This window comes from the organism of the source record quoted next, unplaced genomic scaffold (assembly GCF_019419815.1).
Source record: "Pyrus x bretschneideri cultivar Hongxiangsu unplaced genomic scaffold, Pyrus_bretschneideri_v1 Contig22, whole genome shotgun sequence".
Classification (NCBI taxonomy): Eukaryota; Viridiplantae; Streptophyta; class Magnoliopsida; order Rosales; family Rosaceae; genus Pyrus; species Pyrus x bretschneideri.
Window position 1 is genome coordinate 430,828 of NW_025999524.1, and position 111,076 is coordinate 541,903.

A 111,076-nucleotide genomic window follows, 5' to 3' on the forward strand; every position below is an offset into this window, starting at 1 on the left:
CTTCAATTAGAAACAATTCCTTCACCATTAAATCAATTTATGGCAAATTCATTTGGTGGTTAATTACAAATCAGTATTTCAGGTTACTCGAACATAATTTGGAACACAAATTAAAGCAGTTTAACAAAAATTCTTTTGAACAATACTCAACAGAAGTTCATCATATTTTAATACGCTAATCAAAGGGAAGGAATATGAACCTGGTCAGATTTCAAGGCTGTTGAATCTGTGATTTGAGAAGAGCATTTCAAGATGCCTCGAATGATCCAGTAAACAGCGATATAGATTTGGGACTTTGCAACAGCCTTTGTCTCATCGTCCAACTCCACACGCGAAAGTGGAAGTTTTTCAAACTTGATGATACACTTGGTTACATCCACCATTGCATCAACTAACAAACTCAAGGCGTTAAATTGAGGCTTCAAAGGACTCACGTCAGTCGGCAATTGCTTGAGCATTGCAACTGATATTGCCAAGGGAATACAAGAGTTTAGCTGCATTAGGAGCCTGAATTCGCCATAACTTGCTGCAAAAGATGTAAGCACTAATACCACTTTTTCACCCCATCTATATTTTCCCAGCAAATCAAACAAAATCATTGTCCTTCTGTGTAGGTTTTCTTCATCAGAGCACTTGCAAAGTATCTGCCATTTTAACAAATAGATCGAATTAATGCATCTGCACGAAGATCAATGAGAGAGAGAGAGAGAGAGAGAGAGAGAGAGAGAAGATGAACTACCTCATGCGAAATCTTACAAAAGGTTTCTGATTCAAATATTCTGAGAGCTTCTAGTGTTTCAAGTTCTTCCATGTCGCTTACAATAATTTTTTCATTGGCATCAAGGTCTTCATCAAGAACCTGAAAGTAAGTGTTTGATGAGATGAAAAGCTTGGAATAGAAGATCATGATGTTAATCACAAGTGCTCGAGAGTTCAAAAGTTTTAGAATTACAAAGAAACACAAAAACAAATTCAAATGTATAAGAACAATCTTACGTAGATAAGCAGCATTTCCTATACCATTTATATTTTGCGTTGAAAAAAGGAAAAAACATATGCTAAAGTGACATGTGTTAGAAATGAGCAATTACTTCTGATGCAGCCGCGCAAATCATGATTTTCTCCACTGCACAAAGCAAAAGCTCAGAATCAAAATGGCAACCGTCAGGATCATGGCTAAGAAGTAGCTTCTTGATTAGGACTTCTTCTGACAAAGATGACACAGAGTCACTTCCGAGCGAGTCCATGGTGAAAGTGGTAGTGAACCAACGGAAGCAAACACATAAAACTAGGGAATGCACCAACTTAATTTTGCAGGAAAAAAAAAAATTCAGTTTCTCACACTGTTTGGTTGTAGAGAGCGCTTTTTAAAAAGGTTGCTGTTTACTATATTTTGAGTACACCAGAATCAAATTCAAAGCCTTCTCCTTTTGCACTTTGTCCTTAATTAGTAATCGCGAAGAGACGATTAATATAGAATACGACGCAAAGTGGATCATCAAAACAGTAAGAAATGTGTTTATTAGTGAAGTACTGGCTGCCTGGAAGAAGCATCTTAGGAAAAAGCACAGTTACAAGGGTCTTCAGCCATCCATCTCCTTTTGTTTTTTGGTGCTGAGGGAGTGAGAAACAACCACACTTAAAGGGAAAAGTAGAACAGAACCATCTGATACCAAAAAATGTAATAATAATCTTATGGCTCTTAGAAACAAAACACCTTGTTGCAGTTTGTGACTTGTAAATGTAACAATATGGACTCTTGTGATCAATTACTTGTGGAGTAGAAAAAACCACTTTATCGATGACATATAAAAAATAATATCGATTGCCTATCAACAATGGTAAGATGGAAAGTAGTAAAAATATCGAACATATCAATGACATATCTATATTTTAAATAAGTATAGCTAGTTAACCGTAACGTAAAAGAAAACTTCTTGTACTTTTGGGACTGGGGACCTAAAAATCGAGCAAACCCCATCACTAAGAAATCTAAAGATGAGATTTTGTTTGATTTTCTAGCCTTTTAGATAAAACTATGTGGTGAGGATTATCTGTATCTTCTTACAAAAGATGAGAGATCTCTCTCGTCTTTTCTTTTCTTTTTATCAACAAAGGAACATTCCAGCTTGGTAATAAGGACCTTTACAACTAAAAGGTAGTTGTGATATCACTCAGCAGAACAATCAGAACTATATCCGGCTCCTGTCTGCCGAACTGCTTGCAAGTCTGCGGTGGATTGTGCCGATCGACTTGGAAAAGGTTCGGTGTATTTTAACTCCCATCTTATTGAAATTTGTGATTTGTCGATCAAACAATATTGACACTATGAATTCTGAACAATTATTTCTGCAGTGAAAAGGCTATGCTTTTATTAAGTCATTTTTTAGTACAGTTAATTAACTGTACTATTTTATTGACGATATATATATTGACAATCATATTAATAATCAAATCAAAATATCAATAATGTCAATAAAATCGACCACATATTGAGTTAACCACATTGTACAACCATCTTATTTTCATTACCTTGGAGCTTGAATCATGTACTCTGGGAGATTAGTATTGATTTTCATGTTAAACCAGGGACCGAAACTCGTCCATATCCTGATGTTCAATGCTGGAGGCCGTTTTACCCTTCACTCACAAATTACAAATCTAATAAAGAGACTTTGTTCTCAGTCTTTGACATAAAAACTCTTTGGTATGGCTCACTTGTATCGTCTTACAAAAGATGAGAGATTCTCGCCCTTTTTTCTTCTTTTAATCAACAAGCATAGGGAGCGTCAGTTTAACTTTGAGTACAAAGGAGAGTATACAACGATTTATTCACGTCTACCACTAAACTTTAGTAATTTGACTTCTTGTTAATTTTTTTTTTTGAACAAACAATATTAACACTAATGGTTCAAATTCGCCTATGGCGAGAATCGAACTTAATACTTCTCACTTACAAATGAAGAGGAATATACTAGACCGTAGTACTAAGTGGCTGTTAAATTTTATTCTTGAATGCCAACCACAACACATTTGGATTAGTAACATACGTATTCAATACAAAAATATCTTTGATATTGGGCCCAATAAACATTATAGCGTTATCTGCCCACTATTAAGTGGCCCAAGCATACTTAATTTACGACCCAAATTCAGAATTTTTATTTTTTACAAACGATATTATATGCACCAAGACGGTGATGGAGTCGGTTAAATCTTACTGGGCTAGCAATGTAATTCAAATTCGCCTTTAACGAGAATCAAACTTAAAATCACTTAATTATAAAAAGAAAAAAATATCACTAAATTATAATAAGTGGCAATTCTAATTTTAAATGTCGTTACAACTTTAAATTACCAGCCAAAATGACGCGTTGTAGCTCTTTGGCGAAATACAAATTAGTTTGGAGATTCAAATTTAAATGGCAGTATGGTAGAGTTAGATAGAAAATTTAGTATCGTTACAGTGGGAAAGATCCACGGCACCATATTTTAGACACCAATTTGGTCCTAACTCTACCCACCTTTTATCATTGATGACGTGTTTCCGTGCTCGTAAACAAAATTAAAAATCGTGATTTCGATTACGGGTTATTTGTGTTTACTAAAAGATTAATGTTAGGGAATTAAATTTTGTAAATCAAATGATGCAGTTATTGATAATTGGATTATTGCGGTTAATTAACATGCTTATTTGTTATTGGTGACATATCATTTAGTTTGTAAAGTTTTAAACAAAATAATATGGATGTTGATAATTGGATGGGTGGGTCCATATGAGGAATTCTTGATTTTAGAGGAATTGGACTAGTGAGGGGAGGTGTCATTTGAATTTCTGATTTTGATCCCATTTTGGCCCTTGAAACTTAAAAACCGTCTTTTAAAACTCAAAATTCACCACACGTTGCCTTAGCTCTATTAATTTCTTATGTGGTTTGATTTGGGTGCGCCAAACTAATCAATTTATTTTTTATTTTTTTCTTCTCTTCAATTTCTTTAAACTTAATAATCACTGATTGTTGAATGTTAACGAATAATAAAGATTTTATAATCAAATCTATTGCACATATAGCATAGTCTTATTAGGCGTTAGGTCTCATATATGTTATCTGATGCAACTTACAAGTTTTAGAGAGAAGAGAGAGTCAACATGTCAAAGTGGACGAATTTTGAATTTCAGAGAATAAAGTGCTGACCGTTAATGGAGCAAAATGAAATTAAAATGAAGTTTTAGGGTGCTATTTTCTATTCACTTTTATTGGAATTTTAATGACATACTTACCCATCTAGAAAAAGACTTTCTAGTTTTCTGGAGATATGGGTTGAATAATTTGGGGATTTTTGGTTTTTCAAGAAGCTATTTGTTTGCATTTGAAACTGAGTTGGAAGAAATTGATGGATGCGAAGTTATAATCTGAATCAAGCAGGAGAAGCACCAAACCACTTCATCCATCTTTCAGAACAGAACTTGAGAAAAAAAAAAGAAAAAAGAAAAAAAAAAAAAAAAAAAAGACACTCCCGAATCCATATCATTGAAACTACCACTAGATTGCTCACAAAAGACCCTTAATGAATCAAGGACAATACTGAGGTTCGATTGAAGCTTTGAGTTTGGTTCAGTGAGCACCTCCTTCGAGAGGTAAAGAAATAAAAAAGTAAAAATGACCTGGTTAACTGATAGCCGCACAATCTCATAAAAGAGATCCAACAACTGCATGTGTTTTCTATTTTGTTTTTTTTTTTTTTTTTTTTATAAAATGGGGGGTCACTTTGCTTAAAAGGTCTGTAGATTAATGGTTGTTTTAGTAATAGTAGTGAGCGGAGAATATCGTTTCAATTTTTTTATCTTTTTTTTAGCGAATGAGATTAAACTTTAGTTTGGTACTGAGGTGATTCTAAAAAATGGTTATAAAAAAAAGCTGGCAGCTTTTTTATGTTTGGTAAACATTTAGCTTCAGTTTTTTTTTACAGTTTTGGGTGAAAAAAGTCAAAAACACAAAGCAGCGAAACTCAACTTTGAAAAATCAACTTTTTTCATATTTGTTTTACATAAAAGTTTATTAAACACTATAATACTACTTTTTTTTTTTTTTCAAAAGCACTTTTACAAAAAAGTTTACCAAACACTCTGTTGCTTTATTTCACAGCTGTTTATTCTCACTGCACAGCAGAAACTGTTTTTTTTTTTTCAAAGCACAACAATACCAAACCAGATGGAAGCTTCACACACTTATAAAAGCTTGAAGGTTTCCACATATTTATTAAGGATGGAAGCTTCACATACTTATAAGGCTTGAAACTTCACACATTTATTAAGATTGGAACCTTCAAACATTACGAGGGTCTCAAAGCTTCGCACACATTCGCCAATTACTAAACTCAATAAAGCCTGATGCATTCGGGCTCGAGGCAAAATCTATTTATATGGTTTCTCCCATATTTTGGGTCACTCAAGGTATATATGCAAATGAAAAAGATTCAACCACATGCGTCAACAAAAAGCTTGTAGCTTTAAGAATTATCCTTCAGCAACACAGGAAGATTATGACAGCAACTTTGGCAACCCTGCTCACTTAGAAACTTGGGAGATTCCCCTTATATGCTTCTGCAATTAGGCACTTGGAAGCTTAGCGATTACTCAGTGACTTAGATTTTGCAAGTCACCAACCGAGAAACTTTTCTCGTTCAGGAACTTGAGAGAGTACTGTTTGTACCATATTTTACCAATTCCAAAACTAATAAGCACCGGTCAGCTAAATATTTTTTAAGACCTACTAAATATTTTGTGCTAGACAACCCATGCCGAAGCACATGCTTTATGGGGCAACTGTGAACTTGATATGGTAAAACCACATGCAGTACAAGGTTTATTTGTTGTCCTAGCAGCACTGAATTTAGAAATTAGAATAATGTGATAGACTGGCAGTTATTGGATTTGGGGTTGGACTCACCTGTCCAGTCATACTCACAAAAATCAGGATCCATCAAAATTGGATCCACTTTATTTGAGCATGATAGATATATAACGAGGAGATAACGATATGTGGATACAAATTATACTGGTTATATGTAATTCTGATTCTACACTTCTTATGTAGCAGAGCACGATTATTCGAAAAATGTGAAGACAAAATAAAGCATGCTAATTAGGATTTTCATTCTTAATTACTGCTTGTACTCAGAGACATGAATTACAGTTGGAATATTCTACTCTTTAGGCAACCAATTTAGGCTTCTAACAAAAATGATCTTTAATATGCAAAGCGAACCTTGGATTATTTTTGGGGTGTGCTATTCACACATCCTATTTTACTTCTCACACATCCTTGATGATTTTTGTCCGTTGATCTTTTTCAATTTATCCGATCCGACGGTCGAAAATTAAAAAGGTGTGTGAGAAGTAAAACGGAGTGTGTGGATATCACACCCCTTATTTTTCAATCACCAATTTTACATCAACTAAGGAATTGCATGCATAATGTTACAAAGCAGCCTTACATGTTCAAACCCTAGCTTGGAATTAATTTCTTAAACTGCCCTGACCAAATATTTATTTTACAAAGTTAAATTTGCGTCAGGGTAGCTTCAAGACCCTCCTTCGGTAGCTTCAGTCATTAGTTGCCTAATGTTCTCTTTCCTGCGCTTACCTGACTCCTTAGATGGGCTCGAATTTATTAAGCTGTCCACGATTTTGAACCACTGGCTTGAGGGGTCGCACGAACTATCTCCGCTTAAGCATTTACAGGCATTTGTGACAATGATACTCTGGTCGCCTACATCCAGGCAAACTTCAGTACCATCCGTGGTCTTAGATTGGAGGTGCATCTGGGAATCCGAAACAGTATCCCATTGCAAATTCGGCTCTGTGCACGATCCCAATACTGCCGGCTTATTCAGTTGATCAGCTTGTATGCACAAAATAATTCCTCTCAGCATTAGGACCTTCGTGGATGTATAGATCCAGCCTTGAGTATCAGAGCATGGACCTAAGGACAGAGGGCCAACGGTTCCAGAATTTAGGAGGCACTGGCCTGTGGCTGGATGGAATATGATTTTATGCAACGTGGGTATAGATAAACCTGACCCTGCAAACAGCACAAGTACATTAATCTTAAGTCTGCAAATTTGAACAGACATGGGTGTGGCTAGAGCGGATGTGGTTCCCCTATGAACCCGAGTTCGAATTTCCATCCCTACAATTTATTTTAGTTTAAAATAACATATAGCTTGTGTCAGTCGCCAATGAGTGCGTGCATGGGGATTTTTGAGGAAAACATCACCAGCATATTCATGTCTGGGCGGCTGACCTTGAAAAATCGAACCATGAAATCGAACACACTATACCTTTGATAGAGGTTTGGAGGATAGATATTCTTTCAGTTAGGCTTGGGTTCCTGAAACTACTCCAATCCGAGTTCAACATTCCAAAATACTCTTCCACATCCTTCACCCCTTCCCTGATATAATAGCTCCCAGCCAGGCTCCACAGAGCAAAATCCACATCAAGTTCAAAAGCAGCAGCCATGAAGCAGTTTAAGTACCTGTTGTCATTTACATTGGTGCCCCTCAGGTCCACACCAAACTCGCTCACAAACAATGGAAGTCCTCTGTCAAGCAAAAAACCTGACCTTCCCTTCACATTATTGTACACTTGGCCGCACACTTGGTTGAGGTTGCCGATCTCCCACGCATGCCCATCTGTAAATCCATACCAGTGCATCTCATATACCGTTTTGCCATAAAATGTGAGGTTCACTGGGCGATCCGCAAGGAAAGACAAGTCTGTGTCAAAATTCAGGCCAGAGAGAATGACAAGCACATGTGGGTTTGCCTTGTGCACTTCCTCAGCTCCCCTCTGCATGTACCTATACCATGCATAGTTCACAGGATTATAGTTAATTACCATTAATTCGTATAGTCAATGGTATATGCATAGAACTGAGAAATCATTGTGATGTACTTGGATATCGTCACTTGGGATAACAAATTCACTTATGTTATAACACATGAGTTTGCTTGAAATGAAATGCCGCACTTACATGTACCATCCTCAACATTCTATCTGGGACCTCGCAGCTCATTCCTCAAGCTCATGCCCACCACATTGCGCACGCCACGGAACAACGCGGCCATTCTAGTTAGGCCAACGATCCAATAATCAGGGTCGAACTACTCGTCGCCAAAGAAACCATTGCCGTCAGTTTCGCTGCAACACCATCCAGGCTTGCTTAAGTGATTGTCCAGTATAACCATCACATTGTTGTCCCCAAGGGTAGAAACCACTGCCTACACATATGAACATAATAATCAGTTATTAACGATGCTTAAAATAATAAACCTATAAAAATAAAATTGGAAAATGCAGACTCTCTTCACTCTGTTTTGTAGGTAATATATACCATTCTTAAATCAGCTACTCAAAAATTTAAAACTATGTCATGTATATAAACTGAACTTTATTTCGTATGATCAAGAAATTTTTAAATTTACACTCATGCTCAAATATATATATATATATATATATATATAAATGCTCAAATATATATATATATATGTATGTATGTATGTATAATATTGATTTCTAATAACATATCGTTCATCAATGTTACAATAAGTGGATTAGTAATACCAAGTTGCAGTGTTAATGGTTGATGGTGCACAATAATTTACTAATTTTGTAGGGAATTTAGATTTTAGCCCAATCAACACAACAATCTGTTAAGTAAATGAATGTACCTTGCGGTTTCAATTTAGACATTTGCATTTATTATTGGAAACTGTTATTAGCACTTTAAAAATCTCATTCTACACTCATCATAAGTGGATTTTTCTTTCTAGAGTGTCAAATGAGATTTTTGAAGTGCTAATAACAATTCCCTTCTTATTTTCTATGACAAGTTTACCCTTTAAGTAATAATGGAAAGAATACAATGTTTCTTCATAATTATGTGTTTTTTTTCTCCAAAATTGGTTTTGAATTTGTGTAGTTGTAGTACATATATATCCAATTGTTTCAAAAGGGAACTATTTTTTTTTTTTGGTCCATTAAAATTAGGGAAACTTAATGAAACACTTTCGGTACTGTTCGTTTTTAACGAAAATGACATTTTTACCTTGAAAAGTCACTCTTGTTACTATTTACTTACACTTTTATTTTGTCATTTTCATTAAAACTAAAGTTTTTGAGGACTTTTCGTTAATTTTCCTTTAAAATTTTCCATAAAGTGATGGCCGAAGAATTTTTTATTTTTATTTTGTAAACTGTAAAGTCAATCCCACTCTACTATTTTCATCATGAGAATTGACTATGTGTGTGACATCCCACATCGCCCAGGGGTGATCCTTAAATGTATATCCCATCCCTACTTAGCACGAGGCCTTTTGGGAACTCACTGGCTTCGGGTTCCGTAGGAACTCCGAAGTTAAGCGAGTAGCGCGCGAGAGCATTCCCAGGATGGGTGACCCATCGGGAAGTTCTCGTGTGAGTTCCCAAAAACAAAACCGTGAGGGCGTGGTGGGGGTCCAAAGCGGACAATATTGTGCTACGGTGGTGGAGCGGGCCCGGGAAGTCGTCCCGCCCGGGCCGGGATGTGACAATTTGGTATCAGAGCCTAACCCTGGTCGCGTGTGTGCCGACGAGGACGTCGGGCCCCTAAGGGGGGTGGATTGTGACATCCCACATCGCCCAGGGGTGATCCTTAAATGTATATCCCATCCCTACTTAGCACGAGACCTTTTGGGAACTCACTGGCTTCGGGTTCCGTAGGAACTCCGAAGTTAAGCGAGTAGCGCGCGAGAGCATTCCCAGGATGGGTGACCCATCGGGAAGTTCTCGTGTGAGTTCCCAAAAACAAAACCGTGAGGGCGTGGTGGGGGCCCAAAGCGGACAATATTATGCTACGGTGGTGGAGCGGGCCCGGGAAGTCGTCCCGCCCGGGCCGGGATGTGACAATGTGAATATGTTAATAAAAATAAAAATGCACAATGTTATGCAGCCGAACCCTGATGGTTAAAAATTCATAAAAATCATTATTAGAAAAACCTATGGAAGCTGTGACTTCGTTGCATTTAAATTCATTTTATTTTATGAAAAAATTAATATCCATATTCATATGGGTAAATTCATTGTAGTCAAGGAGGGGGCTTTAAAGTTCACGTGGCTTAGGGACAAGTTTCAAGTAGTGCCACCTGAAATAGGAATAGATAATCCAGAGTTGCTTCCGTATGTTAGAGCTTACCTTATGTATATATTATTTTCGTAACAAGATAAACTTTATAACTTACTTTTCTAGTAGAAAATTTTATATTCATTTGTTTCTATTGTGTTTCTAACCATTTTTAACTTTAGGGACAAATAGGGAATGCAGAATAAAAACGTTTATTTGTATTAATGCCAGCTTATCCTCGATGGCATGCATGGTAGTCAAAATTCGGTTTTACCTTAAACTTGCTTGAAGGATTGAGTTAAGTTAAAACCCGAAAGAAATAATGTATTTTTTTTGCTGTTTGTTTCCTGTGAAAATTAGACTCGTACCTGCAGAGCTCTTATAAGGGAGAGATTGACGAGGCCAGGGTTGTTGTCCTGGATACCGGAAATGTAATCGTCCAGTCCGAGGCTCTGAAACGACTGGCGAACAGTGACAGCTGCAAGCATCCAATTGGTGGTCAAGAAAAGCGGCCACGTCAGCCTGACGCAGTTGAATCCCATTGATGTGATGAGCTTGGCGATTGCGTCCACCGGCTGCTTACTGAGACCTTCGGCGAAAGAGGTGTCCAGATGCGACGGCCAGTTCACGCAGGCCAGCTTCACTCGCGTCCCATTCTCGTCGGCGATCCACCGCGAGTAGGTGTAGAGTGGGAGGGCTGAGACTGTGTTGAGAGAAAGGATAAAGAGAAAGGAGAAGAGTGAGATGATCGGCCTTGCCATGGTCGGGAAGATGGTTGAGAAGTTACGGGAGATCCCACTCTTATATACTGTTGATTGATAGGCCACCACATTCCATGCAGGACATTCCATGCACTCCAAAATAAATAAATTTATGATGGATCCTATAAATTATTACAATGTTATGAATGCGCCCAACATTAATGTTTATATTCACCTCTTGTCAATAATGTATTATTATTTATTATTGTACAAACCAAGTTGTTGTTAAATGATGATTAAGAAATTAAATAATTGTAATTATGAAAATTTGTATGGAAATACCTTACTTATCCACACAGGGTGGATATGTGCAACCACACATAGGGTGGATGCAAATATTATCTATACTTGAATTGAACATCTCGTGTCGTAAAATTGACGATACAAATTGCAATCATCATTATTACCTTCTCTAGCAAACATGATTTTTTAATATGGAAATATTACAAAAGAACACCATTTCCAGATAAAATGATTTCGTCACCATAAGTTTTGTCCGAAATAATTTTATCGGGAAAAGGTTGTAGTTGAATATCACATCCCGGCCCGGGTGGGACCACTTCCCGGGCCCGCTCCACCACCGTAGCACGATATTGTCCGCTTTGGGCCCCGACCATGCCCTCACGGTTTTATTTCTGGGAACTCACACGAGAACTTCCCGATGGGTCACCCATCCTGGGAGTGCTCTCGCGCGCTACTCGCTTAACTTCGGAGTTCCCATGGAACCCGAAGCCAGTGAGCTCCCAAAAGGCCTCGTGCTAGGTAGGGATAGGAATATACATATAAGGATCACCCCTGGGCGATGTGGGATGTCACAATCCACCCCCCTTAGGGGCCCGACGTCCTCATCGGCACACACGCGGCCAGGGTTAGGCTCTGATACCAAATTGTCACATCCCGGCCCGGGTGGGACCACTTCCCGGGCCCGCTCCACCACCGTAGCACGATATTGTCCGCTTTGGGCCCCGACCACGCCCTCACGGTTTTGTTTTTGGGAACTCACACGAGAACTTCCCGATGGGTCATCCATCCTGGGAGTGCTCTCGCGCGCTACTCGCTTAACTTCGGAGTTCCCATGGAACCCGAAGCCAGTGAGCTCCCAAAAGGCCTCGTGCTAGGTAGGGATGGGAATATACATATAAGGATCACCCCTGGGCGATGTGGGATGTCACAATAAATTGTCACATCCCGATTCGGGGCGGAACTACTTCCCGGGCCCGCTTCCATTACCGTAGCACGATATTGTCCGCTTTGGGCTTACCATTCCCTCACGGTTTTGTTTTTGGGAACTCACGAGCAACTTCCCAGAGGGTCACCCATCCTGGGAGTGCTCTAGCCCCCTTCTCGCTTAACTTCGGAGTTCCTACGGAACCCGAAGCCAGTGAGCTCCCAAAAGGTCTCGTGCTAGGTAGGGATGGGAATATACATATAAGGATCACCCCTGGGCGATGTGGGATGTCACAATCCACCCCCCTTAGGGGCCCGACGTCCTCGTCGGCACACCACGACCAGGGTTAGGCTCTGATACCAAATTGACACACCCCGACCGAGATCAGGGCATGCTGGCCGTCACTTCCACGTGACGGCCAGCATGCCTGATCTCGGTCGGGGTGTGTCATTGAAACTTTTGTTTGATGAATTGTAGGAATCTATCTAGCAAATATTGTTTTATCGGGCAAGGTTGTAGCTGAAATTTTTGTCTGATGAATTGTAGAAATCTGTCTAGAAAATATTGTTTGCCGATGAAAAAATTTCGTTCAGCGAAGTGCGTTGACAAACTTAGCCCAACGAATCTAGCTTGCCTGAAAACAATATTTCATTGAGTTTTCAGAAATAAAAAAAATATAAATATTGCTAGACAAATAGCCATTAGACAAGAAATTAAAGAAAAATAAATAAAACATACATAATTCATGCTCGACCAAAATATTCGTCGGCCAAACTTATTAATTCTTTTTAATTTGTAATTTATATAAATTAACTAATTTTTATTATATAAACTCAAAGAAAGCACAATACTAAAATAATTATTTAATATTAGAACATAAATATCCGTACAAATGTATATATGTAAAATATCTTAAACTAATCACTCATGGGGTGGTGGTTGAAGGTCGCTCAAAGAATTAGGAAGGGGAATGCCAGAGACTGCCACTGTATATATGCGCCATCTTAAAAATAATAAATTTAAATAAAAAGCACACTTAAAAATATCTCTTTCGTCCTCACCTCATGCACCTCGGGGACGAGCTTCCTCCATGTAAGGGTGAGCATAGATCATTTGGTGCGGATGATGGCTTCCATGTAAGTCAACGGGCTATTAACTTTGACGTCCGCTCGCCTATGTTGTGGTTTGTAAACGATCAGGATCTTGGCTTGCCTTATATATGTGAGTGATCTAGTTCGAAGACAAACCTCTACAAATCCCCCGCACTTTCACCTTCTTCCCAAATCCGGCTACGAGTTCTCCATCTCTTGCTGGGCGCATTGTCGCCTAATTAATCTGCATCAGCCTCCACCGCATAGCACAGTGTCGTGCCCTTTCTAGCTGTGCATTCACCAGGCATATCAGGGCTCCCAAACCCGGAAAGCTGATGTAAGGGACCCGACCACCGACTCGGTGGCCACCTGGGTACTGCTGGTCTCCGCCGGTGGAATATCTGTCATCTTTGCCGCATGGTCATTCTGACTCGAACCGGAGGCAAAGCAGCGACCGTTGGTGATCTACCGGGGTGACATTTGTGTAAAAATAATCACAATAAAGAAACACTAGTTTACAAAATATTTAAATTAATTCTAATATATCACTGATTCTTTTTAAATTTTGTTAAATGCCATTATTTAAAAAAAAAAAAAAAGTCACAAAAAATTACAAAAAAATCTAAAATTCTGATATTCCTAAAAAATAAATAATTCCTAAAATTTCTAATATTTCTAAAAACATTCTAATATTTCCTAAAAAATTCTAATCTAACATTATCACGAAATTTGTACAAATTAAAAAAAAATTCTAAAAATTCTATGATTCCCAAAAAATAAATAATTTCTACAACATTTTCATATTTCTAAAAATTTTCTAAATTTTCTAATATATAAAATATTTGCTAAAAAAAATTCCTAAAAATTTCTATTGTGACATTATATCATAAAAATTACAAGACATTTCCTACCCTACCCTCATCCCTCCCATCCTCCCCACCCCGTCCCTCCCCACCCTTCCCAGCACTCACACATCTAATATCACATATATAAATCAAATTCAAACATATAATATCATAAATTCACAAATAAAAAAAAATTTAATTGGAAAAACGTGGGGATAACGTTTAAAAAATGTGGCACATGTATTATGACCGACTAAATTCGTCGAAACAAAACTAACCAGTTTGTCGAGGAAAGATTACACAAAAATGTCTGCCTAGATTAATTTTTGGTGACAGAAATGGTGGGAAAATACCTTTGCCCAGTGAATTTTACATTGTTTCGTCGGGCAAACCCTTTAATTTAGAGGAAAATTTGATGTTTTTGGAAAAAAAAAAAGTAAGAGAAATTTGAAAGTTTGCCTGTCAAATTTAAAAATACGGCTCGACGAAATGTGTAAGTTGGCTCAACGAAATTTACCAATTTTGCCTTGCAAGGACTAAAAACTCAAAATTTCCCTAATTATTTATTTATTTTCAAACAATTACAAGATCATCGAATTTGATGATCATGTCAATTCAATGTGTGATTTTACCCTCGATTAAAAGTCCATGCAAAAAATTATCAATATTAAAAGTGATATATCCGTTAAATCGTGATGATACGTTTATAACCATCGAACCTTTCATCTTGTTACCAAATCCCTGAAAGTTTGTTTTTGGTAATTTTTGGCATATGCGATCTCGTACTATATTCAAACAAGTTTAACAGTTAGATCATTGAAATTAGTTTCATAGACTTCCTATACCGTCAAAACAATTCAACAAACTCTTGGAGTTTATTCTATGGTTCTATTAAGTAGAACGTAAGATTTTGTAATAACCACTAGTGTAAATATTTTAAATTGATGATTGAGTTCGTTTATTGTATTAATCTAGATTAAAGGATTGTAATTGTAAAAAGATTATCAAAATCATATCTAAAATAACCGTTAAATCGTGATGATACGTTTTTAACCGTCGAGGGATTCGTCTCATTACCTAATCCCTAAAAGTTTTTTTTGGCGATTTTTTATGTATGCGATTTCGTATTATATTCAAACTAGTTAAACTGTTGGATTGTGAAAATTAGTTTTGTACACTTTGTATACCATCAAAACAATATAGATTCAACAAACATTTGGAGTTTATTATATGGTTTTATTAAGTAAAACGTAAGATTTTGTAGTAACCACTAGTGTAAATATTTTAAATTGATGATCGGGTTTGTTCATTATATTCTTCTAGGGTCGAGGAGTGGAATTGTAAAAAATCATCAAAATCGAAGCTAAAATGATGGTTAAATTGTGATTTTTTTTGTTTCTTACCGTCGAAGGATTTCTTCCAATTTCCTAATTTCAAAAACATTTGTTTTTGATATTTTTGGCATATGAGATCTTGAAGTATATATAAACAAGTTTGACGGTTGGATCATTGACACCGGTTTCGTAGAATACGAATCCTGTCAAAATAGTATATTCAACAAACACTTAGAGTTTATTCTATACTTCTATTTAGTAGAACATAAAATTTTGTGGTATCCACTAGTGTAAATATTTTAAATTTGATCGGGTTCCTTCATTGTATGGTTGTAGGATCGAGGAGTGTAGTAAAAAATCATCAAAATCAAAGCTAAAATGATCGTTACATCATTATTTTTTTGTTTGAAACCGTTCAAGGATTTTGTCACGTCACCTAATATCTGAAAGTTTGTTTTTGATGATTTTTTGGCATAAAGAGATATCGGAATATAGACCAACTACATTAACGATTCAGATTGTTAAATTAATTTCTTGAATTGCGAAAATCATCAAAGGAATTGAATATGCAAAAAATCATTCAATTTTGCCCAATGAAATATTACATTTGGCCCGACCAACTGCAAGCCCTAAATCATAAAGTATACTTTTTTTTTTTTTTTTTTTTTGAGTTCTTAATTTAATTTTTCATTAACTTAATGAAATGGGGATTGCCCAACGACGTATTTGTTCATTCATCGGGCAAATTTGGCATAATGCTTGCGGATTTGTCCCTTGCCGTGATCATTTTACTAGTCTAAATTATTCATCGCCTAAAGTCTCTGAAAAAAAATCAAAGCAATAACCAATTTTGTCCGGCCAAATTTTTATTTTTGTCGGGCAAATTAACTTTACCCGATTATTCGTTGGACAAAGTTTAGTCGGACAAATGGTAAGTTCTTGTAGTGAAAGCGAACTCTGACTTTAGAATTACATTACTTTCCAATCATAATTTTTACGTCAACTAATTAATGAATTTCGTAATTTTACAGAGCAACCTTAATTACTTGACGAACCCTATCACGTAATTAGTTTCTTAATATGACATGACCAAACAGCTAGTAATTACTTCCTTACAAATATATATATGTGCGTCATTTGATATTTATTAAGGAGCCTGCATCATTTCCTACGATTGCCAGTCCGTTCTTCAGTAGCTTTAGTCTTTAGTTAGTTGCCTCAATCATATGTTCGACTGAGGTTATCTCGAGAATGGGGCCTGTAGGTGTCGTATTTATCGTGCTGTCGACAAGTTTGAACCACTGGCTAGCTGGGTCGCAAGAATTATCTCTGCTCAAGCATTTGCAGGAACTTGTGACAACTGTATTGCTGGAGTCTACATCAAGGCAAACTTCAGTGCCGTCCGTGGTCTTAGATTGCAGGTGCAACTTAGAATCCGAAATGATATCCCATTGCGAATTCGTGGTCGTGCAAAGTATCCCCACTGCTGCCGGCTTATTCAGTTCGTCAGCTTGTATGCAGAAATACGTTCCTTTCAGCGTTAGGACCTTCCTGGATGAATAGGTCCAGGCTCCAGACTGAGAGCATGGACCTAACTTCAAAGGGCCAAGGAATCCAACTTTTAGGAGGCAAAGGCCTGTGGCTGGATGAAATATGATCTTGTGCATTCTGGATTGAGATAAGCCTGGCCCTGCAATCAACACAAACACACAATAAAACTTTCTGACACAAGCGATATTCTATCTTAAACTAATTTAAACTCCAAGGAGAAAGATTTGAATTCATGTGCTATAGGGGTCTAGCCAATGTGGCTGCGGCACTACACCCATGTTAATTTGTCGCAAGCAAATTAGCGTTAGCCCTCCAAAAATGAAGTATATGATTCAGATCTCTTCAATAAAACAAAGATTATGTGTTGCACTCAGTCAGCTATGTGGGCATGCAAGGTCGACATCTCATCAACCGTTAGAAACCACTTGCGTGCATAGGATATTAGCAAAATCAAACGAGGAAATTGAAACACGCTATTACCTTGCAAAGGCGATTGGAGGACAGAAAGTCTCTGAGTTAGGCTTGAATTCCTGATATCACTCCAATCCCAGTTCAAGATTCCATAATACTCTTCCGTACCCACCACCCCTTCCCTAAAGTAATAACTCCCAACCAGAGTCCACAAAGAAAAATCCACATCAAGTTCAGCAGCAGCAGCCATGAAGCAGTTTAAGTACCTGTTGTCATTTACATTGGTTCCCCTTTGGTCCGCCCCAAACTCACTCACAAACAATGGGAACCCTTCTTCAAGCAAAAATCCTGACTTTCTCTTCACGTTATTGTATACTTGGCCGCACACTTGGTTGGGATTGCCGCTCTGCCATGCCTGCCCGTCTGAAAATCCATACCAGTGCACTTCAAATACTGTTTTCCCCGCAAATGTGAGGTTCACAGGCCGTTTGGCTAGGAAAGATAAGTCCGTGTCAAAACTCAAGCCAGAGAGAATGACCAGCACGTCTGCGTTTGCCGAGTGCACTGCCTCAGCTCCTCTTTGCATGTACCTATAAACGGATAGTTAATAAAAGTTAAAGGTAATTTTAGTATTAGTTCGTATTGATCAGTCGTTTGTACGGCTGGTTTTGGTTCGTTACCAGCCCAACGATTCACAATTTGCTGCTCTCACTTTATATATAGAGATAAACGAATTCGTTCTCAGCTTGAAATGAAATGAAGCACTTACTTGTACCAATCGTTAACATTCTGTTTGGGGCCTCGCAGCTCATTCCTCAAGCTCATGCCGACCACATTGCTGACGCCTTTGAACAATGTGGCCATTCGAGTTAGGCCAGTGATCCAAAGGTCAGGGTTGAAATACTGGTCGCCAAAGAAACCATTGCCGTCGGTGTTGCTGCAACACCACCCAGGCTTGCTTAAGTGATTGTCCAGTATAACCATCACATTGTTGCTCCCAAGGCTAGAAACCACTGCCTAAATATATGATAATAAAATCAGTCATATCTTTTGTGAAAATTTGAAAATATAAATTATGAGGGAGCTATTATTATCATTCTAAAAATTTAAAACCATATCATGTAAAACCTAAATGTATTTCACATAGTTGAGAAAAACTTAGATTGACATGCCGGCACAGTTATACACCCCTCTTAAACAACGTGTATTTATGAGTTTGATGCTTGTAGTTTAGGTAGAACTCCACTTCATAATTTCAATTTTCACTACTTAAGTTTTTGTAATTTACTAATTCTTGCAATTTGACTTGGTAAACTACATTTTATGTAGTGAAATGATCTATGAATAGAGGATCGATAGAAGTGAAACTTGAAATCACACCATCAAGAATAGGTCCAAGCACTCCTCTTTTGTGTAGTTGAGACTTAATTCTGTAATTTACTAATTCTTGCAATTTAAAGACAACAATTTAATTGTCAATTTATTTGACAAAATTAACAGGTGTGAGACTTAGTGAGGGAAATTTACTCCTGCTAGGTAAAAATACCATACATTCATCCCAATTGATAATTTAATAAAATAAAATAAAACATTAACTCAGTAGAATCATAGTCGTTGACAACATCTAATTCTACATGTACTACATCCCCATAACTGAGAGAGATTTTAAGTATTCCGGAAACACAACTCAGTATAAATAAAATTATTCAGAAATGAGAACTTATTTCTGGCACACTAAAATATTTCTCTATATCTAAAACTATATGACTAAAGTGTATCTTATCCAAAACTACAAGGACATAAAATCATGCTTTGGTTGTATTAATCTATTCTAAATCATGATATCTTATACCTAGATTAATACTAGTACCACAAAATATTAATATATCTATCTCTACTAATTAATAAAAACACTCATTGTCAACCAAAACTTTATGAAATTATCAGTTTAACCGTCTAATTAAAACATAACATGAATAAGAAATATGGGGCAGAAATGTAATTTCACACAACCAAATTTTGTTTTTTTTTTTTTTCTTTCAAAGCCTCACCAACATGTAATTCTAACATATCTCTAATTTAAAATAAAAAAAAAAAAAAAAAAACTTCTCACTCTCACATTCTCTATCACTCTCTTCATCTTTAATTCTATTTAAAAAACAAAAATAAAAAATTTTCTCACACACTTTGTGTGTGCCCGTATACTAATTAATTATTAAGAGCTTGGGTTATGTAGTTGACCCACTTAAGTTCTAAGGGTTGCTAAATGGCAGGTAGAATGGTGGTGCATAATTTGGGTCACATCATACTAATTACTGTGTAATTTATTTGATTTTAGTAATTAAAAAAAAACTATTCTTGATATTGCCGTCATTAACTAAAGCAGTAACTGTACCATGAAGTTGAAAATTGATACATACCAGTAATTTTATATTGTGTCAAAAATATAAATTGATGCATCAAGTATAATAACATAAGTAGTTGAAATTTTTTCTTAAATTTTTAATTAATTATATTATTATATTTAATATACTTAACTGTGTTTTCGCAAGGCGAAAAAAATCTCTGAATAGCTGGGGATGGACTGACATCAGATGGATAACATCAGATGGATAATCCATGCACAATAATTTACATATTCCATCCATCATGAGTCGGGTACGTAGATCAGATGTCGGTCTTTCCACTGGAAAGTTACCCTTAGCTTAGCTTTTACGTTAAACTACTCAATAATATTAAAAGAGTCTTATGACATTATTTATTTTTAATATTGACGATATTTTTACTTTTAAAAGTTATTCATGATATTATTTATTTATAATATTTTTTTATTTTTTTGATTAAAAATGAAAATTTTCAAGTTATTTTTATTAATTTTTCTTAAAATTAACTTAAAGAAAACCTAATTTCTACTAGGATGATTGTGGGGTCCATGCAGAATATAATAATTAAGCAAATGATATAAATAAATAAAATAACCAGCATAGTTTCTTTTCCTTTTCTCAGTTTGTTTCCCGGGAAGATCAGAGACTTGTACCTGGTAAGCTTTCAAGAGGGGGAGATCGACGAGGGCGGGATTGTTGGACTGGATACCGGAAATAGAATCGAGCAGTCCGAGGCTCTGAAACGACTGCCGAACAGTGACAGCCGCCAGCGTCTCATTGGTGGCCAGGAAAAGCGGCCACGTGAGCCTGACGCAGTTGAATCCCAGCGACGTGATGCGCTTGGCGATTGCGTCCACCGGCTGCTTGCTGAGGCCTTCGGCTACGACGGTGTCGAGATGCGACACCCAATTCACGCAGGCCAGCTTCACGCGCTGCCCGCTCTCGTCGACGATCCATCGGGAGGAGGTGGAGAGCGGGAGAGCTGAGACTGCGGGCGTGAGTGTGAGAAGGGAAAGGATCGAGATAAAGGAGAAAAATGAGATGATTGACCTTGCCATGTTGGGAGGAATGTTGAGAGTATATGGAAACTCAACCTTCATTTTATATACTAGTGATTCAAAGGCTCACCACACTTGTATAACAAATTTAATTACGAAAATGCTACTTTTATCATCTAGTTGTATCATCATTTGCATTATCTCTTTAATAGTGATGATACTTAGGTGCGTTAGTGGACCCTAGCTTTATTAGAAGATTGTACAATTGGTGGTACAAGTAGATGGTAAGTGTAGCACTACTCATTTAATTAATTATGAAGATATAAATTGTTGAGGAAATTGTAGCAATTATCCTTTAACGTTAATCCAATTAGAGTAATGATCATTCAACTAAAAATTTGTGACCATTAGTCCCTTAGCTCATCAAAATGTGCAACTATGGTCTTTTTCGTGAACTCTGTTAGAACTTCCGTCAAAATGAGTCACATGTCATGCATGTAAGGCTGAATCAAGGGGCAAATATGAAAACCAAATGAGAAAAATTATATTAATGATCTCTCAACTTTAACCCAATTGGAGAAATAGTCTCTCAACTCTAACCTAATTGCAGTAGTGATCCCTCAATTTTAACCTAATTGTAGTAATGATCAATCCAATATAACTCATTTTGACAGAATTTTGACAGAGTTGACAAAAAAGGTCATATCTGCACGTTTTTTTATGAGTTAAGGGATCAATGATCGTGAATTTTTAGTTGAGAGACTATTGCTCCAATTGGATTGAAATTGAGAGACCATTGCTACAATTTTCTATAAATTATTACAAGGCTTTATATACTTAATAAACACCTTATTATGCTAAGTAACATGAAAAATAATTATGTATTTATTAGAGGTCTTAGGTTCGATTGTAAGTAAAAGGTATTAGGTTCGATTCTCGCCAATGGCGTGTTTCGAACCATATTATTGTTAGCCTATTGTAAGGCTTGCTTAGCCCACTCCACTGCCCTTTAGTGTAGATAATATTGTTTGTTCAAAAATCTTAATTTATTTGTGTTATGACATGTATTTAATTATTAGCATTTTACTTCAGGTTTATAGCATATAATTAGAACGCCGTCCCCATATATTATAAAACTTGAATTAGTAAAAATATGACAGTGCGATCATATATACTATAAGACGTCAATTAGTAAGAATATGTGACGGGACAACCATCACAATTATTCTCTAGTTCCATACTCTCATTTTATTAGCTTGCATTACTTTATTTTATTTTTGTTTTGATAATTAAGTAAATATGATGTAGATCAGTTGTCTGAATACGAAACTATATGAACTAAAGTGGAAGGTAGTTGAGATGAAGAATATTGTGTGTTGCCTATTGTGCATAGGGCATTGAGAGATCACGTTTGATGTGTTATCGGCTCCGTCCATGTTGGATTTGGAAACACGCCAAGTAATGAAAGTGGTCACGTATGAGCAATTAGCAACAAAAGCTAAAAGCAACGACAGGAAAAGGTAACAAGGCCAAAACCTTTAACTTAACTTATGGTATCACATATTTCGAATGGTGCTTGGACTTTTTGGTCTTTGACACACTTGCAAGGCATTCCACACATAATGCTTAGTATTCCTTTCAAGTTATCAAATTCTCGAAAGAATTATCTTGGAATTTCTTCAACCGTGTGAGTGAGGTCTACTCTATTGGTGGAGAGAGTATTCAATGAGTTCACGACATTAAACACAAAGAATAGGGATCACGGGTAAGTAACATGATACATGAAGTGAGCGGACTAGCTTTTTGTGTGTAGAGTCAGACGATACATGTGATTTATCGACTCAACAAAAAAAATTCTCCGATTTTTAAATGGTATGCAAGGTCGAAAGTGAAATGTGGTACAAGTGTATTATTGTTTTACACCATGCTTACCTGCTTGGAATGCAAGAAGACAATACTTTGTTACCATCTCCAAATCCAAAGCATGGAATATATTAGGTTAGGGGTGTCATGTCCACACACCTCTTTTTACTTCTCACATATTCTTTTAATTTTCAGTCGTCAGATCAAATGAATTGAAGAATATCAAATGACAGAGATATGGGAGAAGTAAAAAGGGATGTGTAGATAGCAAACCCCCTTAGGTTATCTTCATCAAAGACAGATAATGTTTTCCCCGATAATTGAGATCGCTTGCTCGTAGGGATTTTGAGTACTTCCAATGTGATGCAAGCTTTTCCGGTTAAACGACCTCAAACCTGTTAAACCCGAAAGAAAGGTGGAAACAAAGCTTAAGCATATTGCATTCCTTCAAATGATGTTATGTGACCCAAGAATTTCTTTGAATTAAGGCAAGACTAACCCGCCCACTCATTGCTGTGAAGCCAATACCAACAAACAGATTAGAAGACTCCAGGCGAGTTTGTGCAAGAGCAGAAGTAACCTGTCAAGTAATATTCGGGAAAGTTAATAAAGCAAATAAAACTGGTTACAAATTTTTAGTAAAAAAATAGTACTGGATGGACACTAAACAAGCAAGGGACGCTAAACCATCATTATTATATACAAAGATGTTGAAAGCAGGCAGAAGCAGAACAAAACCCTCATCCAAGGAACAGTATGCAAAGTCCTATAAGAAACTGTATGGGGCACTGGTTTACTGCTTGGATTTTTAATGTTTTCTTGGAATTTTAAGTTAGGGTCACTATGATCACGTTTTGCTGCTATATTTGCTTTTGCATCTAACTCGGAATGTTTTTGCAGACGGAAATTTCTAGGGTCCAAAATGCGCAGGCCCGAAAAAAGGTTGGGCATGGCTGGCGAGGTTTTTAAATGCTTTCCCTGCCAACAGATACGCTGCTCTTGCGCTGACAGCATTCCTATATGTAATTTGTTACAGAAGTAAATAATCTTGTAGAAAAGAAATAGGAGAAAAATCGGAAGATGCTGAATATCATCTCAGACAACCTCTTGAAGGCACTAAAAGAACGACAAGATTCAAATCTGAACTCGGTCATTGCAGAAATCGAGGCCTACATAAAGGACAAAGAATTCCATCGTGAGCCTGAGGGAAGGACCCTGTTGGGCTCTTTGGAATCAGATACTTACGTTCCTGAAGTTGATTACCAACATTCAAATCATTGTTTGCACGGCGTGTGCCGCTACTGATTGTATTTGTATGTGTTATAGGTTTACTGCCTTCTGTGATTCCCTGTGGAGCATGTTGCTTCAAAGAGAATGCATATTGATGATAATTCTTCAGTACTTTGGCACAAAAGGCTCAGACATATCTCTGAAGATCGTATGCTAAGGCTAATGAGAGATGGTGTATTGCCACAGCTAGCACTTAATGACATTGAGAATTTCATTGACTGTTTCAAAGGGAAAACAACCAATTCAGTTAAGAAAACAAGTGCCAAAAGAAGTGATGATTTGCTACAAATCATACACACTGATGTATGTGGACCATTTCCAACAGGAACATTATGTGGAAACTCCTATTTTGTTCTCTTTATTGATGATTTTTCTCAGTACACTTATCTGTTTTTAATCTCAGAAAAGTCAGTTTTAAATTGCTTTCAATTTTTCAAACTTGAAGTTGAAAAACAGTTGAATAAACATGTTAAAGTAGTGAGATCAGATAGGAGAGGTGGATATTTTGCCAAATACATTGAAAGTGGTCAACACAAAGGTTCATTTGCCTTGTATCTTGAACAAGAAGGTATTGTTGCTCAATACACCACTCTTGGTACTACATCATAGAATGGTGTTGCAGAGAGAAGAAATAGAACACTTAAAGACATGATGAGGAGTATGTTATCGTAGTCACAACTACCTGAGTTCTTATGGGGATAAGCAATTAAAACAGCTAACTACATACTCAATCGAGTTCCCACTAAAGTAGTTCCAAGCACTCATTTTGAGTTATGGACAGGTTGAAAACCTAGTTTCAACCACTTTCATACATGGGGCTGTAAATGTGAGGCTAGGTTATGTAATCCCATTGAGAGAAAATTCGATATGAAAACTAGGGGTGAGTTGAAAAAACCGAAAACCGAAAAAAACAGAAAACCGCACTAAACCGAAGTTGAAAAAATCAAACCGAAACTGCCAAAACCGAACCGAACCGAAAAAAAAATCATATATAAATAATCAAAAACATATTAGCGTTAGGGTTTGAACCCCTGACCTCTAGGTTAGGTAGTTGCTTTAAGCCAACTTGACTATAAGTTTTGTGTTGTTATAGTTGTACTGGTAATTTATTTATAGGTTTCTAATATTTAACGCTTTATAAAAATTTTTAAGTTACAAACCCTAGCCGTCACTCACACTCCCATTTCAGTTTTTCACCTTTTCTCAAACTTTCTCTCACCCCTCTGCTGCTTCCGCCCTGAGTTTTTGCCTTTGCTTCCTCAATTTCTCTCTCTCTCTCCCCTTCCTTTCTTCCTCCAAATCACTATCTCCAGTCTTCTCCTATCCTCATCACGGATTCCTTCTTCCAAACCATGATTTTCCCTCCCCTTCCCCCCTTTTCGAATTAGAACCCCTCCGAATTGGGAGATTCTAATCCGGGTTTTCCGATCTCTCACAGGTAATTTTCGAATCAAAACAAATATGATTTATATTGGGATTTTCTGAATTAAAATGGGTTTTTCTTTTAATTATTTTGTTGGGGTTTTGTGTATTATAATCTTCCAATTTGGCAGCAGATGCATAAGTGTTGCCATGGCTGACGAGAGGTTTGGGACTAAAAATAAACCCCCAAGGTAAAAATCTCTCATGGCTACTATTTAGTTATATTGGGTTTATTTTCATGGAAAAATCAAAGATTTAACACTATGCGTGCGTTTTTTCTGCGAGAGCTCTCAGATCCACAACAAGAAATGCGCACCGACACCCAATAATGTCAGATCCATGGCCGATCGTCCTAGTTCCTATTCATTTGATGCAGAAGTTTCCTGCATCTTCACTGCCTCAATCGTTGCAGATTTTTTCCAAATTAAAAAAAATCATGGAAAAAACCAAAAAAAACCAAAATCGAAAAATATTGAACCGAACCGAATTGAACTGAAAGTTCAATTTGGTTTCGGTTTTGGCAAAAAATTCGAACCGTTTCGAACCGAACCCAACCCGAATGAAAACAACTAGCTGCTATTTTGTTGGTTATGCAGAAAAATCCAAGGGGTTTAGATTTTATTGTCGTAATGCACATACAAGAATAGCTGAAAGTCACAATACTAAGTTTATTGAAGACTTTGGTTTATCACAAGTACATCTCAGACAGTCATATGTGTTTAAAGAGCATGAAGACCCTTCCCTTTGTCTCAAGATTCTACAATGCCTAACAATGTTACAATTCCCTTGTATTTATCTAGTGCAACACCATTGTCTTCATTTGTAATTGCAACTGGTATCTCTACACCTATTGCAGCAACTACAACATCTCAAAATCAAGATACATTGGTCTTACATGATCCAATGCACTCATCTGCATCAACTACTGAAGCACCTGAATCATCTACATAGCCTCAAGCACCCTTATTGAGGAAATCGATGAGAACCAGGAAGTCTGCTATACCAAATGATTATTTTTGTTATCTACAACAAGTTGAGTATGATCTTGGTGATGAAGATGATCCAGTGACTTACAAGAGTGATTTGTGGAAGGGCTGCAACGTCAGAAAAACTTGCTTCCATAGCAAGTAATCATGTTTGGACTTTGGTTGATGGTTCAGACACTAAAAAGGCAATAGGGTGCAAATGGGTATTTAAAACCAAGAGGGATGCTCATGGAAGGATTGAAAGGCTTAAGGCCCGACTTGTAGCCAAAGGGTTTACACAGAAGGAAGGCTTGGATTACACAGAAACATTTTCTCCAGTTTCTACAAAGGACTCTTTCAGGGTTATTATGGCACTTACAACTCGTTTTGACTTAGAACTTCACCAAATGGATGTCAAAACTGCCTTTCTTAATGGTAGTCTTGATGAGGACATTTACATGGTACAACCCCCAGGATATGTTGAAAGGGGGAAAAAACATCTAGTGTGTAAGCTAAATAAGTCTATCTATGGTTTAAAAGAGGCTTTGAGGTAGTGGTATAAATGTTTTGATCAAGTTGTGCAGTCCTTTGGCTTTGTGGAGAACAAAATTGATAATGTATCTACATGAAGCACACAAATCTCAATTCATTTTCATGGTTTTATATGTGGATGATATAATATTGGCAAGCTCTCATATGCAGTTAATGATTAAAACCAAGAAAATGCTATGTAATAGTTTTGATATGAAAGATTTAGGAGAAGCTCATTATGTTTTGGGTATTGAGATTGTGAGGAATAGGCAGAATGGAACCTTGGGGCTATCCTAGTAGAACTACATTGATAGAGTGTTGAAGAGATTTAATATGGAAGCTTGCAGTGCGGGTGATGTCCTCATTGGTAAAGAGGATAAGTTTTCCCTCTCACAGTGCCCTATAACTGAACATAACATTCGAGTTATGAAGGATAATCCGTAAGCATCTTTGGTAGACAGTGTTATGTATGCACAAGTATGTACTAGACCTGATTTAGCTTTTGCATTAAGTGTACTAGGAAGGTTTCAATCAAATCCTAGTCTTGCACACTGGAATGCAAGCAAAAAGGTACTAAGATATTTGAGAAAGACACATGACTATGTATTAAGTTATCATCGAGTTCAAAACCTGGAATTTGTCTATTATAGCGATGCTGATTTTGGAGGCTGCATTGATGATGGAATGTCCATGAGTGGATATATTTTTATAATGGCTGGGGGTGCAATGTCATGGAGAAGCAGAAAGCCAACCACAAGGGCTGTTTCTACAATGGAGTCAGAATATATAGGATGTTTTAAAGCAATGAGACATGATATATGGCTGAGAAATTTGATATGTGACATGAAGATAGTTAAAAGCAAGAACCAATCAAGATTTATTGTGACAACACTTCAGCTGTGTTCTTTGCTAAAAATAACAGAAGGTCTGAAACTTCAAGACTTATGGACATCAAATACTTGAAGCTCCAAGATGAAATAAGAAATGAAACCGTTGATTTAGAACATATCAACATCTTTAATATGGTTGCAAATCCATTAACCAAGGCATTGCATGTGACAGCATTTCAAAGGCATATGCCAAATATGGGACTGCATACAACTATCGATAATGTTTAAATGTGGGAGTAAGGTAATTTTCCACAACTTTAAGTATGTGTTTTGATCAGAATTTGTGCTTATAATGAATGCAAATCATATTGCATGATAATGTAATACATTTGTGAAAGCTCAATACTAATCAAGCATATGATGATGTTTGTAATCTTGCAGCAATAAAGAAAGAATGGCAGCTGCAGTGCCATTTCTTATTTGACAAGCAATGTGGAAGTAATGCTTGTAATGAAGAATTCTCTTATTCAGAAGTTTATTCTCACACATGATCTCATTTGAATGCGACTAGTCTGTGATTTTAGTACAAATGGTACTGCAAATTGTATTATACTGTCTAAAGTTCATCTAATGCCTCTTTGAGTATGTTTGAAAGATTTATTTCAACTCTTCATCTCAGTGGTGACTTGTTAGTTATTTCATTTAGATGTTTTCATCATTCTCATGTGGGAGAATGTTAGAACTTATATGTGAGAAGTGAATCAAAACATCTAATAAAGACATGAAATAACATTACTATAGGAGATATAATGTAATGAAACTTATACATGTTGATCAATGTATAATATAAGGTGAGAAAACTATATGTTTTGTACAAAATGATGTAGAGAACGGTTATAAGGAGTTGGAAAACTGAAATTAACTACAACCATGATAGGAGGGGCAGTTACATCCTTATAACTAGGGTTTCAACCCCCTTTCTCGGGCAGTTGCATGGTTCTCTTAATGAAAACGCTAGTCCTATCGACAGTGAGGGGTTCCAATACGTTTCCAACAGAAGGGAAGGTCTTAATCACGTCTCGATCCCCATGGCTTCATTCTGGAGTAAGTTCCATGCATTCATTGTCCATAGACAGAATGCATTATGCAGAAACTAGGGCTAACAATGTTGCATGCATTTATTACAGTACGTAGTTCATATGCATTGTTGTATTCGATCTTCATATGCTTTATTAAGTATATATATGTACAATTATATATACATATAAGGTCTTCAAGTCAAGCTATTTGTATTCTTGATAGTTATGAAGTGTATAGGGAAACGTGAATTTTGACGAAGGAAAGCATGATTTGCTGCAACATTCTGCAAATTTTGAACAGGATTTCAATCAGGGATTTGACTTTGGGTGTTTCTGAATTGATTCCTTTACTGATGGCTAGCCCATCTTGTTCTGAGCCAAGAACAAATAAAAAAGCACAGCCTCCTCCACATCCCGGAAATGTCAAGATGACGCCGACCATCATTTCCAAACATTTCATTCCTGCACTAAAAGAATTAGGTTTGGAGATGAACCCATTTGCGTGAATGAATGGGGGTTGGATGTGTGGCCGACGATCTTGGTTATACTATACATCAATGGTATCTCACCACTGTCATCTAATCATTAATCAGGAAAAATATTGCAGTGATTCAACATTAAGTATCAAACGCTCAATCTCTTTCGGATCTCAAAATTACCGTCATACATACTACAAAACCTGAAGTTCCTCTAATAAACAAGGTCATCAAGCATGGCGCATCTATCGGTTCATACTTTACACAGAGGCTTCCAGGTGCAAGAACACACATCAACTAAAATTGTCTGCTCCTGCACGTCACATAAGTTTCCGGTTCAAACCCTATACATTAGAAAAACTCTTTGATAGATGACCTTTCCACGCCCAGAGTACATACAACTGAACATTTGATCCAGATTACAAATCTCAGAGATGTCCATCAAACACATGACTAGTAGAGTCTTATTCTAGTTTGGATATTGCTCCGGCAAATCGGGCACGATTTAAGGTCCTCTCCGCAGTCACAACAAGTCTGCCACACAATAACGAAGGCAAAAGAAGAAAAATCTAGAATGTCAGTGCAACGGTTTACTTGTAACTTGCATGGATAGATCAAGGTCCTGAAAGATTGGATTCACAAAGAAAATGGTCTACCTGGTGCCCACAACCAAAGGCCATGTCCTTTGGATTAGTAAGACAAATAGGGCAAACCTGTTCAAAAAATGAGAATAAGTTGAATGTATACAGAGGAGAAAGTAAACAAATTGCAAATTTTAAAGAGTAGGAGCTTTTTGGAAAAGCGCTAGAAAGCACTTGAATTTTAGTAAAAGTTTTGTCGTGCTTTAAAGTTTTTACCAAAAAATTCCAACAAAAACGTTTACGAACAGTAGTGCTTCCTACATAAACATTCCCAAAACGTGAACTTGATTTCATGGAAATATATTTGATACCTGACTATTATATCCTGTGTAAGGAGGTGTGCTGGCTTCTGCATTATATCGAGCATATCCTGTATGAGAAGGTTGTGTGCTACCTCCTGTATTATATCCAGCATAAGGAGCCGACCTCTGCTGAAAACTATCCCTCGAGCTAAACTGCCTCGTGTTCCTGCCTACTGAGACTGCAACATTGTGGGGTGGAGGAAGGGGAACCCTATTTGGACAATTCCCACTGCGTCCTCTGCTTTTTCAGGCAAATGATTTTCATGTTATTAAAATGCTCCGGCATAAAACTGGTAAAAGTTAAAATATTAAGCTGCAAGTTTTTACCCCAATATTCCAAGCTCTAGGGTTGCTTTGTATTGAGAAGGTATTTCCATCAAGGCTGCAAGAGAAAACTCTGTCTGCTTTCTGGATAGATCCACATTCTTCGACATGATTTCCGTAAAATTCACAAACTGCATTGGTAAAGAAAACCGGTTCATTCAGAATCAAGTAAGCAAACTTCTAGGAGCCAACGATGTTTTGGAGAACTTATTGATATTAGAATATGTCTCTGATCACCTGAAAATTATCAAATGCTCGAGCAGGAATATTGTCGTCGAATTCCCTCATCATGTCCCAAGGGCCATCTCCGATTCCCACTAAGACTATAGACAATGGGTACTCGCTGCAAACAAACAAGGTCAGAAATCAATAAAAATTAAAATAAAAAAAAATTAAATCAAATTACAAAATTTTCGCGTAAAATAATGTGTTTCTGTGAAAAGTTACCTTGCTTTTACAATTGCATCAACTGTCTTTTGTTCTTCTGAGCTCAGACGACCACGTTGTGTATCGACACTTCTTGTCACCTAGGATAGAAAAAAAGGGTTCATTATTTTAACAAGGAAAGATGCTGCAGATTGGTTCTTGATAATCTTGTTCATTTTCCTTGGGGATTCATCTTGTAATAAAATAGGTTAAAACCAAATTACCTGCCCGTCGGCAATGATCAACAAAACATGGTACTGGCCTCCGCTTTGCTCAACGATAGTCATCGCCATCTCAATAATGGGGGCAAAAGAAGTAGGTCCTGCAATAAGGAACCAAAATTTCAGATTAACCAAATATTGAAGCATATTTGGGAAAGCCCCTGTAATGACTAGTGGCTGCAGTACCTGCAAGTCGAAGATGGGGAATGATATCTCTGTATCGCATCAATACTTCCTCAAAGCCATTACAGTGTTGCTTGTCCTCGTAGAAGCTGAAGACGTCTTGATCACATGTAGATGCTACAAGAATATACATGAAAGTTGTCATTCACATCATCCAAATAGTAGTTCCACATAGAAATAATGCAGAAGACAATGATTTGTTTACCATCTCCGAATCCAAAGCATGGAATTAGGTTATCATCATCAAAGACAGATAATGTTTTCCCGATAATTGAGATCGCTTGTTCGTAGGGATTTTGAGTATTTCCAATGTGATGCAAGCTTTTTCGGTTAAATGACCTCGAACCTGTTAAAAAGAAAGGTGGAAACAAAGCTTAAGCATATTGCATTCCTTCAAATGATGTTATGTGACCAAAGAATTTCTTTGAATTAAGACAAGACTAACCTGTCCACTCATTGCTCTTTGTGAAGTCAATACCAACAATCAGATTAGAAGACTCTAGGCCAGCTTGTGCAAGAGCAGAAGTAACCTGTCAATTATTATTTGGAAAAAATTAATGATGCAAATAAAACTGGTTACAAACTTTTAGTAAAAAAAAGTAGAAATGAACAAACAGGGACACTAAACCGTCGTTTATATATGAATATGTGGAAAGCAGGGCAGAACAAAAACCTCATCCAAGGAACAGTAATTATCAGCTATCCTTGAGTAACTTTTATGCGAAGTCCGTCGTTGCTGGGGAGCTCTAACTGGCTGAGACACACCGTTAAAAGATGGCAAAGGAGCGTACCGATGCTGTGGTAGGTGTGATGGTTCTGAGTAGCCATGTTGATTCCATGAAGAAGCAGTTGATCCGCTGTGCGAAAACTGTCTCTCACTCCAATCTTTCGAGCTTTTTCCTCCCATCAGAAAGTAGTATAATCTGAAAAACGAAAAACCCTTCTGAATAATACAGCAAACTCTGTATTCTTCTTTCTTCCTCCAAAGCTGAGGCAGTAGTTCAAATGTCAACCTGCATATATATATGTGTATATATACAGGAAATAAAAACCATGAGGAACCTGACATTAATATAATAACTTCATAAAAAGAAAAAAAAGGCTTCTATTTTACCAAAAATTATGTGTAAAGCTGCTATCTCTCTGTTACTTTGTTTTCTTTTCTGAAAACTGAGTAATGCTTAAAAACTCCACAACTTTATAAAGTACATATGTAATGAAACTGTTAGGACGAGAATGTAGCGCGAAAATCCCCTATGGAAAATAATCATAAGAAATAAACAAAGACCAAAAACATAGTATCATTAGGCAACAAAAGGGGACTTATTCAAACAAACGCCGACCATTTAATCATTCAAAAAATTCGACGTAAAGAAAATTATCGTTTACTTTTAATTTTCCACCAAAACCTACAGTCAAGTAAGCTGGAGGAAGCCCATCACGAAACTCCGAGGCAATTCGTGGAAGAATAAATGAAAACCAAGGTTCTGATTTCTGATAGATGAACTATATATATATATATATATATATATATATAAGAATAACGCATGATGTATGAACTACATGTATTTACGTAACCTGACCAGCAAGGAAACCGGATAGGGTCAGTCAACTTTTTTCTTCTTCTTATTTTAGACAAATTGATATTCTATTTTATTCGGATTTATTAGTTCGTGTAGGGTGGGCTCGATGCTAATTGAATGTCTTCATATAATGTCAACTAGATGATTCAATTGGTTGGAGACAAATTTCAGGTTTGTATTTCACATGAAACGTCTTAAGTTGGATTATTGACACTGATGAATTAAACGATGATTGTGAGAAGAGGCTGAAATGCTCGTCCCAGTCTTCCAAAAAGTGAACTACCGCGACGGTTTAAAAAAGATGTAAATATAACATTGTATTAAAAAGTAAAATTACTCAAACTTAGGAGACGGATCATAACCGTCCCAACTCTTCCCAGCTACTAACTACTCTTTTATTCACTTTTTCCTTTTGGAACTTGAAACTAAATTATTATTAATTGGGAGATGGGCAGGATTCTAGGGTCGTTATCTTAATTTACTAAATTAATTATTAGCTGTTTGAACTAGGATAGATATGGAAGTGTGACCTAATTTTGCTAAACCTTGTGAAATTGTATGATAAATCAGAATGTGTCACAATTTTAAAGTTAATTTCATTTTTATTCTACTTGAGATTATGATTGATAATTTGATTCTAGTACGTTGACCCAAAAAAGTAAAAGATTGATTCTAGGATGGAACATAGCGACGTTTTTTTCTTGTGTAAAAGCTGCAACACCACGTCGGATTTACATTATATCTTTTTCATAGGAAGGCATGATTAGTGAGGATGACAACACGTAAATTGTAGATATTTTACGATTGTCACACTATTACGTTACTAAAGGGTAATGCTTTTTAGATACTCATTATTACTTCTCACACACTCTCGTTAATTTATTTTTTGTTGATCTTATTCAATTCATTCAATCTGACAGCGAAAAATTGCGAGAGGTAAAATTGAAAATGTGGATAACACAACCCTTACTAAATATACAATTTATTGTTTATTTATCTCATATAATATATTTATTATATTGTCTGACGATATGACAATCATTCGTATATTCGTCAATGATGATATTGTAGGCGTAAAATATTTATCATTATTCTTGTAGAAAAATGTTAAGAGTGTGGGAACATGAAGTTACGATTTGAACAAGTTATCGGGTTAGTTTGGTCGGGGTCCGAAGTTGTTGAAGCGTGAGGTTAAACTCCTTTAAAAGTCTATCAACTTGGGGATTACGATCATTAAGAGTTTCGAAATTATAGAATTGTCACACATCACAAGATTCACAACACTCCCTATCAAAATTAATAAAAAAAGGGCGAAAAAGTTGCTTCTCCTAAAAAAAAATGTGGGGCCCTTATTAAAAGTCTATTAACTTGGTCTATCTACAGAATATATTGGGCCTCATTAAAAGAGACCAAGCAATATGGACCCAGTAATTGCTGAGCCCATTTCACTGTACTCATACTCAAAACAGGCCCAACACGTAGGGGTAGGCAGTTTGGTGGATTCACCATCAACCCAACCAATATGAATTAATTGTGGGGTTCATACCACATCGAACTTAATAATTTAAATTGTTTATTTTTTAAGTTGCACTTTACATACCATCCTTGTAAAATATTAGCTATATTGAAAATATTTGAGACGTCTAATTGAGTTCAAAGAAATTGACAAACATTTTGTTCTATAAGAAACAATGAAATTTCATCATGATGATTAAATAAGAGAGGTCTTAGGTTCGATTCTCGCCAAAAACGAATTTGAAATACATTATTGCTAGTTCATTGTGAGGCTTAGCCCCATCTCCACCCTTTATTGTAAATAATATCGTTTTTTCAAAAGAAAAAAATAACACAGCAAGCTAGAGATTATAAGTGATGTATTTTTTTTCAACTCATTCTGTTTCGGGTTCTATTTCTCCTCTCAATAAATTTTTAGACAAAAAATATCACATTTAGAAAAATAAGCAACACTTATACTATAGTTTGAAGGTATTCATTTTCACATCAGGTAAGATTATTGCTAAAAACAAATTTAAACCGCGTTGTGAAGTTTAATCGATTTCTTCATCTTTATAAAAACAAGCGCGAGGTTATAGCATATAGTATATAACACATGCGGCGGAGAGCGGAAAAAACAACATCAGAATTGCGATAGGAAATTAACTTTCACGGCGGAGGGCCTACGGCCGTAATTCTTATACCTCCTAATCATAGATAACATCAAACAAAAATTAAAAATAATTTGGACAAATAAAGGTAAAAAATAAAAATTCTTCCGGGAAAAGAAGAGAGGGAGACTGGTTGGTAGTCTCGTTGTCGTCACTGATACGCACCGTCGCTGGTACTCTCTCTCTGTCTCCTCCTCCTCCTCCTCCTTCATCTCGTTTACAGGTACGAAATCCCTTTCCCAAATCCATCTCTTTGGATTAAGTTAACTTACAATTCCCAGTTTCCTAATCCTTCTTCAACAAAGTTACCGCCCAAAATTCCCACCTTTCCAATCGCGCGAACTCGCCAATTCCCTTTCCAATCCGGTTAATCCTTACGATTTCAAATTAGTTTTGTTCACGAATTACGAATTGTGGTTAAAATCGGCGATTTGATAGTACTCGGAATTACTCTGAATGAGACTGTGCTTGCACAATCGGCGATAGAAAGAGTTCGGCGATTGGCGTATATACTAAATGGCAAGCGCCGGCGACGAGGACAACGATGCGGTGCTCAGTGACGTGGAGAGCGATGATCCGGTGCCGATCGCGACAAAGACTCCGTCGCCTGACGAGATTTCACCGGAGCGGTTCCGCGAGCTGATCGCCGAGCTGGACCGCGAGCGGCAAGCTCGCGAGGCGGTGGAGAATTCGAAGTCGGATTTGCAGGTTCAGTTTAACCGGCTGAAGGCTCTGGCGCACGAGGCGATAAAGAAGCGGGACGAGTGGGGGAGACAGAGGGACGAGGCGCTGCGTGAAAAGGAAGAAGCTTGTAGAACCAACGAGCAGGTCACGGCGGAGTTGGCGGAGTCGAATAGGGCGAAAGAGGAGGCGTTACAGCAGAGGGAGGAGATTGCGAAGCAATTCGAGGAGGCGGTGAAGGAGAGGGACGGTTTGAGGGCTGAGATTGGGAATTCGACTCATATGCTCATGTCTGGAATGGACAAGATATCGGGGAAAGTTAGCAATTTCAAGAATTTTGGGGGTGGGGGATTGCCAAGGTCGCAGAAGTACACGGGTTTTCCGGCGGTCGCCTACGGAGTGATTAAGCGGGCGAATGAGATTGTGGAAGAGCTTGTGAGGCAGATTGATACTGCAGTGAAGTCTAGGAATGAAACTAGAGAGCAGATGGATCAGAGAAATTATGAAATTGCCATTGAAATTTCTCAGCTGGAGGCCACGATCGGTGGTTTGAGAGATGAGGTTGCGAAGAAGACATCCGCAGTTGAGAATTTGGAGAAGAGCATTACGGAAAAGAGTGGGAAAGTTTCTGATATTGAGAAGGAGATGGTGGAAAAGTTGAGTAAGGCTGAGAAGGAGGTTTCCCAGTTGAAGCAGTTGGTTGGAGAGTATGATGATAAGTTGACGGATTTGGACTCAAAATCAGAAGTGCAGAGGGGGTTACTCTTTGATCAGTTGAATCTGGTTTCAAAAATACATGACCGGCTATATAATGTTATCAGAATCGTTGATGCCCATAATTTGGATCAGTCAGAGTTTTCCGAGTCCCTGTTTGTCCCTCAGGAAACGGACATGGAGGAGAACATACGTGCAACTTTGGCTGGGATGGAATCCATTTATGAATTAAGCAGGATTGTTGTCGAGAAGACAAGGGATTTGTCTGAGGAAAAGAATCGTGAGATAAAGCATTTGGATGAAACAGTGAATCGGTTAGTTAAAGAGAAAGAACAAATTGGATCGTTACTCAGGAGTGCATTGTCAAAGAGGATCACATCCAGTCCATCATCTAAGACAAATGAATTGTTTCAAGCTGCAGAAAATGGTTTAAGGGAGGCCGGGATAGATTTCAAGTTTAGTAAGCATGCTGGGGATGACAATGTGGATATTGAGACGGAGGAGGATGAAATATACGCATTAGTAAGTACCCTTACTGTTAGTTGTGTTGATTCTTATTTTGAATTTGTTTTGGTTTGAAACCTTATTTTTTTCATTGCTGATGTAATTGGTAATATCTTATATAGGCGGGGGCTTTGGAGAACATTGTTAAGGCAGCTCAGCTTGAGATCATTGACCTGCAACATGCTTCGGAGGAATTAAGGTACTCTGTTTTGCCCAAACTTATTCAATTTCAAATCAGTTTTGGCGTTTGCATACACCTTAACTTGAAGTTTCGTTTGCACTAATCAAATACTTGTGCTTTTATACTGTTAACTTTGTCCTGACACGGTATTGTTATGTTTCATTTACTGTTTACCGTATTAAGGGCGGAGTTGAGTTTACTCAAACAGCATGTTGAGGCTCAAGCTAAGGAGCTCGACCACAGAATGCACAGAATCGAGGAACTTGAAGAGAAGGAGAGAATAGCAAATGAAAGTGTATGTTATACCTGTTCTATTTACAAATCAATGATATATTGTAGCACTTACTGTTAATGAACCAATTTGAGGATTTATGTAAAACCATTCCGTGTGTAGGTTGAAGGGCTAATGATGGACATTGCTGCTGCTGAAGAAGAAATTGCAAGATGGAAAGCTGCAGCAGAGCAAGAAGCTGCTGCGGGCACTGGTGTAGAACAAGAATTTGTGACACAGGTAATCTTGCAAGTTTGACATGATGTCATTTTCTTCACTTGGTTTCCCAGTTTTTTGCATTCAAATGGTATATATCTCAGTGGAAGAAATAAATATTTAGGGTCTGAGCTCATATAATTGTATAAAACAGATAGATTTGTCCTGCAGTCCTTTTCGGGAGTAAAGGGACTATGGTGGGATTTGACTGAGTTATAGGTCCAACTTGTTACAGTGTCTGGCTGCGGCCTGATTGCGAAGGGAAAGATAGGATCATATCGAAAAGGAACAGATACTTGTGTCAGGGTGAAGTATATTGTTAGTAATAGCTTTACTATTCAAAATCTTCAGACTACATTCATTTCAAGTAAATAACTGCTTCAAACACATAAAGTGACCCGGAATTTTTCATGTTATAACAAATCATTTGGAATCCATGTATTTTTTCTTTCCTCCCATACGAACAAGGACTTATGTTTCGGTAATGTCCATTCAAGATCACTTTGGCAATCGGCTTTAACTAAAGATATAAGTTTGAAATATCACACTCCAATGGACCCAAAGGTTTATCCTAACAACCAGGGCTTGATAGTTTGCATAAAAGAGTTTACGAAGCTCATTTCATATCACATATTCCATCTTCATTGTTCAACTAGCATGCTTCTAAGTCGTAGTTTATAATGACTATGGTTGGAACATGCAGTTGTCGACACTTAAGAAGGAACTTGAAGAGGCTAAGCAGGCAATTGTGGAATCAGAGAAGAAACTCAAGTTCAAAGAAGAGACGGCCAATGCTGCCATGGCAGCTAGAGATGCTGCTGAGAAATCATTGAGATTGGCAGACTTGAGGGCAACCAGGCTCCGGGATAGATTAGAGGAGCTTACACGTCAGCTTGAAGAAATTGAAAATCGGGAAGACACAAGAAGGGGACTGAGTGGACCTAGATATGTATGCTGGCCGTGGCAGTGGCTTGGTCTGGACTTTGTAGGTGTCAGTCGCACCGACACACAACAAGAGAGTACTTCAAATGAAATGGAGCTCTCCGAACCTCTTCTATGATTCCCACCTTTTTTTTTTCCCTTTTCCTTTTGCTTATAGTTTCATTTTGTGTATTTATTGTGATATTTCAAAATTAGAACAGTAAAAAAATGGCTTCTTTTAACTCTCCACTCTTCAATGCCCTTTTGTTTGCAGTGGACATGTAATTGCTTGTTTTCGCGTAGTGGCTACTTGCAGCGCAAGGTAACCTTTCGTATTCATGCTTCTTCAGGGGGAAGGTTTCTATAATTTTCTCACTGTGATGTAGTTTCTGAAAGAAATTTTTCGTGGACGTTTTCTTTTCATTTTGTAACCGTACTAACTTACATTACTTATACCGAGGTTCGATTGAAGTTCAAATAAAAGGGAAAATTACTTCGAAGATTATATGTTTGATGCCGTATCATGTTTTATTTACGATGTTGGTTCATTTTTTTCCTTTTACTCGTATCTTGTACTAGTTTCTCGAGTTGTATAATGCAAGAACATCCAGAAACACAAAAACATGAACAAACAGAGACGTTGAATCATCAATCCACTCAACCTCACTCTGTAAACCTTTGTCAGTAACAAGAAAAATATGTAAATGTGCAGCAGTTCTGTTTTTTATTCAAGCGATATTTATAAGGAGAGGAAATACACAACTCTAGCTAACTTGACTACGCGTAGGTACCGCTTATAGAGAACCTTTTTATTCTTTCTGACAAAATTTCACAGGGATAAGGTTGAGAGGAGTTTTCTTAGATACGGTGAGGGAAAGGGAGCCGCTTGTTTCCTCCATGTTGAGATCTTCCTCCATTCCATCAGGCAATTTCCAATCGAACCAGTAGAGAAGATTTGCAAGTCCAAGCTCCACCGTTGTCGTTCCCATATGTATATTCCAGGACACACTCTTTGACAAGCTCCGAACGGCAAAAACTCAAAATGTTGTCCTTTGTAATCAACGGAGCTTCCATCAAACCTTTCAGGGATGAACTCTTCTGGGTCCTTCCAAAACCTGAGGTCACGTGCGATTGCCCACGCATTAACAAGAACTAGGGTTTTGGGGTCAATGTCATAAACCTGGATTTTGCAACGGGACGCAGTTTCCCTGGGAAGGATCGTTGGAGCTGGAGGATGCAGTCTTAGGGTTTCTTTGATTACCATCTTGAGGTATTGGAGGTGATCTGTTTCAGTCTCTGTGACTTTTCCTTTGTTTCCGATGCATTTTCTGACTTCTTCTTGTGCTTTCTTCATCAGTCCAGGGTTGTTAGCTAGCTCTGCCATCGCCCACACGTCTATTCCACCTAAAAATAGATTCCGGTTCACAATTGTAACATCATAGTAAGAAAAAAAAATGATAGATACAAAATCAATTAATCTTTAGTAGGACATCAACTATATCTTCATGAGTTTGTTCATCGTCAACTCTCCTCCTAGGTTTCAGATGATCGTCAATCACCTGCTGGAAAAAACCATCCAACTCCTTCGAAATCCTATCCAACTCCTTGTGCACGCCGGAAACCCTGTCGATAACCCACCCGATCCAAGACGGAAAGTAGTCAGCTCCGTACATGCCTCCGAGCATGGCCTCAGTATCCTGAATCAATTCATAAATACTTTTAGCATGCTCATACTTACTCCCTCGGTAACTTGTCCCGTACGCAATCCTAAAAATTATACTAGCCGCGATAGCAAACAACTTTTCCGTGAGATCAACAGGAACACCAGAAGATGAAGAGGCAGAGATTGAATTGACCATTTTATCCACTTCTTCTTCCCGGATTTTCCTGTATGACTGGACTCTCTTCACACTGAAAAGCTTGCGCACGCATATTTTTCTCATCTCTCTCCAGTAATCACCGTAAGGCGAAAATCCAATGTCTAGGTAGTTGTAGGTGAGCCTGCGAGCACCGGTGGAGGAGGGTCTGCTGCAGCAGTAGAGATCATTGGTTTTTAAGACATCTTTGGCTGCTTCGGCGGAAGAGATTATGATCGTGGATGCGGCCGAGGTGGAGGAGCATGACTGGTCCGTACTTTTTGGAGAGTTGCCATAGAGATTGGTGTAATGAGGAGCCAAGTTGGTGTAAGTTGCCTATGAGGGGAAGTTTGGGAGGGCTTGGTGGGAGGGGGTTTTGCTTTTGTGGCTTGTTAGGGAGATGTTGCTTCTCTTTGAGCTGAAGTAGAGGGATGAGGAGGAGGAGAAATGGAAGCCATATGAAGAAAGGAGCGATGAGAGCCATTTGAAGCTTTTATGATCAATGAATCTCCTAGCTAGATTTTGTCCATCTTATATAAGCTGTGGTGTTCTCTAAATATCTGCAGGCTGTAATACTGAAAGCCTACTTTTGATAAAAGAATATTTGGTCCTTATCCAACTTTTCTTTTTTTTTTTTTTTAAATAGGGAATTGTTATTGGCACTCCAAATTTCTCATTCTACACTCCAAACTTTCTATATTTAGAAGGAAAAATACACTTGTGAGGAGTGTAAAATGAGATTTTTGAAGTGCCAATAACACTTCCCTTAAAATATTGTGAAATGCAGCTAAATTGGTAATACTCATTAGTTTTAGTTAAAAATAAAAAATTAGATCCAAGAAGGATAAAACATATGGGATATATGTTCCCACTTAGGAAATGAGCTCATTCTTGGACTAGCAAAAGACGTATCTTCACCGTAGAAATTTTATTATCGGAACCGTTTAATTTTTTTAAATTCATTTGAAGATCATCCCTAAGAAAATCGTTTGAACCGAAGTTCGTTTAGTTATCCGAATGTATTAAACAAATCAATGATTTAGGTACCAAGTAATATACTCTTGATGAACTATATATTTATTTGATATATTAGATTACTCAACGAACTCTGATTTGAATGCTTTTTTCTAGTAATCATCTTTAAATGAATTTTAAGAAAATCAATCGGTTTTTTTGCAAATGAAGGATTAAGCTCATTCCCCGAAAGAGGAACACAAGTATTTGGCACATTGTTACATATCCAGAAACTTTGTGTTTAGCTTCATTGGATACTTGTTGGACGAACTCATGAGTTTATTGATCGGTTGTTGGACAAGGTCCTGCTCGGCAATGAAACCTTGCTATCCAAGTTACATGCACTTCCACGTGAAGACAAAGATTTTTATTAAAGAAAAAAATATTATCACAATACTGGTGATTAATTGATAAATTTCAAGACCAACAAGTAAAAAAAGAAATCAAAGATATTTCTATTAGATGCGTACAAACTTGAAACAGCAGTTCTTTATTACAAGTCTTGTTCAACACCTGTGACTCCATAGGCCAGGGATCTGCTGTCCCTAACTTTGTGTCGGAGCTGGATTGTCTGCTCTCCCATTTCCATACTCTCCCCATGCCCTTCTGTGATGTGTGGTCACGGTTAAACCACGTCAACATTTTATATTCCTATTACTTTTTGTTTTATTATTTCTATAAAAAATAATTAATTAAAATATTAAATTAATTAATTAAATAAAAGTTAAAAAAAAAAAAACAAACCTATCCCTCCCCCCCCCCCCACCCGACGCACCCCCAACGCAGAAGAAGAAGAAGGAGGAAAAAAAAAAAAAACCAGTTCGTCATTTTCACATAATGGATATCTACCACAAAACCAGTCCAAAAATCATCTCAAACTCAAACTTCCCATCTCAAAGTATTTTCGAAATTCACCCATAATGAAAATCGAAAAATACGGAGTTCATGGTATGGGTTCGCGTTCTCAGTCGCAGGGCGGGGGAGGAAGGCAGGTGTTTTGTGGGGAGGGGGTTGGGGACGAATTGGGTTTGGGCTGCTGTTATTATTATTATTATTATTATTATTATTATTATTTTCCTTCTTTTTCTTCCTCATTCTGCTGGGTTACAGATTCGATTTTTTTTTTCCTTCTTCTTCTTCTTCTTCTGGGTTGCATATTTGATTTTTTTTTCTTCTTTTTCTTCTTTTTCTTCTTCCTCCTTCTTCTTCTTCTTCTTCTTCTTCTTCTTCTTCTTCTTCTTCTTCTTCTGGGTTGCAGATTTGAATTTTTTTTTTCTTCTTCTCCTTCTTCTGGGTTGCAGATTCAGTTATTTTTTTTTTTTCTTCTTCTTCTTCTTCTACGTTGGGGGGGGGGGGAAGGATAGGTTTTATTTTTATCTTTTTTTAACTTTTATTTAATTAATTATTTTAATATTTTGAGTAAAGTACAAAAAACTACCTCAACTGTTGGTGTCACAACACTTTCATACATCATATTTTAAAATTGACAATGTCATACCTCATCTTACGAATTTGTGCCAATGTTATACCTTCTGTTAGCTTGGCATGAATTTCTTAGTTAAATGCTGATGTGGCTTGATCCGGGGCTCATTTTCTATTAAAAACTAAAAAAGAATCATTTCATATTTTTTAAATATTAAAAAAATAATAATAATAAAAAATAAAAAAACCAACACTCAGTTCGTCCTCTTCCCCCCTTCTCTCATTTCTCCCCATCGGAATTTGGGAAACCTTCGCCAGGCCGATTCCGAAGGTTGAGAACCTGGGCACGAAGAAAATGGGTGGACTGGGTGTTGAGGGAAAAAGGTGGGTGCGGGGGATGAGGGGGAAGGGGAACGGACGAACTGGGGTTTTTTTTTTTTGGGTTGCAGGTAGTGAGTGCGAGGGTGGGTTCGGGTTTAGGGAAGACGGGAGGGGGGAAGAAAGGAAGGGGGGTCGGGAAAAATCACGAGTTGGGGGGGGAAGATAAATTGTTTTTTTCTTTTTCTTCTTCTTCTTTTTTCTGGGTTGCAAGAAGGGCGCTGGAAGGGGAAGAAGATGAAGATGGGGAAGAAGAGAGAAAGGGGGGCGGGGAAGGGGACGTGAGGGTTTTTTTTTTTCAATTTTTAGTTTTAATTTTTTACTTTTCTTTAGTATTTTAATATTTAAAAATTATTAAATGATTTTTTTTTTAGTTTTTAATAATTTTTTAATAGAAAATGGGTCCAGATCAAGCCACGTCAGCATTTAACTGAGAAATAAACGACCAAACTAACGGAAGGTATAATATTGGCACAAATTCTAAAGATGAGGTATGACATTGTCAATTTAAAAAGATAAAGTATGAAAGTGTCGTGACACCAATAGTTGAGGTAATTTTTTGTACTTTACCCTAATATTTTTTATGACATGTGGCACCCAATCATTGTCCACCTAGGCGCCACATCATCACTTAACGGGAGAATTAACAGTTTGACTAACGGATGTATGAGACTGTCCCAAAATTAACACTTTAGGTATGACTCTGGGACGAAAAAAACTTGATGTACTAAATGTTGAAAACCACGAAACATGATGGTAGTAAATAGAGTTCAACCCTAAATTAAATATATAATGTTTTTATTACCAAATAATAAAATAATTTACACTAATTTTGAGTCATTTTATTCACAAGGTAATATACAAAGAAAAATATAGTAAAAATTACATAAAAAATTTAACCTCACATGGAATGTAATAGCTGACTTGGACACGAATCAAAGAACTGAATAGTTTATCCTAGACAAGATTTTAGTTTAAAAGTGATGTTTTTCAAGGACTGTAATGTAGTTTTCTAATTATTTAATGCTAATGATTTCTACATTTCCTTCTTTTGTTACGACCTATGAATTGAACAAATCAACTGATAAAAACAATGAAACTGAATGTGGCAAAGGAATATAAAAAGTAGGGTAAATTACATAAAACTACCTCAACTATTAGACTTGTGACAGTTTCATATCCCTTTTTTAAAAAATATCAATGTCATACCTCATCTTACGAATTTGTGACAATTTCATATCTTCCGTTAGTTTGTCTGTCAACCTTCCGTTAAATAGTGACGTGGTTTAAGAAGGGACCCACTTTCTCTTAAAAAAATTAATAAAAAATTAACAAATTATTAAAAACTAAAAAAATAAAAATTTTGCATCCCTCACACCTTTCTTCCCATCTCACCCGCCCCCCCCTCCCCCAAAAATCTCTACAACCTTCAGCCCCCCACCTTTAGCAATCTCTGCAACCTTCAACCCAAAATCACAGCAAGCTTTGAACTTGCTGCATCTTGGAAATCAAAGCACCCATTCCCTTTAACCTCCAACTCTCAACCCCTCCATCAAAACCCAAAACTTCAAATTCTTTCAACGACTTCCCAACACCCAAATGCCTGCATAACCCCCGCTAAGTTGCGGTCTCAAAGAAAAATTTGCACTCCCTTCAATAAGACTACAGACCCGTGTCCTCAACCTGCTCATGCTCCTCTGTGTCACAACATATTCGCGTGGGGGAGATGCAGAAGAAATTTTTTTTATTTTTTATTTTTAAATTGGCGAATTCAAATTATAGGGGTTAGGGTTTGGGTATTTATAGGGATTAATTTGGTGAGGGTGATGGGTGTGTAGGAGGAGGGGGAGAAGCACCATGGGAGGGAGGTGGAGATGGAGGAAGAGAGGGCGGCGCGGGGGAGAGGGGGTCTGGTTTTGGCATTGAAGGTAGGTTAGGGGGGGGGGCACACGGATGGATGGAGAAGAAAGGGTGAGGGAGCTAGGGGGTGGGTTCCCCATGAAAAAAAAAAGATTTTATTTTTTTAGTTTTTAATATTTAATTAATTTTTATTAATTTTTTAATAGAAAGTGGGTCCCTTCTTAAGCCACATCACTATTTAACGGAAGATTGACAGACAAACTGACGAAATGTATGAAATTGTCACAAATTCGTAAGATAAGGTATGACATTGACATATTATAAAAATGGGGTATGAAACTGTCACTGGTTCAATTGTTGAGGTAGTTTTATGTAATTTACCCTAAAAAGTATGAAAATCATTTTTTTATTTAATTATAACATAAGAACACGAAAACATATCAGTTTAACTCAATTCAATCATAATCGTTTGACAAAAAAAATCATAATCGTAAATTCTTCTTATCAAATCCTAATGATATTAGGACTCTTAATTATGATAAAATTTCTCGGGTACAAGTAAGAGAGGATTTTTCATAGCTACGGTGAGAGAAGCGTCAGTTGATTCTTCCATGTCCAAATCTTCCGCCTTCATCCCATTAGGCAATTTCCAATCAAACCAGTAGACAAGATTTGCAAGTCCAAACTCTAGTGTCGTTGTCGCCATGTATATCCCTGGACACATTCTCCGACCAGCTCCAAATGGCAAATATTCATAATGTTGTCCTTTAAAATCAACCGAGCTTCCATCAAACCTTTCTGGGAAAAACTTTTCTGGGTCGTTCCAAATCTTAGGGTCTCGTGCGATTGCCCCTTCATTCACAAGGATGAGTGTTCTGGGGTCCACATCATAGCCTCGGATTTTGAAGTGGGACATGGCTTCTCTTGGAAGAATCATTGGAGCTGGAGGATGCAGTCTTAGAGTTTCTTTGATTATCATCTTTAGGTACTCAAGCTGCTCCATATCACTTTCACTGACTAATCCTTTGTTTCCAATGCAATTTCTGACTTCTTGTTGCGCTTTCTTCATCACTCTAGGGTTCTTAATTAGCTCTGCCATTGCCCACCACATTGTAATTGCACCAGTGTCTATTCCACCTAAAAGTAAGTTCTGATTCACAAGTCTTATAGTCAGCAACATAAAATGGTATGCGCTTGAAAAAAGTAGTCAAAAATGTTTTTTAAAGTTATAAACACAACCTTTTTCTTTGAAAGAGCAATCATATTGTCTTTTCTTTTAAAATAACTCATTATTGTCGGTAACTAATAAATAGCAGTTTTTATGAAAATTATTATAAAAAATTTAATCAAATAATTCATTGGTCTGAATGAGTTTAATAATTACCAAGAGGACAGCCTTGACGCTAGCATGACCAAGTTGTGCAGCTCCAACCAGGCCAGTTTGCTCCTTCAATGTTCTAAGCAACGCATCAATTATGTCTTCATGTTCTTCTTGTTTCCTCCCAGCCGTCAAATGATCATCAACGAGCTGCTGGAAAAACGCATCCAATTCTCTCGTAATCCGATCAAACTTCTTTTGCACACCGGTAACCCTGTCGATAATCCACCCGATCCATGCCGGAAAGTACTCGGCTCCCGACATGCCTCCTAGCATGGTTTCGATGTCGTGAAGGAGCTTGTGAATAGCCTTACCGCTCTTGTAATTGCTGCTCTGCAAGCTCGTCCCAAACCCTACTCTAAACACTATGCTTGCAACTAGGGCGAACAACATTTCGCTGACGTCGACAGGAGCGACAGAAGATGAAGAGTGATCAGAGATTGATTTTACCATTTTAGCCACTTCTTCTTCACGGATTGACCGGTAAGACTGGACCCTTTTCACGCTGAAAAGCTCGACCACGCATATTTTTCTAATCTCTCTCCAGTAGTCGCTGTAGGGCGAAAATGCCACGTCTAGATAGTTGTACGTGAGCCGACGGGACCCGGCGTAGGTGGGCCGGCTGCAGCAGTGGAGGTCGTTGGTTTTTAAGACGTCTTTGGCGGCTTCGGCGGATGAGATTACGACGGCGGGGACGCGGCCGAGGTGGAGGAGCATGACGGGCCCGTACTTTTTGGAGAGTTGGAGCAGGGATCGGTGGGGTGGTGAACCGAGTTGGTGTAAATTGCCTATGAGGGGGAGCCTGGGAGGGCTTGGTGGAAGGTGCTTTTGCTTATTTTGTGGGGTTTTATCGACATTTTGCTTCTTTTTAAGTAGAAGAAGTAGAGGGATAAGTAGGAGAAGTAGAAGCCAGAACATTACGGGGGTGATGAGAGCCATGGTTGGAGCTTTCTAATGAAATGCTTTTTCTGAGGTCTTCGTCTGTATATAATAGAAGAGCTAGAGATTTCGTAACGGGATCCTGAGGGGGATGCATCATGTATGCCTTTCAACGCATATGAATATTTTACTCACATTATTGACTATTATAGTATTTAATAGTAGAAAAAGAATACAAAGAATCATTTTATTAAGGTCAGAGACGTGCAGCCGGACTCGCTTTTCTCAAAAACGAGTCCAAACCAGATTCTCTATTTGACATATCCAGGCGGCTGGAGAAAACCAAAAAGACTTATAACACAAGAAATATTTATGTTTTTTATTTTAACCCTATCACAGTTGTGGAATCACATTAATGTGTACCGTAGCTTTTACAGCCCTCTTTTTTTTTTTTCTTTTTTTTTTTTTTTATAAATATTTTTAAGCTTTTATAAGAGGATCACTTGATGTTAAAAATTTAGATCCGCCGCTGATCTCACACTCTCTTCTTCTCCAATGAATTTGCATAATTTTGTCACCAATTTGTTTTCTTTTTCTGAAAATTGTTACACAGATTTGCAAAGAACTTTATCAGCATGTTCCGCCCTATTTTTTTTCTTTTTCTGAAATTTGTTACACAGATTTGGAGCATTTTAATTAACAATCTCTAGAGGTTATTCACAAAGCTTATCATGTTGCTGGTGGTTTTTTGATATCTTGAATGTGGAGCATTTGAATAAGATGCTTCAAATTCTATCAAAACTAATTGAAATTCCCATATGTTATATTGGATGAGAAGAGGGGAAAAAGAAAAAAGACGGAAGGGAATGCATGACGTAGAAGAAGGGAGAGTTAAGAAAGGAAGGAAAATGTTAGGGAAATTATGTTTTTAGACTTTATTTTTAAGACCATATGAGGTGGCAGTTGATGGTTGATTTCATTCTCTTATAGTTAAAAAAAAAAAAAAAACCAATTAACCCTTACATATTGGTCTACAAAATATGATTCAAGTAGATGATCTTTCTAGCAACCCCACCCCCACCACCTTACCAACTAAAAAAATTTGTAAGATAAAAAGTCTTCATTTAACGAAATATGGTTTGTCAGGCAAGTTTTTGTAAGGCAAACCACATTTTCTGATAGTGTGCAAATATTATCCTTTTATTGATCACCATGCAGAGCATGCTTCTTGACTCTCCATTTATGGAACTAAAGGAGTATAAAAAGTATGAAAATCATTTTTTTATTTAATTATAACATAAGAAGATGAAAACATATCAGTTTAACTCAATTCAATCTTAATCGTAAATTCATCTTCCCAAATCCTAATGATATTAGGATTCTTAATTCTGATAAAATTTCTGGGGTACAAGTAAGAGATGATTTTTCATAGGCACGGTGAGAGAAGCGACAGCTGATTCTTCCATGTCCAAATCTTCCACCTTCATCCCATTGGGCAATTTCCAATCAAACCAGTAGAGAAGATTTGCAAGTCCAAACTGTAGTGTCGTTGTCGCCATGTATATCCCTGGACACATTCTTCGACCAGCTCCAAATGGCAAATATTCATAATGTTGTCCTTTAAAATCAACCGAGCTTCCATCAAACCTTTCTGGGAAAAACTCTTCTGGGTCGTTCCAAATCTTAGGGTCTCGTGCGATTGCCCCTTCATTCACAAGGATGCGTGTTTTGGGGTCCACATCATAGCCTTGGATTTTGAAGTGGGACATGGCTTCTCTTGGAAGAATCATTGGAGCTGGAGGATGCAGTCTTAGAGTTTCTTTGATTATCATCTTTAGGTACTCAAGCTGCTCCACATCACTTTCACCGACTAATCCTTTGTTTCCAATGTAATTTCTGACTTCTTGTTGCGCTTTCTTCATCACTCTAGGGTTCTTAACTAACTCTGCCATTGCCCACCACATTGTAATTGCACCAGTGTCTATTCCACCTAATAGTAAGTTCTGATTCGCAAGTCTTATAGTCAGCAATATGCGTTTGTAAAAAAAAGTCTTTATCTCTATATTTTAATCGTTCATCGTACGTTGTGCAGTCAGTTTTCATCAGATATTATTTATGTTTACTTTTAGATAAAAAAAGTCAAATAATTTCTGACAGCATAACACATGATGAATGACTAAGATGTGAAGATTATCTCCACAAAGTGGATACGGATCGGATTCAATTCCGTAAAAAAGTAGTAAAAAATGTTTAAAGTTATAAACAAAACCTTTTTCTTTGAAAGAGCAATGATATTGTCTTTTCTTTTAAAATAACTCAATATTGTCGGTGACTGATAAATAGCAGTTTTTATGAAAATTATATTACAAAAATTGATCAAATAATTCATTGGTCTGAATGAGTTTAATAATTACCAAGAGGACAGCCTTGACGCTAGCATGACCAAGTTGTGCAGCTCCAACCACGCCAGTTTGCTCCTTCAATGTTCTAAGCAACGCATCAATTATGTCTTCATGTTCTTCTTGTTTCCTCCCAGCCGTCAAATGATCATCAACGAGCTGCTGGAAAAACACATCCAACTCGCTCGAAATCCGATCAAACTTCTTTTGCACACCGGTAACCGTGTCGATAATCCACCCAATCCATGCCGGAAAGTACTCGGCTCCCGACATGCCTCCTAGCATGGTTTCGATGTCGTGAAGGAGTTTGTGAATAGCCTTACCGCTCTTGTAATTGCTGCTCTGCAAGCTTGTCCCAAACCCTACTCTAAACAATATGCTTGCAACTAGGGCAAACAATATTTCGCTGACATCGACAGGAGCGACAGAAGATGAAGAGTGATCAGAGATTGATTTTACCATTTTAGCCACTTCTTCTTCACGGATTGACCGGTAAGACTGGACTCTTTTCACGCTGAAAAGCTCGACCACGCATATTTTTCTAATCTCTCTCCAGTAGTCGCTGTAGGGCGAAAATCCCACGTCTAGATAGTTGTACGTGAGCCGACGGGACGCGGCGTAGGTGGGGCGGCTGCAGCAGTGGAGGTCGTTGGTTTTAAAGACGTCTTTGGCGGCTTCGGCGGATGAGATTACGACGGCGGGGACGCGGCCGAGGTGGAGGAGCATGACGGGCCCGTACTTTTTGGAGAGTTGGAGGAGGGTTCGGTGGGGTTGTGAACCGATTTGGTGTAAGTTGCCTATGAGGGGGAGCTTGGGAGGGCTTGGTGGAAGGTGCTTTTGCTTATTTTGTGGGGTTTTATCGACATTTTGCTTCTTTTTAAGTAGAAGAAGTAGAGGGATAAGTAGGAGAAGTAGAAGCCAGAACATTACGGGGGTGATGAGAGCCATGGTTGGAGCTTTCTAATGATATGCTTTTTCTGAGGTCTTCGTCTGTATATAAGAAGAGCTAGAGATTTCGTGACGGTATCCTAAAGGGGATGCATCATGTATGTCTTTCAATGCATATGAATATTTTAATCACATTATTGGCTATTATAGTATTTAATAGTAGGAAAAGAATTCAAATAATCGTTTTATTAAGAGTAACTATATTCATACCATGTGTTTGTACTATATTTTCATATCATTTTAGGTGATATTTGATATGAACAGCCATATCATTTGAATTAATTAGATTTTTAAATTTAATTCATTATTTAATAAACTAATAATTAAGAAAAACTAGTTAATTAAATTATGATTATGGTATACAAGGACTCCTTCTCCTTCCTTTTCTTGGGTTTTGCAAATTTTTCAAATGATGTGATTGTCCATATCAGATGTCACCTAAGGTGGTATGAAAATGTAGTACAAAAATATAGTATGAATATCATTACTCTTTTATTAAGGTTAGAGACGTGCAGCCGGACTCGCTCAAAAGCGAGTCCAAACCAGACTCTCTATTTGACATATCCAGGTGGCTGGAGAAAACCAAAAAGACTCATAACACAAGAAATATTTATGTTTTTTATTTGGGAAGTGTTATTGGCATTCCAAAAATTTCATTCTACACTTCTTACAAGTGTATTTTTCTTTCTTAATATAGAAAGTTTGGAGTATAGAATGAGATTTTTGAAGTGCTAATAACCATATCATAGTTGAAGAAGCATTAATGTCTACCTGTAGCTTTTACGGCCCTCCTATTTTTTAAATACTTTTAAGCTTTTATAAGAGGATCACTTGATGTTAAAAATTTAGATCCGCCACTGCTCTCACTCTCTTCTTCTCCAATGAATTTACATAATTTTGTCACCAATTTGTTTTCTTTTTCTGAAAATTGTTACACAGATTTGCAAAGAACTTTATCAGCATGTTCCGCCCTATTTTTTTTTCTTTTTCTGAAATTTGTTACACATATTTGGAGCATTTTAATTAACAATCTCTAGAGGTTATTCACAAAGCTTATCATGTTGCTGGTGGTTTTTTGATATCTTGAGTGTTGAGCATTTTAATAAGATGCTTCAAATTCTATCAAAACTAATCGAAATTCCCATATGTCATGTTCGATGAGTGAGGGGAAAAAGAAAAAGACGGAAGCGAATGCATGACGTAGAAGAAGGGAGAGGGAGAGTTAAAAAGGGAAGGAAAATGATAGGGAGATTATGTTTTTAGACTTTATTTTTAAGATCATATGAGGTGGCAGTTGATGGTTGATTTCCTTCTCTAATAGTTTTTTTTTTAACTAACAATTAACCGTTACATTGTGGTCTACACAATATAATTCAAGTAGATGATCTCTTTAGCAACCCCAACCCCACCACCTTACCAACTAAAAAATTTGTCCGATAAAAAGTCTTTATTTAATGAAATATGGTTTGTCAGGCAAGCTTTTGTAAGGCAAACCACATTTTCTGATAGTGTGCAAATATTATCCTTTTATTGATCACCATGCAGAGCATGCACCGTGACTCTCCATTTATGGAAAATATGGAGAATAATGTTTCAGCTGCAGAAACAGGAAAGCTCCCAATCTTGCAGTCCACTTGCTGTAACCTGTGTTAAGAGTATAGTGGTATCCTCTTCACTTGTAACTTGTAAGTGAGAAGTCTTGAGTTCGATTTTGACCAAAAGATGAATTTGAACTATATTATTGTTAACCCATTATGAGGCTAAGCCAACCCATTTTTCTTAATGTAGATAATATATTATTTGTTAAATAAAAAATACAAATATAATAACACCATCCTGCTCCTCCATGCCCTATTTTAAGCTTTTTCCCTTATGACAAAGAAATCCCCCTCAATTATGCATCACATAATTCAATGGTTGCATACCTGCTCCTCCATGCCTATTTTAAGCTTTTTCCTTTATGACAAAGAAATCCCCCTCAATTATGCATCACATAATTAAATCCCCCTCAATTATGCATCACATAATTCAACGGTTACATCCATGCTCCTCCATGCCTATTTTAAACTTTTTCCTTTATGACAAAGAAATCCCCCAAAATTATGCATCACTTAATTCAACAGTTACATACCGCTTTAATATCAATCATTACCCAGCGTAAAATCAAAAGGATAATGCTAGAAAAACTAAATTTGGAGACTAAATTTACAACTAAATGATGTGTCACAAATAGGAATGAGCACGTTTATTAACATTTAAGTGATAAACCAATCATCAATTTCCATGTCCTTTAGTTTTCAAAATTTTGTCTATAAATTTAGTTTCTCTAGCATTATCCAAAATAAAATAAAAAACCACCTCAATTAATATGTCAGACCTCCCTATAGAGAGAATTTCACGCATGCGAGGAGAGATTTTTCTTTTATGACGACAAACTTCTTTTACATAAATAATCCGAAAATCTTACAATTGTACAAAATAAATGAAATAAATATCACGTCTAACACAAACTTAGCTCATCTAGTATATGTCTTGCCAAGTAAATCATTTGTAAAATAAAATGGTGAGCAAGTATAATATGTTACATGTCAGTCAAGCAATGTCTTTTTACAAACTCTAGAAAATAGTATAATATCAAAAGCTTAATCACATATCATGTCATATCACATCGTCCATTCACCTGTTAGTTATCCTTTATAATTGTAACTCATCACGCGACTCCTATATTGACCATTCTGCCCTAATGTCCATATGTGCCATACACTTATTCTTCAGATATCCCAATACTGAATTCTCATGCTCCATGAACAATCTCAAACTATTCCACATATCTATTGGAATAAGTCAATATTTAGGAAAAAAAAAAGAATGCAAATATTTTGTAATTACTAGAGTCATGTTTTAGGAAGGATATTGTGTCCTTTATTTTGTTTCCTTTTGTAACATGGATTGTATGGACCTTTTATTCATAATTGTGGAATACAGAAAAGTTAACCCTGTAAAATTCTATTTGACATCAGAGCCAAGTTGCCGTAACCCTAGAAACTGTAAAACGATATTTTTCTTTCGATGCTGTGCTTGTCCGACTTGTTCCTGCGCTGCCTCTTGCAGAAATCAGTCGAGCCGTGACTGTTGGAATTATAGCAGGCTTGTTCTACTGCTGTCGTGCCTATTGAAATTGCAGTAGCTTTGTTTTGCTGCTGCCATAAGTTGTGTTTTATCAAATACCGTGGGTGATACAATTGATGTGCAATTGTAAGTAGCAATTGCAGCATTGTTAGATTATAATTGTCGTATATCGGCAATATTTTTTGTACCGTGGGAAATTGCTGGACTTCAACAAATTGTTGGGCCGTGTTTATAACTGCTGCCAGTTTTATATTTGTTGCCGTGTGCTCTGCTTTCTGGTTTTCTAGTTGTCGTGCATCAACAATCACAGAAGCTCTTAGTGGCATGCTGCTGTTATAGTGCTGCTACTATCCGTATGTTATTATATTGGTTTTGCTGAGTATCTACAAGTTTTATCCGTGGAGTCTACTGCAATAATTGGATATTGGTGTGATTGTCGTGAGAATATTTTATTGCAAGTAGTTCTCGTGTACTATTACGATGATGAATACAGGTTAGATTTTGGATTTTGGTGATCATATGATGTATGATAGAACTTTGTTTCAATCCATGAAAGATTCTCATAGAAAGTGTGTGGCAACTACCAATGGTACTACGGCTGCTGCTATTGGAGCGGGAACAGTGTCTCCTACATCCTCTCTTCCGTTACATAATTGTTTATTGGTTATGTCATTGTCCCATCACTTATTGTTTGTACCTCAAGTCACTGAACAATTGGATTGTGTTGTAGTAATGTATCCTTCATTTTGCTTGCTTCAGGATATTCAGACAAAGGAAATCATTGGGAGTGGCACTAAGAGAAATGGGCTATATTATGTGGATGACGTGGTTCCTGGAAAAGCTAATTTGGTTCATTCGTCACGTAATAGTAATCTACAAAATGTATTGTTATTGCATCATCGTTTGGGGCATGCATTGTTTGGTTATTTGAAACATATATTACCTGATTTATTCAGTGGTATTGAAGACTCAGAATTGAAATGTGAAGTATGTATTTTAGCCAAAAGCCATTGTGCTTCATTCCCTCCAAGTATGAATAGAAGATCTTTTCCATTTGCACTAATACACTCTGATGTGTGGGGGCCTTCCCCTGTTAGTACTACTTCGGGAATTAGATGGTTTGTTACTTTCGTGGATGATTGCACTCGTATGACGTGGTTGTATATGTTGAAAAATAAAAGTGAGGTTTCTGATGTGTTTCGTCTGTTTCAACAAATGGTTAAAACTCAGTATTCCACTGATATTAAAGTTTTGCGTTCTGACAATGGTGGAGAGTACATAAATTCTGACTTATCCCGGTTTTTACAAGATCGTGGAATTATTCATCAAACTACCTGTCCACATACTTTGCAACAGAATGGGGTTGCTAAGAGAAAGAATCGTCATATCTTGGAAACTGCTCGTGCCTTACTTATTGGTGCGTTCGTGCCTAAACCTTTTTGGCTTGAAGCCGTTACTTATGTCGTGTATGTGATTAACTATATGCCATCTCGGGTTGTAGAATTCCGTACACCTCTTCAAGTATTGAAAGAACATATTCCTGTAGTATCCACTAATACCCTTACTCCTCATGTGTTTGGTTGTGTAGCATATGTTCATATTCACAAGATTCATTGTAGCAAATTGGATCCATGTGCCCTTCGGTGCGTTTTTGTTGGTTTTGCCTCCCAACAAAAAGGGTATAAGTGTTATCATCCTAAAACTCGACATATGTATGTGACTATGGATGTTACTTTTTCTGAATTAGAGTATTTTTATTCTTCGATCCCATCACCTTTAGATCACCAGGTGGAGAACACTAGTGGTGATCAAGTTCATCTTGGGTGGTTAAAGGTACTAGGGATGTGATATGTAGTTCAGGGGGAAAATGTGTTGACGACAAGAATGAAAATGGGACACCAGTCTCTCGGCAAGAAACTGCTGAGAATGATATAGGCCTTCAGCTGCTGCCTGCCGAGACAAGTGCAGGTTTTTGGCAAGGTCCTACCAAGGAAGTTATAACAATACAACAACCTACTGCCGAACCAAATACTTCAGGGGAAGAAGTGTCGTATGCAGAACCCACATCACCCTCTCTCTCTTTAGTTCGATAGTGCCACCTAATGTGTCTACTCTGAATATCCCTAAGATAAGTACTACAGATGCTCATGTAACTAATCCAAATAATGATGTAAGTGCATATAAGTTGCCGCCAAGGCAAAATCGTGGTGTTCCTCTTGACAGGTTTTCTCCTGAAGGAAAAGTAAAGTATCCAATAGCAAATTAGGTGTCATGCAAGAACCTTGCACCGGAACGCCAGGTAAATAATGTGGAAGCAATCCAAGCACCAACCCGAGTTGAGGAGGCCTTGAAGGATACTAAATGGGTTGTTGCAATGGATGAAGAAATGATCGCACTACACAATAATAATACATGGGAGGTAACGGAGCTATCTAAAGGCAAGAAACCGATTGAATGTAGATGGGTCTTTACGATCAAGTACAAGGCAGACGGATCAATAGACAGGTATAAAGTAAGATTAGTAGCAAAGGGTTATACTCAAACTTATGGTGTTGATTATCATGAAACTTTTTCTCTAGTAGCGAAGATGAATACAGTACGAGTTTTGATTTCTTTAACTGCAAATTTGAATTGGCCACTGAAACAGTTTGATGTGAAAAATGCTTTTCTTCATGGGCACTTGGAAGAAGAGGTATATATAGATTTTCTTCTGGGGTACAATGCCGAATGGAAAACCAGAGTATGTAGGTTGCGAAAGTCACTTTACGGACTTAAGCAATCACCTCGTGCATGGTTTGGCAGATTTACTCAAGTTATGAGAAGGATTGGGTATTATCAAAGTCACTTAGATCATACATTATTTGTGAAGCGGAGAAGTGGTAAAGTGACAACCTTAATTATTTATGTGGATAACATGATAATAACGGGTGATGATTCCGAAAAGATGATGAAGTTAGAACAAAACCTTGAAGCTTAGTTCGAGATGAAGAATTTGGGAGATTTGAAATATTTTCTTGGCGTGGAAGTTGCTCGGTCAGCTAGAGGTATTTTCTTGTCACAACGTAAATATGTTCTGGATTTATTAAAAGAAACAGGCATGCTAGGATGTAAACCTGTGGACACTCCCATCGTAGAGAAACATTATTTGGGGATTTATCTAAATCAGGAACTGGTTGACAGAGGTAGATATCAAAGACTAGTGGGGAGGCTGATTTATTTGTCTCACATTCGTCCAGATATTGCCTATGTCGTAAGTGTGGTAAGTCAATTTATGCACTCACCTAGTGTGGATCATATGGCGGCGGTAATGAGAATCTTGGCATATTTGAAGTCTGCCCTGGGAAAGGAATTTTGTATGAATGTCATGGACATATGAGGATTGAGGGATTTACTGATGTTGATTGGGCAGGTGATGTGACTGATAAAATGTCTACATCTGGGTATTTTACATTTGTTGGAGGTAATTTGGTTACGTGACGGAGTAAGAAGCAGAATGTTGTATCATGGTCTTCTGCCGAAGCCGAGTATAGGGGTATGGCACATGGTGTGTGTGAGATTCTTTGGCTACGAAAATTGCTTTGGAGTCCCGGTTTTAAACAAAATGAGGTAATGAAGTTGTATTGTGATAATAAGTTAGCTAGAGAAATTGCTGAGAATCCAGTATAGCATGACAGGACTAAGCATGTTGAGGTTGATAGACATTTTATCAAAGAAAAGATGGAGAAGAAGATTGTGTCAATACCGCTTGTGAACTCAGAGGAACAACTTACAGATATTCTTACCCATGTCGTGTGTAGTAGAAGGTTTAATGACTCGCTTGTCAAGTTGGGCATGAGTAATATCTATGCTCCAAGGAGTATTGGAATAAGTCAATATTTAGGGGAAAAAAAGGAATGCAAATATTTTGTAATTACTAGAGTCATGTTTTAGGAAGGATATTGTGTCCTTTATTTTGTTTCCTTTTGTAACAGAGATTGTATGTACCTTTTATTCAGAATTATGGAATACAGAAAAGTTAACCCCGTAAAATTCTATTATATCACCATATAAAATAACTCTGAAAAAAAAAATTAACGAAATAAACATGCTTAACTTAAAATACAAAAATATTTGTAAATAAAAAAAAATCTCATTATGCTTCATGGTTTTTATATTAAAAAAAAATGAATTACAACACATTACATAAATCAATAGATAAAACCTCAACGAAACAAACTCCCCTAATGATCTCCACACATCAAACTTTAGCTCCCTCCTCTCTCTCTCTCTCTCTCTCTCTCTCTCTCTCTCTCTCTCTCTCGACGTAAAGCTCTCACTGCATGCACTGCACGTGGCCTTGAAAAAGATGGACTCCTATTTATAATAAAATGTGGGCCAACCATGTACTCTAATTCGATGGTTTGGAAGCAAGAGATCAAACCCAATGAGCTATCTCAATTTTAGCTAAGAGTGCTAGGTGAAATGTGTCAGGAAGAAAGATATAAAGTTGGATAGAGGTAATAACCACCTATGTAATTAAGGTTGACTCCAAATCATGCCACATTCTAACAATAATTCAAATATCTTATTCGGAAATGACAAGATTTTGAGCGCAAGAATGAGTTGATTTGTATCATCTTGACTTGGTTTTGATTTCTTTATTTTATCTTATTTTTTTAAATATCGAGTTAGGATCTTTCCCTGACCTCGCTACTAAAAATAATGTGCACTTCTTAAAATATCCCATATATGTAGGCGGGAACATGGGAATGGGTTAAATTTATCTCGACAGGAGCAAGAGTTATGTGGCCTTATTATTGATTGACAATAAGGCTTAAATTTGTTGTCACAAACTTAACACGTATCAATTAATGATAAAAATTATATAAAAATCACACACAAAATAAGTGTAGAAGATTTCATCTCGACTTGTTCACTTCACCATCCTTTCACATTTGCATAAACTCCAAACCGATCCAAGTTCACATAAAAATGCTCAATCCTCTGAAGAATGCTTCAGACACCTAACTCAACCAGGGTTTAAATACAGCCACACCATTAATTTTGTGCGGTCAACATGGCAGCTCCACTTACCAACCAACAGTCCAGATTAATCCTCCCAATCGCATCCGACGGTTCGCGGTGGCTCACAAAGAACAGGGGTTACTGAGTAAGGGCGCTTTCTCCCTCTCGCGCGATCTCTTCGTTTAATCAGATCGAGTTCTGTTTCAATCGGTGAATTTAGGGCTAGGGTTTGGAATTGTATGGAGATGGATTATGTATTGGAGTTCCCTCTTTCGCACATTGATCGGCGTCCAAGAAAACGCCCAAGGTTTACTTGGGACCCCCCTCAGCCTCACCCAAAGGTACAATTTTTACCCTTCATTTCATCAAATTTATCAAAATTGTGGCCTTTTTTCGTTTACCTATGCTTTAATTTGTTTATTTTTCTTTAAAATCTGCTTTTCAATTTTGAATTTATCCCAATTTACCTTCCTTTGTGTGGTATATTAAATTGGGTAGGAAGTAATGTTAAAACTTTAGGTAATTTGAAGGTAGAAAATAGAAATGATTTCATTTTCCAAATTTCATGATCTGTTGGTGTTCAGAAAATTTGGATATTGTCCAAAATATTGCCTGGGAAATGAAATTATATTTCTCGAGGAAATTCAATTGTATATTAATAGCATATATAAATAATTTGGAAGAAATGAATAACTTAATTGTTAATATTTTGATGACCCGGTAGATATATCGTAGGTGAGGCATATAGAAGCTGGATATGTTCATTATTCGGGTGTTACGTGTATGATGTATTTAATCTGCGTACGTTGATTTTATCTTTGGTTGATTAGAAAAGATAAGGGAAAATGTTAGAAATGAATGATAGATGGGTAAGGGGTGAAGTTTTTGTATTAATGTTTGTTTAGTGGAGTATGAATAAATGGCTGTGTGTAGGCTCAGTCTGGAATATATTATGAGCAAGATGTTGGAAGTGGGACAAGCTTTGGACCTACGAGAGTACTCCCAGATCGTCCTAGTCTTTTACTAAAAAGGGATCTTCCCCACGGTGAGATGATGACAAAGATGGACATTACATGTTTGTGCTCGGAGAAAATTTAACATCTCGTTGTAATTACGTTCATTCATCATTGAAGAGTTTTTTCTTTTACATTCTTCATGTGTCTTTTCGATGCTGTATTTTAAACCTTCACAATCTATAATAAATAACACTAATGCACATCCAACTTTCTTGTTTTTTTATTTTTTTTTATTTTTTTGGCTTAATGGTATACTTCCAATGAATTTTTATATAAAGAAAATCTACTTACACGTAAAAACTTCTAGGACCTTATCCTTGGTCTTTAGGGTAGTTCAAAAATTTTAAATACATAGTGTTGAAATTTTTCTTTTTAGTTCATTTTTTTCGTTATGGTGTGCATGTCAAAATAATTTAGTTTGAGTAGTACAGAATATTTGTTTTCATTTAATGCACACACAACATAGTTGTTTGTTGATATTTTGGTTTGTAAAATATTTGTAGTTTTCTGCTCAAACTATTGTTTCTGTACTTGCAAATAAGATTCACAGAAAAATTGGCGAAGGTTAGGTTTTCACTGGATTTGGACCTATGTTTAGATGGGTTCATGTACCTTTGATCTGTCTTCTCATATTTCTGCTATTTGCATTGTGCAGGAGCTTTTGGTCAGGTTTTGGAATGCTGGGATAGGGAAACAAAAGAAATGGTAGCTATAAAAGTTGTTAAGAGTATCAAGAAATACCGTGAAGCAGCAATGATTGAAGTTGATGTGCTATAGTTGCTTGGGAAATATCAAGACTCGCATGCCCAAGTCGCGCCAAGGACAACCCAACACCCCGCGCCACACCAAACTATACGGGCCCAAGCCCAAGGTGGGCAGGCCCGAGCCATAACCTGGCGCGAGCCTAGGACGCTCCGAGCCCAAGACTTGCATACCCAAGTCACGCCGAGGACAACCCAGTGCCCTGCACTGCACCAAACTATACGAGCCTCAGTCTAAGGCGAGCCAGCCCGAGCCATAACCTAGCGCGAGCCCAGGACGCTCCCAAGCCGAGCTCAGGCCCAACACGCACGCGTGCCGCACGTGTAGCAACCCATTCCCATGGTCCAGCCTACTATTGTGGCCTTCCAAGCAACCCAAACCAGTTCAACAATCTTGGCTTCAGATTTTTGGATCGGCGATTGAACCAAGGGTATTTTCACCCTGAGTTTCTGTAGATTTGACGTATCCCGGCTCAAATTTCGTACTCGGAGTCTACTACACTTGTACTGCCTATGGAGAACCTTACCATCCAAGCGCTTTCATCCCTCATGGCGAACAACATTTTTCCCAACAAGTCATAGAGTTGACAGCGCTCTCGCGTGGCAGACAACCTTGGTGAATCAGCTTTTGCAGCGTACTGAGATGCAGTGTGCCTCAGACGAGGTGTCCTAAAGTAGGACAAGGGCAGATGACAAACCTTTCCAGGAGCATCTCAGCAAGCAGCCCCTCAACCAACCACGATTCGAGCGTTCTGGCAGTTTACGCTCTCGTCAAGGTCATTGGGATAGCGTATACTCTAGTCTTAGCACGCGGAGAAGCGTGCACTCCCGATCAAACCCACGAACGAGCATATGTTCACGGTTGAGGCTACACTCCGATTATCAACATGGACAATCTTTCAGGCTAAATGTTCCTTCACAACTAGGCTTGCAATAAGCATTATCCACCTCACATCGGAGTAGGCAACACGGTAGACAGAGAGAAACAATCACTCAATCAGACTCAAGTTCAACCAACAGCCTTTAAGCAGCTCGCTTGTCAGGAATGGACCACATACACCGCAGCCGCGGTGTAGACAAGTTAAGCATAGGGAAAAGCAGCCTAAACCTACAGGTCACGATCGAGGGCAGCCGAAAGTTCCACTGCCCCAGCAGAGGCAAATTCAAGAAGAAGTTAAGAGGCTCATGACTGAACGGTTACACAATTTTCAACCTAACGAGGCTACTGACGATGCACTTCGACGAAACATGACCAACATAAGCATGTCACCATTCACGGATAAGATCGAGCGGATAGATCCACATCGCCGGTTCACTATGACTCAGTTCACTGTGTACAAGGGAGACGAAGATTTGGATCAACATATCAAGCACTATCGCAGTACCATGATCCTCTATAGGAACAATGACGTACTTATGTGCAAAAAAAATCCCACAACTCTGCAAGGCGAGGCGCAAGACTAGTTTCACACCCCACCACCACAGTCGATCTAGAGTTTCAACGAACTTTCCTTAGTTTTCATCAAGGAGTATTCGTCTAACCGCTCAATCAAAAGAACATCCGACCATCTCTTCAGCATTGTAAAAGACCCTTGGTAGACAATTCACAATTACGTCAAGATGTTCAAAACAGAAGAGGCCAAGATTGTTGGCTGCAATGAAGACATAGTAACGGCAGCATTCAGAAATGGGCTTCCCACTAAACACCCTTTATTCGAAAAACTGATCATGGGTGAGAACTGACCCTGTCAGCTTCGTATGCTTTGGCGGAAAAGCACGCATTATGGGACAAGGCCAAGCAGTCTAACAAAAACGAGTTGGAAAATAAGCACATGGAACGTTCCTCAACCAGAGAAGACTCAGCGCCCGAAACATTCACCAAGTTCACGGTTTCAATCAATCAAATTCTCCATAAGTTCAAGAACAAACCTTCGTTCGAATTGCCGCCACCCATGAAGACCATCTTACCAGTTTGGATCAGACAAAGTAATGCGTATTCCATCAAGGATCAGGCCACACTACCAACGGCTGCCTGAAGTGGAAGCAGTACCTTGAGAAACTAACAAATGAGAGCCAGTATGATAAGTATCTTGTCAGGTTAACGACACGGCCTACATAAGCAAAGGAAATCTCCATCACCTCTTGAACCCCGTTAGCGCTTTTTCAAATAAGTTTGAAGTCTCAAGCAACTCGACAAACAAGACCTCGCAAGCCGAGGATTATCCAGTTTGTTATGCAGTATCTACCTTTCTGCACAATTGATCCATTTCTTTATTTTCAATGAAGATTCAAGAAGTTATTCATAAGCCTGGCTCAACTGCTGTCTACAACAACTGCTCAAACACTTATCTGGGTATACTCTCTAATGCGAGAGGATAAACTAATTGTTCTCCAGTGCGAGAGGGTAAACTAATTGCTCTCCAGTGCGAGAGGGTAAACTAATTCTCCGACACCCATCTGGGTTTGCTCTGCAGTGCGATAAGTTAAACTAATTGTTTTCCAGTGCAAGAAGGTAAACCAATTTCCCAACACCCATATGGGTCTGCTCTCCAATGAGAGAGGATAAACTAATTGCTCTCCAGTACGAAAGGGTAAACCAATTCCCCGACACCCATATAAATCTGCTCTCCAGTGTGAGCGGATAAACTAATCATTCTCCAGTGCGATAAGGTAAACTAATTTCCCAACATCTATCTGGATTTGCTCTCTAGTGCGATAGGATAAACTAATTGTTCTTCAGTGTGAGAGGGTAAACCAATTCTCCGACACCCATATGGGTCTGCTATCCAGTGCGAAAAGATAAACTAATTGTTCTCCGGTGCGAAAAGGTAAACTAATTCCCCAACACCCATCTGTGTAAGCTCTCCAATGTGAAAAGGCCACACAGCTCAAAAGATTAAATACTCGAATACCAGCGAAGCAGCAAATGGTCAAGGGGCAGCAGCCACTTTGCACTCAGCAGTTCGTTCATCCGACACTTCATCTTCAACAACTCTGATCTTGGCAGCTCCATCCTTGATTTCTCCATCTACGGCAGCTAAGAAATCAAGCTTAAGCAGTTTCCTCATTTTTTGGCAAGCAGCCTAAACCGTGGCCCATGCCATGCTACTTCCTCGACCCATACCGAGCTAGCCCTTGGCTTCAATCCAGCTGAACAACACAAGTTGTGGCCCTTGCCATACCATCTCCTCTGCCCATGCTAAGTCGACTCCTGACCCCTGCCAGTCGACATGCCGCACCACCTTGACGGCTGCCCTGTGGCAGCACTACCCCCAGAGAAGACAAAGAAATCAATAGAAGACGGTTCTTTGCATGGACAAGCAAAGAAGAGTGCTAGGGGAGAGGAAACAAATATCCTCTAGTTTTCTCTCTTTCTTGTAGGGATAAATAATTGCCCTCTGAAGTTGATTTAATCCATTACTTAAGGTACACTTAAATAGGTTTTGGAGGCGATTTATTTTCCTTTCCTAAAATAATCTAATTCCAAGTCCAAGTGGGAATCTGCATCAAAGTTGAAGATCTCTATACCTGCTACGCTTTCCTGCGAGTAGCTCAGCAGGTGTGGGGGCATTTGTGGAGCAAAAAATAATCATGAAAATTATAGAGGTAACACGTGGACTTTTGGGTAAAAAGGACAAAATTACCCTCAAGGCACACCGGGATTCCTACGCGTAAGCAGCAGACAATAACGACTCAATCAAGGTCAAAGGTGACCTATATGGTATTTATTCAAAACATATTTCATCAATCATCATCAAATTGGTAACTCTCAATTATTCTTTTCAAATTAGGATTAATTAGTAAATTAATTGATTAATTGATTTATTGCCAATTATCACCGTAAGTGGCCGGTCCCCATTTCTCCAAATAAGGCCGGCCACACTCATATAAATACCTCTACCTTTCTCAAAAAATCTGAGTTGAATTATCTTCTAAAATTCTCCAAATTTCTCCATACACTTTCTTCTTCAAACTCTAACTTTGGCATTGGAGGTTATTCAGCCAAAGTCCCCCCCCCCCATCCATCGTGGGTGTGTGAGGTTCTTGCCCTTGACCTAAGATGTTAATTGTTTTGCATGTGCATTTTCGTCCAAGAAGAAGAAGGCGGAAATTTGCATCCACATATGGCGTAAACAATTTTCTATTTGTGTCTCCAGTCCACTAAATCTCGTTCTGACAAACTCATGCTAATACTTATATTAATCAGTTAATAGATAAACAATATGCATGCATTGTTCTGTGAGAATCAATTTTTTAAAATCCACAAGCTTATTTTTCGTTGTGCACACATCTTTTAATAACTTGGCATATGAGGGAATGTTAACTGATTATTCTTCATTTTAATAACTTGGCATATGAAATGCGTTGAGACGAACACATCTTTCTACTGCTTCACTTCTGAACCTTATTGTTGTGAGTACGTGGTTATTGAAACACTTCTAGCAGATCTGTTTGGTGCACTCTGGGATGGCACCACAGCGCGGTCGAGGCGAGAATCGGATAATCTTTACACTTATCTCGAAAAGTGTGCTCTAAACACGTTCCTTAATTGCATATTCATTATTCTTTTATATTTATAAGCCATATATATCCCTCGTTTTCAGCATTTGTACTCAATAAATGGCTTTCGTCACCCTCGGGTGTCGCCCAATACGTGTCTATCCTGGTATTCAGGGAATATCGAGATCGTCACTAAATATCTTAATGGTCTAAAATCACTAAGACAAATAGATAGTTTAAATTGGTGATTAACAATTCAAAACCTGCATGCATTTATGTTAAGCAAATTAAAAAGAGACTACATATTCCTGCTAAGGCTCGTGGCCTCACCCTAGCAAAGAGAATTAATTACGCATATTCATAATAAAAATCGCAAAGTCTATATTGAAATAGAAAAAGAAAGAAAACACCTTGAAAGTAAGGTTTTGAAATCTCCAAGCTTTAGTCAAAATCCTCCATCCAAAATTTGCATAAAAAAGAATAATCTAGGGTTGGCCAAAAGGCTTATTTATATTACTCTAAATAAGTCTTCCTAGTAAAAGGTCTTAAAATAAGACTAGAAAACCAAATAAATTAAAATAAATTAGGAAACATAATCCTAAATTGACTTGGTAAATTCGCTCAAAATTCTGCACAGCCACATTTTGGACCCATATCAGCTCCAAAACCGGCCCAAAATAGCTGGATATAAAGCTTTGACTACTCTGAACACTTCTCCATAAGGCCACGAACTTATTTAAGATCATCTTGGGCTCCAAAAACTGCAATTAAGTCCAAAAATGTTACTTTCCAACAACGCACACTGCTCCTTTATTTAATCGTCAGGAAATAACCGTTTGGTAGAAATTGCTGAAATTTTGATATGAAGAAGCTAAGGAACACACGAACGTCCTCCAATTTGAATTACTCCAAAATTCGTCTGTTTGATCACGTTTCGCTCCAAAGGAAGTCAAATGTCCTATGTTGAAAATATAAAGTAAAGTATCAACATTATACCAAAATAATTATCAAATTATACTAAGAATAGGGTAAAATATATAAATATGTAATCGACTCATCACCAATCCTTCTATATTCTGCAATCTTATGTGCCCATGACAATTGATGAGTTTGGCAAATGGTGCAAGTGTTAGTCGAGCTATTAGGGTTTTAGCCGAAATGAACGTAGGATAAAGAAGGGGTGATGTTAGGGTCTAATTATTGTGTGTGAGTTTATTGATAAACTTGAGTTTTATTATTAATTTTATTTTATACTTAATATAGTAATTACGTAGTAGGGTAAAACAGACAACTAATATTTAAAATTTAAATTAAATGTAGTAAGAAGTTACATGGGTTCAAATAAAATTTCCCTACTCCATTCATCTAATTGATAGATAAGCATCATGCATGTTGTTAAGCATCATGCATGTTGTTGGCCTAAATAACTTTCGATATGTCTCCTTGCTTTCTAACTACTTGTGATATATTTATTTAAAATCAGGATAGCAAGCAAAAAGGAAATCCATATAGGCCATAGCTAATCAAGCTGACAACGAAACGTACCTGCCAAGATCTTCTTCGATCAATGATCATGACGTCCTTACTTGTCTTTTTCTTTACAAAAATGTTATCTGGAGGTGCCCTATATATATTGCCTTAGGTAGGCAAAGATGTTAAATCCAATGATGAAACTTCAAGCCAACAACTCCCACTAGTGTAGTAAAAAATGTGGAAGAATAGTATGCACGAAAGTTGAAAGGATGATGCTATCTGCTAATCTATATTTACCTCTCATACATATTTCTTAATTTTAAATTGTCATGTCGAAAGAATCGAAGAATATCAAATAATAAAAGTTTACAAAAAATGTGACAAATAAAAATAAGTGAATAAATAGTACTACCAATATTGAAATGGGGAACAAACATAGGTTTTGTCGTATTTGTAAAGAGAGATTTTTCAATGTGACCAGTACATGGGGTGGTACATCACGTGTCACTAAACAAATGGTGGGATATGTGTGCTAAAAAGTTAATAACTTAAAAAATAAAATTTCTCATCATTCTTGTTAAAACACGTGATATACCACTTGTGTACTCGTCATAATTAAACAAAAATTTATCTGCAAACGCGTGGAAGAAAATATGCATACCACTTGGGCACAGAAAAATCCGCATACTTTTAACCTTTTGATCATGCTAATTAAGCATGAACCAAATTAAGGTCATGTCAAATCTGAATTCATTTAAAAAACAAAGGCAATGTTTAACCAAAAAAAAAAAAAAAAAGGCAATTACCGCTTTTCTTCTTACATTTTTAGCCTTTTCTTATCCAAACAAATAAATGGAGCATGCATGAATCACGATTATTAATAATTGTCATGTATGGTTTGAATCGTATTATTGTTATCTGATTGTGAGGTTAAGTTTACCATCTTTTTTTAATGTATATAATATCGTTTGTTTAAGAAAAAATATTTTTCATGTATTACATCATTATTAATTAAAAAAATACCACATAACTCGAGTGAAAATAACAATTTTATCTTAAAAGTAAATGCTTATTTTCAAATATGAACTTTTTTTAAGTCAAAGTGACCATCATTTATTAGTATCTAGATAATAAAAAATAAAATGCTGCTAAATAAGTTAAATATATAGTGCTTTTCTTGCCAAATAAAAAATTATTTACACTAATTTTGAGACATTTTAATTCACAAGGTAATATACAAAGAAAAATATGGTGAAAATTACATAAAAAATTAAAGCTAATACGGAATGTAATAGCTGACTTGGACATGAACAAAAAAACTGAATAATTTTTTAATCTTAGTGAAGGTTTTTGTTTGGAAGCTTTATATATAGAGACAAAAACTTTTACTATATTTCAAGAAACTCCATTAGTTTTTAAACATATCAAGAATAGACAAAAACATAAAAACAATTAAAGCTCAGCTAAAAAACATAGAAACAATGTTATAAAATATCAGTCATACCCCTAAGGCCTTAGAGCTGTTAATAGAACTTAACTCTCACAACTTCAACAAAATTAATATGTGTAATAAGCTCAACTCATCCTTGCCCACATCCCAACCGAAGTGTGTCTTCCCTCCTTAGTCATTTCTTTGATATTAACCTTTGGAGGTTTAAGATAACTAGACACACAAAGAGAGAAAGATATGACATACAGAAAAATTATGGCATTGAGAATGTGCGAGTCTCTCTAGATTAGGCATATATGCTTAAAATGCCAGAAAACCAATTAATGAATCTATTTTTCGAATGATTTTTGTCTTTGTCTTTGTATTTTAGAAAAAAATGGTTATTAGATATAAGGGTATTTTCGTAACTTAAACTTCAAAGAAAAAAAAGGGAATAATGTCATCTTTCACATATATTAAACTTTTGTCTATCTTTGTAATGTTTAAAAAATATTGTCTCAATTTAAAATTAAGTATTAAAAGTGTATCTATGTTTTTAAAGGACTGAAATGTAGTTTTCTAATTATTTAATGCTAATGATTTCTACATTTCCTTCTTTTGTTATGGTCTTCGGTTAAACAAATCAACCGATAAAAACAATGAAACTGAATGTAGCAAAGGAGTATAAAAAGTATGAAAATCATTTTTTTATTTAATTATAACATAAGAAGATGAAAACATATCAGTTTAACTCAATTCAATCTTAATCGTAAATTCATCTTCCCAAATCCTAATGATACTAGGATTCTTAATTCTGATAAAATTTCTGGGGTACAAGTAAGAGATGATTTTTCATAGGCACGGTGAGAGAAGCGTCAGCTGATTCTTCCATGTCCAAATCTTCCACCTTCATCCCATTAGGCAATTTCCAATCAAACCAGTAGAGAAGATTTGCAAGTCCAAACTGTAGTGTCGTTGTCGCCATGTATATCCCTGGACACATTCTTCGACCAGCTCCAAATGGCAAATATTCATAATGTTGTCCTTTAAAATCAACCGAGCTTCCATCAAACCTTTCTGGGAAAAACTCTTCTGGGTCGTTCCAAATCTTAGGGTCTCGTGCGATTGCCCCTTCATTCACAAGGATGAGTGTTTTGGGGTCCACATCATAGCCTTGGATTTTGAAGTGGGACATGGCTTCTCTTGGAAGAATCATTGGAGCTGGAGGATGCAGTCTTAGTGTTTCTTTGATTATCATCCTTAGGTATTCAAGCTGCTCCGTATCACTTTCACTGACTAATCCTTTGTTTCCAATGCAATTTCTGACTTCTTGTTGCGCTTTCTTCATCACTCTAGGGTTCTTAACTAACTCTGCCACTGCCCACCACATTGTAATTGCACCAGTGTCTATTCCACCTAAAAATAAGTTCTGATTCACATGTCTCATAGTCAGCAACATAAAAGGGTATGCGTTTGAAAAAATTAGTAATTAAAAAATGTTGTTTAAAGTTATAAACACGACTTATTTTTATTAAAGAGCAATGATATTGTCTTTTCTTTTAAAATAACTCAATATTGTCGGTGACTGATAAATAGCAGTTTTTATGAAAATTACTACAAAAAAATTAATCATTCATTGGTCTGAATGAGTTTAATAATTACCATGAGGACAGCCTTGACACTTGCATGACCAAGTTGTGCAGCTCCAACCACGCCAGTTTGCTCTTCAATGTTCTAAGCAACACATCAATTATGTCTTCGTGTTCTTGTTTCCTCCCAGGCATCAAATGATCATCAACGAGCTGCTGAAAAAACACATCCGACTCACTCGTAATCCGATCAAACTTCTTTTGCACACCGGTAACCCTGTCGGTAATCCACCCGATCCATGCCGGAAAGTACTCGGCTCCCGACATGCCTCCTAGCATGGTTTCGATGTCGTGAATGATCTTGTGAATAGCCTTACCGCTCTTGTAATTGCTGCTCTGCAAGCTCGTCCCAAACCCTACTCTAAACACTATGCTTGCAATTAGGGCAAACAACATTTCGCTGACATCGACAGGAGCGACAGATGATGAAGAGTGATCAGAGATTGATTTTACCATTTTAGCCACTTCTTCTTCACGGATTGACCGGTAAGACTGGACCCTTTTCACGCTGAAAAACTCGACCACGCATATTTTTCTAATCTCTCTCCAGTAGTCGCTGTAAGGCGAAAATGCCACGTCGAGATAGTTGTACGTAAGCCGACAGGGACCCAGCGTAGGTGGGCCGGCTGCAGCAGTGGAGGTCATTGGTTTTGAAGACGTCTTTGGCGGCTTCGGCAGATGAGACTACTACGGTGGGGATGCGGCCGAGGTGGAGGAGCATGACGGGCCCGTATTTTTGGGAGAGTTGGAGGAGGGATCGGTGGGGTGCTGAGCCAAGTTGGTGTAAGTTGCCTATGAGGGGGAGCTTGGGAGGGCTTGGTGGAAGGTGCTTTTGCTTATTTTGTGGGGTTTTATTGACATGTTGCTTCTTTTTAAGTAGAAGTAGAGGGATAAGTAGGAGAAGTAGAAGCCAGAAGATTTGGGAGGTCATGGGAGTCATTGTTGGAGCTTTCTATCAATGATATAATTTTTCTGAGGTCTTCGTCTATATATAAGCAGAGGTAGAGATTTCGTAAGGGGAGTCAAAATCCTAAAGGGCATGCATCATGTGTATGCCTTTCAATGCATATGAATTTTTAATCACATTATTGGCTATTATAGTATTTAATTGTAGAAAAGGAATTAGCTATCCAGGCAGCTGGAGAAAATCAAAAAGATTTATAACACTAGATATATTTCTGTTTTTTATTTTAACCCATCACAGTTGTAGAAGCATTAGTGTCTACCTTCAGCTTTTACGCTCTCCTTTCTTTTATTTTTGAGCTTTTATATTGGATCACTTCATGTTAAAACTCTGAACTTGAAGCGTGGAATCTTGGCTAGTTTTTTTGGACAAAAAAAAAAATATGTAAGTTTGTAAATTTGACAAAGCAACCAAATTCTTGCAAGCTTATCATGTTGCTGGTGCTTGTGGGTTTTAAGATGCTTCAAATTCTATAAAACTAATCTAAATTCCCATATGTTGTGTTGTACAAGAAATTTTTCTTTGCGACCGGAACATGAGTGTTACACCACGTGTTTTTATATAAGTAGTGAAAAATTTTATTTTTTAAGTTATTAACTTTTTAACACACATATCACACCGTTTGTATAGTAACACGTGGTGTACCACCCCGTATTCCAGTCACATTGAAAAATCTCTCGTGTTGTACGAGAAGAGGACAAAAAGAAAAGGAAAAAGACAGGAGGAAGAGAATGTAGGAACATAGATGAAGGGAGAGGGAGGGGGAAGATGAAAAAGGTAGGAAATTAATGTTAGAAAGTTAAAAGGGGAGGTAAATGCTAGGGAGATTATGTTTTTAGACAACATGAGTTGACTGTTGATGGTTAATTTCTTTCTTTAATGGTTTACAAAAGAAAGAGGAAATTGTAGCAATGATCCCTCAACTTTAATGTAATTAGAAATGGTCCTTAAACTAAACATTCATGATCAAATTTGCAAACCAAATGACATGGTTGTTGATGATTTGGTTATTACTTAAGTATTGATTGATGTGCTTATGTGCTATTGGTGACACATCACTTGATTTGTAAATTTAAGTTAAAAAATTGATCTCCCTAACATTATCCAAGTTGAATTATAGAGGCAATGATTAGGAAATAACACCACCTATGCATAACTGACTCTCCACCTCCACGCACCTTAAAGAAACGATAGACTAACTATCTTGTTCCAAATCATGCCACATCCTAATAATAGAGTTCAAATATTTCTATGTGGTCTTTACTATTGATTGATATGTTAATAGCACTCCTTAAATTCATTATCACAAATGTAACACATATCAACCAATGATAAAAGTCATAGAAAAGATACATACAAAATAGGTGCAGAAGATTTAATCTCGACTTGTTCACACGACCCCTGCTTGCGCATCCTTTCACATTTGCATAAATTCCAAACCGACCCACGTCCAATTACGGCCCACTTTTTCTTCAAGCTGGGCCGATGAGTAAAAAAACCCAAGACTAATTACGGCCCATACAATTAATATTGTGTGGTCAACGTAACAGCTCCACTTACCAACCAACAGTCCAGATTAATCCTCCCAATCACATCCGACGGTTCGCGGTGGCTCACAAAGAACAGCGGTTACTGGGTTAGGGCGTTTTCTCCGTATCTCGCGATCTCTTTTGTTTAATCAGAGCGAGCTCTGTTTCAATCGGTGAATTTAGCGTTAGGGTTTGAATTGTATGGAGATGGATTACGTGTCGGAGTTCCCTCTTTCGCACATTGATCGGCGTCCAAGAAAGCGCCCCAGGTTTGCTTGGGACCCCCCTCAACCTCACCCAAAGGTACAAATTTTACCCTGTTTTTTGTTTATTCAGGCTTTAATTTGTATACTTTTCATTAAAATTAGCTTTTCAATTTTGAATTCATCCCAATTTACCTTCTTATGTGTGGTAAATTCGACTGGGTAGGATATACTGTTAAAATTTTAGGTAATTTGAAGGTAGAAATCGAAATGATTTCATTTTCCAAATTTCATGATCTTCTGGTGTTCAGAAAATTTTGATCTTGTCCAAAATATTGCCTTAGACAAGAAATTATATTTCTTGAGGAAATTCAGTTGTATATTAATAGTATATAAATGATTTGGAAGACTTGAATAACTGAATTGTTAGTATTTTGATGACCCCTTAGATATATAATAGGTGAGGCATATCGAAGCTGGTTATGTTCAGTATTCGGGTGTTACATTTGTATGATTTATTAATCTGCATACATTGATTTTGTATTTGGTTGATTAGAAAAGATAAGGGAAAATGTTAGAAATGAATGATAGATGGGTAAGGGGTGAAGTTTTTGTATTAATGTTTGTATAGTGGAGTATGAATGAATGGCTGTGTGTAGGCTCAGTCGGGACTATATTATGAGCAAGATGTTGGAAGTGGGACAAGCTTTGGACCTACGAGAGTACTCCCAGACCGTCCTAGTCTTTTTGTAAAGGGGTCGACTCAAAAAGGATCTTCCCCTCGGCGAGATGATGACAAAGATGGACATTACATGTTTGTGCTTGGAGAAAATTTAACATCTCGCTGTAAGTACGTTCATTCATCGTTGAAGGGTTTTTCCGTTTACATTCTTCATGTGTCTTTCGATACTGTATTTTAAACTCCCACAATCTAATAAATCACACTGATGTACTTCCAACTTTTTTTTTTTTTTTGTTTGCTCAATGGTGTACTTCCAATGAATTTTTATATAAAGAAAATCTCCTTACAAGTAAAAACTTCTAGGACCTTATCTTTGGACTTTAGGGTTGCTCTAGAATTTAAAATATATATCTAAAGTGTTGAAAGTTTTATTTTTAGTTCATTTTTTTCGTTACGGTGTGCCTTCAAAATAATTTAGTCTGAGTAGTTCAGAATATTTGTTTTCATTTAACACACACACACACATAGTTGTTTGTTGATATTTTAGGTTTGTAAAATATTTGTAGTTTTCTGCTCAAACTATTGTTTCTGTACTTGCAGATAAGATCCACAGAAAAATTGGTGAAGGTTAGGTTTTCACTGGATTTAGACCTATGTCTAGATGGGTTCCTGTACCTTTGATCTGTCTTCTCATATTTCTGCTCTTTGCATTGTGTAGGAACTTTTGGTCAGGTTTTGGAATGCTGGGATAGGGAAACAAAAGAAATGGTAGCTATAAAAGTTGTCAGGAGTATCAAAAAATACCGTGAAGCAGCAAGGATTGAAGTTGATGTGCTACAGTTGCTTGGGAAGAATGACAGAAATGGAAGTCGGTGAGTATACTTTTCCTGTCATGGTTATTTCTTTTGCTTCTTAGCAGTTGTAAAATGAAATTTGGGTGATTGTTAAGTGGCTTTATTCTTTGCAGTTGTGTTCAAATACGGAACTGGTTTGACTATCGTAACCATATATGTATAGTAAGTATAAGCTTGATTTTTGATAAAAATGATTCCCCAACTTCACCAATATTTTGGGGGTTAAGACATTTTTGAATTTAAATGGTCTTAACAGGTATTTGAGATGCTTGGACCTAGCTTATACGATTTCCTCCGGAAAAATAATTATCGTGCATTTCCGGTTGATCTTGTCCGCGAACTTGGCAGGCAACTGTTGGAATGTGTAGCATGTGTGTAGTTGGACTTCTGTTGTTTCTCTTATCTCATTCAAATTTTATAGCGGCAGTTGTACTATTCCATAAGTTTTTACCTTTCCTTCTTAAAAATTTACTTGAAGTTTCTGCTTTTTTTTTTTTTTTTTTTTTCAGTAAAGCTTATTCCCATGACATGTATGAATATCTTCTGAGCATCTTTTCTTGGGCTGGACAATGACTTTAAAGTGAACACTAGTAGTTCTTATGTTGTCTGTGGCATGTAACTTTTGCAGTCATGCACGATATGCGTCTCATCCATACCGACCTGAAGCCTGAGAACATACTTTTTGTTTCTTCAGAATACATTAAAGTACCTGACTACAAGGTATTTCTTCCTGTGATTATAGTTATATTGTTCTGCAGTTTGTGTTTTTTTTACTTTTTTATTGTTGCCCCTTCAAATGAGACGGTTCACTTATTCTCTTTGCCTCTTACCTGCATCCAGTTCACTTATTGAAAATTGTAATTTTTATTTATTGCTTTGCTGTCACAGTTTACATCCCGGCCGCCAAAAGATGGAACTGGTTATAAAAGGTTGCCAAAGTCTAGCGCTATCAAGGTTATTGATTTTGGTAGCACAGCCTATGAGCATCAAGAGCACAACTACATTGTGTCGACAAGGCACTACCGGGCACCTGAGGTTATTCTGGGTATGCTAATAGTAATACTATGCTCTCTTTTCTCTTGCAAATCACTTGCATTTTGAATATTTGGTATCAATTTATATTTTAACATTCATAAGATTGTTAATATTTACAGGACTTGGATGGAGTTATCCATGCGACATATGGAGTGTTGGTTGCATCTTGGTAGAGTTGTGTTCAGTATGTCTCTGAGTTATACTGGTCCATCAGTCTCTGCCAAATTTCTGGATTAGGACTAACTGTAGAGATTCTGACAAACAAATAAAATAAAATTCTTTACAGGGAGAGGCTTTGTTCCAGACACACGAGAACTTGGAACACCTAGCAATGATGGAGAGGGTTTTAGGTCCAATGCCACAGCATATGTTGAAAAGAGCAGAGTATGTGCTTTCCTTAGGAATTTCATTGTATTTTAAAGTTCAGATCACATTTGTTCGTCTATATTCATCACTGTCTCCTTTGCTACTTCTGTATTCTTGGTTCAGCCGTCATGCTGAGAAGTATGTCAGACGGGGTAGATTGGATTGGCCAGAAGGTGCAACTTCTCGAGAAAGTATTAAAGCCGTTTTAAAGCTACATCGTCTCCAGGTATATGGACTACTGTACTTTTACTCTTCTGTTTTGAAATACGTTCAGAAACGTTGTTTAAATTAAACTTTATTAAATCAACCACAAAAAAAAAAAAAAAAAAAAAACCTTTATTAAATTATATCATCTTTGTCAGAATATAGTGATGCAGCATGTAGATCATTCAGCTGGTGATCTCATCGACCTCCTGCAAGGTCTCCTTAAATTTGACCCGTCCAGCAGGCTAACAGCTCCCGAAGCCCTTAGGCATCCCTTCTTTACCAGGGATCATTACAGGAGGTTTTAGCCAGTTGGAAAATTCATTCTTGTGTTGTTAGTAGGTTTTGGTTGGAGTGCATTACGGGGTATTAGCTTACTGAAGAGCGGTGTTTGCTTGCTTTCATTTCTTGGCATACACAAACATGAAGGGGCTCGACGGGAACCCTGGATTTCTGTAACTTCACTGTCTACGGGAAAGCTTATGTAATTATCCTGTTCGCATAAGTTTCTCCTTGTTCGATTTTGTACCATGAAATGAATGTAACATGTTTTCGAAACAATGAGTCGGATACATAAGGTGTGATGCGTTTTCTGAACAAGTTTAGCCTTCGCCCTGTGTATTTGTTTGTTTATGTTTTCTCAGATGGATGAACATATGTTTGTTTACGTTTTCACATATTGCAGTAAATTTCAGTCTTCTTGTCTCATAGATTTGTCAAAAAGTTGGGTTGGTTTTATTTTCTGCTGCTTGAGAAATTACAGTGCATTACAGCAAAAGATCAAACTCCGTCGCGATTGAGGCTACTTCTGTCCATAAGCTCTTCGGTTAGAAGTTTCACATATCAATTGGATTAAGGGCCACCTTGAGATTGACGTGCTTTTAAAAAATAAATAAATGTTTTTGTTGTTCTTTAAGAATGATCATTTATGAAATAAAGCAGTTGAGCGTTGATAAATTGGATTTTTTAAGTGAGTATGAAAAGCAAGGAAAAAGCATTAGTAAATTTTAATGTGAAAATGATATAACTGTATATAATGACCAAATGGGCATGGTAGAGGGGATGGTGGCGATGGAGGGGCAGTGGTGGTGACAGCTGTGGTGGTAATTGGAGCATAAATGGTGGGGTATGGTGGTGCTGCCCATGGTTGAGTGTGGTGATTGGGGTGCAAAGTTAAAAATGGTGGTAGGGGGGCAATGGTGACGGTTGTGGTTGTGATTGTGGTTGCGGTCGTGACGGTTATGTCTATAGTGGTAGTTATGGTGGTGACGGTGGTAGTGGTGGTAGTCATTTTGTTCTACAAGGAATAAATATATGTGGAGTGATAAATATTGTCATTTCTAAACACTAAGCGTATTAAAGGAATTGAAAATATATTTTTTTGTAAAGTGAATAGTAACCAGATTTGATTTTTTAGTGTAAAAATGTGGTTTTTCGTTAAAATGAACAATACCGCGGGCTTTTCGTTAAAACTCCCAAGTAATTGGAAAACTAAAAAAAGAGCTTGAAAACTTTGAGTTTTAACGATAAGAACAAAATAAAGGGTAAAGTGAATAGTACCAAATTTGACTTTTTAGTGTAAAAATATGATTTTTTGTTAAATTAAACAGTACCGCCGGTTTTTCGTTTAAACTCTCTTAAAATTATTCTTTAAAAGTTCAATCCTGCATTTTATGAAAGTAGCTTTTAAAAGCTATATGAAGGTCCATTACTTTTAGAATAAGCAAAATATTTTTTTTTTACCGAACTCTTTTTTGTTTATTTTAACGAAACTCTTTTTTATTGTTTAATTTTGAAGTGAAACAGTTTTTCGTGAAAAAAAAAAAAAAAAAAAAAAAATATCCAATCGGGATCTCAATATGAATACGAAAGTCAATGAAACAAATTTGGAAGTAACTGGCGAAAATTCGATGCTTGAAACACAATCCAAGAAAAAAGAAAAGATGAAAAAGAAAAAGGATGGAATTCCAAATGCTAGCTTAGTGCTTTGTCTTGCATTTTCTAGTCACCAGAACTCCATCAGGAGGTCTAGTGAGCACAACTCTGCAGTCACCGTGCAACCAGTACGAGTATCGGAGGATCTTTCCGAAGTTAGCTCGTGCCCGGAAATACCCCTTCACCTCAAACTCCGCCCGATTGTTCTCCATCTGCTTCTTAAGCCTCTGGCTTTCCAGCACTCCGAGACGCACCTGGCTGGCCACCATGTGAACATTTGCAAACATGGACTGACTCCTCTCTGCCGAGAAGGGTTCTACGTACTGGGTGGCAATGAGGGTATTTCCGTAATATAGATCAATGCTCAGGTAGCTAAAGTCGACGCTGACCTTCTTGTTTGGGTTGGTGAAGTTTGCCAGCACTGTAACGTCGGCATTGAGAAGATATCCCATGTCAAGATACGCGGCGTTTAGCGTGGCGGAAGAGACGTCGAATTTCGGAGTCCGGGGACGGAAAACAAGATAGATTATGAGAACCACTAGGCCCGTTATGATTATGAGAACCCAAAAAATTGCACAGCAAATGGCTCCGGACCATGTGAAGACGTTGGTTTGTTGAGGGCGTGGTATGAGCAAGCCCTGCGGGTGAGTACGTCGGCTATGCGGCTGCCCTTGTGAACCGTGTGGCGAGGGATACTGTTTGTCTTCACGATCATGGTACGGGGAAGGCCCGGTTGGAACTAGAGGTGGGGTTTTCCGGCCTTTATGCTTTTTCTTAGGATGTCGTTCGCCTTCGTGATCATGGTATGGAGCTGCCACGGGTGGAACTACAGGCTGGGTTTTCCGGCCTTGATGCTTTTTCCGAGGATGGTGGTCTTCATGATCAGGGTGCGGGGTTGGCACTGATGGAACTAGTGGTAGGGTTTGCTGGTCTGTCAGCGGATGTTGTTCTTCGAATTGTGGATGAAATGACACCAATGGACCCGCTGGGTTGGAATGCCGCCATTGATGCTTAGACCGGGGCCGGCGAACCTGCTCAAATTGTATTGGTTCTGGCTCGACTTCTGGTGGTTCAGGGTGATGCGGTCCAGGCCAGTCTGGTCTGAGGTTGGGTGGCGCGGGGTGTTGGCCATGGTGCTGTGGGAGTGGCACCAATGGACCGTGTGGAGATGTTTGGGGAAGTTGTTCTGGAGTTTGTGACGGATATGGCCGGACAAAATGTGGGTTGGTGTCACCAGGGCGAGGCATGGCGGTACGGAGTAGTACTGAGAAATGAAGAAGTGAAGCATGGAGGAGCGGATGCGGATGCGGAATAATAATACTCAGGAATTGGTGTGAGAGAATAACTTGAAGAGGACTTCAAGGATGATTTTATGAAAGGGAAAAGAATCAACGTGTAGGTGGCACAGGAGGCAAGCAATCTCTGGTGGCAACTTTTTGTCCAAGTGCTTCTGTGTATTTTAGAGTGGCAGCAAAATTACATATTTGCCCCCTATATCCAGCTTGCCTAAAAGCTAAATGCTACAGAAGATGCAAACTTCAACTGGATATAAACACTTCCTGCCAGATATACCATTCAACACTGACTTGCTCATGACCAGAGAACATCTTTAACCGTTACCGGAGATGTTATGTGACTCGGGCTCTGGCTTATAACAAATGCCGCAAGTATTTGAAAAGCACCTTGTCGGCGGTTGTGTTATACTTGTGAAAACTAGTGGTGATTCCTTGGAAGTTCTCTTCGTTTTCTTCCATCCTCAAAACCCCGGCATGGCAAAGGAAACCGAGTCTTCATATTCTTTAATCCGCTTTTCTTCAGGACATGGCCAAAAAATTTTGTTGTTCTTTCTGTTAGTCCCTACATGCGAAGGAAAAATACAAATAGCATCAATCAAAATTCTGCTAGAATATAATCCAATGCAAGTAAAAGAAAAAAAAAGAGGGCAAGAGAATAGTGGCAGTAGGTCCAAAAATCACTGCATTTCGAATAAGAAGTCATACTTGAGAGTAATTTTAATGCCCAAATTTGATAGATAGTGCTCTCACGCTGGCGTTCTTAAAATAGATCTGCAGCCTCTGCATGTGAGCTATATGTCCATGAAGGTCATGGTGCACCCTAAGAAAATTTAAAAAAAAAAAAAAAAAAAAGTTATAAGGGATTTAATGTAATTACTAATTAGGATAGAGTTATTCTCAAAATAAATAAATAAAAAACAATAACAATCACTGAGAGAGAGAGAAAGAGAGAGAGAGAGAGAGAGAGAGAGCTTGGTCAAACAGCTTATTCATATAAGGAATGCAGCATAGATCTCAAGCAGAGACAACAGAAAACATGCGGTATTGTGCCCCATAAACGACATACTCAAATTAATAAAACATGAAGTCGAAAGCAAATTCTTGAGCAATCAGATATGATCACTCACTTACATCATCTCATCTCACATTGAAAAAAGAAAACAAGAATCAAAACTCTAGATTGCTTCAGAATTATATTGGTAGATAACACCAAAGACTAGGCATATAATCAAGTCGAAGAACTCTGCCACGCTTAAGGTTGAATTCATTAGTCCAGAAACTAATAGGGAACAAAATCAATATGCAGTTCTGAAATCTTCATTAGGTTTCTCTTTAGTTTACCTTCCTTAGACAATTGGGGGTGACAGTCAATAACAATGTTCTCTGAGAAAAGAGTAAAGGTAAGCAATTACCGTTCAGCAGTCTGGTTCTTGCAAAGCCCACTTGCATTACGTGTTGTTCCCCGGGTAAAAGAAAAGAACAAAGTAGGCTAAAGTACTTTTTGGCATTCTAAGCAGACTGCATGCGTCAAGTTAGGGAGACAAATCATATATGGATAAGCATTGCCCTCTTAAAAACGTCGGGCTGAACAAATCCAAGGTCCCAATCCTGCTTAAATGAACACAAAGAACATTATTGACCAATGACAAGATTCAAGAATATGGTGAGAAGACATTGAAAACAATTATGAAGGCCATAGAAATTTAGAAACAAATAATCATGAAGCAACAATTCCTTCAAAGGTTGTGCCTAAAATGCAGCATTGTACCAATGATTTTATTATTCAACCATCAACCACCACAATACTCACATCCTTCTACTTTGATAGTTTCAATGTCAGTTTTTCATGACGGTGAAATATAAATTGTCATAAGCACTGGACAAATGAATATATCCTGGGTATCTAAGACTTATTATCCTCACCACCCCCCCAAAACCCCAACATTCCCTCATACACACCCATGTATATTGTTTGACGACACTCACAAGCAGCAGAATACATGTACTTGTATTCATATCAAATGGAAATATATATATATACATAAATGAATCCTATAAGCTTGCACCTGAGTTGTTTGTAGCTTGCCAGAAAGAGGATAACGGACCGGGCTTGATGAGGTGAAATCCTCACTAAAAAGTGCCTCTAACTATGGACTCTGCAATAGACCATAGTCCGTAAGTAAGATAGCATAATCATCACAACCAATAAACCATACTTAAAATAAAAATAGGTCAGTAGCATCACAGGTTTAACAGTTTATCGATAATAAGCACCAAAACTTATACAACTGAACAATAAAACTGCAGCGACACTTATTGGTACATAAACATAAAAACTAAAGGGTTTGTACACCATACTAACCATTTAGCATTTTCATGCAGCATCTTTTGAATTGATGGCATTAACCAGAGTCTCGGAGAAAGCTCCATCAAGAGTAAAGCCCTTTTCCATCATCTGATCCCATACCCTACAAGCGACTGAAACCTTATTCTCCCTTATGAGACCCCCAATTATCAATTTAAAAGTTACCTCATCAGCGCTACATCCTCTAGTCTGCATTTCCTCATAAAGATTCATAGCGTCGCTCACTTTAGAAGCCTTGAGCAGCCCGTTAATGAGAGCATTATATGAAATCACATCAGGGGTGATTCCCTTCTCTAACATTTCACTGAAAACACTATAAGCCATTTCAATATTCCCACTCTTACATAAATGATCAACTATTGTGGTGTAAAATATACGGTCAGGCAACAGACCCATTGCTGTCATCTGATCAAGAAGCTTCTTGACTATATCTGAGCTACCTTCTCTTAAAAAGGCATTTATAAGAATAGTGAATGTAACCAAATCTGGCACAGTGCCCTTGTTACGCATTTCCTCAAACAGTTTGTAAGCACTTCCAGTACGGTTTGCCTTGCAAAATGCTGTAATGATGGTATTATATGACACAACATTACACAACCCTTTTGGCTCCATCCTAGTTCGCATCAACAAATACGCCTTATCTGGTCTATTAGCTTTACAAAGGCCCATGAGAAGCTGATTATAACTATACACATCCGGTTCCATCCCACCCCTCTCCATTTTCTTCATCAACTTCTCAGCCTCCTCCAACATGAATGCATTACAGCAATAATTCAACAACACATTGTGAGAAACCAAATCCGGCTCGCACCCATTTCTCTTCATAAATGACTTGATTGCCTGTGCCTTATCAATCCTACCGGCACGACAAAACCCGCTAATCAAAGCATTATAAATCAAACTACTAAAATTGACTCTACCCTTCATTTCATCAATGACAAGGTTATAAGCCAAATCAACCTTCCCACCCTTGCACAACCCAACAACCAGGGCCGTGCACGCAATGTTATCCGGCCTAAACCCTTTCCTAATCATACCATTCCAAATATCAACTGCCATATCAAATTGTCCAGCTTTACACAACCCATCGATAATTATAGTATACGATACAACATCCGGCTCTCTTCCTTTATCAACCATCCTATGAAACAATTCCAAAGCAAAATCCGCCCTGTTTTCTTGGCACAGAAGATTCAAATATATATTGAAAGCCCAGATGTCAGGCAATGCCCCAATCCTATCCATGTCTCGAAGAAGCTTCTCAATGAGGGTGAAATTTCTAATCTTACACAGGCCAGAAATGAACCTGGAGTAAGTAAACGGGTCCAAGGAGAATCCCTTCGGCACCATTTCGTAGTAGTAGTGCTCGGCGAGATCGTAACGCGAGTGCTTGACGAGTACGCCGATGAAGCGGTTGTAGTCGACGCTGAAAACGCGGCAGTCCGAGTGGGTCATTTCGTCGAACACCTGGAGTGCTTGATCGATGAGGCCAGTTTTCACGTAGTAAGCTATGCGGCTCCGGTATATGAGGCGGTGAACGCCAAGACTTCGATACATATCAGAGTGAATGCATAGCAGAGACGGTCGAGGAACCTAATGCGTCGGAATGTATGGTATCCGGCGGAGAGGGAAATGGGAGGCTAGAACCCCAGAAAAGGAGACGGAGGAAGGAAGAGCGGGTTTAGGTGTAGCCGCAGGTGAAACGACGTCGGTTCCAGAAAATGGTGGTATAGCTACAGCCATTCGATAGGAGGTATAGCTATGGCAGCTGCCAATGCCAAGGCCACCTGGTTTCAACAATGGCGACGATGAACGCAATGCGGCGCGGGGAAGGAGAGGGTGGGTGGATTTGGGTTTGGGTTTGTTCGGTTTAAGGATTTTTTGTTGGGCTTTGTATTTGGGCTGGGCTGACTTGGAATTAATTATGTTTCTGTTGGGTTTTAGTTGGGCTTTGAGTTTTGAAGACTAGGTTGTGTTGGCCCAATCTTTTTTGCATGCGGACTTGTTAATAGTAAACAAGTATGACATGATTACATGCTTGATATGAACATCATTTGGTGAAGTGAATTTGCTATTCAAAGACCTATTTTTATTTTTCATACACCATTGTTAATTTTTTTACATTGATTTTCTGCTATTTGTTCGATCTAACGATCGAAAATTAAGATGGTATGTGAGAAGTATAAGTGGGTGTGTGGATATCACTGCCCATGGTGTAATCATGAATAAAGAAAGAAGGAATCGGAATGAGAGGAGTTCCTCCTCTAATAATTTTCTCAAGTATTGAATTACAAGTTGTAATATGAGTGCCACTTGTTTGTTGAGTTCTTGTGTATTAGTAAATACATAAGAAACCATAAATTTGACTGATTCTAATTTTTAACATACATGTGTTGAAATAACTGAAGAGAATGCGAATCCATTGTTGAAATTCTAAATAAGTAAACACGTCAATAATGTTAAACAAAACTTCAGAAGCATGATCCTATTTTTGGAATGTGATGTGAGACAACTATACGACCAATGGTGCATGTCAGTCATATCACTGCCTCGTAATAATATTCTTAAAAGAAAAAAAAAAAAGGTTTGAATAATTGTACGAGTGTAAACCATTTGCATCTACAAACTTTAGTCGTATCTCTTTTTTAAAGTTCGACTCTTGCTTTCCATCCGCTAGATCGGAAAAAAATATATCGGCAATACGACACAAACAATTTCAAGTATCTTAGAAAGTCTCATTAAGTTAGCTTACAAGCATAAGAGGTCGTGCATGATTACAATGTATAAGTTGTATTCCAACTCACACACAAGTGGAAAACCGAGCTTTCACCTTATCCATAGTTAGAACATTTTTCAAATATTAATTCTTTCGCTTAAGGACAAAGTAGTGAAATTATTGAGAGATAAACATAAAATTTGTTTTTAAGTGACTAATTTAGAGGAGTTTGGATCATCTGTCTGAGTTCAATAATTTGTAATTACGGTATTGTAATTAATTTTTGAGAAAATTATAGAAATGGTGGGTTAAATTTAAGAGATCGTTGCTCCAATGTATTAAAATTAAGGGACCATTTATTCAATCGAGTTAAAGTTGAGGAACCATTGGACAATTTTTTCCATTTGGTTTTTCATATGCATGACAAGTGACTTATTCTGATGGAATTCTTGACGAAGTTGACGAAAATGATCATAACTGCACATTTTGACGAGTTAAGGGATCAGTGGTCACATATTTTTAGTTGACAGACCATTACTGCAATTGTGTTAAAATTAAGAAATCATTACTACAATTTCCTTTTAATTTTTTTTGGCTTGTAAAATAACTATTATGTTTTCAAACCTTTTTTTTTTTAAGCAAACAAAGATAATGTACAAGTAGTGAATGAGAGGTTGAGGAAGGGACGATGGAGAAATGAAATGTATGAAACAAAACCTAAAAAGAAAGTGAATCAATAGTTTGTTGTTAATTATCATTTTGTGTATTCATATACATTTTTTTCACTTTCTTTGCGTATGCTGTTATTTCTGAATGTTTTCATTTCTCTCAAAATTTTTAACAAAATAATGAATATTAAAAATAAAATAGTTATCAGCATATTTTAAAGATGTTGTAATTTTCTAAATTACATCACCAAACATTTATCTTATTAAATTGACTCTGCATTTCCTAAGAGCACCGATGATAGTTTCATTTGTCCCTCATAACCTTCGTGTATAAAATACAACTTTGTGTTGGGTAGGGGACCGGAGAAGAAGACCAATTTGATTTTTTCTTTCCTTGGCCACCTTTCTTGACCCAATATTTTCTATTTCTGCCAAAATTATTTCTTTCTTTTTTTTCTATTGGTGCAACCGACGTTGACTACAGCTGAAAGGGTCTTAGACTGTTCATATACAATAATGCACGTCCATTTCTCACCAAAACAAAAATATAACGTCCACCATTTGTGTATAAAATCCAACAAACATGCTTTTGGAGTAAAAAATTTTAAATGTCATATGAACTTATACATTTTTTAAAAATTTGTCATATGATTAAAATGGTAAGAGATTTATCATACCAATTTTATGAAATTATTAATTTGTCATCTTACTCTAACTCCGTTAAGTTTTCAGTCTAAAATAAGGTCATTTGCAAGACACTTGTGTTTTATTTTAGATATTTCAATATCTCACTCTCCAAGTTGCTTTCGACAAAAATAATTCAGAGGTTTATCAAAAAAATACAAAAAAGGGGTTGATCTGGTATACAAGAATTTGAGGGTTTTCCCCTTGGAAAAAGGGAACGACTTGCACTCACTTCTCTCTGTTTCAAAGTAAATATGACTACAAATGTAGAATCATTACGGACCCTCCAAACTATGGATCTATGGTAAAGTTGGATAATATTCTTTATGCTAAAATGTACACAATACATAATTTATTTTGGATGGAAAACTTAACGGAGCAAAGGTGAAATGACAAATTAATGATTTAAAAAAGTTGGTATGACAAATCGCTTAAAATTTAAGTTCATATAACAAAGTAAAAAAGATGTATAAGTTCATATCACATTTAAAATAAAATTCCATTATTAGACAGTATATTGGAGGAATCCACCCCTGACTTACTTTAGCAGGCGAAGTTTTGAAACTTCATCTTTAATCCTGTCTTAATTGAGTATTGGTTAATCTCGACTTAATCAAACTTTGGGTCAAATTTTCAACCGCTGATCGAACCCATTCGTTTGGAAATTTGAACAAATCGTGGTTGACCAGCAAGGCAATTTTGTCGATTTCTGGCCACATATTTTTGTTTAATTGGAACTATGATATTTGCAAAATACCAATTGCCAACGGAGAATTACCACTTGGCACCTCCCAGCAACTTGGATTAATGGAGTTTGGTGGGGATTATGCTTGTTGGCTGCTCGATTCTGATCGGGAAGTAGGAATTTCCGACTCTGCCGTCCCTGACCTCTCTTTCTCTATCGCTGTTGTGTGACGGTTTATCTTGCTCGTTAAGTATTAGGGTTTCGGAATCCTTGAACAGTTTGAGGCCTTCCAGAAATGGCGCGACCAAGAAAAAAAGAAAGCACCTCTTCAAAAGACCAGCAAGTGTTTAAATTGACTTGCTCCTACAATCCATGACCACGAATTAGTGTTTTATATAATATTTGGCTAAGCGCTTAAATTTTGGTCTCTCATTTCCAACGCCATAGCCATCCATGAATAGACTTGCTTTGAAATTGATAACCATGTTAATTATCTTGTATAGTGGGGAAAAATCATGTGATCGTAATTAAAGATAAGATGAGAGAAAATCGGTTAAAATGGTTTGGACACGTGAACGAAAGACCTACAAATATTCTAATTAGAATATGCGATTATGAGACAAAAAATCAAGACAAAAACGTAGAAGAAAGCCTAAAAAGACTTGAAAATAAACTTTACCAAAAATATATAAAGTAACTGAAGCTAACGGAAGACTTACGCAAGTAACATTCTAAAATTCATACATCTACCCACACTGGTATGGAAATTACGTAAAAGCTCCCACTTTTGTAGGATCTGTCTTACAAGTCACGTAATTTGAGTGTCATATTCCTGCACAAGATTTTCTCGGTGGTCCGAACTATCCTTATACAAATGACATCACAAAACTCGCATGCATTGCTTGTTATTAGATCATGGACGACGTGGCAGTTTGACCCATTCCCTTCTAGTCTATAACCAATGACTCAGTCCAACTCGTTCTCCCAAAACTCAGTCTCCTCCATGCTTTCCCCTTCTTCTCCACTGGATTTCAAAGTTTGTCCCACACACCAACCGATTCTTCAGCTGGAAAAGATATTTTCCATTTTTCGAAATTCCAAGTAAGTCTCTCTTCAAAAATTCCGACTTTAATTTAGTAGATAAAATAAAAATCCTAATTAACTTCTTTCTTCCTTCCAACTTTCTGCTTGTCTCTACTGGTTTAGGGTTTTACTCGGTCGTTTTCGTGTTTGAATTTTGCTTCTGAATCAACTTTCTACGTTGAAAAGCTCTAATCTTTAGAGAGAGAAGGTGAGGAGAGAGAGAGAGAGGCGGTCAAGGGTTTTAGGTGAGAAAAAGAGCAGAGAGAGAGAGGGGTTGAAATTTCAATACCAACTGTTTACGCCAAAAATTTCAACTTGATGGGTTCTATGTTATTTCCTGGAAGTATCCTTCAATGGGTATCAATTAGTTTTTAGAATTTTTGTCAGAAACTTTGAGATGTTAGGGGAAGAAGAGAAAGACCGGCTCGCCGGAAATACTACCCGGAAAACCTATTTGCGGTCGGTTTCGTGGTCTGACCGGTCACCCTCTAAGCCCAACAATCCATATCCGAGGCCACAACTGAATAGTAAGGTGAGGTCATGCCTACCTCCACTTCAGCCCCTTTCAATAGCCAGAAATACCGTTAAGGAGTGGCCGCGGGCAGGTTCTGATGATCTCGGGGTCTGGCCTCAACCGCAGACCCCGAGAGGGTCAGCTAAACCGCTTCCGAACTCGAATTTAGAAGAACCTGGGAGAGAATTTGAGTTTAAGAAGGATAAGCTTGCTTTTTTCGATAAAGAGTGCTCTAGAATTGCTGATCATATATACTTGGGAAGTGATGCGGTGGCTAAGAACCGCGAGGTTTTGAGGCAGAATAGGATCACTCATGTGCTGAACTGTGTTGGGTTTGTTTCTCCCGAGTATTTCAGAAATGATCTTGTGTACAAGACACTTTGGTTGCGAGATAGCGCATCGGAGGACATTACGAGTATACTATATGATGTGTTTGATTATTTTGAAGATGTTCGAAAGCAAGGCGGGCGAGTTTTTGTGCATTGTTGTAAGGGAGTGTCTCGGTCCAACTCTCTGGTCATTGCATACCTCATGTGGAGGGAGGGCCACAGCTTTGAAGATGCATTCCAGTATGTGAAGGCAGCACGAGGGGTGACGAACCCGAATGTGGGTTTTGCTTGTCAACTCCTTCAGTGCCAGAAGAGGGTACATGCTGTGCCTGCAAGCCCAAATTCCATGTTAAGGATGTATCGGATGGCCCCACATTCATCATATGATCCTCTTCATCTGGTGCCAAAGACGTTGGGACATCCAGGTTCACAAGGACTCGACTCTCGTGGGGCGTTCATTGTGCATGTTCCATCTGCTATATACGTCTGGATTGGAAAGGATTGCAATACAAGGATGTCAGATAATGCCAGGGCAGCTGCCTTTCAGGTCATCCGGTATGAGAGGGCAAGGGGTCCAATTGTGGACATCAATGAAGGTGAAGAACCGTTGGAGTTTTGGGATGCTCTTTCCAGTGGAATATTAGCAGAAGATTCCAGCAAGATAGATGCCAAAAAGGTAGAAACTTTTTCTTCCGCAGGTGATCAGGTTTCTGCAGCGAGCTGTGTTCCGGTGGGTGAAAGGAAGGTTGCTGAATATGATTTGGATTTCGAAATTTTCCATAAGGCACTTGCAGGTGGGGTTGTTCCGCCCTTTTCGGTATCAAATACCGAATCAGAAACTTGCCTTCCAGCCAGAGAAAATGGATGGGGTAGATTGCGGCAAAAGTTTGCCAGCGGAATTATGAAAGAATTGATCACATCTGAGGTGAACCGTAACCCTACCCCATCTGATGTATCTGATATGGTTGTGGAAATTCATAAAGAAGCAGAAACCTCTGTTTCCCCGATTGAGCCTTCATCGCCATTATCAGCATCACGTCATTTTTGTGGTTCACCAGATTCCTTTGAAGGTTATCCAAATAAAAGCCCACGTAGGGTAACAGATACTTTTAGAGAGGTAGAACGCTTCGTTCCTCTGACCGATAAGTTACTGTTACCTACAACTCCTTGTGGTTCACCAGATTCTTTTTCTTGTTTTCCTGACAGAAGTCCTAAGTTTAGCTCCAAATCCCCGACACTCTCTCCTTCAACCTCTGATTACTCCAGTTCATTTACCTTTTCACCCTCATCTTCTAATTGGTCAGATTTGTCATATTTGTCTTCTCAACAGCCTTCACCTTCCAGCTTCGATTCCACAGATCCATCTCATGTTAAGAATATTTCTTTGGCAGATAACTCAAGCTTACTTTTCAAAAAATCTCCCTCTTCGCCTACAGATGCCTTTTCGCCTAATTGTACTTTGGAAGTGACAAATACAGGCTTGCCATGTAAGGGGATTTCCCCCTCTATTGCGGAGCGTAGAGGCAGTAATCCTCCACCTCGAATGTTGGTACCTCCGGTTGATGAATCACCGAAAGTTCCGAGTAATCTGGTACGCTCATGGTCCTTCTCCTTACCTGACTTAGGTGATGATGCAATGGACACTGATTGCAACCAATCTGAAAATGTGAACAGCGGAGAAGAGCTTATGTTAGACGTGGACAATAGTCACCATGGAAATGATTTGAAATGTGAAAGGATCACGCAAGCTGCAGAAGCGATCAACCCAGTTTTGTACCAGTGGCCTTCTTTGAATAAAGTGGAGATGCATCGGTCTCACAAACTTCATTCTGGATCAGTGTATCTTTTGCCAGCTCCAGATGCGAGCGCAGGCACAAGTAATCCTGGTATCTTATTTGTCTGGCTGGGACGCGAAGTTTTGCATGAGGAAGGGCAAAGTCCGACATGTGAGGATAGACATCTTCACTGGGAGGCCACAGGACACAACTTCCTTGATCGCATGGGTTTGCCGATGAATGCCCCTGTACAGGTAATTACCATACAGTTTTTGTTTTCCTTGTTCCTCTGTTTTACATGATTGCTACTGTAATTTCTAATCGTATTATGATTAATGCACATTAACATATCTAATCTTTGCCCGTGAATGCCTATGGTGTCTGCAGATAGTAAGAGAAGGTGAGGAGCCAGAGCAGTTCCTGATCCATCTCAACCGTATATCAATATAGGAAACGTGATCGTGACTAGAAGAATTGGAAGAATCGGGTTTTACGAAGGTTGTGGATTCGTGGTCTTCAAAGCTAATGGGATTTCGGGATGAATCAGTTGCGGATCATGAGGGGAGTTGGCATCCTGGGCAGTGTAAGTGCCTCTTTACCTGCTTGAGCGATGTATGGAGTGGTAACGGAAACATGTACAGAGAACAAGTCGGCGTTACGCTGATAGAAGTTATTAGTAAAGTTTTGTTTTCAAGGCAGATAAATTGTATCAATTGAAATAAGCGAATCAAGTATATACATTTCCCCCCTGTAAAGCACCAAAGGTGTTGCCATTCAGGACACTCCGATGAAAGTAGATACACTATACAATAAATGGCCTTGAATTGCACCAACAACCTCACATTACACACACCGGAAATACTATTTTGAAGGCGAAAGTCGGATTCTATTTCTTCTAAGTTCACAAAACTATGGACTACAGTTGATGTAGGAGACATTTACCCGCTGTTAGGTCCTTATTGCCCTTGCGCTCTCAAACGAGCCACTACTGGACCTAACGCGCTACCTCTCAACCCCCTATACGACCATGAGCTCCTCACCGAACCATCGTTTTTACTCCAACCATTCTCCTCCTGCGACAGCTCTGCCTTCTTAGCATTAAATGCCTGGTTGATTTCATCCCATGCACTTGCCCTTCCATTTTCTACATGTGTGAACAAGAATATCGAATCATATTCAAATTCTTCGTATAAGACACGGACATGGAAATCTAATTTGCACCTCTTGTAGCAGCATGAGTTTCCATGTCTTTGTCGAGCTGCCTGGATCCTGATGCAACATCTTGATCTCCAGTGACTGGTTTTGCTGTGTTGAGGTTGCCATGCTTAAAAATGCGGACATCAAAAAGTGAAGAATAATCTACCTTCACAGGATCAAAACTTGTCAGATGCTAGCAATCAAAGACTATGAAGCAATAGATCACAGCCACTGCTAGACTGATAAAAGATGGGTGTATATAACTACAAAAAGGTCGTAGGATGACGGTACTGGCATCAATATAACTCGATCATACAAATATTGGTCATAAAAACAGTAAATGGATGTATCACACTTTGCAACACAATATGACAGGTGGTAGTTCACGTACCTCTAGAGAGCGATCTTGCCCGTAAAGGGATGTATCTGGCACTACATCAGATGCCTCATCCGTCCCCGCAAAAACAATGGGATACTCTGGAACCTGTACTAGCATAATCTTATTTGATTGAGGGTCATACTGTGACACTTCTCCAACCTACAGGGACAAGGAAACCTCTGATGGAAAAAATTTATGTTCACAAAAGTTAGGCAGAAATTTAAGATAAAGACTAAAGAGTCATACTCGGTATGAGGAAACTTCAGGAGTCCAGCACGATGTTAATTCAATCAAACGATATGCAATTTGATCACCTTCCTGCAACACATTTGAATGCAAATTATCCCTTTAATTCCTCAATGCTAAAATAACTGCAATATAAAGGATTAAATTGACTTGATGTGAAAAGCACTTTCACATGGTCGAGAACATTCTCAACTCGAGAAGATTAACTACATGTGCAAAAGATGTACTACCAGATATAAGTACCAGATATAAGAAAGCATAGCAACTGAAAGGTTTTTATAGTACAAAGCCAACTGCAAATAACTCTTATTTTTATTATATTTTTTTCCTATGATGAGGGAAACTAATGTTCATGGAAGCAACATGAAAAGAAGGAAAGCACCAAACCTTAGGTAGAGTAGTACAAAGCTCAAGCTTATTGAAGTCTATGTGATCATTCACCGGAATCTCTTTTTCAATATCCGGTACTGCAGGTGACTCTTGATTCAGATCGTTGTAGTCGCTTGTTCTTGAATGTGATGTTTTCTCCATACCCCATTTTTGACCCCTCTTCTTGCTGGTTATTCCATTCCATCGAAAAATTTCCTGAAGCAGGCAGGACATACAAATATAAAGAAATCACATATCTCAATAAAATAAGTCATAATGTAAAATAAAAAAAAAAGTCAGGAAGAAATTAAGAATCAGTTGGTGAGTCCCATCATAGCCAATTAACAAACTCTTTCAAGCCTCCAAGACCCTATATCTTACTTTTCAAGAAAGAAATTTTTGGAGTCGTTTCAGAGTAGCCCCTTCAGAAGAAGAAAAGTCTATAATGATCTAAAGAAGAGAAACATACCACTGGAGTTCTTTTCTGCTGAATAGGCTGATTTTCGTCCACTGAAACAAGTACACACCTCAGATAATTGTAGTAACAAGTTATCCATAATATGAAGTATGTACCCATAAAATCAATTGATAAACTCAAATGCCACAAGTAATTGTCTATTCAAAAATGGGACCCATACATACCTTTTCCTAGGGGTTCAAATCGAATATGTCCTGGTCTAATTACTACAGGAACAATATCATCCTCTTTATCATTATCTGTGTATGGTTGCTCAACTACTTCATTGTTATCTATTTTCATTTGCTCATCCTCTCCGCCACCATCTGTGTCCGATTGTTCCTCCACTTCTTCATTGTTTGTGTTTGGTTGTTGGTGTTCTTCAGGACATTTCTGATTATCTTTACCCGTAGATTGCTGATTATTTGTTTTGAGCAATTGCGTCTGATGTAACTGCAAATTGGAACACTATAGGTCAATTTTATTTCGGGAGAAAAAAGTAGTCCCTCTTGCAAAAAGCAGATATAGGTACTTCAGAAAATCAACTTAAGCGGAAGGACCAAATACTCCCTCTCGTAAGGACATATAGGTACTTCAAAATACCAATTTATGATGCTAGCCCTCAAATTTACACACACATACACAACATTCATGACGGTAAGCTAAATATTTTGTGAAACATCCTCACTATTTTGAGGTGTGTACACAAGTGTATTTGTGGTGCATATGTGTGAAAGAGGAATCTTTATCTATTTATCATCTTATACACCAGTAACACCACATTACCTCTTCCTTCTCAGCTTTCATTTTTTCCCTCAACCATTGCCTTTTGGCCTTTTTACGTCGAGCACTTCTACTAGGAAGCTGGCACAAAAAAAGATAAAAATGAGCTCAATGAATTTAAACTTGTAGCTGATATAAAAAAATTGTATGACAAACAGCACGTACATCTAGATTATAGTGATAACTATTACCTTTTTACTTTCACCAGGCGTTTCAGATGAAACCACACCCTTCTTTTTATTCTCTTGAAGCTGACAGGATCTATCAAACAAAATTAGGGAAAAGAAAAAATGAGAAAAAATGGTGAGTACTAGATGTTCACGGTCTTACAGAAATTTGGTAACATAAATTTCTAAAAACCTGGCTCTATAGGGTTTAGCTAGCACATTTTAGCTCACCCAACCTAGACTCAAGTGCGGGACATATGAAACTGGAATAGAATTTTTTGCCTTTCATCATATATACAAAAAGGCCAGAAAGCTACCTCTTTCCATTGGGCACTGATTTACTTATTCCATCAATTCTTTCATCAGTTTTACGGGTGCTTGAATTATCCAGTCCATCCTCAACAGTAAATGACTTGTCCATCTTGGAATGTCTCTTTCTGGTGAGAACACAAGATTGATGAGAACTTTTTTTCTTCTCTGCACAGACATCATTCTGAAGGCCTTCAGGTAAACCTGAACATTCTTCGGTAGCAGAAGATTTAATTCTCTTCCTCCTGAGATATATATAGGCAAGTCACGTGCCTCAGTAATTGCATATAATATCATAAAAGCCTTAACCAAATACATAATAACATATAGGATCCAGTTAAATTGTCCAAAATATCACTGATATAGATTGCAATGAAAGAAATAACCATTTCAGTTTAATTCCGTTTAAAGCACAAGTCACAATCAAAACGAAGTTCTAGTGATGATATCTCCAATACAAACGTGTACACCAACTCATACTACACAATTTTTCTATCAGATAAACAAAAGGTGCATTCCGCGCATGCCATTGCAAATAACTCTTCAGAAATGGAGTAAAAATACATACTTTGAACTCTGAGGTTTATCTGAACGCTTCCTTTTCTTGGACCGTCCGTTTGAACCGTTGTCAGGTGGATTCTCAACGGGAAATAAATCCTCCAAATGGTCAGGTCCATCCTCTTCCGAATCACTATCATATCCTCCAGTCTCCTTTTCGAATCCCTCATTAGCCAGAAGATTCATACGCGTATTCATCGGCTGCCTCTCCACAATTTCCTCCACCTCAATAGCGTCTGTTCCATCATCAAGCAGTGCAATTTCAGACAATGTGCCCTCTTTCCTTTTCACACTGTTCAAATAAAAAATCAATACACAAACCCAAATATAAAAAATTATAAAAAAAATTGAAAAGCCCCCACATTTTCCGATAATACAAGCAAAAATTGACCTGATAATATCTTTATCCTTGAAAATGGAGGTAGATTCGAAAGGCGGAAGCACAAACCCATCCATCTGCGAAAAAAATTAAAATTGCGTTTGAAATTTCTTTTTTTTTTTTTTTTTTTTTTGGGAATTAGGTTATGGGAAGCGGATGCTTACCGAGATGAGGAGGCCATCGGGGCAAGAACTGTGGAGGTCGAAAGCGTGGAGGAGATAAGCGGCGAGGTCGGAGATGGTGCGGTGGTGAGGTTTGAGTAGAATCCAGCTCCGCCTGAGTCCTTGTGTTCTCTGTGACTTGCTCAGAATGTGGCGCTCCTTGAATGCCACCCGCAGCCTCACGCCCTCCGTCGTCGTCGTCGTCATCATCGGAAGATGAGAGAGAGAGCGAGGGCGCGGAAGGAATCGCTCGGCTTCTTAAACCCTCACTGGGGTTTCTCAGAGCTCTCCGTTGAACAGTAATTAAGTTAACAGTTGTTCTGCTAGTGTTAACAGGGTATGGGCCTGGGCTTAGGCCGCTGGATCATCGACTACTATTAATTTATGGGCCCCTTGGGCTTGAATAGAACTGCCATCGTAGATTTTCCACCTTATTTTTTGCTATGCTATTTGACACTCCACTTTAATCTACCTTGATTTCTAAAACTCAACTTGTGCCACTTTGCCAATTTTGGTTTTACTTTTTCACATTTTGTCAATTCCATCAAAAAATTTGTTAAGTTGGCTGATGTGGCATGATCGGGCCCACTTATTTTTGTTTTTGATTGCCACGTGTAGAGGCCAGCAACAATTAAGCTTAACTGCTATATTTGAAACCTAATAGTCAAAGAACTTGTTCTTGAAACCTAATTAGGGATGAAAATAAATGTGTAGGAGATGTTTTTCTCGCGCCTTCATCTTTTAAAGTTTTCAGTATGTTATAATTTTATTTCTCAAGTACGTCGTACATAAAATTACTGAGACTTCCTATATCCATGCGACTAAGAGTTCTAGGGGACCACGAGCTCCTTTAGACCAAGAGTTCTAGGCGACTAATAACTCGTTTAGAAGTAGTTTTAAAGTAACTATAGCGTTTTTAAAGAAAATATTTTTATATTTTAAAATATAAAAATATTTTTGTATGTCAATTAGTCCGATAGCGAGACCGACAGCGGCACCCCAGTCACAATGCCAGAAAAAGGAAGATGAATGCCAAAAGGCCCTCGTTATCTGCCGAAGGAGTGAGAGTGTTAAAGCTGCACCACATTTCTGACACGAGATTTATCCTCTCCCTTGGCAAAATTATACCAATAATCCGTTTATAAATTTTCAGTGGCTCTGCAGCTGCCATTGCAGTCACTTCATGTACTGCCACAAAATAATGTAACGTTTTTTCTCTCTCTGATCCACACCCCAATAAAATAATAATAAACCCTTCATTTTTTATACTGCCCACCTTGCTTCTCTCTGCAATTGCCACAGACCAAAAGCTCACAGGTACGGCGGCTGTACCCTTCTGATTTTCCTCCTCCTTTCTGTTTTGAGCTTTTCGGTGAATTGGGTTATTATCTGTGTTAATCTGCTAACTGGGTTTGCTTTTTGGTTGGTGTTTTACTTAAAGTTTCGGTTTTGGTGAAGATCTGTGATCGGTGGCCGGTGCCTCATTGGTTCTCTGTAATTTTACTACTTGCCGACTCCAGTCGTTTCTTTTTGGGTTTTCTGCATTTGGGGTGTCGTGTTTTTTGGCGATTCTGAACTAAATATTACATCTTTTCCAGGTTTTATAGGATTCATCTGTTGAGATGTAATTGTTTAGGCTTTCGGTTCGATACTTGTGATTGCGGTTGCTCATATTAATGCTGGTGTTTGATTTTAGTTTGTTAATCAGGATGATTAGCCCATTCAGTGAATTAGTTTTTGTTAACCTACTCCGAAATCTGCAGGTTAGGGAGTGAGTGCATAAATTGGCTGCTGTACCTTCTCATTGCATTGAGTAAAACTTTTTAGAACATAAAACTATCATCATGCCCCTTAAGGCATTGGACTATGAGTCACTGAATGAGAACGTGAAGAAGGTTCAGTACGCTGTTAGAGGCGAGCTGTATCTTCGAGCTTCTGAGCTTCAGAAGGAAGGAAAGAAGGTACAGATACCACTTCTTTTTTGGTTTTGTTTGGCAATGCGGTTTTTCTTGGATTTCACCCTTGTAAAATTGCCTTGCATGTCTTCTTAACTGCAATCAACTTAACATATTGTCGCAACAGAACAGAGTTTAAGTGGATTAATAGTCCCAATGACAATTCTATCAAATTTTCGTGCTGTCTGATTATTTCAGTTTCTTGTCTGCAGATTATTTTCACAAATGTTGGGAATCCTCATGCTCTAGGACAGAAGCCACTGACTTTCCCTCGCCAGGTTCTTCATATTCTCATATAGTTTTTGTTCGTTGCTAAGCTGATACTCACTTTTTTTTAGTTTGAATTGTTTGAGTTGCTCACTTAAATTGTCCGTAAAACTTGTTCTGACCAAGTAATCTTTTATTGCAGGTGGTTGCTTTATGCCAAGCTCCATTCCTGTTAGATGACCCTAATGTAGGGTTGCTCTTTCCTGCTGATGCAATTTCAAGAGCTAAACATTATCTTTCAATTACTTCGGGTGGTCTAGGTATCCACTTTACCTTACCTGCCTTTCATGTGATGGTATCATGGGAAAAGAACTTGACTATATCCAATGCACCGAAGAATGATTTTTTGTGTATTAAACTCCCAAAAGCTGATTACACACACTCGCACACCTGCTAAATAATTTAACTGGTGCTGCCATCTTAACTTTTTGAAGGACATATTCAGTTTATTTCAAAATTTAGCATATCTTATAAGATCTATTTCCTTTTGTTTCTCCACAATGATCTGCCCTACTGATCACCAATCCATTTCATGTTCATGTGGCGATGATCAAATTTTTTCAGTATCTGACCGAACCATGTTAACTGGAACTTTTATTTTGTATTTAAAAGCTAGATAAACATCTTATCTTGTCAATAGTTGGTGCAATTATTATGTTATATCTCCATCAATTTCGTCCTACCTGGTAACTTGCTATTGCCGGTTATTATAAACATGAAATTGCTTGATCCCCATTATCTGCAATAAGCATAGCTGAGAAGTTGTTTCTGGGGTTGCCAAAGTTTAAGAGGTCCTTTATCAACTGTAAGTCTGTAAATGAACAATTTTTTTCACGTTGTATGTGTAGGTGCTTATAGTGATTCCCGAGGTATTCCAGGGGTTAGGAAGGAAGTGGCAGAGTTCATTGAGAAACGTGATGGATATCCAAGGTGTTGGTTGCTAGATATCAATCCTTTTACCTTCTTTTTTTCCCAGAGGCAATAAAGTTGTTAATTTGGTTCTGAAGTTGTCACTTAATCTGCTTGTTAATTTTTGGGGCCCCAATTACAGTGACCCAGAGCTCATATATCTCACCGATGGTGCCAGCAAGGGTGTGATGCAGATCTTGAATGCTATCATCCGTGGTGAAGGGGATGGGGTAATGTATCTTCCTAAATGATGATAGATAACAGATTACTTAAATATAAATGCTCTCTTTTTGTTCAGTTTTTCTTCTTGGCACCTCAATACTATCTCCATACATATTCTTATTTGGGATGCTGGCAGATTCTGGTTCCAGTCCCACAATACCCACTCTATTCGGCTGCGATATCTCTGTTTGGCGGTTCTCTTGTTCCTTATTACCTAGAGGAAACAGCAAATTGGGGTCTTGATGTTAATAATCTTCGCCAGTCAGTTGCACAGGCTCGTGCAAATGGAATCACTGTTAGTATACTTTTTCTCTGGCTTATTTATCGAAGAATGCAGGAAATGTGTTTTCAAACTAGGAGTAAACTACATGAATGGGTGAATAGGATCAACCTGCATTATGCAGGCTGATTAATTTTTCAATACGGACTTCATACAGTACAGATTTTTTTTCGCATGCCTTAGGAGCAACATCCTCTCCAACATTTTCCTGTTTACCTCCTGGATGCTAATATCTACTCCCTTTTGAATATAGTAGTAAATGTCAATTTCTTCTTATGTTTGCAATTCAATGACGGAGTTGGGCTTTATGTCATGGTTTTTACTACCAACTAAATATTTGCAATACTATCAGGTAAGAGCAATGGTGATTATAAACCCTGGAAATCCTACTGGTCAGTGTCTTAGTGAAGCTAATTTAAGAGAAATATTGAACTTCTGTTACCATGAAAGTCTAGTCTTGCTTGGGGATGAAGTTTATCAGCAAAATATATACCAGGATGAGCGCCCCTTTATTAGTTCTAGAAAGGTAAATACTCTTAGCTACCAGAGTTAGCTGCATGTGCCTTTCCTTGTAGTTTCAGCTCGAATCGATAAGTAATTCTTTAATTCTGATCATACTTGTAGGTATTGATGGGTATGGGGCTACCTATAAGCAAGGAAGTCCAGCTTGTTTCTTTCCACACCGTCTCCAAAGGATACTGGGGTGAATGTGGACAGCGGGGTGGATACTTTGAGATGACAAACATCCCTCCAAAGGTTTGTGCCTCCTCTATGTTGCCTATTTGCATCACATACTCGAGTTTCCAACACAACATTTTGATTGCAAAAAGAGGATACGCAGAGTATGCCTCCAGAAGCATGTAGGATTAGACTTAACGGAAATACAAGAATGCTATAAAATTTATGAAAGGTAGGGACTATAACAAGTTTAAGATTTGATCAACTAGAAGCCTCCTAACTTTAAGGTTACATGTACTAGAGCAATTTAAGGTTTTTTTTTTTTTTTTTTTTTTTTTTGTTTCATACTTTGATTTAGTGTTTTTATGGCGTGTTGAATTAATCCGGAAATATTCTTGTAGAATGGAATGAATTCAAGCATTCTTCAATTCGGTATATATAAGCTCCAACGCTCATTGAGTGTTTATTTTCTTGATATCATGTTGCAGACAGTTGACGAGATATATAAGATTGCATCAATAGCACTCAGTCCAAATGTTCCTGCACAAATATTTGTGAGTGAAACTACAATATTTCGATGTGCTATTCTATTTAGAAGTCATCTCTGTCCGAAACTGTGTATCTAAATTAGGGAATTACTTGGTCTATATACAGATGGGGCTGATGGTCAACCCTCCCAAACCTGGAGATATTTCATATGAGCAGTTTATTAGGGAAAGGTATGCCCTCTAAAACTATACTTGAAGGCTTTTGGTATTTAACTAAACGGAAACTGAACGGTAAAAGCTGTTCTGCTTTTCCATGGTCAGTCATAGTCTACTGAGATAGGTCTAAGCTTTAAAGCAGCTTTTAAACATCATTTTCATGTCAAGGATGTGAAATGGTTAACTATCGGTATTTCTTGTTTATGTGAAATTAACAATAATATGATATGGGATTTGGAACACTAGTGATGAGTGGTATCAAGAGATGTCCTCTCGAAGCTGTAAATAATGGTGGTTTCTGAATTACTGACTGCAGCAAAGGAATCCTTGAATCTCTGAGGAGAAGAGCCAGGATAATGACTGATGGATTTAACAGCTGCAGAAATGTGGTTTGTAATTTCACGGAAGGTAAAAAGTTGCTTACAACTCGTTGAAGTTTACCTCAAAAATTTTATGGCTGTTTTTGTTAACGGTTAAAAAAATTGGTTTTAGGTGCAATGTATTCATTCCCACAAATACGCTTGCCACCAAGAGCAATAGAGGCTGCTCAACGGGCTGGAAAAGTTGCCGATGTTTTCTACTGTCTCAAGCTCTTGGAAGCCACTGGCATTTCCACCGTCCCTGGATCAGGGTTCGGACAGAAAGAAGGGTAATTAATCACTTTTAGCAATCTTCAGTTCTAGAGTATATACTATGTACTGAACTGTGACCTCGCCTACTGTAATAAGTTACGCATATGTATGAAACTGCAATACAAAAAACCCGTTTCTAATTTGTTTTTACTTTCTTCCTTTTTGCCGTATAGGGTGTTCCACTTGAGGACAACCATCTTACCGGCTGAGGAAGACATGCCAGCCATCATGGATAGCTTCAAGAAGTTCAACAACGAGTTCATGGACCAATACGAAGATCAGAGGGGATATTCGAGGATGTAAAGATCCAGCAAATCAAAAGGTTTCTTATGATCTCCAGCTTATGCAAAGTGTCTGTCCACTCTGAAGTGTCTACTTTTCACATTAGGCTGTATAACGATATAAACTTCCTTCTTCTGTCCACAATTACTTTCACCTCTTACATATTAAATATTGTATGTATTTGTAATTCTGCTTTCCAGCCTCCACTGTAAATTGCACAGCACTAAATTCCAGCTTTAAGTTAAATGGGGACCAACAGTGATGGGATACTTCAATAAAGCTTGCTTTACTGCTCATTCGGGTCTATTAGCTTTGCCCTTCTTTTCCTTTTAGCTTGGGAAGTAAGGGCTCGTTTGATATTCGGATCAGATTGGATCGTCGAGCTTGACCACTACAGTAATCCTGAAACAATGAATGCTTCGATTATAAGTATATATACGTGTTAATTTATGTCATTTGACACTCTTAAATTTAATTGAACCATGAAAAATTAGGAGTGAAAGGTAAAAAAAGGTGTGGATAGCGATATATGCTCAGCAGCCTTGCAAGGTCTTTAGCAATTATTCTCACCAGCCTCACCCACACACCATTGACGACCTCCAGCTCCTCTATTTCTAGCCCCCCAATGCAAACCTAAAACAAAACTACTTGCTATGTTAGTGGTAGAGATTCTCTCGTGCAACTAAAATTTAGTATTAGCAGTATTATCGTTCAATAAACACTTGCTACGTGTTCAAAAGATTCACTATCCGCTCACTGGACAATTGCCACTGATGAGTTATTGACCTGGGAGAATCTCTTCCCACACTATCCTTTTTCGTTCACACTTTTGACTTTGGTGTAGCGTTATCCCCTCTAGCCTTGTCTTCTTATTCTCCTGATTTTCCAGCCTACGCTTTGTTGAAAAAGTCAAACAATCATATAAGATGTTTGCCTAAATTAGCATCCAATCAACGTTGATTTGAGCAAAATATATGTTGGAATGATTACCTTCTTACTTAGTGTTGATTGTATCAATTAGCTAAATATTACTTTCGTGCTTTGTATCAATTATATCAATCATAGGAGTCAACTATAGGATTCTTTTGGATTATAAAAAGTAAAAAAAAAACAAACAAACAAACAAACTATTGGATTCTTTCCTAAAACTATATTTGTATATTGTAATTTTAGAAATTATCAATCAAGAAAATATTCAGAAATACTCAAACTATAACATGTAATTCGCTTTTTACATGTTAATCACAAGATTATTTTAGTTTCGAGTCAAATGCTTAAAATATTAGTTTACTAAAAAAATGTGACAAAATTCTAGAGACAGTGCCACAATATTACACTTAAGTTAAAGGGTTAAGTAAAAATGGATTCCTGTTTTCTTTGGCAAGTAAAAAGCCACTTAACACATAAATTTGAGTAATGTTACACTTACTATATTTTCTATACCATATTTGTACATAGTATAAAGATACAATCATCATCTTAGGTATTAATTTGCAGAAAGATCGAGACAGGGGGCGTGAACGAAAAAAAAAAAAGAAACAAACGTGATCTTAGGTTAGAAGGTCAACGAAAAAAAAATTAATGGAAAAAAAATCAAGCGAATAACTAATCAATCAAAGCAATTAACTAAACAAGGTGATAAAATTGAAGTCAACAACAAGACCCCAAAATCAATTGTTTATAATTACACTTTACTTTGTTTATTTTGATTGCATGCATGGACTGATATTGGTTACGATTGTAAGTGAATCTGCAGTTTGCCACTGGCAGTGTCCTGAAAACGAGGTTTGCTGCGATTGCGACGGTAGCAAAGTTCCACCCTTCTGCCTCCAATGTTGCCATTGGGGGCACTGATTAAACACACATGAAAACATATTGGATTCTGATCCAATGTATTTCTAGCTACCATTTCAATTTTCAATTTCAATAATATTGTTTCTTGTTAAATAATGTGAAATTTTAATTAATGAATAAAAGTGTTCCTTGGACCTTAGTTAATTGCAAATTTACTCTTCGGGTTAAGTGGTTTGTTCGCAAATATGTCAATCTTATAAGTGAAAGAATCACAAGTTACATATGCGGTAGGTCTGACTCAATCTAATTAGCTTTTTTTGACCAAGGTTCGAACAGAAACAAGGATTAGCAATCTTCAGTTGTAGATTAACACAGTTAACCTAAGGGTTGTTTAGATATAGGCCCATGCAACTCATATATCTCGGATAAAAACTCACCTATAAATCAACATCCAATAAAAACCCAAAATTTAAATAACTTGCCACATAAGAAAACAAGTAACCTATTAATATAAGTTATTTACAATTTATGCCACAACTTTCTATAACTGTTCTCATACAACCATTATTAGTCAACCATTATGGCTAACGTTTTTAACAATTTCTTTTACCAGTCTAATAACGGATTAATATAATGCATTACAATATCTCTTAACTATATAACTTTAGATAAATTATTTTGCGAACACATAAACATACATATGATAGTAAAACATAAAATAGAAGATACATTTTTTGAAAAGTTAAATTGTAGGTAAATTATATTCATACAAAAACAAAATTGTAGATACACTATTGTTGTTAAAAAAGGTAAATCTTTTATGTAGTATTGTAGATACATTATTGTCACAGTAGGTAAATTAGTTTCATATAAAATCAAAAAGTAGGTAAATTATATTCATACAAAAATAACATTGTGGATACATTATTGTTAAATAAGAACAGGTAAATTTTTGTCCTAAAATTTGAACAATAGGTACATTATTTTATTGATAGATATTTTAAAAGATAGACTATTTCACTAAAAAATGTATATATTTAAATTGAAAAATGTTGTTAAGATTAAGAAAACTTGCCAAATTAATTCCTATATCAAATTAGAAGCAAATTTTATGAAGTGAGAGAAACATGAATCAACCAAATTAATTACAAAACGTGGAAATCTTGAATTCTCATATAACATGCAATGCATTTAGAAGTACCTTTTTTATTTTTTTTTATTTTTGTAAAATCATTAATCCTCCTTAAAATCTACATATGTTTAATTGTGCACATTAAACATGCAAAAAGGGGTATTTTAGGCATTCAAAAAATTTAAAATGTGTAAAGTCAAATATAATTAATGAATTTGCTTATGTGAAGTCTAGTCATTGGGTTTTATTCAAGTAAAAAATTTATGTCGGGTTTTATATGAAAGAAATTGAGTTTGAGGGGTTAAAGTCATATTTTCAGTTAACCTAATGATGGAGGTAATATATAATATGTACCTATTATATCTGAAAGTAGTTAAAAAAAAAAAAAATCATATTCCATACCTACAACATAGATTAACACAGTTAACCTAATGATGGAGGTAAAGAAAAATTGAAATACAACTTAGGAGCACAAAAAGGAGAAATTGTTCACTATATTGAAAAAGATGAAGAATTGGTACAGAGGAAGAGGAAGATGATAGAGAGAAACAAGAGAGATTGTATTGATTGATTGGAGAAAATGTATATATATCTGAACTTAAGGAAATGATAGATATACAATCCCTTATATAACCATATATCCTAATTACAATAATACCCTTCTAACTGTATTAACAAACTTAACCACTAGAATAATGCCATGTGGCATTTTTGTTGTATCAGTTATTACTCCCCTCTCAAACTAAACTTGGAGTATCCAAGTGAAGTTTGAACTAGCTAGGTATTTGAGACTGATCTTGAACTACGAGATCAAGATGTTTGCAATGCTTCAAAAATATTGGACTGTGCAATCCTTTTGTAAATACATATGCAATTACTGTTATGAAGCTAAACACTGTAGGAAACCCCAAACCCCTGTCCCTTGCAGTTTGGAGCAGTGTATGATAGTCTGGAGTTGTTGACATTTGCTCTGAGGTACATGAACTCGTTCACAAAGGCTACCACATTGTCAAACACCATCACAATCAACTTGTCTTCTGAATTTCCATTTGTGGTTGAGTACAAGATTGCAAAGATGGGCTACATTAGGTTCTACTTGGCTTCCAAGATAGAAGATGACGAAGATAAAACCAAGCTTGAAGTTTGAGTGTTATGCCAAATCATCATCGGTACACTCTTGCTGACTTTTGGACAACCCCGCTATCTCGAAAATATAAAGTGACCCACAATTGGATGTTCATTCCCGCATCTTTAATACAAGTTCCACTTTTGATGCTGATGCTGCAAACAAGAAAACACCCACAAAACCTATCACCAAATATTCTAGCTTTCCCAAAACCTTGAATCAAACTACTGCACTCCATGACACCTTTGTAGCTGCTGACCAACATATTATTGAGAGCTTTTGCAGCTTCTTGAAGTGTTGAGACACAAAACAAAACCTCTGCTCACTCCATTATCATCACACAAGACTACAACTTTAGTTGTTGGTGAAGCCATGATGAAAGACACAAGTACAATCCAGATATCAAAACAAATGACTTCTTCTAGGTAGCAAGAAATGACATTCTTGACACAAATGCTAAGGCAACAAGAGAATGACACTCTTGACAAATTCTAAGGCAACAAGAGAATGATACTCTTGACAAATTCTAAGGCAACAAGATAATGATAATCGTGGCAAATTCTATGGAATCAAAGAAAGAATGATTCTTTCTTAACCATCAAGATAGAATGACACTTTCTTGAAATCTCGTAAACCAACCAAATCACTGAATGAAACAGTAGTTTATCTTAGACAATTCATCCAAAACAAAAAACAAAAAACAAAAACCCGATTTTCAACATAAACCCATATTGGCAAGATCACTCCACAACAGAGAATAGAACACGGATCATGTGACTTTACCAACTTCACAAAACAACTTAAGCTGTGCATTTCTTCAAACATGTGGATTGCACAAAGTTGAGAAATTTTCTCCATCACAGAAAACATAACATGGATCAAAGTGGCAGATATAGAGCACAAAGAGCTGATATGCAAACAACACCAAGAAGAGACCATAATTTGAATAACCATCAACAAAAAGTTATCTTGGCCAACAATCAGGAAACTATATTTCATCATTCTTCAACTAACGTCAATGGCCTTCACAATTAATCATGTATAAAATCTCACACTTTATCTTATGCATATATGCATAAAAAAGATGACAGATACAAGAAAAAATTGACAGAGTCCAAGATCCCACTTTCTAATCAGCAACGCAGAAGAGAAATTCCAATACGAACAGCAGAAAGAATCACCACCGAATCGAGATTTGCACAACATAAAGAAGATGGATATCGGCACCATAATCTTTTGACGACCTAGATTTTGACTGACACTCTATGTTCATAGCCTAGATGAAAAATCAAACAAAAAATTATAGGATCATTGCGGAAGCAACAAAGAACTTGACAGAATGTCTATAAAAAATCTAGTGACAAGACCTTCATCAAGAAGCACACCAGACCCGGAATCTTGTCCATGGCCAACGCTGGTTCCGGAACCAATGGATCTCAATTCTTTATTTGCACTGCCAAAATCGAGTGACTCGACAGCAAGGTTGTCGTCAACAAAGCCGCAACACGACTGCCCCAAGAACGATCAACCTAACAAGAAAAATCGCAACAATCGCAGAAAAAATCAACCCAAGAACAATCGCGGAAGCACCAAAAATCTAATGGAAATTTGAAGAGAAACTAAACTAGGAAAAAAAATGTAAACTACTACGAAGAGAAACCACCAGAATCCATGGCATGAGCCTGGTGGCTCTGATACCATGTTAACTACATTGCAAAAGATGAAGAATTGGTACAGAGGAAGAGGAAGATGATAGAGAGAAACAAGAGAGATTGTAATGATTGATTGGAGAAAATGTATATATCTGAACTTTAAGAAACGGTAGCTATACAATCCCTTATATAGCCATATATCCCAATTACAATAATACCCTTTTAACTATATTAACAAACTTAACCACTAGAATAATGCCATGTGGCATTTTTGTTATATCAGTTATTAGAAACAACATTTAATTCTTATATTTAAGCCTAAATTTAAGTAAAAGATAAACCTATAAATAAGGAATGACATTTATAATGAAAAGATAATAAAAAAAATTGATATGGATATTCACAACCCAACCCAAAAAGTGGACTAAACCCGATAATCACTCATAAAATTGAACTTATATCAACTTACTCAATGCAGTATGGTAGCACGCAAAAGAATTGAGGCTATAAATAGAGAAACAAATGCAAACCAAATTATAGTTAAGCGTGTGGTAATTAATATTCTCTTAAACTAACATATAATAAGACTAAGGGAATAATCTGTTGGTGTGGGTTGAAGATTTTCCTATAAATATGGCTTGAGCCATGTTTCACAAAAAATTGTTAAAGTAACTGGATGGGGAGTGTTAATTAGGTTCATTGAACAATTTGGCTCATTAAATCTTATACAAAGGTATATATCTGGACGGGGAGAAAATGTATATATCTGAATTTTAGGAAATGGTAATTATACAATCCCTTATATAGCTATATATCCCAATTACAATAATACCATTTTAACTATATTAACAAACTTAACCACTAGAATAATGCCATGTGGCATTTCTGTTATATCAGTTATTAGAAACAACATTTAATTCTTATATTTAAGCCTAATTTAAGTAAAAGATAAACCTATAAATAAGGAATGACATTTATAATGAAAAGATAATAAGAAAACTGATATGGAAATTCACGACCCAACCCAAAAAGTGGACTAAACCTGATAATCACTCACAAAATTGAACTTATATCAACTTACTCAATGCAGTATGGTAGCACGCAAAAGAATTAAGGCTATAAATAGAGAAACAAATGTAAATAGAGAAACAAATGCAAACCAAATTATAATTAAGCGTGTGGTAATTAATATTCTCTTAAACTAACATATAATAAGACTAAGGGAATAATCTGTTGGTGTGGGTTGAAGATTTTCCTATAAAAATGGCTTGAGCCATGTTTCCCAAAAAATTATTAAAGTAACTGGATGGGGAGTGTTAATTAGGTTCATTGAACAATTTGGCTAATTAAATCTTATACAAAGGTTCATTGGCCCTTCTACATTATATTCATTGTATGAAGAGTAAATGGTGTGTATTTGTATTTAATCCATTCATTTGCATTTTCTATATATTTGTTCATTTGAGGATGAATGAAACCAAAAAGGACTAAACCCAAAATTAGCGTAATCATCAAGAAAAATGAAGTCAGTGGCAGCAATCACCTTTTTGTTGTTTTGTTTCCTCTGCATGGCTAACCATCAAATGGGCGGAATCAAATTAGCAGAAGCCAACAGCAGTCGGATGCCATTAGTGGTCAGCACCAAACATGCTTCTGCAGCTCCTGCTTCTGATATTCATATCGATCGTACGTGTTTCTTATAATTTACTCACACTTTAGGGTTTAGGGTTTCAAGTAACTTTTTTTTTCAACTGTTGGTAATTACATTTTACTTTTTTTATTTTGATTGGATGCATGGACTGACATTGGTTGCGATTGTACGTGAATCTGCAGTTTGCCACGGGCAGTGTAACCAAAACGAGGTTTGCTGCGATTGCGACGGTAGCAAAGTTCCACCCTTCTGCCTAAAGTGCTGCATCGGGGGCACTGATTAAACACATGAAAAACATATTGGATTCTGATCCAATATAGTCCTAGCTACCCTTTCAATTTTCGATTTCAATAATATTGTTTCTTCTTAACGAATGTGAAATTTTAATGAATAAATGTGTTCCTTGGATCTTAGTTAATTGCAAATTTACTCTTCGAGTTAAGTGGTTAGTTCACAAATATGTTTGAAACTTATAAATGAAAGAATCACAAGTTGCATAAGTGGTGGGTGCGACTCAATCTAATTAGGTTCTTCAAAAAGGGTTCGAACAGAAACAAGGGTTAGCAATATTCAGTTTTAGCGTGTGACATAAATCTTATGATGCGTATCACCGAGTCTACTGTAACAAGTTGCACAGCCATATTCGATGGACGCCGTAAATTTTGTTTACACTAGCTGCAAATTAATATGCAACAACAGTTTTTGTTTGTTTCATTTAACTTACTGCTAAGCAAGACATGCATGCCATCATCAAAGTCCACTTTGACGGTGTGCAAATGGTGCCACCGCACAGGGTCCATAGTTCTGAAGGGCCCTTGATTTACAATATTTTATTTTACCTATATAATGTATATATATCTATATATTTAAAGGTCGAATAATCAAATTAAGCTTCCACTTTCCAATCAGCAACGCAGAAGAGAAATTCCCATACGAATAGCAAAAGAATCACCACCGAATCGAGATTTGCACAGCATAAAGAAGATGGATCTGGGCACCATAATTTTTTGACGACCTAGATTTTGACTGACACTCTATGTTCATAGCCAACCAAAAAATTATAGGATGATTGCGGAAGCAACAAAGAACTTGACAGAATGTCTATTGAAAATTTGGCGACAAGACCTTCATCAACAAGCACACCGGACCCGAAATCTTGTCCATGGCCAACGCTGGTTCCGGAACCAATGGATCTCAGTTCTTTATCTGCACTGCCAAAATCGGGTGACTCGATGGCAATGTTGTCGTCAACAAGGCCGCAACACGACTGCCCCAAGAACGATCAACCCAACAAGAACAATCGCAACAATCACGATCCCAACAATCGCAGAAAAAATCAACCCAAGAACAATCGCGGAAGCGCCAAAAATCTAATGGAAATTTGAAGAGAAACTAAACTAGAAAAAAAAATGTAAACTACTACGAAGAGAAACCACCAGGATCCGTGGCGTGAGCCTGGTGGCTCTGATACCATGTTAACTACATTGCAAATGATGAAGAATTGGTACAGAGGAAGAGGAAGATGATAGAGAGAAACAAGAGAGATAATATTGATTGATTGGAGAAAATGTATATTTCTGAATTTTAGGAAATGGTAGTTATACAATCCCTTATATAGCCATATATCCCAATTACAATAATACCATTTTAACTATATTAACAAACTTAACCACTAGAATAATGCCATGTGGCATTTTTGTTATATCAGTTATTAGAAACAACATTTAATTCTTATATTCAAGCCTAAATTTAAGTAAAAGATAAACCTATAAATAAGGAATGACATTTATAATGAAAAGATAATAAGAAAACTGATATGGATATTCACGATCCAACCCAAAAAGTGGACTAAACCCGGTAATCACTCACAAAATTCAACTTATATCAACTTACTCAATGCAGTATGGTAGCACACAAAAGAATTAAGGCTATAAATAGAGAAACAAATGCAAACCAAATTATAATTAAGCGTGTGGTAATTAATATTCTCTTAAACTAACATATAATAAGACTAAGGGAATAATCTGTTGGTGTGGGTTAAAGATTTTCCTATAAAAATGGCTTGAGCCATGTTTCACAAAAAATTGTTAAAGTAACTGGATGGGGAGTTTTAATTAGGTTCATTGAACAATTTAGCTTATTAAATCTTATACAAAGGTTCATTGGCCCTTCTACATTATATTCATTGTATGAAGAGTAAATGGTGTGTATTTGTATTTAATCCATTCATTTGCATTTTCTATATATTTGTTCATTTGAGGATGAATGAAACCAAAAAGGACTAAACCCAAAATTAGCGTAATCATCAAGAAAAATGAAGTCAGTGGCAGCAATCACCTTTTTGTTGTTTTGTTTCCTCTGCATGGCTGACCATCAAATGGGCGGAATCAAATTAGCAGAAGCCAACAGCAGTCGGATGCCATTAATGGTCAGCACCAAACATGCTTCTGCAGCTCCTGCTTCTGATATTCATATCGATCGTACGTGTTTCTTATAATTTACTCACACTTTAGGGTTTAGGGTTTCGAATAACTTTTTTTTTCAACTGTTGGTAATTACATTTTACTTTTTTTATTTTGATTGGATGCATGGACTGACATTGGTTGCGATTGTACGTGAATCTGCAGTTTGCCACGGGCAGTGTAACCAAAACGAGGTTTGCTGCGATTGCGACGGTAGCAAAGTTCCACCCTTCTGCCTAAAGTGCTGCATCGGGGGCACTGATTAAACACATGAAAAACATATTGGATTCTGATCCAATATAGTCCTAGCTTCCCTTTCAATTTTCGATTTCAATAATATTGTTTCTTCTTAACGAATGTGAAATTTTAATGAATAAATGTGTTCCTTGGATCTTAGTTAATTGCAAATTTACTCTTCGAGTTAAGTGGTTTGTTCACAAATATGTTTGAAACTTATAAGTGAAAGAATCACAAGTTGCATAAGTGGTGGGTGCGACTCAATCTAATTAGGTTCTTCAAACAGGGTTCGAACAGAAACAAGGGTTAGCAATATTCAGTTTTAGCGTGTGACACAAATCTTATGATGCGTATCACCGAGTCTACTGTAATAAGTTGCACAACCATATTCGTTGGACGCCGTATATTCTGTTTACACTTGCTGCAAATTAATATGCAACAACAGTTTTTGTTTGTTTCATTTAACGTACTGCTAAGCAAGACATGCATGCCATCATCAAAGCCCACTTTGACGGTGTGCAACTAGTGCCACCGCACAGGGTCCCTAGTTCGGGAGGGCCCTTGATTTACAATATTTTATTTTACCTATATAATGTATATATATCTATA

The 111,076-nt window shown here is 37.3% G+C and overlaps 12 protein-coding genes and 3 pseudogenes across 20 annotated transcripts in view; 4 read left to right on the forward strand and 11 right to left on the reverse strand.

Moving 5' to 3' along the window:
- LOC103949937 (protein SIEVE ELEMENT OCCLUSION C) overlaps positions 1-1,852 on the reverse strand; it is a 3,713-nt gene extending 1,861 nt beyond the window's left edge. The window contains exons 1-3 of the mRNA XM_018648107.2: positions 1,092-1,852; positions 740-859; positions 201-644 (exon numbers count right to left, since the gene is read on the reverse strand). Coding sequence (XP_018503623.2) covers positions 201-644; positions 740-859; positions 1,092-1,247 — 720 coding nt within the window. The 5' untranslated portion in view covers positions 1,248-1,852. The remainder of the gene's footprint in view (positions 1-200; positions 645-739; positions 860-1,091) is intronic.
- Positions 1,853-6,585: 4,733 nt separating this feature from the next.
- Positions 6,586-10,927, reverse strand: LOC103949936 (annotated as a pseudogene).
- A 5,275-nt stretch (positions 10,928-16,202) lies between these two features.
- LOC103949843 (glycosyl hydrolase 5 family protein-like) lies at positions 16,203-20,826 on the reverse strand. The gene is made up of 4 exons (XM_009360969.3): positions 20,365-20,826; positions 18,097-18,344; positions 17,397-17,917; positions 16,203-17,055 (listed from the first exon to the last, which is right to left on the reverse strand). The coding sequence occupies exons 1-4, from the start codon at positions 20,809-20,811 to the stop codon at positions 16,571-16,573; spliced, it is 1,701 nt and encodes a 566-aa protein (XP_009359244.2). The 5' UTR covers positions 20,812-20,826; the 3' UTR covers positions 16,203-16,570.
- Positions 20,827-29,250: 8,424 nt separating this feature from the next.
- On the reverse strand, positions 29,251-32,521 carry LOC125467842 (E3 ubiquitin-protein ligase RGLG5). 2 transcript variants are annotated; one of them, XM_048585323.1, is made up of 12 exons: positions 32,377-32,521; positions 31,936-32,275; positions 31,708-31,792; positions 31,468-31,608; positions 31,266-31,379; positions 31,083-31,180; positions 30,880-30,959; positions 30,670-30,775; positions 30,436-30,563; positions 30,118-30,346; positions 29,822-29,878; positions 29,251-29,699 (listed from the first exon to the last, which is right to left on the reverse strand). In XM_048585323.1, exons 2-12 carry the CDS (start codon positions 32,167-32,169, stop codon positions 29,619-29,621), a joined length of 1,353 nt encoding a protein of 450 aa, XP_048441280.1. In that variant the 5' UTR covers positions 32,170-32,275; positions 32,377-32,521; the 3' UTR covers positions 29,251-29,618. The 2 variants fall into 2 exon arrangements, with proteins under 2 accessions (XP_048441280.1, XP_048441281.1); XM_048585324.1 differs by having other exon boundaries at positions 31,936-32,185; positions 32,377-32,433.
- A 2,662-nt stretch (positions 32,522-35,183) lies between these two features.
- Positions 35,184-38,995, forward strand: LOC103949840 (myosin-9). Its single transcript, XM_009360967.3, has 5 exons — positions 35,184-36,927; positions 37,032-37,108; positions 37,274-37,385; positions 37,485-37,601; positions 38,281-38,995. The coding sequence occupies exons 1-5, from the start codon at positions 35,527-35,529 to the stop codon at positions 38,635-38,637; spliced, it is 2,064 nt and encodes a 687-aa protein (XP_009359242.1). The 5' UTR covers positions 35,184-35,526; the 3' UTR covers positions 38,638-38,995.
- Positions 38,996-39,235: 240 nt separating this feature from the next.
- LOC103949934 lies at positions 39,236-41,317 on the reverse strand (annotated as a pseudogene).
- A 4,155-nt stretch (positions 41,318-45,472) lies between these two features.
- Positions 45,473-48,358, reverse strand: LOC103949839 (cytochrome P450 71B34-like). The gene is made up of 2 exons (XM_048585331.1): positions 46,413-48,358; positions 45,473-46,178 (listed from the first exon to the last, which is right to left on the reverse strand). Exons 1-2 carry the CDS (start codon positions 47,343-47,345, stop codon positions 45,558-45,560), a joined length of 1,554 nt encoding a protein of 517 aa, XP_048441288.1. The 5' UTR covers positions 47,346-48,358; the 3' UTR covers positions 45,473-45,557.
- Positions 48,359-48,611: 253 nt separating this feature from the next.
- LOC103949933 (cytochrome P450 71B34-like) lies at positions 48,612-50,634 on the reverse strand. The gene is made up of 2 exons (XM_009361072.2): positions 49,700-50,634; positions 48,612-49,288 (listed from the first exon to the last, which is right to left on the reverse strand). The coding sequence occupies exons 1-2, from the start codon at positions 50,630-50,632 to the stop codon at positions 48,668-48,670; spliced, it is 1,554 nt and encodes a 517-aa protein (XP_009359347.2). The 5' UTR covers positions 50,633-50,634; the 3' UTR covers positions 48,612-48,667.
- An 8,192-nt stretch (positions 50,635-58,826) lies between these two features.
- On the forward strand, positions 58,827-76,138 carry LOC125477845 (serine/threonine-protein kinase AFC1-like). Of its 6 annotated transcripts, none has more exons than XM_048585348.1 (12): positions 58,827-59,106; positions 72,949-73,135; positions 73,572-73,598; positions 73,690-73,843; positions 73,939-73,987; positions 74,082-74,196; positions 74,454-74,545; positions 74,714-74,870; positions 74,980-75,044; positions 75,147-75,244; positions 75,350-75,452; positions 75,589-76,138. In XM_048585348.1, exons 1-12 carry the CDS (start codon positions 59,005-59,007, stop codon positions 75,736-75,738), a joined length of 1,299 nt encoding a protein of 432 aa, XP_048441305.1. In that variant the 5' UTR covers positions 58,827-59,004; the 3' UTR covers positions 75,739-76,138. The 6 variants fall into 6 exon arrangements, with proteins under 6 accessions (XP_048441305.1, XP_048441308.1, XP_048441306.1 ...); XM_048585349.1 differs by lacking the exon at positions 58,827-59,106 and adding an exon at positions 72,140-72,389 and having other exon boundaries at positions 75,596-75,738; XM_048585347.1 differs by lacking the exon at positions 58,827-59,106 and adding an exon at positions 72,146-72,389.
- On the reverse strand, positions 68,753-70,533 carry LOC103949923 (annotated as a pseudogene).
- A 1,133-nt stretch (positions 76,139-77,271) lies between the features above and the next one.
- Positions 77,272-78,625, reverse strand: LOC103949837 (NDR1/HIN1-like protein 6). Its single transcript, XM_009360963.3, has one exon. It carries the CDS (start codon positions 78,610-78,612, stop codon positions 77,410-77,412), a length of 1,203 nt encoding a protein of 400 aa, XP_009359238.1. The 5' UTR covers positions 78,613-78,625; the 3' UTR covers positions 77,272-77,409.
- A 268-nt stretch (positions 78,626-78,893) lies between these two features.
- LOC103949836 (pentatricopeptide repeat-containing protein At1g13040, mitochondrial) lies at positions 78,894-83,074 on the reverse strand. The gene is made up of 5 exons (XM_009360959.2): positions 81,023-83,074; positions 80,727-80,816; positions 80,073-80,268; positions 79,366-79,480; positions 78,894-79,222 (listed from the first exon to the last, which is right to left on the reverse strand). The coding sequence occupies exon 1, from the start codon at positions 82,580-82,582 to the stop codon at positions 81,035-81,037; it is 1,548 nt and encodes a 515-aa protein (XP_009359234.2). The 5' UTR covers positions 82,583-83,074; the 3' UTR covers positions 78,894-79,222; positions 79,366-79,480; positions 80,073-80,268; positions 80,727-80,816; positions 81,023-81,034.
- A 3,645-nt stretch (positions 83,075-86,719) lies between these two features.
- LOC103949833 (protein-tyrosine-phosphatase MKP1) lies at positions 86,720-90,308 on the forward strand. The gene is made up of 3 exons (XM_009360955.3): positions 86,720-86,879; positions 86,985-89,733; positions 89,867-90,308. The coding sequence occupies exons 2-3, from the start codon at positions 87,259-87,261 to the stop codon at positions 89,927-89,929; spliced, it is 2,538 nt and encodes an 845-aa protein (XP_009359230.2). The 5' UTR covers positions 86,720-86,879; positions 86,985-87,258; the 3' UTR covers positions 89,930-90,308.
- On the reverse strand, positions 90,167-94,790 carry LOC103949835 (coilin). Of its 2 annotated transcripts, none has more exons than XM_048585364.1 (13): positions 94,488-94,790; positions 94,336-94,400; positions 93,955-94,236; positions 93,395-93,631; positions 93,102-93,171; positions 92,914-92,991; positions 92,313-92,580; positions 92,140-92,180; positions 91,689-91,886; positions 91,302-91,373; positions 91,068-91,214; positions 90,701-90,838; positions 90,167-90,623 (listed from the first exon to the last, which is right to left on the reverse strand). In XM_048585364.1, exons 1-13 carry the CDS (start codon positions 94,692-94,694, stop codon positions 90,516-90,518), a joined length of 1,911 nt encoding a protein of 636 aa, XP_048441321.1. In that variant the 5' UTR covers positions 94,695-94,790; the 3' UTR covers positions 90,167-90,515. The 2 variants fall into 2 exon arrangements, with proteins under 2 accessions (XP_048441321.1, XP_009359233.2); XM_009360958.3 differs by having other exon boundaries at positions 90,701-90,842; positions 94,488-94,789.
- A 775-nt stretch (positions 94,791-95,565) lies between these two features.
- On the forward strand, positions 95,566-100,709 carry LOC125477752 (glutamate--glyoxylate aminotransferase 2). 2 transcript variants are annotated; one of them, XM_048585174.1, is made up of 15 exons: positions 95,566-95,801; positions 95,926-95,978; positions 96,248-96,445; positions 96,652-96,717; positions 96,849-96,966; positions 97,555-97,636; positions 97,758-97,845; positions 97,974-98,132; positions 98,470-98,643; positions 98,742-98,873; positions 99,284-99,349; positions 99,450-99,514; positions 99,816-99,907; positions 99,992-100,148; positions 100,305-100,709. In XM_048585174.1, the coding sequence occupies exons 3-15, from the start codon at positions 96,329-96,331 to the stop codon at positions 100,432-100,434; spliced, it is 1,446 nt and encodes a 481-aa protein (XP_048441131.1). In that variant the 5' UTR covers positions 95,566-95,801; positions 95,926-95,978; positions 96,248-96,328; the 3' UTR covers positions 100,435-100,709. The 2 variants fall into 2 exon arrangements, with proteins under 2 accessions (XP_048441131.1, XP_048441130.1); XM_048585173.1 differs by lacking the exon at positions 95,926-95,978.
- The last annotated feature ends 10,367 nt before the right edge of the window (positions 100,710-111,076 follow it).

What these genes read in the sequence shown, in the direction of transcription:
- LOC103949843 (XM_009360969.3), bottom strand. Translation starts at nt 20,811, where the DNA reads ATGAAGGTTGAGTTTCCATATACTCTCAACATTCCTCCCAACATGGCA. An exon ending in AATGTTAACGATTGGTACAA is followed by an intron (nt 17,918 to 18,096) that starts GTAAGTGCTTCA and finishes ATCCGTTTATAG; the next exon opens with GTACATGCAAAGAGGAGCTG. An exon ending in CCTCCAATCGCCTTTGCAAG is followed by an intron (nt 17,056 to 17,396) that starts GTAATAGCGTGT and finishes TGTTGATTGCAG; the next exon opens with GGCCAGGCTTATCTCAATCC.
- LOC125467842 (XM_048585323.1), bottom strand. Translation starts at nt 32,169, where the DNA reads ATGGGAGGAAAAAGCTCGAAAGATTGGAGTGAGAGACAGTTTTCGCAC. An exon ending in ATGCTTTGGATTCGGAGATG is followed by an intron (nt 31,380 to 31,467) that starts GTAAACAAATCA and finishes ATATTCTTGTAG; the next exon opens with CATCTACATGTGATCAAGAC. An exon ending in GAGCATTTGATAATTTTCAG is followed by an intron (nt 30,564 to 30,669) that starts GTGATCAGAGAC and finishes TTACCAATGCAG; the next exon opens with TTTGTGAATTTTACGGAAAT.
- LOC103949840 (XM_009360967.3), top strand. Translation starts at nt 35,527, where the DNA reads ATGGCAAGCGCCGGCGACGAGGACAACGATGCGGTGCTCAGTGACGTG. An exon ending in CATGCTTCGGAGGAATTAAG is followed by an intron (nt 37,109 to 37,273) that starts GTACTCTGTTTT and finishes TACCGTATTAAG; the next exon opens with GGCGGAGTTGAGTTTACTCA. An exon ending in AACAAGAATTTGTGACACAG is followed by an intron (nt 37,602 to 38,280) that starts GTAATCTTGCAA and finishes TGGAACATGCAG; the next exon opens with TTGTCGACACTTAAGAAGGA.
- LOC103949839 (XM_048585331.1), bottom strand. Translation starts at nt 47,345, where the DNA reads ATGGCTCTCATCACCCCCGTAATGTTCTGGCTTCTACTTCTCCTACTT. An exon ending in GCGTCAAGGCTGTCCTCTTG is followed by an intron (nt 46,179 to 46,412) that starts GTAATTATTAAA and finishes CTTGTGAATCAG; the next exon opens with AACTTACTTTTAGGTGGAAT.
- LOC103949933 (XM_009361072.2), bottom strand. Translation starts at nt 50,632, where the DNA reads ATGGCTCTCATCACCCCCGTAATGTTCTGGCTTCTACTTCTCCTACTT. An exon ending in GCGTCAAGGCTGTCCTCTTG is followed by an intron (nt 49,289 to 49,699) that starts GTAATTATTAAA and finishes CTTGCGAATCAG; the next exon opens with AACTTACTATTAGGTGGAAT.
- LOC125477845 (XM_048585348.1), top strand. Translation starts at nt 59,005, where the DNA reads ATGGAGATGGATTATGTATTGGAGTTCCCTCTTTCGCACATTGATCGG. An exon ending in CCACAGAAAAATTGGTGAAG is followed by an intron (nt 73,599 to 73,689) that starts GTTAGGTTTTCA and finishes TGCATTGTGTAG; the next exon opens with GAACTTTTGGTCAGGTTTTG. An exon ending in ACTGTTGGAATGTGTAGCAT is followed by an intron (nt 74,197 to 74,453) that starts GTGTGTAGTTGG and finishes TAACTTTTGCAG; the next exon opens with TCATGCACGATATGCGTCTC.
- LOC103949837 (XM_009360963.3), bottom strand. Translation starts at nt 78,612, where the DNA reads ATGCCTCGCCCTGGTGACACCAACCCACATTTTGTCCGGCCATATCCG.
- LOC103949836 (XM_009360959.2), bottom strand. Translation starts at nt 82,582, where the DNA reads ATGTATCGAAGTCTTGGCGTTCACCGCCTCATATACCGGAGCCGCATA.
- LOC103949833 (XM_009360955.3), top strand. Translation starts at nt 87,259, where the DNA reads ATGTTAGGGGAAGAAGAGAAAGACCGGCTCGCCGGAAATACTACCCGG. An exon ending in CGATGAATGCCCCTGTACAG is followed by an intron (nt 89,734 to 89,866) that starts GTAATTACCATA and finishes TGGTGTCTGCAG; the next exon opens with ATAGTAAGAGAAGGTGAGGA.
- LOC103949835 (XM_009360958.3), bottom strand. Translation starts at nt 94,694, where the DNA reads ATGATGACGACGACGACGACGGAGGGCGTGAGGCTGCGGGTGGCATTC. An exon ending in CCGATGGCCTCCTCATCTCG is followed by an intron (nt 94,401 to 94,487) that starts GTAAGCATCCGC and finishes TTTTTTTCGCAG; the next exon opens with ATGGATGGGTTTGTGCTTCC. An exon ending in AACTCATGCTGCTACAAGAG is followed by an intron (nt 90,624 to 90,700) that starts GTGCAAATTAGA and finishes TCACACATGTAG; the next exon opens with AAAATGGAAGGGCAAGTGCA.
- LOC125477752 (XM_048585174.1), top strand. Translation starts at nt 96,329, where the DNA reads ATGCCCCTTAAGGCATTGGACTATGAGTCACTGAATGAGAACGTGAAG. An exon ending in CTCGTGCAAATGGAATCACT is followed by an intron (nt 98,133 to 98,469) that starts GTTAGTATACTT and finishes CAATACTATCAG; the next exon opens with GTAAGAGCAATGGTGATTAT. An exon ending in CCTTTATTAGTTCTAGAAAG is followed by an intron (nt 98,644 to 98,741) that starts GTAAATACTCTT and finishes TCATACTTGTAG; the next exon opens with GTATTGATGGGTATGGGGCT.